This window comes from Megalops cyprinoides, chromosome 1, assembly GCF_013368585.1.
Source record: "Megalops cyprinoides isolate fMegCyp1 chromosome 1, fMegCyp1.pri, whole genome shotgun sequence".
In the NCBI taxonomy this organism is placed as follows: domain Eukaryota; kingdom Metazoa; phylum Chordata; class Actinopteri; order Elopiformes; family Megalopidae; genus Megalops; species Megalops cyprinoides.
The window spans coordinates 42,837,762-42,966,560 of NC_050583.1; the positions used below are offsets into that span (position 1 = coordinate 42,837,762).

The 128,799-nt window shown below is 44.7% G+C and overlaps 1 protein-coding gene across 5 annotated transcripts; it reads right to left on the reverse strand.

The window, feature by feature from the left end:
- Positions 1–23,305: 23,305 nt before the first annotated feature.
- Positions 23,306–120,125, reverse strand: LOC118773764 (thyroid hormone receptor alpha-B). 5 transcript variants are annotated; one of them, XM_036522849.1, is made up of 11 exons: positions 119,800–120,125; positions 70,185–70,261; positions 47,260–47,409; positions 46,006–46,257; positions 38,592–38,653; positions 36,385–36,485; positions 35,118–35,265; positions 33,942–34,147; positions 29,721–29,867; positions 27,883–28,141; positions 23,306–27,496 (listed from the first exon to the last, which is right to left on the reverse strand). In XM_036522849.1, the coding sequence occupies exons 4-11, from the start codon at positions 46,059–46,061 to the stop codon at positions 27,246–27,248; spliced, it is 1,230 nt and encodes a 409-aa protein (XP_036378742.1). In that variant the 5' UTR covers positions 46,062–46,257; positions 47,260–47,409; positions 70,185–70,261; positions 119,800–120,125; the 3' UTR covers positions 23,306–27,245. The 5 variants fall into 5 exon arrangements, with proteins under 5 accessions (XP_036378742.1, XP_036378735.1, XP_036378751.1 ...); XM_036522842.1 differs by lacking the exon at positions 47,260–47,409; XM_036522858.1 differs by lacking the exons at positions 47,260–47,409; positions 119,800–120,125 and adding an exon at positions 98,738–98,908.
- Positions 120,126–128,799: the final 8,674 nt, after the last annotated feature.

The window sequence follows — 128,799 nt, forward strand, 5'->3', positions numbered from 1 at the left end:
AGTATTAGCTAGCCAGCTTGTTCACATATTATTGCGTGTTTGTATGATTACCATCGACATAATATAATAGATCACAAAAAAAAAAAAAAAACATTTCAAGCTCTCTTGTGGGACATTTCAAGCGCTCTTGGGGCTCACGGGGGCCCTACGCAGGCGTTTAGTTCACTTATGTGTCGAGCCAGCCCTGTGGTGAATGGGGTAGTGGGAGGCAAGGGAAAGTCCAGCAAGGAGAACCAGAAGGCTTCCAGATGGTTGACTGTTCAGCCAGCCAGCCAGCCAGCCAGCCAGCCAGCCAGTCAGGTCCAGGTTGACAGAGTGGAATTACACCAGTCATATTTGAACACTGGGACCAGTCAGCTTTAGAAGGGAGAGAGAAAGAGCAGATGGACCCGCAAAAGGGATGTACCAAACTTTGTGTTTCGCATCCCCCATTAACCTTGTTCACAGTAGTTCATATTTAAAAGAAAAAACTTTAAGGCAGAGCAAAAGACCAACTCTCAGGGAAGTCCCGACTACATCAACAGGACAGAGAGTTTATATCACACCAAATGTGCATTAGCAATTTAACAGTTATGCAAGGTTTTTCAAGAGGTAATCAATAAGTTGATTTTGATTTGCCATATGTTATGTTTCCTGTGAAGGGACACTGTGTATAACAGCTACAGCATTCTATACTCACTTTGTTCACAAAAATGTGTTGTACCTAAATCCTCTTAAGCCTTTTTCTTCAGCACACCTCAGGAAGAAACCTGAGATTGGATTTTACTGAGGACAGCCCTGGTGTAGACAGACACTGAAATCATTAAACAGAATTTCAAGTTATCAGCTACTTCTCTGGTACTACATTTTCTTGATGTTACAAACATAAAGGAGAAATAGCATAAAACGTGTTCTTCCATAAACCCAGTAAGTCAAACAATGTCATATCATGCTATAGTAGTACTTCAGAGAACTTGTCAGGGAAAGAATGCCACGTAGCATTCTAAATCATTAACCACATGGCTGTTCTTAAAAGTTATAGATTTAGAATAGTAAGGTTGTATTCTTTTTGCTGCCAAGTTGATAGAAATAGAAGCAATATAATACCATGTTATATGCCATAACATATTGTAATGTGAGTAATATTACCAGATTTTTCAAGCCAGATGATTAGAGAAAAAGTTAGAATCCCAGCTAAGAATACATTACCAGAAAAAAACAAGATTGAGATGTAAAAAGCCAAAAATCTGCTCAAATTCCAGTTTTAAGACCTTCAGACAATCAATAACACTGAGCTGGTGTGGGTTTACAAGGCAATTCTGTAACCCTGGAGTTAAAAACAAACTGTTGTGACTCCATATAAATGATTAAATGTGCAACTTTGCTGTATTAGTATATAAAAAGTCAGTTGAAGTGACAGCTTTAAAACAAACTTCAATATATGATGAGGGAAATGTGTATTAACATTTAGGTGTGAATCAAGATTATGCAGACAACCCACACTATAGGTCCCTAGAATAACATTATAATACTCTGTGGGGGTAGAAGAATACAATGGGATCAAAGTCAACTCATGTAATGATAGGGGTACCACATCTAATGAGCCCTAATGAGCCTAAAAAAGGTAAATGTTCCACTAATACAATACAGAAATCAATCAAGGCTAAACACAGATGAGCTGAAAGTGTATAATAGTAATTTACATAATCCTGACCTTCTCCTTTAGTTTAAAAATATATCCACATATAAAAGGTTTTCTCTGGCCGCTGCACTGGGTCCAGTGAACAAAGTTATGGCCTGTGTCTCATGCAGTCAGTGTCTGTTTGTTTAAAGCAGGTCTCTGGAACTCCTCAATATCCCCACATCTTTAACCATCTCTCATGGTGTATAATTCCTATACACATTTCTAAAACATCCAGACCTCTGAACAAAAGCCCAGCTAATTCAATTAGTGGCCAGTTTCCTTCTCATTATCCACTATTACCCCCCCCCCCCCCCCCCCCCCACCACCACACATCACGCCCCCATTTCGATAGCCAGACGAGTCATCTCTGACAGTATCTGGTGGAATTTATGACAAACATCTCATAATTATAGCTTGCCATTACCAGACATATCAACTAGGTCCAGACCCCATTGACAATTTTTTAAGATTCAATACGAAAAAGAAATCCCCAGACAGGGCGGGAGACTTCAACAAAATAATACAGTACAGTTGTAAGAAAAAGTTTGTGAAATACCTGCATTCCTGCATTAATTGCTCCTAAATTGTAGCCTGATGGCTTAAACAATCACAGTCCTAGCTAGAAACAGTATATGAACGTCTAGGATAATGATTTCTGTGCAAGGGGGTAATTGTTCAGTCAGGTGTTCCAATCAATGAGATGACATTCAAGTGTGGGTTAGTGGTGCCTTACAAAACAATCCCACAAAGTTTGGTTACCAACAGAGTGTGCACTCCACAGCAGAGATCTATTTAAGTAAAAGATTCCCTGATTGAAATAGACTTCAAATACGGTGACCATATGTCCTCTTTTTCCCGGACGCATTTTTTGGGTCCCACAAAGAGGACATGTCCGGCAAAAATAGGACGTATAGTCACCCTACTTCAAAGAACCTCAGAAAAACAGTTGTTGATGCTCATAAGGCTGGAAAGGGGATACAAAAGCATATTACAAAAGAAATTCAGTACTGTTGCTACTCTCTGTAGCAGAAAAATGGAAGAAATGTTCTGTACATGGCTCAAGGGGTTTGACAAAGAGGGTAACAGCGAATGATCTGCAGCCATCTCTTGAACTTGCCAACGGCTGTGTTCATGAGTCCACACAAGAGTGGTGTTCATAGGTGGATACCACAGCTCTCCAAAAAATATTGCTGCCCATCTTAAGTTTGCCAAAGACCACCTGGATGTTCCACAATGATACTGGGACAAAGTTTTGTAGACAGATATGACAAATATTGAACTTTTTGGCAAAGAGACACAACATTATGTTTGGCGAAAACAAAACGCTCCATGCCATCAAAAAAACCTCATCCCAGCTGTTAAACATGGAGGAAGAAGCATCATGGTTTGGGGCTGTTTTGCTGCCTCAGGGCCCGGACACCTTGCAACCATTGAGGGAACAATGAATTCCAAATTGTATCAAGAAATTCTACAGGAAACCATCAGGGTAACTGTCTGTGATCTGAAGTTTAACAAAAGTTGGGTCATGCAGCATGACAACGACCTTGGACACAGAAGTAAATCTACAACAGAATGGCTTAAGAGGGAAATTCATATTATGGAATGGCCAGGTCAGAGACCAGACCTTAACCTTACTGAAATACTGTAGCATTACCTGAAGTGAGCCATTCATGCAAGACATCTTAAAAGTATCAATGAACTGAAACAATAAATTCTAACTGTTGTGCAGATCTGTTGTGCAGATCAGATCACAGGGAATGTTTGGTTGAGGGTATTGCTGCTAAAGGATGTTCTACCAGTTACTAAAACTGAATGTTCATACTTTTTTTGGCCTAGGCTGTGAATGTTTAGACTGTGTTTAATGAAGACATACATTACAATTGTTACTTATTTAATCAGATTGTGTTTATCTAATATTATGACTTGTATGATCAGACCGCATTTTGGGAGCAATTAATGCAGGTATTTCCAAAGGCTTCACAAACTTTCCCTCACAGTTGTATATATTTGTGTGTTGTCATGCTCTTCAGAGCAAGGAGCTTAACAGCAACAGTACAAATCTAAAATTAATGAAACAGTTGAAGAAAGTTTACTCAATCTGGCAACATTAACAGATATCTATCTAGCTAGTTAAGTTCAGCTGGAAAAAAAGTCAAAGAGTATACTATAATTTTCTAAACCTGTTGTGTAGCCTGTTACTGTAGTTGCTAGTAGTAGCTACATAGCAATATTCTATAGCTACTTAGAGTTAGGCAGTTAGCTAACTGGCTACATAACATTTTTGTTCACGTCCAAAAACTGACTAGATAATGTATTCTTAACTTTATTTTAGGCTACAGTATAAAGCTAAGAAATATTTTTTCGTAGATTCCAAAGTTGAAACATCCAGGGGAGTGTGAAAGAAACAATAAGGGGGGTAAAAGACAGAGGGATGTAGAGAGGTGGAGGGAGAATAAGAAAAAGAGTGAATGAGCATTACTAAAAGAGAGTAGACACATCATATGCAGTCAGCAACATCCATAACTCTCAATCCACACCCCAGGCTCTGTGCTACTGTTTAATAAAGTGCACAAAGAATGACATTCATTTCATTTTTCTTTTAAAAAAAATAAATAATTTAACCAACTTCATTTATAGCACCAAAAATGAAAGAAAGTCTTAGTTCATCTAACTGCAGAATACCATACCAGCACTCCGTTTACAAAAACTACTTTCCAAGATACCGATGCCCCATTACCTCAAGCTGCCTCATTATTTTAATCAATCAAGTGATGCTACATCTGCAGGCACTTCGCATGCCTAGCCTCATTCCACAGGAAGAATGCAGCCCTGCTGTTTTTCTGTGCTGGTGAAAGACATTTGGCAGACTGGAAGACCCGATGTGCCCACTATGTCTGGGGAACCTGCCCTATTGGCAGACACACACAGCTCAGGGGCGGGGCTGAAGAGATCTGCCAATGGGTGGAAGCTTCACCCATGGTTGATGTCACAGAGTGAAACTCATTACTCAGGCTGCAACTTGAAGAAGGTGCTTAAAGTGGGGGCATGTACACCACCTGCTGGTGGATGGGAACCTGGTAGGCATCCTGTGGGTCCTTCTTGGCTGTGTTGTGGAAGAAGCCCCTGCAGATGGCCCTCTGCACACACACACACACACACACACACACACCACAGCCTTGCAGGATGTCCAACGTGTATCTGGGAACAGGAGGGGACATTGCATTACAATAGTGTAACCTTCAAATGCAAGTAGTCAGATCTTAAATGCACAGAAATTTACAAAACATACACTCCCTTTTCCAGTATTGACATTCAGTTTTATCACAATAATTGTGGCTAATCAACTCTCTGACAAATGGATTACAATTTCAGTTTAAGCAGGCAACATCAAAGCTTGAAGTTGCATTCTGTCTATTTATCCTGTACTACACTGAAGGTTTCCGCTCCATATCAATAGATTAAGACAACATTAAGATTAAGCATGTGCTTACAGCAAGGCAAGGACTTCTTCCTTGCCACTCTTCCATAAAGGTTCTTTTTGTGCAATAGCTTGGGGATTGTTGACCCATGGACATCATTTTCAGCTGCAGCCAATGACGTCTGTAGCTCAGTTAGGGTGACAGCTGGCATCACAGTAGCATCTCTGACAAGTGACATTCTTGTTTGGTGACTAAATTTACAGGGGTTGGCCTGCTCTAGGCAGTGTGGCTGTAGTTCCATATTTCTTCCACTTCTGTATGATGGACTGCACTGAGCTCTGAGGTATATTCAGTGCCTTTGAAATGTTCTTGTATCCTTCCCCAGATTTGTGCTTCTTCACAGTTTTATCCCTCACTCGTTTTGAATGCCCTTTTCTCTTCATTTTGGTTTGTTCAATGGAAAATCCAACCATACTGTTTGACCTTATAGAGAGGGAAGGTATTTTTGCTTATGAAGTAATTCAAAACAGGTGTTCCACTAATTTCCTACACAGGTGGAGACCATCAACAAGGTGGATGAGTTTATAAGACAATATCTTGCACCTGAGCAAGGTTAGCCTTATAATTACGAAGGGTATGAATACTTTTTAAATCTCAAAGTTTTAGTTTTCTTCTTCTTCTAAATTTTTTGAAAGGTTTTGGACATTTCTTTTGATCTGTCACGGTGTACAATACTGTGTAGACCAGCTGGAAAAAAAATCTTACTTTAAAATATTTTTAATTTGGAAGCTGAGACAATAAATTGTGAAAACAGTATTGGGGTTGAATAGTTCAATATATATTACAGAGGAGGCATCTATTCACAACAGATGTAAACATAGATGTAAATAATATTGAAATAAATAAAATTGTCATTGAAGATGCCTTAGGTTCATTGGTGAAATATTCTTTTTCATGTCTGGGAGCTGAGAAGTAAAAAATAGGCATGTGACAAAGTAGTTGGCAAAAACAAACTCCTGACAAAAACAAACTTTCTTCAGATTTTGCACTCTTTAGGAAATAATCTCTGTATTGAGTTACCCACAGGGCTAATCATATTCAAAGTTCACTGTATTTTGACAGATATCTCAATCATAGCAATGTGTGACATTCCACATACCACAGAATGGTATGTGTGTGTATGTGTGCGATGTGGGAATTCAGCATTACTGAGTGGTTGGGTCAGGATGGGTTGACGTGGAAGGCAGAGATCAAGAGGACTGGAGGAGGACACATTCTGTAGCGTGTGTATTCAGCTGTCTGTCTTAAGCACGAGGCACAGACTTAATGCATGAGACTTGAATTGACGGCTTTAATCTGTGGGAACATGGAGACAGTATAAATTAATCTAACCATTGACAGTAAATAATTAAATATATCTTGCCATCTACCTATCAAGCTTCCTATTATGGCTTATCACATACAGTTTTCCAGTTCTGGAGCTACAATCAGAGACAGTTATTTGAGCTGTTTTAGATTGTCCTCTTCTATGGTGACCTTGTCTGATCTTGCCTGTTTTTGCTTTCACTGCCTTAGTAGCTAGCTAACAGCAATTACCTTGTTAAATACTGTGCATATAATTACTTGCTCAAGGTGAGTTACCAAGTTATAAACTCTGATCAAAGTACCTCAATATTATATATAAATGACAAGAAATAAAGTGTAACACTTCTGACATAACACAGATAGGTGTTGTCATGGTGTTGTCATAATACAGCTAAACATAAAATGAGGCTGTCTTCCAAACTGCATAATTATATACTATCTAGTGCACTTAGAAGTTAATTAATGGAGAATGGGTTTGATTATATGGCATGTTGGCCATATTGTGTCTGGTGAATATGTACTGATGTGATTTTATTCTTAACTTTTGATTGCATTTCAAATTATGTACATTTGTACAACCTCAAAGGTGTATGCACAGGTTCTTAATATGGTACAGACATTCATGTTAGCTGAAAAACATGCATTGATTGCTTTATTTCAGAAACAAATTCTTTACAATGCCCCAATATTTTTTCAGGCTAAACCAGAATTGATTAGATAGAAGTGTATCAAATATTTTAATTATTCCAGGTTCATTGATACATTTTTGGAATAAAACTACACAATAAACATCAAAACACAAACATTACATTACAGGAGTGGTTCTTCTGTAACAATAGTATTCCAAAGAAGAGCACAGGTAAGTACGCAAATGGGAGTGGACATCATGGCCACATAACCACTCTCACAATTTCACTCAACTATTTACAAAACTCCATGTAACACAATGCAAAAAAGAACATTCTAAGATATCCTGGGCTTTTACCCACAGTTCCTTGTGTCCCATTGTCTGATAGCCATGGGGGGCCTTGAGGGTTAATGCCATTGGTAGGTATTAAACTGGGTCTTGTGTCTATTGCAGCTTAGAAGCCTCTAGTTTGTTATTGTTTTCTGCACATGGTACACATAGTTACACACTAATCAAATGAAATAGCTGGCTTATATTTGTGTTATGGTTGAGCTGACAGACCAGTAACTAAGGCTTACAAATACGTAAGTCAAAGAAAATGTGTTAGCTATCAACTCATGGTCAAATATTTTATTGCATTTTGGACAACAAAACTGCACTTCCTATTAGTGTGTTGGTAGACAACCATTCCAATGGTATATAAAGATTTCCGTATTTAAAAAGAGACAGACCTGAGTGGTTCAATGAAAATATTAAAACGATTGATCCATATACCAAGGTTAAGATCTCATCTGTCTCTCTTATGAAGGACACAGCATTCTTCATACTTTCCTGTCTGCTCCAATAAAGGCCATCCTCTAACCTTGTATTTGTGAATATTCGTGAGAAAACAGCCTTGCAGCCTTGGTGTTTTGAATTGGAATGATTTAAAGCACATATTTTACACAAAGTGTTTGTGTTTGAACCCAGAATCAATCAGAAGTGTTAATGATCTCCACTCGGCAAAGATGCTGGTGCTATTTAGTACGTCCTTCTGCTCATGCCCTTACATCCTGGACCCTCCTATTTCCCTAATTGAGGCCCGAGTGTTGGAACCGCAATCATGGCTGCGGAACTGCAGCCATGCAGTCTTTCCAAAAAAGCCACCTGTTCAGATTCCACCTTGTTATCAGAGTGAAATCTGATACAGCGCATTGCACTCACAGATCATTGTTCTGTGCACTATCTATGAATAGAGTACAGTGATGCAGGGTAACAGCATGATGTACATGAATGTGTACAAGGATATGTACACTAGTGTGTACATATATGTCCATTAGTATGATGTAGGTATTTTGAACTTACGGAAAAAATTTTTGGTTTTGCAATGCACACACCCTAAACAAGTATAGGTGCATAAATACGCTTACACTGTTTTTCAGACTGATGCTGACTGCGTTACTGGCAGTTTTGCACTTCTGTTCATATGCATTTAATGTATCTTTCAACAATGGCAAGTTGTTCCAGATAAAAAAGTCATTGAGTTCATAGACACTACTGTCTTAAGTAATGTGTGTTTTAAGTGAAGTGGAACAAGCACTGTTTTCTGATACTTTTGAAGGAAAAGCTTGGTGGAATCAGTGAAACTGAAAGTTCAGTGAAGCATGTTGCTACGTCTGCTGCCATCACGTGCACGAAAACCACAGTCAATCACGTGCTGTGTTTCTTATTAATGCCAAGTCAATACCTTGCCAAAATCGAGGCAATAAGTGAGAACAGCATTCTTCTGTATACAATGGCCTGGATATACCCCTGTGATGCTATTGCTGGAATTCAGCAGTATCGATGAAAGATTTTGTAGTCACATGAGTCTAAGGGAAAGTGTACACACTGCATGAAAAGTGGGATTTTCGTCAGGAAGCAGCACTATAAATTGCCGTGGAAGTTCAGGTTAACGACTGTTCACGGGAATTTGTAGGCAGCACAGAATACTGCCAGGAACTTCCAAGAATTGGCGTGGAATTTGAATTTCTGATCTGATCTGATTGAACTGAATTTCTGATCTGATCTGAATTATCAGATGACAGTGAACCATTCTATTGGTGTCCTTCAAAGTCTGGCACAGTCTATAGATATAATCACATGACTTAAAAGGATTCAAGGAACTAAATGCATGGTCTTACGTCTATTTTTAAGTAACGATATATGCTACAGCCCTGGATTTATGTCTCCCAAAAATGGCGGACACTGCAGACATTGCTGCCAGGAGAGTAAACATAATTTTATGAGCTGCAGTTCTACAAGTACACCACAAGGTAGTGCCCATGTTGTACAAATATGTGCAATGTCATGGAACCCATTGCTTTTAACTGTGTTGAATATAACTATAAATAATCCTGACTTGATTTTACGCAGTAAACCCTTTTGTTGTCATTGAAATAATTGTGTTTTTGTTGTATTTGTTCCTGCTTGCCCCAATGTGTAGTAATGCTGGAGCCTTGGGCAAATTTGTGCCAGTGTCCTCTCTAAACCATGAGGCATTCTTAATTCAAGCAAAAAACATGTCCAGGGTATTCAGCTCAAAGTGAGTTAATAACATCAAAGATTTGAAGCATCACTGCACTCCAAGAAAACCTGTAATTTTTCAAGTCAGTATAACCAAGGGTAAACTCAAAACACCATATACAGGTGCTCTCACACAAACCCCCATCACCCCCTGTCTGGGCCTTTGGAGTTGCTGCCGACCATGGCAACATAGGTTAAATTTACGTTATTCATTACTTAAAGCCATCTTTGATGCAAGCACTAGCCTCAGATGACAGCAGGGGCCTCTCTTTGAAAAATGATCAGTAGTTAAGCTCAGCATCATTATTTAACATGACTGCATAGAGCTTTAAAGTAATGTTTTCTCGAAAAATGTGTGTTTGATATACTATATATGTACATACACACAGGAATTAAAATAATCATTTTTCAGCATTAAATCATTTAAGTGTAAACAGTCTTAGATGCTAAAATTCAGACATTACTTAATCATGCAGGCAGACAACTTTGAAATGAGAGCATTATGCTTTCCATCGATCTCTCTCCCTCAACTGTGTATTGATTTGGTATGGGAAAATACATTATAAGCCATTTCCTAAAGAACTCGAAACAAGTACTCCCATAACACAGAGGAACTGTCTAGATAACATTTACATTGGTAGGTGGGTGGAGCAAAAAAATGAAACAACAATAATTAAACTTAATTAACATGACCATTATTTTTTGTCACTTCACTGTGCTGTGCTTTATGTTGATATACTGTAAACAAAGGAGTTTTATGGCTAGCATCTTCACACTCTCTTGGTGTGAAATAAACACCACCACACAGGGAGTGTATAAGCAGGGAAAAGAAGGCCTCATAAAGACTACATGGCTCCGGATCTGGAATGCTCAAGAGAGTCCAAGTTAACACCTAACACTAGTACAATGCTTCTGTCACATTGAAATAACGTTGCCATGTTTGTTTCAATCTTGAGAATACTTTGTGAGCAGGTCAGACTAATTATTTGTTCTCTATCTCTCTGCATTTATGTGGAGCAAAATGGCAGGCAGTAAGTGTGGAGCAGTGGGTGGGGCCCAATCTTCTGACCAGAGGACTGTGAGCCCAAAATTCAAAGTGGAACAAGAAATGGCTTCAGTACAGAGAAAAATGTGTTAGGTCACTTGGTAATGAGATTTTCCATCGACAAAAACATCAGTGGACATGCAATGAATGCAATTAAGTAATACAATCAATGGTGACTGGAAGTATGTCTAAATGCAGATTGAATTAGAGCTAGGGAACATGCAATGTAAATTTCCGTGCTTGTTTTTCTTCCACATGCTAGTGGACAAAAAAGCACACAGTCTATAAAATGTAGGGAATACCAATGCCTAACACAGCAATGAAAAGTACAGTGCATTCAGACACAACAGCCGTCATGTCCAGAGTTGAACTTGAAATAGCATACAGCAGAATATGAAAATCTAAGTATCGTATCAACCTTACATATTAGAAAACTAAGATTTAAAAACATATCATGTTATCATGTTATCATAATTACTACCCATTTTCTTGTACATCACAGGTGAGTATAAAGCAGTGTTTCTCAATCCTACTCCTGGAGCCCCAGCTTAATTAAGGCATATACTATATTTGGGATAGTTATAACCTGTGATTTACATTTTACACAGCAATCCGGGTCCTTAGCTAAATTCAAATTAAATAACTTACTCAAGGATACAAGAGCAGACTAGTATCTGAAATGTAAACCTACAGCATTCCTCTTCAAAATAAGGAACATTGCTAGGGATCCATACGATATCTGTATTGCTACCCTGTGTGATCACTTATTGTTGTTTATTTGCATGACAGACAGCTGTATTCCTGTGGATAAACATCGGCTGTGTTACTTGCTCAAAGGCACAAGTACATTCAAAAACACGTCTGGAGCTTTAAAATTTAGTGTCCGAGGTTCTCAGAGAATGGCCCCGGGTCACCTGAAAACAATGATACATCCACAGCATAACCAGAGCAAGAAGCAAAACAGACAAGCCCACTGGCTATTTCAAGGGAAGATGGATATCCTGCCCCAGTCATCATTATCATCCTGTGGTTGACTGTCATGTGGTTCATTTTTAAACATAGCTGGATATGCCAGTTTCGTTATCTGTCAACTTTTGAGAAATGTCAGACATCACACCAGAGATGGCCGCAAACTGTATTTATCATGTAACATTTTATAGGTGGGAGGCTGGATAGCTGTTTAAGCCATAATAAATGACCTGACCTGCACCGCTAAAAAGCTTTATACATGTTTCACAGAGGACATAAGCCCTGGATAAGCATGTCTGTGAGTGAAAAAATTACGCATGTAACATTGCTCTGAGGTCTCGCAACTCCTCAATGCCAGGGCCAACTTGAATTCTTCATCATCAATGCAGATTAGCATTGTAATGGCGGTGAAGGTTCACCTGTGCAAGGTCAGAACCGAAGCTCTAGCATCCAACGGGGGACAGTACATGGATCGGGAATGACCTCTAATGACAGGGAGAGAGAGAGAGGATGCGCCCGGCAAGCATTATGTAAGATAGCCAAGAGAGGGATGTGGACATGATGTAACCTGACAGGCCGTGCATCCCTCGGTGTCCCCACGTGGCTCCCTTTCACTCCCTCAGCTGGTCCCAGAATTTCCCGCATCCCCCGGGAGTCTTTGCAGCCAATCCCCCCCACCACGCAAGCCTTTGAGTTTAATCTCCCCCACCTCGGTTTCCCATTTCTCTCCAAAACCCCATTCACAAATATCACACTGTCGGCACTCTCTGCCATCAAGGAAGCCAGCAGTGCCATAAACTCACTTGCACGCACCCCCACTTCTTTCTGGAGTTTTACGGCTGTGTAAATTTGATTAATAGAGCTTAGCAAGTTTTCATTTATTTATTTCTTTGTTCCATTATTAGACCCACCAGTACCTCCCCTCCCTTTCTAATGAGCTCCTTCTTCTTTTGCTCTCTCTCGCTCTATCCGGTGGAGCAAAATCAGGATCCTCTCTCTCCCTCTGCCTGGAGCCCTGTGTAAACTCTATCTTCTCCCCTCTTTCTTTCACCCCACAATTAAAATACAGGGCATGCTCTCTGTTTCTCCTCTTTCCCTAAGTCTGCCCACCCACTTCTCCCCTGCCAAAGGATTTTATAATCGCCCCCACTGCTATTCTTCCTTGCGCAGTGTTCATCATGTGTGTTTTGAAAGGGATAGGAGGGGGTGTGGCCTGAGTGAGGCCCCACTTTCCCTCTGTGTCCTCACCTGACCCGCCGGAGTGGAATTGAGGACACGGCGGAGGAAGGGGGGGGGGGGGGGTGCTTGTGTAACAGGTTTTTATGCATGTGGATCTTGGGAGAGAGAGTGTGTGTGTGTGTGTGCGCGCGCGAAAAAGCTCACAGCACTGTCTGAGTCTGTTTCTCTATGTTTATAAGCGGGCACGTGTGATTGAGACGGGACTTTGCGGCGGCCCAAAGTGGCCGCTTTGCATTCGCGATGTTTTCTGCACAGACTGTACCCATTTGCTATTCTGCACAGCTGCCTGTTTGCACTTTCTTTCTTTAAAAACTCCAGCCAAGTCAGGTATTTACTTCAAATTCCTCAATTTACAAGCCAATCTCCTTTGTATGTGTAGTTGTGGAGTTTCTTGTTGCCAAGGTGCAGTGTCCATTTTTTTCATCACCTTGTTTGTCTTGGAGCTTTGGGGTGTGTCGGTGAGGCGGAGACATTGTTTAAAAATACACTTAGGCCCTCAAGGATCTGATGTACACGTGGCTACATGTGTGCATGTCAGTAGCTCATGGTACATGCAATAGTGTGTGCGTGTGTGTGGTAGGCACTGATATTTGCCTGTCAGCTTGCTGCTGAGTGGAAAATTCCTGCTATAGTGGAGTGTGGAGAGAGAGAGAGCGAGCGAGAGAGAGAGAGAGAGTCTGGGGGTCTGGGTCTGGGGAGGGATTGGTCGAATGGAAAGCTGCCTTTATGAGATCATAGCCTCCACAACAGCCTCCACCCACAAGCAGAGCCTGCTCACTGCAGAGCAAAGGGGAGCATTCTCAGTTGAGGGAAAATCCTCATAAAACCTCATTCAGCCTCATTCAGTAATGAAAGTATCATCACGGTGTGTTTCATACATATATTATTCAGCTGCAATTTGACAGCATATAGGTAAGCAAAATCATACCTAGAACTGACAGGTCTCAGACCAGGAACTGCCCAATAGCACAAGCTGTACTGGACACGTACTAACCAACAGCTTCTTCCCCTGGGCCATACGGACTGCTAACAAACACTGACACCCCCCTCTACCTCAATACAACTGTGCAATTCCACTGTGCACTTTAAGTAGTTTTTAAAAGGCCATATTTATTGCACAGGTTTTTCTTTATATTTAAAATGTGTGTCTTCTTTTTAATTTGTATTTTATTGTATTTATTGTATCTATACCTAATGTCGTGTGCCTTATTTGTATTGTGTTTATATAAATGTTCCACAGTGCACTGTTGTTGCAGACCACACAAAATTTCGTTGTACCCCACCGTGCAATGACAATAAAGTCTATTCTGATTCTGATTCTGACTGAGTCTTCTGAAATCCCCTTCGTCAGCTGCACGTAACCTGTGCATGGCCTTTTAAGGGCCTCAGCAGTGCCTGTGCACACTTTACACCACCAGGGGGTTCCACTTCCTCATGCCAGCCTCAGGCATTCTCAGTGGCACACAGCCAGATCACCTTCTCCCGTGACCCCTCACATGCTGTCTGTGACCTGGCACTCCAGCCTAGCTCCAGTGCAGAGACTGATTCAAGGATCGATTGCTTAGCTGTGATTTCTACCTTTATAAATGAGTTTGTTCCAGGGACTCTACCAACGCATTGATTGCAGAGCTGAGAAAAAAAAAAGAATGACCTAACACCATCAGCAACATTGTCAAGTAACTTACAGAGTCAACTGTAACAGAAACATCTCTGAGAGGCTTGGAGATGGAACTGTGACCAGTTTCATGTCCCTTTTTATCTTATTGTGTCCTTTTTAATCTTAGTTCATCTTACAATATTCATGTGAATGAAGTTGTGTTAACACAATATTGCTTTTTTTTTTTTTTTTTTTTTTTACTTATTTGGCCTTATGTGCCTTTCCGGTTTTCCAGTTTGTCCTATATATGAACTTTGTTTTAACTGAAATCAACACATTAAAATGTAAATGTGCAGGGATAAAATGTATTTTAGGGGATTTAATATCTGACACATATTCTGCTACAGAAAATGAGTGAAAGAGTTTACAGTGAATGAGTAAAAGAGTGCTTGGTTATGTGCAGCTATTCACTTAACCTTGCATGTTGCTTTAAAGGTACAGTGCTTCCATGACAATCTTCACTCTTTGAACATTTTCTCTCTAGTTTAAATCTCCAAGGAATATCTGGGTCCTTATTTGAATAAGTGTTAATGTTGTAAATAAGTAAGTGTACAGTTTGTGCAAATGAGTGCATAATTTAACACAGGCTTGTTATAACAAATTAATGAATGTTAATAACTCAGCAATTTATGTTGTCAAACTAAAATTTAGAAAGTAAATCTCAGGTGAGGCCTCAAACTATAAATTGCTTTTCAGCTTTTATTAATGAAAATCAGACACACACACTAGAGCTTTCCTTGATGTGTTTTTTTGGAAACAACAGGCCTTGAATACTTTGCTCATTGCTTTTTTTAATGGCTAGGACAGATGTATCTTACAGGACATCTGGACATACATCAATCAGAAAGCCACTGTGCCAGCAATCCTTAAGTCACTGACTACCAGTCCAGCATGCTTCAGTGAACTGGGTATGGAAAGGGCAGGGAGGCTTCATGAAAAGACCAGCCTAAACCTATCTGGTCTCATCCCAGAGGTCTGTGCAAAGCACTGGGAAGATTCTGGGCCAGACAAAAACAATCTGGTCTGGAATTTCCATTCAGCACAAAGGGAAGCAGTTTTTTTTTTTTTTGCTTTTTTTTTTTTTTGCCGTCTATGTTTTTTTCTTCCTCAGTCCAATGAAGTCACACATTTGGAAACAGCTTTGTTTACAAGCAGCCCTGCCAAGGCAATATGAATACCCCAACGCATTCCACAGGGATGCTGCAATGCTTCATTCATGGTCTCTTCCCAAACAAAGCGCTGGTGGAAAGAAAGAAAAGAAAAAAAAAAAACAAAACAAAAGAAAACACAAAAGGTGGGGAAGAGAGAGAAAGAGAGACGCAGAGGGAAGACAGGGGTGAAAGCAGACCAGGGAGACGAGGGCGTAAATTTAGTCACATATTTATTACATAAATATATAGTAAAATAGACCAGCGACAATTACCATAAAAATATCTTCCTTTAAAATCCTGACCATAAACAAAGATTTGAAAATCACACATTGACATTTACAAACACGCTGATTGTCTGGACCTGTTGTCTGCAGCCCACCACAGAAACCTGACATCACACCACCCACTGGAACGGAGAGGGGGGGAGGAGGGGGTGGCAGTGCTCTGCCAGGAGCGTGGGGTTGCGCTGGGAGGGGTGGGTGGTGCAAGAGGAGATCACAGTAGATATTCGGAGGTGTCATGTGTGTGTGAGTGTGTGAACATTTTGCTCAGAGTTTCTCTCCAGCTTTGTTTCGCGTGTCCCCGCTCTATCCCTGCACTTCCTCTACATGGATCCTGACTGCTGTTCCTCTGCTCGCCGCCCTTGTAACAGTGTGACCGCTTGCCTGCCTGCATGTGTGTGGGTGTGTGTGCACGTGCATGCATTTGTGTGTGTGTGTGTGTGTATCTTGGCTTGACTCTAGGACCCATCTTCCCCTTGGTGTGCTCTAAGACGCTTCCCGCTGTCTTAGAATAGATCAAGTCTGCAGCCTTGTAACTTCTTCAAAACGTTTCTGTGACATGGAGATCCCACTTTTTTATAACTACCCAGAGGAAGGCGATCCAGATATTTCCTTTTGACTGCACCATACTATCCTCATAAATCCCCCTAAATCTCACAGTAGGAGCTCACTAAAACCCCACAGGCCCTGTTCAATACTGAGGTTGTGTTACCTGGGGTGATGTTCTATTGCTCATTAAAAAGCAGGTGCCCACGAGATGTTATACCGTGGACTTGACTCCAACAGTCTGTCCCGTGTAGCTGCGATTTCACCCCTGACCCGACCCCGTGAAAGGTCATGACACCTGAGCGTCAGTGCAGCACATGCCCTCCTTTCCCAGGAGCCTCTGCGATCACAGTGAAGCAAGGAGCTCAGATTGAAGAGTGATACAAAAGTGAAAAATCTGAATAGTAGTTGTAATAGTAGTAGTATTAGTTATAGTAGTAATAGTAGTTATAGCGTCTTTGTTTCCTTTCATTCATTCCATAGTTTCATAGGACAGATTTACTGCTGGTTTTCAGAGGAGTTTTGAAATCTGTATTTGACTTTTTTTGTATTCATAACCACAAACACATAGATCAGTTGGCTAATGTACTGTTTGGATATTGTCTTCAAAAACAGGACAAAACAGACAATAAGAATCCCCATAAAAATTACAATAAATGACACAATGAATGGCTTCTACCAGAGAGAAACGACACCAGCCCGTGGATGTGGCAGGGGTCTCATGTTTATATTCAAGAAACGAGATGAATTTGGTCAGATATATTCCAAGTTTGAATCAGGTGCATTTTGAAAGGTACATGCACGACCCCTATAATCCTATGGTCTCACGTGGCCTCTCTCTGGATTGGACAGTGGATTGGACAGTGAAAGACCTCAGGTGACAGCTTATTAATAATAACACAAGGCTCTACAACAAAGACAGCCAGAGTGTGGTCCATTCTCAGAGCCTGAGAACAGCGAACACACCGTGATGAAGGCATTCTGACATGGATCCTTCTGTCAGCACTTAGTAATACAGCTTGAACCGCCAGCTTTGGTGAGCGTGGGCACGCCAATGGGAGTTCTCAATGGACCCATTATACAGTCTAGTTTGAAAACTTTTTTGATCCCCTCAGTTAAATAATCTCACCCAAGCAATTTTTTCATTCCTTAATTTCTAAGTTCTTTTTGCCCGCTGCGGCTGCAAACAGAGCGTGTAGCCACACACGCGTTCTGTGCTCAGAGGATGCACGTCAGGCCCAGGAACTGTCACGTTGCTGGCTTGAGAAATGTCATATCAATTTCGAAAACTCAGCATGGGAACAGGGGGGGTTGAAAGCACCCTTTGAGGCCTCACATTCAGTCCTGAGAAACTCCCGACCCAACAGACCCGTTTTCAAACCGACAAACATTGCATATTTACTCATAGTTATAGATCAATTTATTTTAATATAATACTCCTCTACATGCTTATATATTTGTCAACAAAAGATATTTTTGTCTACCCCTTCTTATTTGATAGACTCTTTTTTTAATGCTTACATTCCTTGCTGTCTAGGCATAGTATATCCTCTCTTTATGCTCCGTACAAAAATAATCTCAATGAACAACATATGCGCATAGGTAGTCTAAGCAGCATAAAAATCAATCAAAGCCCCTTTTCCAAACCCACTAAGGCTCCTCCCATTATTGGCAGGACATTGGACAGATTCAAACAGGACAATGTCAGTTATCACTAGCAGTATTACAACTATCACTATTGCCATTTCTAACAGCCATTCACTGCTCTTAAAGCATATCAGCACAGTACAGGCCATGGAGTACAACTCAAGCTGTGTGCGCTTTGTGCACTTGTAGACTACAGTAAGGCAGAATGAGCGAAAGCGATTTCTGTGCACCACCCCAAAAAAAAAAACAACTTTTTGCTTATTTTTCTACCCCCACATCACTATCTCAAAGCATTCACCATAAAGAGGATATTAAACATCTCCAGCCAACGAGGTGTTCAGAGACCTACAAAAAACCAGGTGCACGCATGCCCAAACAAACACTCCCTCTGTCTCCCGCTCCTCTAAAAACAGACATGCAGGCACACACACGAATCTCTGAAGGACACTGCTACTGTCACTTAATTACATCTTTCACTCTGGCCCGGCTAGCAAATGCCACAGTTGCATGAAGGATTTACACCAACAAAAATGTCAGGCTAAAAGAATGAGAGTGAGGAGGACCTGGTGAGGTAGAGTCTCTCCCCTTGATTCCCTGGCAATCTGCTTGGCAGCATCTTGGCTGCTGTGATGCACAGTAACGGGCCCACATTATTCCCTTTCTCCCCCAAAAATAAGTGTGATCCCCTGCTATTCCTATTATCTCTTTCTGAAAGCTCCCGAGAACCAAGTATAATGTATACACAAAGCTCTGATGGAAATTTTAGAAGATTAGAATCTTAGAAGTCTATTTTTCCTCAGTTATCTCCATAACAAATACTGCATTACATTACAACCAAACAATAGCACATGCAATTAAGAGAGCTATTAAGAGCCATGAAGGAGAAAACCCAGATATTACATTACTGGCAGGCTGGTCTCCATTTGCAAGGTAAAAGCAATTCCAACTCCACTAAAGCAACGCCCCATGCACCTTTTTAGAGTGCAGTCATGAATCATCACCCACCTCACCCTCCCACAAACATATGCACACTCACTACTCCCCTTCCTCCCCCGTTTCCTCTCTACAAATTATTTTTTACATTCTTCAAAACAAGGAGGAAGAAAGGCAGTCCTTGACTACTGGTTGTATTGCAAGTCCCTGCTCTTGGGGCTATCTGTCTTATCAGATGGCCTCAAAAGGTGCTTGTGAAAGGAGTAGTCTGGCTCAGGTCAAGCCCTGCAAGCATCCACACACACGCATGCATTCACACACAGGCGCGCACAATATGACCACACATTTGCACCACAACGAGAGGTTGAGGGCTGAGATGGAGGGCCGAATTCACTGAGCAATGACAAAAGACAAGGAAGAAAGGGTCAGATGACTCCTGACTTTCAGGGAATGACATGAAGGTACAGGAGCTTGTCGATTTGGCAGTCAATCTCACACGCAAACAACAGACCTTTTGCACAGGCCAGAGCTGGGTACAGAGCATCACCAAAGCATGGGAGAGGAATGGGAATTGCCAAAGACAAAAAATAAAAAACAGAAATCCACTGTCCCTTTATTGTATTGATACAATTATACTTAAAAAATTATATATATATATATATATATATATATATATATATATATATATCTGTGTGTATTTATATGATCATTTCCTTTTCTTTAATTTGAACTCACAAGAATGAAAGAATGAGAGAGAGTGGCAGTATGAGAGTACAGAATCCTGACCTTGGGGCACTGCAGATCTTTGAGAGTGGGGCTGGAGGGAGTTCCTTGAGGCTGAATTGCATGCAGGACAAAGTTTTCACCTAAGCCAAACGTAAGTGCACAAGCTGAAGGCTGAACACAGTGGATGCTGGTTGCAATTCTGCTAAAAATGCCAGAATACCAGGCACTGCGTCTCATACTGCCACACAACCCTCTGAAACAATCACAACTCAAGAAAGGAAGAACTGACAGAGAAAGAGGAAAAAAGGGAGAGAGCACATACCAAAAGAAGAGCAGAGCTTCCAACTGGAAGCAAAGAAACCATGAGTTAATAATAGTTGTATCTACATTTTTCATTATTTTTTTTTAAAAAAACTATTTCTTTTTTTTTTTTTTACCTGAGATATTCCTTCAATAACTTTCTCTTCCAGTCTCATTACAAAAGTATGCACATTTTGTGTGTGCATGTGTCTGTCTGCTTTCGACCATCAACACTCTCTTAGGTGGGTGCATTTTGAAATTAGCCATACGGACATACAATCTTCATAAATATCCTTGGTAATAAGTCCCTAATAAAGCGGCTGCATTCACAGGACTAACAGTGCTGCAATGCGTGCATGGTCCCTGGTCTATCAGATCCAGCATCCAGCATCCAGCACTAAACCCACAGCACCATCCACTCTCAACATATTGCACTTTGCTGTCACAATAGTTCTCACATCTTTGCTCTTTTTTCACTGCTTTCTCAGTCATCCTGCTCCCTTGGCCTGAAAGACTTTGCCTAAACAGACTGCTGTTAATTAGTGGAATGCTAATATATGCAACAGTCAAATGAGTCAAGTGGTCACAGAGCATAGGATCAAATCTGAATCTTGGTTCAAATTCAAAGGCAATTCTGTACAGGTCATGTAAGCCGTCGTGATTTTAGGTGACGTCAGGCAGCTATTCCCTGTGTGCAAATCCATTCAGGACACTGCTTTGGCTGGGATAGTTTAACACAAATCAAACAGAACTTTGTACCATGTAGTAATCTACATTTCTTTTGTGTGTGCTGTGGAAGGTGTGTTCCAGGAACAAGGCTTTCTCAGTGGACATGGGGGGCTGACTGTCGCCCTAGTCATCCATTTGCTTGCTTATTGATTAATTAAATGACTCACAACTGTGAGCTGTGGGAGGAAACACAGGGCCTCCAGGAGAAGTTAAAGTTGCTTCACAGCACAAACTTTACAACCAAGCACATACCACCAATACAGCCTGTTAACCAATATTTCTTAAATTAACATTTACAGATACTAATTTTCCCAATAGATTCAATATTTACAATCTCACCGAATAATTTTTATTTATGTATTTATTATTTTTTTTCCTACTTTCATCCACATTCCATAAGAATGATAAAAACAGGGCTCTTTTTTTTGAACCTTCACGATTCAGGTCACTGCAGTTTCCCAACTGAGCCAAACAGGATAGCAACCAATGCAACGAGTCATGAGAGTGTGGGATCGGCGAGACACAGACACATGCGCACACGTGCACACACACAGTCTTTCTGAGCAGACTTCAACAGCCAATGAATTCATTCGCAAGCCCAAAGAGGGAGGTCTCCAGCACTCAACTCAACTCCACCCCCCCCCCCCCCCCCCCCCAACTCACGCTTTTTCACACTTTGAAAGAGCGGGTTGAAGCCAGGGGTGTGCTGTTGAGTTGAGCGGGAGGGATCCCCATGGGCAATCTCTCCACCAGCCGCCAATGCTCCTTCTGCGGTCAACACTGAGAGTAGCAAGGGTCTTTGCTCCCGGGAACAAAAAATGAACACTGGAAATCACGCACACTGTAAAATAATGGAGGAGTGAGTGTTTTTGTCCGTCACAGTCTGACTGCTGGAATGGCCCGCTGTTGCAGGGAAGCAGGGATACAGGGCTGTTGAAGGGTGTGGAAAGGGATTGCATAGACATCTTGCTACTGGCATTTTTTCCTTTTAACAAACTCTACATTTGGCATCAGGGAGAAAACAAATCAATCCAGAAAAACTGCCGCCAGTCGTTTCCCCCTCTCCATGTGTCTGCACACCATGATGGGGCAAAGTCAGGGGTGGATGCTTTCGCTTTGGCTTCTGAATCTTGTAACCTGAATGGCAACATAACCATGACTGGGTTATGCTGGGGACTACGTAAGCTTTTCCCTCAGCTCTGATCTTCCACAGCTCTGCTGAGATGCATAGTACTTCATCAGTTCCACACTATGCCACCACCCCCCCAACCCCCGGACTCACCCCTGACCCCTGTAACTGCAGCTTATCCTTTCACTGCCTGCCCATCATCCAGCCACCTTATTTGCTCCTGGGTGATGCACAACCTCAACCTTTTTGAGTGAACAACACATGTAAATGGGGCTTGGCGACATTCTCTACAAGGGGGGGGGGGCTGATTGCTAACCTTATGGGGCACTCTCAAATATGGACAGTGTATACACATGCACACATACAGATGTACCAAGCATTTGTATAGGTATACATTTTACTGCACAGGATGATGGGATGAGTCAACAGGGTAATGTAGCCTCAGCCATGAGTATGTGAGCATTTTATATTGATGTATGTACGTGTGTGTGTCTGTGTGTGTATGTGTGTGTGTGTGCATGCGCGCGTGTGTGTGTACATATATACATATATACATATAATATACATATATACACACACACATGTATCTACTTACATACACATATCCTTTTATCTTTCATTTTTAGTCTTTGCATTCTTGGTTATGGCCAAAATAAGATAAAACAAAATAAAAACAATCACACAGAAAAGCACAAAAAGTAAAAACAGAAAAAAGTATTGCACCTTGCTGGGGGCAATATTCTCAGTTTGTCGTGTGTAACGTCGGTTTGACACCACTGTCCACTGTACTCTGCTGGTGACCCGAAGTGAGGTTGTGGGTGACGGGCTTGGCTCCAGCCCAGTCCTGTCAGCTACATTCAATACCATGAAGCACCTGGCCATTACAGAAATAATCTCCTCAAGCTCTGAGGTGCTCTCTTTGATTTCACTGAAGCCCTGACATCTTGATGAAACCAAAGGTACACGAGCCATAATTGTCACAATTGGCTGGACTGCATCTGCTCCTAAGCCACACTGCTGATTATCAATGTGTATATACGATTCTCCAAGGCAATGAGGGCAGCACAATTTAGGAGGCCACCAAAGCGAGAGGACGATTATTGTGTAATCGCCTTAAATGCATACGTGAGTACGTGCATGTATACCTCGATGTACATTTCTATACATGCGTGTACGCACATACACACGTGCCTGCATTTCACCACTCTTCCCAAGTCCATTTGAGTTTTGTGTTGTGTGAGGTATGAGCGGATTGTGTCTCAGTCAGGTTGATTCTTTTTTTTTTTTTTTGTATTTTCAGTTTCCGTTGCATTATTTTTCCTGTTTTTTTTTTTCTTTTTTTTTTTGCAAAGTCATTTTTTCTTACAAAAAGGAAACAAAATGAAAAAAAGAGAAAAATTCCTGTTTGTTGCAAATTCCTCCTGATATAAGGGACGGAAGATAGGACAGACACACAGACAACAGAGCAGTTGGCGTATCAATACAAACTAGAGGTGAGGTGAAAAAGAACTGAAATTTCTGTCTAGGTTACACTGCACGCATGGTCAAAAAGTGACTACGGCTGTTTTTGTCTTTTTTTAACACAGAGCAGATAAGCATCAACAAAAAACACATTGAGATAAAATGAAATTAAAAAATAATAATAATAAAAAAACAAAACAGCTCAATCTCCAAGCTCTCGACTTTGTTCTGGAGTCTTTAAAGTCATAATTTTTTAAATGTTGTTTCTAGGTTTTTAATTATTTTGTTATCTTTTTTCCCAAATAAAACTGGATTAGACTCAGAAGGTAAAGCAGCATTGTAACCCCTAGTGTCACACACACACGTCAGCTCACCCGGTCAGCTCACGAAAACGAAGCTCAAAACTTGCACGAGAACCTTTGATTTGTTGTTTTTTTCTTTGCTTTGTTGTTTTTTAAACTGATTTGTGTTATCCCGTACCCGCATCAATGGAATGCCATTTGTCTTGTTTTTCTCAATTAGAGTTGAAATTTCTCTCCAGAGAGATATTAGAGTCGAGGAATTGAGGGGGGGGTGCTTAGATATATATATATATATATATATATATATATATATATAGGAGTGAGGAGGTGCCGTTCTGCCGTGCTGGTGCATTTAAAGGACAGCCTCCAAGCATGGTGCATGTGTGCACTCTGCTTGCTGGGGTGGGATAGGTGTGTGGGGAGGGCAGGAGTGGAGTGGGGGGTTTTGCTCCATTCAAAAAATGATGTGTTCTCTGTTCCTTGCACCTTGCCCAGTGCTTCTTTTTGCCTCCTCCTGTCTCCCATGCTAGTAACAGTGCCTCCTGGATCCATATCACATCACTCCCCTTCTTCTCATCCTCTGTCACTGATGGTGGGGCGTTGTGGTTCCCGGTTCCCCATTCCCCTTCCCCCTCCCTCTTCCACGGTGGCCTCTGTATCCCATTCACATTAATTTGGTGGCCCTTCGTTGTGCAGCCTGGCCAGCCAACCTTGTCTAACAAGGGAGCGGACTATCCCCATTTGGTGTTACCCCAGAATGGCTGGAGGTATGTGGGGCTTTGGGGGGCTGGGGGAATGCACCAGAGCTGATACACAGCGCCAAAAGCATAGGGGCCAGGCACACAGTGGGGTACATTTCCCCCACTATCCCCCAAACAACTACCACTTTCATCTTGAACTAAAGGACTATCACTACCATTTGTTAATGTTCTTTTTAATACTGACAATGTGAGAATGTGGGCTTTATCACTCTTGATCCATCTCTGTTTGACAGAGTAGATCAAGAGTCATCGGGAGAGTGCATGCCATGGGGCTGGGCAGGAGGGGCTGCTTCTGCTTTAGTGCAAAATATGCCAATGGCATGGAGGCCTGGGCACACGGAGCTGAGCGGGGACGGGGAGGTGCATTAACGAGTGGAGCGGAGTCCAGGGAGGCAATGCAGAGTGGTGGGGAGAGGGGATGGCCTGGAAGAGGGGAGCTCGGCGGGTCTTCTGAAGGCTCTGAGGTCTGCAGGGGGGTTGTGCCTTTGATTTCTTGACTGCACCGGGGGGGCTAAATATCTTCAGATGGTTAACGTGGCAGTATAGCTTGGCCTTCTAGAGATGCTATTATGACCTCCACTAACCCCCCTCCTCCCGCTCCATCTCTTTTCAACTTGCTGAAAATGCTTCACTCCCACCACTTCTTTCACCAATGTCTGCTTGGCATTTTAAATGAGGTTGTCTTTTATGTTTTTCCTCAAAAACAGTGCTTAAACCCCACCAGTCTAGGCCTGGCCACCTTGAGGTTTTATATCTCATCTCATTGTTCTCACAGTCTGTAGATGTGCATCCACCTTTCTTTTTCCTCTGTCTTGACAGAAAGGGATTCCAAAGTGAAACTTGGTCCCAAAAAAAAAAAAAAAAAAAAAAAAAAAACAAACATATTCATTTCCCAGACCCTTTCTCCAAAAAAAATCTGACCAACAGAAAAAGAGAAAAACCCAAGTAGATCACAACAGTGAATGGTGGGCCCTCCTGTCTTCAGTGGTATTGTGACTGGACTGTGTAACGGATTGGGGAGTCTGTGTGGACAGCACTGAGTGTCTGTATATGTGAGAGTGTGTGTGAGGTGGGGGCTGTGGGCAGCTGCCCTGTTACCAGAGGTGAGGTAGAGCCTGTCAGTACAGGGGCAGTCCTCGACAACCACAGCCCGAGGTGCCCACACCGAGGTAAATGACGGCCACCGTGACGGCCCTCGTCCAGTCAGAGCGATTGGGGTTGGAGGGAGGCAGCATGGCCCCCTCTCCCAACCCGACCCCTCCCTCCCTAGGGTTTCATTCGCTCCACAGCAGGGCCTACGAAGTTGGAGGGTCTGAAGGTAACTGACCAAACAGAAGGCGGGAGCCCCAAAAGACTCCCGCCCCTATTGACCACACGCGCTGCAGCGCTGTGGTATACACAGTAAGCACGGCATTTGATACTCTGAGGTGTCTGAGTGTGTGGCGGGGTGGAGGAGTGGAATGCACTGTAAACGTGGACAAACGCAGCCCCCTCCACCCCTTGAGAACAAAACCAAACAACGACGACACAGTGTAACGGCTGAAGGTAGGTGCTTTGAGGGTGCGGGCCTAGGGCCCTCCTGGCATGAGATGGCGGTCTCAGTGCTGTTCAGGTGCTTGGTTATTGGCTGTTGGACCGGGGGGTGGGGGGAGGGGGGGGGATAGAAGGTGCTGGCAGACTGCTGTGCAAAGGCACCGCAGAAAGGGAGCGCTGTTGAACTGGCCCTACAGATGACCAGCTATCAACTCACTTTCCCAGGCTCTCATGGGTTCTCTCTCTGTCTCTCTGTCTGTCTCTCTGTCTAAGCAGGAACCCTCTAAGAACTCCTTTCCCACCCCTATCCCTTCCTCTGCAGTGACCTTCCCCGGGGAAGAATGGCTCAATTGTCATTCAGAGGAGGTGCTGATGCTGGCAGGTGCAGTGCAGGCAATGACAAGGCAACTTTGCACAGCAAGGGTGACAGAGAAGGGGTGGAGAACGCTCAGACCAGCACTGCGGTCCTGCTCACTACGCACTGGATCATTTGGCGGTGGCTGGCCCGAATGCCAGACGCTGGGCCTTTTGGGACAGCACAGTTCGCTGTTCCTAAAGCCAAAGAGGGCTGTAGGTGACCTATTTCATAAACATGCAAAATGCATTATAGAGGCCTTTTCTCAAACACTATCACAGACTTGCTTTCTAAATAACCTTGCAACCAAGACTAAATGAGATCTTAATTAAACAACTGAATGAAATTAGCAAGCCTGGATACAACATCCTCCTAGAGTCAGACTCTGGTGCAGTTAAGTGCTTTCAGGTACTGTTTAGACAGAAAAGCCTGGTACAACAAAGGCTTTTGTGCAACTGCATGTGTGTCCTTTGGGCCTGTTTCCCAGAAATAATGTCTTACATTAATGTTGGGCTTTAAAACTGGAAAACTACCAGTTTAGTCCATGGCGGTGCAACCTGTAAAACAGGGGTAAAGAACAACCGCCACCAGCAATGGGACACACAAGAACAGACCATGAGGAAGAGCTAAACTAAGGAGAAGGTGTTTCTTTGTGTGTATATCATTTGCATGTTTGGAGGGACGCTGAGTTTGAGCTCTGAGACAGAAGGGCCGTCTGGCTGATTTAAAAGATAAGGGGCCAGAAAAGAAAGCCTTTTGTGAAAACTGCTGCTGCTGCTGCTGGTGTGTTTGATGTCTGACGTTTGCAGAGGCAAGTCATGCCCAATCCCAATGTGTTCCCACCAAGATGCCCCCGCCCAGTTCAGACCTCCTGGTCTTCGAAGACCTCCAGGAAGAGCGGGGGGAAGAGTTCGGTGGGACACTCCACCTTCATGTGCAGGAAGCGGCTGGCGTGGCAGGCCCCGATCATGCGCAGGTCTGTCACCTTCATCAGCAGCTTGGGCCAGAAGTGAGGAATGTTGTGCTTGCGGTAGTTGATGTAGTGTTCAAACGCCAGCAGGTACGTCTCCTGGCACTTCTCGATCTTCTCCACGCAGGTGAGGCCTGAGCGATCTAAGCCATAGAGAGAGGTGAAGACAGTGACTGGTGGCCCTCAGGCTTTTACTCATTCAAAGCCTTAATGACCGATGTGAAGCAGGCAGCACTGTAAACTGCTCTGGGGATGAGAGCAAAGCAGACTGCTGCTAAGACTGACTGTTTACTCAGCAAGATGATCCATCTCCTGCCAAGTTCAATCAACTGGTCATAGATTCATGCACATTCTTTAGTTCTTTGTCTTAGCCTGCCCTTGGTCCAAGCTATGCCACAATGCCTCAGAAGCCCGCTACTACCCAAGTTTCATTGTACCCCACCCTCACCCATAATGAAATGAGTACCCTCCCCACTCCTGTTTTACCACAGTTCTGTCTCACACCCGCTAACCACCTCCCACCACTTACCTGAGCTCATGAGCAGCACGGCCTGCAGCAACGCCACCTCTGTGTCATCCAGGTTGAACTGCGCCAGGCTCTTGCCCAGGTCAAAGATGGCATCCGACACCACGCCCAGGCCGCCATTCTTCAGCTGCTCGCGCTTCACAGCCATCTCGCCGCTCAGGGTCAGTGTCTCACTCTCTGGGTCGTAGCGCACGGCCGCCCGCAGGGACATGATCTCCATGCAGCAGCCTTTCAGGAGGATGATCTGGTCTTCACAAGGCAGCTGTGGAGGGGACAGCACCCGACATAAACACAAACACACACACACATACACACACACACACTCTTACTTGACATGAACATTGTGGATAGGGGCTCAGCCCGACCAGCCTGGTGGTGGGTCCTGCAGGCCCCTGGCAGCAGGGGTATAGTATGCTGAACATGGGTGCCACATACTTATCCACTTCCATTCAAAAAGCAAAAAAAGCTGCATTGGTGGAAAAACTCCTGCACATAACGAGGCCAATAATTATAGTGAAAAATATGATAATTATGATGATAGCAGCATCAAGTCACAGCACCCCCTCATTAGTCAATTAGGTTTTCAGATATTTTGCCTGCATTAAACACAAGCAGAAATAGCCATACACTTTAGCACATGCATACTAATGCATTGAGGCGAATATATGAAGGTAAATATATCGCAAAATGCAAGAGCTTGTAGACTTGATTTTGAGAACTTGTAGAGTACGATGTGAGAACTTGTAGAACAAAAATCTGAACTCGTATGTTTAAATTTTCACTTGTAGAAAAAATGTGAACTTGTATGTTGAAATTTTCGCTCATAGAAAATATTCTTGCAATATTCTTACTTCTTGCGATAAATGTGTTGCAAAACCAACTTGCACTTGCCCCCTGCTCCCCGCTCTGCTCTCTCACTTCCAGAGCTACAAGTGCAAGTTGGTTTTGCAACACATTTATCACAAGAAGTGTTGCAAAAGTCAAGGCGCACAGATTTGAAGTGACCGATTCGAGAGGTTGTAATCACAGAGTTGCGGTTGCAATCACCGAGTTGTGGTTGTAATCACCGAGTTGTGGTTGTACTGGAAAATGGACTCAAGTAAAAAAAAAGTAAATATGAGTAAATGTTGGATTACAAGTTTGCAGTTGTCATTGTATTTATGTAAATATCAATCTACACATTTGTGAATATTTTTCTCTTACTTCACATTCAGAACTCGGGTGTGTGAATATTTTCTACGAGTGAAAATTTAAACATACGAGTTCAGATTTTTGTTCTACAAGTTCTCACATCGTATCCTACAAGTTCTCAAAGTCCGGTCTACAAGCTCTCGCATTTTGCAACATATTTACCTTCATACGAATAATCACTAACGCTGACACGTAAATACAAACAAACAAGACCACAGAAACACTAACTTGGAGACAGATGCACAGAGCACAGGTAACACAGTGACATAAACACAGTAAAGAGACAGAACACAACCAATCCCACTGGTGGCCAACTGCAGCAAACAAATCGTTGTGAGTCAGAATGGGGATCAGGCGCTCCTTACCAAGTGCTGACGCTAAATCTTCATTGGACAAACATGAGAGCCTCGGCTTGGACAAGCTGTTTTTTTTTTTTTTGTTGCTACAAGTAGGATGAAATACACACCTGTGGATGATCGTGATGAAGCACCATGCTTCCAAGTGCCCTGCTTGTCTCATTACAACATAAGTCCTGAGGACTTAAGTTTGTTGTAGTTGGGCCAGAGAGGCAAACACAAAACACAGATGACAGAAATACAGGCAAAGATATAAACAGGAAAAATTAGGCACAGAGACACACGCGGGCACACCTCGGAGAACATGGGCAGTTTTTTGGCAAAATCAACGACGCGGGTGATGGCTGGGGTTATGATCTTGGTGAACTCGCTAAAGGCCTCCAGGTCCACTTTGTCTCCATCTGACGTGGGAGCCACAGGGGACTGACCAATGTCCTCCGGCTAAGAAGAGAGAGAGAGACAGAAAGAAAGAAAGGAGGGTGAGAGAGCGTAAGTATATTTATACACACGGATCTATACTGAGGCACTTCCACAAGACCAGAGGAAAAGCTACTGTTAGTCACGGAGAAAGATGGGGGAGACAAAGAATGAACAGTGAGGAGTAAAGATGGGTAACTGGACCTGTGCCTGTGAAAATAATTCACTCTGGTACAACTGTGCTCTTGACTAAAGAAATTCTCTTAAACAGTGAAGATCTTTACTCGTGTGTCTACACACTTTTGGTTGATATAAAATGTAAGCCTGATCATTGCATTTCTGCTATACAAACTTTTTTTTTGTAGAAATACCTGTACTGCATGACCACAACGAGCTGGAAAAAAAAAATCTTTAGCATCTCTGTACTAAGGGAGCTCTACAATCCTGGAAATTTGGGATAATTTAATTAGGAGTGAGAGAGATATTGCTGCTAAAGGTCTGTGTTGATTACTCTTCTTATTAAAAAAAAAAGCCCTAACTCAACACAGTACAGTTGAAAGCTGCTCCAACTGAGACGAAAGCGATGGAATATTGTGCACAGAAAAGAAAGCAGGTATGCCTCAGAAGCCTGTGGGAAGCATAAAAGCAGGTGTACCTCAGACGCCTGGGAGAGGCATAATGGGGAACAGTGTGTTACGGCAGCCTAGGCTCAGCCTGCTTGGAAGAATCAAACTCAAGAACCATTCTGCTGATGAAGGATGACACAAATGAACACTCAGTCTGTGTATGTTTTCCCCTGATTAAAATGCCTGGTCGAGTGGCCCAGATTTGGCCCTCCTGATTGCAACACAATCACTTCAGCAAGAACTTGCGTGATTGATAACGTGCCAGGGGAACACAGGCACGTCCATGTCAAAGAACAGGGGAGGGTCAGCTGTGTGGGTGTGAAATTATGAGAGTGCGCGGGTAGGTTCTCTATTCCAGCAAGGTGAGCCCAAGTGAATTTCTGCTCTGTAAAACTTCCATTCCAAGACTACATTTTCTGGGAGTTCTAATTGGAATCCAGCAGTCAATCAAAAAGTGCTGTGACACAGGTGTTTGGACTGCAGTCTCCCTTGGCTAACATAGTAGTGGGAGGGAGTCCAGTCATGTTCTTGTACTTTTTTAATTTAGTTTTTGAGGAGCTTTTTGAAAAACAAATTATCATGTAATTTGACTGGCCTTGTGTTGAGGGCTCCTTTGTCAGTATATGTGCCTGTGTGTGCCTGTGTGTGCCTGTGTGTGTGTGTGTGTGTGTGTGTGTGTGTGTGTGTGTCTTTGTGCCCAATGCTTACAGAGGTTTTCATTTCATCCACTCTTACAATGACTGACATGTTAAAGAATCACATTTTGAAAATGAATGAGCTGTTTGTGCTACCATTTTTGAGTGGTCACTTGTGTGGGTCTACTGTGTGGGAGGTTCTGTTGTGCTTCTCTTCAGGCTCCCTCTGCCCCCTTGCTAACTTCTCCTTGCCCTGTGCTAAACTGCTGGAGAGCTGCAAGCCCCTTCCTTGATTCTGCCTCCAGAGCGCTAACCGATTTCACATCTGTTGCATCTGGTTGTCTCCCGCACTCTTATAATGCTGGGCTCCTGAAAGCTCAATCCACATAACTGCACACAAACTCAGGCAGTTCAGCTTACTTTTGAATTCCCCATGAAATAAACAGTACATTTGGTACAATTTATTTTCCCTTTTACAAAACACTTCCCTTTTTTAAGGTAACTCTACCACTATTTGCAACAGAAAAATGTTCTGGAACCTCAGGCAATACTATCAGTATTGTTTTAGTCTATCTCATATATACAGGCAATCTACATTTACTGTGGTATTTATGGCATGTTTTACAGGGGTTCTGGACTGTAAAGTGCAATGCAGCAGTTTATGATGTCCTCATCGCCATACTGGCTGATAAAACTTAGGATACATGACACAAATGCTTAGTTTATGATTTTCAGTGCATTGATAATTCAGTGCTTAGATATTCATAGTGGTCAGGGACATTTTAAACAGGCACATTTACTGCAGCTTTGTGAGGAAGTATGATGTTTTTCCCCTGTTTCCAGAGCAGATGTGGCAGCTGGAGTATTCTTTCTGCTGGCATGTATGTGTGTGTGCATGTGGGGGGAGTTATGAGAGTATGTTTCAGGTACAAACTTACCTGTCTAGGCCCAATACTAAATTCTTGAAAAGTTCTTATAAAAAAGTTGCTCATAGACTCAATTTTTTTTTCTTTTATATCTGAGCATCGAGCAACAAATAACATTATAAGATGAGTATGGTGACTTTGAAAAGCACACTAATTAAAAGGGTACATTTAATTACAACATTTTTTTCCCTTTAATAATATCCATGCAGTTCATTGTGGTGTGTTGTTTGCAAGGCAAGCACAGAATTATTACCGGAACCAATGGGTCATGACCCTCACTCTCACTACATTCAATCGAAGATTGCACTGGCAAATGCACCGGACAACCACCACTCCTACTTTTAATGCCCCCATTATCTGTAATGTTGTGATGTGTGTGGTGATGTCAATGTATGCGTATGCATATGTATGCATGAGGTTAATATCACTCTTTCTACTGCTAAGTCACAGTCCTTTTAGCCAGAATTGAAGCTGTCATCAATGGCTTAGCTACTCTACCCCAAACATGATTTTTCATTTCAGTAGTCACCGCCTGTATGGTTAACTGCTGAAATACACACAGGAGGTTCATCTTCAACATCCTCACATCAAGAAGAAAATTAAGCTCATGTCAGGAGAAACCGCTGGAGCATATCTTGCCTTTCATATGAAGCTGGACCTATACCACTCACAATCTAGCTTAGCCACCAGTGGCCAGCATGCATCATAACCAAAAATCGCAAGGGTACATAATCTTCCACAAAGTCTGATTTTTAGACAGCAAGCAACATGTTATCATAGATTACAGCTACAATTAATTAAACTGGTAAAGATTTTACAACAGGAAAATAACTAGGTTTGTCATGTCAATTCAAACTCCCTAACATGTCCCAAATAACTTCATTTAAAAAGAAGACATTTATACTTCTCCAGATAAATATTTGTGAAATGTCCTGAAAAAATTTAAGTTGTGAACTAATCTGTGTACCGTGGAGATGGTAATGGTTCAATACATGTCACCCCTTATCTTCACCACGTGGTGGAGGTAGCTGAGTGACACAGTAATCTGACATGGTGATAGGTCTTTATCCTGCCCACTGGCAATGCCTACGCAGCCTGTCAATCAGACCCTAGCATGGCACTGCACACAGGAATGAGCTGATATTTGTCTGTGTGAACACAATGGTGTTGCTTTTCCCTTTTTGCTCATAAAACCACCCACACCTTTTCCTGTCTGCCCAGATCCCACTTGCTCCCCCTGATCGGCCAAGCAAACGCTGTCAGTGACCACTTCCATCCTCTACCAAACCATGCACCGACTTGCATTTTCTGCTTTTGTCTGAAACCTGCATCCTTACCTCTGCTGTTCAGGACAAGTCAGCAAGCCCCACCCTCTGTTCACATATTTTTAACCCCTTATAAAGGAAAGCGCATATCCTGTATACTGTGCTGTGTCTCCTGTAGGATAATCTTCTGCTGGCACCTTGATGCGATGGCTCTGAAACACGCAGGTCTTCTGGCTTTCAAGTACAGGCTTTCACTAAGAGACCATGGCTCTACCACTGCTGGGACAGCACTAATCCAAGTTCTGATTACCTGTCAATTATGTAAGGGAGTGTCTGAGTTAAGGTTATCTGAGTCCACAGGAGTAGGTCAAGTGACACCTAACATAGCAGACACCACCCAGCTGCTGGCATCAAGCAGAGAACAGAGGAAGTCTTGGAGACATATGGATGACAGAGCAGAGGAGAGACAGCCAGCTCAGTGAAAGCTGACAGAAAGGAGGCAGACCTGACAGACAGGCTCCAGATGTCACTCTGTTGGTCGAAGAGAGGGGCTGGACAGGCAGGCAGATAGATGAATAGAGTCAGACAGGTATGAAGGACAGGGATGTATGGTCAGATAGGTAGACAGGTGGACAGCATTTCTCACCAGGAACTTGCGCTTCTGTTTCCAGTGGGAGCCCTGGGCATTGGTGTGGCGATGGGCCTCCGTCACCATGCGGATCAGCTCCCACTCGGAGCTGCTGGGCTCCGGCCGGTTCTGCAGGGTCTTTACCATCTCCTCCTTCTTCCGTCGCTCACGGTTCTCCTCAATCAGCCGCCGTTTGGCCACCCGCTTTGAGTCATCCAGCACCACTAAGAGAGGGAGAGAGAGGAGTCAACACAACAAGAGAGACGAGCAAAAAGGCCAAGGCAAATGGAGGTACTGAACTGACCTGAAGGAAAGGATGAAAAATAAGAGAGGGTTCCAATAAGACAGTGAAAGAAAGAAAGAGAGAGAGAAAGAGAGAAAGAGAGAGAGAAAGAGAGAGAGAGAGAGAGAGAAAAAGAAAGAAAAGGAACAGGGGAGAGAAAAGAGGGGAGAGTCAGTAGTGCAGGGTCTCAGGTGGGCCACAGTTCCTCTGCAAATGTTCTACAGGGCTCCCAGATGTTTCCTGTCTGACCCACTGCAGGGAGCACGAGTGTGAGGCAGGCCCAGCTGACAGGCTGAATCATGGCCAGCTCAACACGTGCAACACATAAAGAGCAGAATTGGGAGGGTGAGCGAGCTTCAGACAGCTCCGTCCATGTGTGTTCATTATCAGGCCGAGCAGACATCACTATGTTTCTGTCCGGCAATAATGTGTGTAATGTGAAGTGTGAGCTAAAGTAATACGTGTCCAACATGGGTGTATGTGGGAGTGTGTGTGTGTGTGTGTGTGTGTGTGCACCTGGAGACTAAGTGTCATAATTATGAAGCATATCTGAAATACATAACAGAAAAATCATAACATGGTTATGACGTAATATGAAAATACAAAATGTGATGTCCCAAATACAAGGACTATGTGAACAAGGACTGAAAAAAATATGTACATCAAATATTATCAAACACATGGATTATTATTAGTCCTTTCAGGTACATGTGGACAATGGAAGGAGTCAGTTCCACACAATATCATGAAAGTGACAACACTTCCTGTATTTTCAATATCTAGTCTACTTTTACACACCAACTTGTAACCCTTAAGCACTGGGCTTGAAACGTGAGTGCTTTAAAGCACATTCGATCTTAGAATGCCATATGACTGAAGGCAGTCAACGTTCAGTGATGTGTGTCACTTACGGTCCATGGCCATGCCCACGGAGATGCACTTCTTGAAGCGGCACAGCTGGCACTGGTTGCGGGTGATCTTATCAATGATGCAGCAGCCATCGTACTTGCAGGAGTAGGAGGGATGCAGGTTCTTCTGGATGGTGCGTCGGAAGAATCCCTAGGAGGCAGAGAGAGAAAGCCCATTGGCATATGATGCAACATAAAACCTTGCTTTCTGTTGTGCTTATTGCTTATTGCTTAAGTGCCATCACTTCTGATTTTTACTGTTGATGACATGCTGATCCTTTAAATTTTGAACATGAATTAAATTTATTGGACAGATTAGCCATTTAGATTATTGTACAATTTGTATTGTGCATCGAATGTGATATCAATGTACACCATAAACCTGACTGAAGATCAGTTAAAGACATCTTATCCACAGCTGAAGACTACTGAAGAGAATAAACCTGAAATCGCTACAGGAACAGGCAACACACGGCTTCAGAAGTGACCTGCTTGGTACCAGGTGTGTGTGCCTCTGACACTGGAATTCAACATCACAATGATTAACAGGCAAATATGTCTTCAAGGTGGAGATCAAAACCCTCAAAAGGATGGAGCTTACATATAATATAGAATATTGGTTTCTTTTGGTTACTGTTATATTCCTTTTGCTTATTTTCAGATATTAATTGAGACCCAGCGATAGAGAGAGAAGAAAGAGAGAGGGGAGGGGTAAAGCAAAGCTGACTATGAATATACTGTAACACAACACAATATGAGCTACAGTTTTCTTTGTTCACTGTTAAGTTACTTGTCACACCACAGAGAGAAACGGCTGAGTAAAACTAAAAGAGAGGGAGAGAAAAGAAAGAGGAAGAGAGATGTAGGAGATCCCAGAGTCAGAAACAGGAATGAGAGATCAGTGCAGAGAGTTCAGACTGAGGCAGACACACTGGGAGCTCAGGGAGAGAGTTGACAGAATGTCAGGCATGGAGAGAAGGCAGCAGGAGCTGTCACCAGGACCTGTTTGGGGGAGAGAGATGACTGCAACCATCTCCTCCACCTCACCAGGAGATACCGGGTCCAGATGCCCACAAGAAAGAATGCAGAGGCATGCCACCTGCTTGCGCAGAGCTCAGAGCAGCGTTGCCTCACATCGTTTGCCCTTTATTTAACGATAAGGCCTATGCACGGGAGCACGTCGAACTGTGCCACCCTGTCTCTGCACCACCCACTGGCCCTCTCTGCATTCAACCTGTGTACGCCTGTGCAACCAACAGTGTTCGCTTACCTTGCAGCCCTCGCAGGTGATGCAGCGGTAGTGGTACCCGGTGGCCTTGTCTCCACAAACAACGCAGGGCTCATCCTTCTCCAGGTAGCTGGGGATGTACCCTGGAACAGAGAGGCTCAGCGCTAGGGAAGGACAGCACCAGACGACCAGCGGAGTGAGGCCTGCGACTGCAGAGTGCCCTGCAGCAGCACCAACATGTGGGCATACGCACACATGCATAGGTGTGCATTACACGCATGCTGCACAGCCATAAATGTGCAAGGCAAATGACCCTGATCACACACTCTTACACTGCGCCATACACAGACCCCTCCACACACACGTATACATGCACACACTCCGCTCAGAATGGACACCTCAGAAGCTACTACAGTAAGCTTATGTCAAGAAATCCTCACAACCCTTTAGGAATTGAGAGCACGCTATGGATTTGACGTGACGACAGAAGGAATCGAAATCGTTTTTACAGAGTGTGCAAAATGTACATTAAAATGTAATGTACACTGTACTGAGGCTCTGTGGTAAGCACTACAGTTTGTCTTGGGGTATAACGTCCAGTCAAACAGGACTAGCAAAGCTGTATACAGGCCTTGTAAAACATCAAGACTAGCATTCCAGTTCCTGTTCCATGAGCTGCATTGTGACTTTATCTGGTTAATGATGATGGCCTACATCTGTGAGAGCCAATCAAGTTCCTCACAGATCTAAGCTGAGAACACACTGCAGGGCTGTTCTAGTCAGGGCAAGCCAAATACTTAAGTCTCTCCTATCTTTAGTGGATCAAGGAGGCCATCAGGAGGCAAAAATCAACCTGTCCTTACAGTCACTCGGAAAGGCACTTAAATTAAGAAACATAAACAGCAAACATAAACAAAGATAAACAGCATAAAGACCACCATCAAAGACACATCAAAGCTGTACGGGAAAAATACAATACGAAAGGTTATGCTAATGCATGCAGCTCTACAATCACAGCACCCGCCCACTTGGTGAAGTTCCCCAACATGACAGAGCTTTTATTTCACAGTACCCCTTGCATGTTAGCATGTACCACACTAATGTGTGTCCATAGGATAATGGATGTCACCTAGCAGAAGCACAGTGTAACAAGTAGGAATTGCTGAAGAGGAAAATCTATTTTGTATCCCCTTGTTAAAACATATCTGTAATGTCAGCCATGATTTCCATAGAAAGACCAACACCATCCAATCTGGAATCCCTCTCTTGATAACCCGACTGTCTAAAATCAGCATGTTTCACCACTCAGGTATTCTTTTTCTTTTTTCATTATTTCCATCCATGTACTCATGAACATCATGCTGATCCAACCATAATGACATCTACATAAGCAAGCTAGGAAACTAACGCAACTACCGCACTTTTCACAGCCTGCGTTGAGATGATCAGGGCCAAATGCACTCTGGCAGCCTGTGTGCTTCCACATCTGCCCGCAGCTGCACCCAGCAGATGACGAACCCACATGTTTTACAGCTTCCAAGCAGACTCTGTGTCCCCCCGATTCTCCAATCCCCCTTTCACATGTCCTTGCACTTCATTCCATAAATTCCTGCCGTAAGAAGAAAGAAAGCTGGCGTGGGGTTTTCATTTGAGGGATGAAAGCCGTTTTGAAAAAAGGTTTCTTTTTTTCCTCTGCATGATAAAAACTCAGCTAAGAGCAAGCATGGTGGCGATAAATCACATGCTGTGAGATGCCCTCCATGCCTCCCCTCTTCCACAGTTTGATCTTTGCAGCCGCATCAGGGTCCTGCTTTTCTCAGGGCTGTCTTAAAACTTTCAAGGTGCAGATTTAGAGAGGGACCCTGGTGTTCGGGAGGATAGACACCAAGAGAACAGCCCAGTTGCCCACCACCACAAGCCAAGATCAGCGGTTAATCCAGGGCCAAAGGACAAGGGCTGACATCACCTGCATTTGAGCTGTTTCAGCTACTGAAAGCCAATGTGCTCTGAGACTGAAAGTTCTGAACGGCAGCAACATGATGAGCGAGGCCAAAATGCACTTGCACTTGTCTTAGCTGCCCAGAGTTATTGACCTGTGGGTGCCACATGGATTTGAGGACAGTGTGGTTTGGACAAATGCATGTTATGAGCTCCTAATATGCCTTTTCTGTGTGTTATGGTGCAGAGGTCTCCACTCTGTAAAGGACATCCGAGCCCTCGCAGGTATATTGCTCCTCACAGATCCTTACCAGACATGCTCTTCACCGAACATTGGCTGTTCTTCCTCTTCCTCTTCGGGCCATCGAGCCACCTGCAGAGAAATGTGTGAGAGAGAGAGAGAGAATGGGAGAATTAGACAACAAGGAAAATGCAGTATAACATATACATGGGCAGAAACACTTAAGCATGCACACAGACACACCCAGACAAACACACCCACACAGATGCACACACGCAATGAAATTCATAATAAGACATGAAACCTTGATCCCCCACAAGCATTTCACACAATCCCCCACAGTATTACTCGATCTGTCTAAAAAGCTGCCTCCTAGCTCTAAGTGCTTCCTTGGCGGCACATTCTGTGGCGGCAGAGCTACTGAAATTTTCATGAATAAGAGGCACAGCAGAAAAAAAAAGAAAATCTAAAGGCAGTCAGGGACACCGACTCTGACACAGCTGTTACCACGGAGCGAGGGCTCTGCACTCACGCGTTGGCACTAAAAGGAACTGGCTGACTGAAAGGTTCTCGGGGGAGGCTTGGAAGGGTGCATTACGTAACTGAGAGTGTCCTAAAATGTGCCCTGTGCTGCCAGCCTTGGACACAGCTCCCTCAACTCCTTGAGGAACTCTCCACACGCAATAAGGCGCACCTAATCCAATGAAATCTTTTTTAAATGTCAGGAAAAAAAAAAGAGATACATCAAAACACAGCTGAAATACAAGCTTTCCGTTGCCTCCCCGCTGGGAAATTTGTCATTTTCCCCTTCAAGTTCTGAGCACTGTCTGTGTTATCTCTGTGCTTTCAGAGGATAAGGTGCGCCATATGGCACACGGGACCTTGGTGTGCCTCCGAGTTAACTCTAAGATGAGTAGCCATCCTCCCAGAGGGACTTCACCCTCTCTCCCTCGCCCTTTGTGGAGATAATCATTCAGCATCCTACCCGCCACCATCCAAGTTTAAGATTTAAACTTGCCAACATACTGCTTTCATCATTAAAATGGTGTAATCTGAGTTAGGCATATAAAGGTTACCACCACAATATGTCCCTTTTATACACACATACACACATATATATGTAAAAGCACTACATAAACTAAAAAAACCACTGAATTACAGTTTGCGCTTGATTACCTCCCCTCTGGTATCAGGCATTCAGGAACTGGCAGCGTTAGCTAACCTCATTAGATCACAGCTCTATTCAATTTCAATGTAATGGCACATCACGCGGAAACCCTGCTACTCTTGTGGAGCCCGGAGAACACTGGGAAAACAAGGGAAAAAACTGTACACAACTATTACCCTTCCGACCGTCATCGATGGCACCTTTCCTCATTTTACACAGTTGTCTGTCTGACCCTGCTGTCGACAGAAGGACATATTCAGGGCATATACAGAGGGGAACTCCCTCAGAAGGCTAGGTCCTTGTTGTGGAAATGGTAACTGAAGGAGCCTGAGGTGGAGCAACAGTGCGCTCTCTGTGGCTAGCCAGAGTTAACGCTATCCTCACAGCTCACAGCCTGCCATCCAAGCTTCATTAACAGCCATCAGATATTCCGCAGCTCGGGGCAGTATCGATGAAGCTGTCAGCTGAGAGACAGCCTGACACCTCTGGCAGAGTCGACCCCCACCCCCCTGTCTCTCACAGACAGACAGACCCCAGGCACTGGGGAGACAGAGTGGGAGAGTGAGAGACTCATAGAGCGAGAGAGAGCGAGAGAGTGAGAGAGGACAACTCACTGGGTCAATTAGGAATCAGTCATCCTTTCGATGACCGACAGGATACTGCCGCCATGTCTAATTAGGGTTAACTCTGAACGACTCCCAAACAGAGGCTGAGTGGGAGACAGTGAGAGAGAGACAGTGAGAGCAAGACGGTGCCTAGTTGTATCTAAACTCTGTTTCTCTGACTGATTTCTGACTCCGTTGGTGCTCGCATCTCTTTCTCTCCGTCTCTTTCTGAGCCCAAATTACCCTCAGATTCAAAAAAGACATTTCCACCCTCATGGAAAACAGTGTATTTGTGTATTTCCAGGTAATCAACAGCAAATCATTTCGCATCACAGCACATGCATCACAGATCAAAGAGCCTTGCAGCGCCCCAGGACGGAACGCCAGCCGCGTCCTTCCCTTTCGATCGCTGTTTATATAAAGGAGCCTTGGTAAGCTGGCTTCTGCTGGGTTAGAAGCCGCTGAGCTCTGCCCACCCCACCTCCCAAGAGCATCAATTATTTCATGCGCTACATGACTTTGGCATTACAGCGCGGAGCACCGTATGGCAACAACCCAAAACACCGGCCGCGGACAGCGAAACGGGGAATGGACCGCGCAGCCAACACGTTAAGTAGGTGGACGTGTTCTCATTTTGTACATGAACAACAACTTTAATCTGGTAGAACATGCTGCAGCTGTCTGGAGAGCTACTGTGAGCTGCAGCAGTCCTTTAACTTGCAATTACACAATTGGTTGCCCTGTAATAACTGGCATCCATGCAGCTACTCTGTAGTGACAAAAACCTGAAGATGATGAATGGAGCGCTTGAAAAGATTTATTTTACAAATAAATGCTGCCTGGTATTTTTTGATGGCTGACAAACCAAAAGACCTCTGACGCGACAGTGAACACAAAATTCAACTACTGGAAAACAACAAAGACCTCCGCTAACAAACACGTAGTGAACATTTGACACTTGGGTACTTAACATCAACACCTTAACATCAAAATCATCACACCACATTATTTTGCATCCCTCAGTTTCTAAAAATGGTTATCGCATCAACAAGTTACACAGCTTGACATTAAAACGGTACAATGCACATGGGCCTAATGAAAACAACAACATGCTCGATGCAGACACATATTCACATGCAAAATACATCCAACGATCATTATCCAAATAGGCAACCAATTCATTTAGTCTGACATCAAAGTAATCTCTCTCTCTGCAGTGTGGCACACACAGACACAGTGACACAGGTACAAAAGCATCTGGCAGAAACAGACAGTGATGCTGGAGGAGAGAGGTCCTGACCGGATGATGCAGTGAGGCTGCAGAATGTGCATGGTTGAGTCTGGCGGTGCGCAGTTTCCCTCAGTCACCAGCACGCTCCTAATCTGACGCCCGTCTGTGCTGACGGCTCTGCCAAGCTCTCTAGGCTGGGCTACGACGCGCTCTTCTCTTGCGCACGCGCTGTCTCTCAAACCTTCCCATCTCCTTCTCTCTCTCTCTCTCTCTCTTGCTCGCTCTTTCTCTCCCTCCCTCCTTCCCTCAACATTGCTCTCTGAAACCCTCCTCCTCAACTCTCTCCTCCTCTCTCTCTGATATCTTTCACTGTTCCTCCTGTGTTCCACTCTTTCCTTTCTCTGTATTGCTTTCTGTTTTTTTTTTTCTCTCTCCACTGTGCTCTCTCTTCCCTCCATGAGTGATACCCAGGGGGGACACGTGGCCACTAGCATGCCAGTGCTGGGGAAGGGACAGGCTTGCCGCTGTGAGTATCCCAAACATCAGGCTATTTTTACACAAAGAAAGTGTATCTCTTGACCATCACAACTTCATATATTTTCGCCTTTTTCTGGCATGCATGGAAAGCTTTTGTGAGTCGAGGGAAGATATTGTCAAAATGCGCAGGCCAGTGACTCTGGATCTGTACATCTTTTCAACGGGTTCTCGGCTGTGCAGCTCGGCCCCTGCAGATCGCTTTACGACCAGGCAGATATCCCAGCAGGGAGGTCGGGGAAGAAAAAGCAAAGCCTGGCGCTGCCCACACAAACGTTATTTTGTTCAGTGCCCCTCCCCCTTCTTTTCCTCTGATTGCCGCTGGCAAAATGCTCCCTGAGACAGTGCACGCAGGATAAGAAACAGAGATGCCAAAATGAATCCTGTGATGTAATCGTAGTTTGGGCACCATGTGTTTTTAACAGTATGTCATTGCCCGATTCATATATAACACCATGCCACTGAAAATAGATACAGTACAAAATGTACGCAGCAGGGAATGCAATACTATAATGGAGTTTCCTTCTGACTCTTTTTGGCTCCAGCTACAGCCAATGTTCTCATCTGGGTGAATATTTATGTATCTGTTTACAAACAGCAGGCCAAAATGCTATGGAGGCTGGAAAGCTAAACTGCTTCACAGCCAAGCATGAATGACCAATTCAGTATGAATGAGATCTTTAAACCTTTACATAATGAACTCCTCTAAACATGAAGTAAGGTCAATAATGAGAAATACAGTGACTGATCTAAAATATGATTAAACTACCCTGAGCCTTGATGTAATTTAACATATTTGACATTTGATAGTTTAGAACAATACCCACAATGTAAATGTCAATCCCCCAAGCCCTTCTCATGTACAAATACAATTCAGACAACTCACTTAAAACTGACCGATGTTACCATCGCAAATAAATTTGTGAACAATAACAGCTCTCAATTGTCCCGCTTACCTGAACAATCTGTGACTTGACCTGTCAGAATAAGAACAGTTTTCTTCCTGTAAAACACATCATCTGGAGACTTATGGGGTTGGGAACCTGGGTTGCCTGAGCTCTTGTGACAACTATGAAACTTAGCTGGACAGATGGATTTTTCACTGGGGATATCTGGGAAAAGCTGTCAGCACCTTGCCGAAAACTAAGTTTCACAGCTTGGGGTGTTGAGCTCACCCTGGGGTCTCCTCACTGTCACTGATCAGCCTGGTGAGAGCCTCCCTGGTGTACCGTGCTGTTGAATAGGGGCCTGCCTCCATAATCCCGTACACCAACCAGAGGGTAGCTCCAAATGTCATCACACGTGCCAGGACGGAGGCCCATGGCCTGACGTCACCTCAGCCTAACATCCCCCCGCCCATCCCCAGGTCTCCAGCCCCAATGCGTGCGCGTCAGCTCCAATCCCTCTGTGGCGCGCACGTGCCTCGCACTGCCACTCTCTCTTCTTCCACCTCTTCTCTCCGTCATATCGCGCTCACCCCCTTGCTGCTCCTGTTTCCTTCCCAGTTACTGTTACCTGTGTCCACCCCCCCAACAACACACGCATGCGCACGCGCGCGCGCGCACACACACACACACACACACACACACACACACACACACACACACACACACACACACGCACACGCACACACACACACAACCAGCACGGAGTGAGAGGATCATTGCTGTTGCTCTCCTTCCAACACAGTGAGGGGGGGCCTAATCTGGCAAAACACCCTCATAATCTTTCTGTGGGAAAAAAAAACAGCAAAGCTTAGGCTGTCTGCCTCCCACCACCCGCTACCCTCTTTCCATTTACGCCACTCAAAAAAAGCAAGCATCCACTCGTCACGTGAGCCTTTTTAATGCCCCATTAGCTAACGCATAACCGCCAACATTTGACACATCGTAAATTTACCCCAGAATTGCAAAAATGCACTGCACGCTGGCTGGGGGCATAGAGGAAAGGCTTGTATCAGCAAACTGATATTGTGAAACCACGGAGGCCCATCAAGAGTAAAGTAAGCGGAGCAGCGAACAAATTAATCTGGGAAAAGGGGGGTTTTAATTACACCTAGCACGGGACAGGAGGGATCATTAAGGCTGGTCAATGGCTGATGGAGGAGCGGACCTGGCTGGCTGCACAACCCACTTAGTGCATCCAATCTGATTTCATTTAATACCGAAGGGCCCCTCATCTTTAATTAACCCGGAACAACAGTGGTCTCTATTTGGACACGTGGTTCCAGTCGCCCTCCCCCCTGTTGAGCCGCTAATCTACTGACAGGTGTCCATCGCTGCCACGTAATCAAGCCGGGCTCCTACGGCTTTGCTTTCATTTTCACATGCTAATCTGTGCCGGGGATCAGTTCAGGGGAATTTGACGCTGCATTCCAGAGAGAGACAGGTGACCCCCACCCATTACCACCATGAACCCTCTGCTCGGTCACATGTGGCACAACAGGCCCTGCCTGCCTTCTCTGGTGATGTCAGCAGCCCAAGGATAAAGGTGGTACAGCGGGTCTGCCTTCATGATGTTGATGAGTGGGACTGCGAAGTCCTGCTTGCCAGCTCATTCCGACTCACGGTGGCGACTCCAGCGGAAGTCACCTCATGTGATCTGCTGTGAGCAGATGCACAGGTTTTGATTGAGGAACAACCCCCCAACCTCCTCCTGAACTCGTGGGAGAGCATCTGGCTCTCCTGGACTGCGGGAAATATTCTGGAGCTCAACTTATTGTGATGACCTCCATTATAGCTGAGCGCTGGGGGGGCGGGAAAGGGTGCTCTGACTTGGTCTGGAAGCAGCCGAGCAATCAAAGCGGAGAGATTTGCAGGTTTTAAAACAGCTCTCGAGGGGCCTGCTATATGGGGGAAATGTAGATGCCTCCCATGACCCCTAACTTACTGCCGAGAGAGCTGGTGGAGCAGGCGTCACTGTGGGAGGGAACAGTGCAGCAGAACTGTTGGGAGAAGGGGCAGAGAGACGAGGTGATGGAGCACACTGCAGGGCTGAGGGGGGGAGAGAAACTGCAGTGTGGAAGGCGAAGGGGAGAGGATGAAAGGAGGGAGGAGATTAGAAGCAGAGAGAAGAGATAAGAAGGGATGTGAAGATGAGAGTGAATACAAGAGGAGTGGAGTGGAGAGGAGAGAGGCTAGGAGATTGGCTGGCAACATGAACCAGCTTCACATGTTTCCAAATTAAAAAAAAAAATTGCCCAAGGACTCCAGCACAATTGCAAAGCTTCAAAATAAAACTTGTGCACAGTGCATGCACATACACACGCTTATATACAGGCAGGCAAGGGTCGAAATCTATCGATTTCAAGCAACAGTGCAGTGTACTCTAGAGATGTAATTATTGGTCTCGCTGAGTAGAACCACAGCACTGCTTAAAATGCCGTGGTTTCAGCTTTGCCATGTGATCATTTCAGATTTCACTTTTTTTGTCCTTTCTAGAGGAAATCTGTCTCACAGCTCAATGACAAGAGTTACCCACACTCTTACACTGTTTTTTGGTTGAAATATATATTTGGTTTAAATATTTTATTTTATTATATATATATATAGTTTAAAGGAAAACACTTGGGGTAAGCACAGCAATGTCCAGTACAATTTATTGCAGTGCATAATAGAGAAAGAGGGCCAGATGGCTAAATTGGATATATTCTCCTGTGGGATATTCTGAAAGGATGGAACAGCAGCTGAGCTGATGGGCACAGATCATAGGTACTACCTACATGCAGGTTCAACATTTTATACTGAGCCAGACACACCCATCATAACCCTGAGCATAACACTTGTGGAATGTTCCAGCAAAGGCCTACCTGGCTGGGTAATGGGAGAACATTATGTTAGCCACGAAATTAACGCTGATCAAAGATAACATATCATTTTGGAGCAATTGTGATAGAAACAAATGCAACTTAAGAGGCAGGTGACGGGCAGCTGTGGGCGGAACTCACCGTGCCTCTTCTCCCTCTGATAGGTTCAGGTCCTGCTCCTTGGGCATGTGTTCCATTCACCTCAATTCCATCCAGCGGCCAATTAAGCGAGACTGAGGCGGGCCCCACCCTCGGATGCACACTTGGCATTCGCAGGTTGTGATGAGTCAATCAGCCATCACAAGGTCGCGGTGGTCAAGGTCTCCAGGGCGACCCTTCCCGATGACATGCGACAGGTGGACACGCGACCTTTGATCTCTGCCACTTGGCGATCTAGAGAGAATGCAAATGTACAGGAATGGAACAGAAGGAGGCACAAGGTCAAATTAAATATTCTGTGGCACATTCTCCTTCATGCAAATGTAACTGCTGTGAAATGCACACAAGAACATAACAGAACAGAGTGTGTTCCTGCATGTTTTAGCAGCATTTGCATGTGTGAGCACAATTGCACTTGTGCACCACACCCCATCAAACACCTGTGAAAAATCACCCATTTACCGCCACACACATTTTGCAAAAAAAAAATAAATAAAAACTGGCAGAACTTCCAGGAATGCTGCTAAGATTGACTGCACCCTAATACCAAAGAGTGACACAATGCCAGGAAACAGAGACAGCCTCAGGATGGCCAAGAAAAGCTAGAAAGCTCTACATTCTGATTGGCTGCATAAAATACCAAGGAGAGCCAAAGTATGTACTTACAGAAGTAAGACTGCATGATGAGGTTAAGCTGGTTTAGGTGTACTCAGGAAACAGCTGTTCAGAAAAAGAAGCTAATGACTTAGAAGCTAAAGGTCCCAGCCAGATTGCCTTCCCTATTCACCTCACCCAACCCCCAGATTCTCCCACTAAATCCCCCTCCTCTTTTAAGTCTCTTCAAAATGTCTGGAAACAGCAGGGGTTAGGCCACGTCATCACACCACCTTGCTTTGTACATTTGCTGTACGCGACAGATTGGGGCTTGTGATGTACACATTTCCCATCCACAGGCTCTAACAGTGCATCCACAGCTCTGCCTCTCACTTTGACATCATCTGTTTGGAATGGAACAATGATTCTGTATATGGCTATGTCCCCCTCTCTAATGTCTGAACGAGCTTTAAGGGAGTCCTAGCCGGGAGGTTACAAAAGAGCTGTAGCTTAAAACCTTCAAGCTCCTCTTCACCAGACGAGGTTTGGGTACAGGCTTGTGCGAGGAGAGGGGCTGGAAAATGAAGCAGTGTAAACAGCGTGAAAGAGGAGCAGCAACAGGACGATGAAGGGTGAGCTCACTGAATTAGGACTATTATGTAAGAGGTAGTGCCACCACGTGGTGGCATGCACTAGGGTGGGCATGGGGAGAAGGGCCTGTTGCCTCATGTGATTCCCTGTCATTCCTCTATTCTGCTCTGTCTGATCTCCATATTGTGGGTCATTAACCCCCTAATAACAGAGAAGACCAAAATAAATATAAACTTAAAAAGTACTCAATGATTTGTGTTAATGTTTGTTAGGAAAACACTCTAAATTAAACACCTACTAACACCTAAGCACAGTTTCTTGAACATTGCTAACAAGCATGCAGGTGTGTGTATTACATCAGTATAGTATTTATAGATTAAACTGTGATAAAATAAACAGATACTGACTTAAGAGACGCAATTTTCTTCTTACTTTTATGGGCCTCCATTAACTTAATTTTTTTATATGCCCATGATGTTTGCCTTTATCACATTGTTAGGTTGAGCTCTGATTGGGAAAATATTGGCATTTATGAGGGCCTCCTGTTCTTGAGAATTCTATCACCACAGGCAGCATTTTAACACAGATTGCAGCCTCCTGGGGAGTGGTTTCCCACTTAGGATGGTGAGCACTAAGTACAACAGTAAATACACAATAAAAACAACTTAGTATCCTTACTTGACGCTAATATCATAATCAGGGGGTGTCAGAGTTTTGTCTTCACACTGAAAACCTCGGGAGTCAGGGAGCACATCATAGCAGGCCACTACGTCATGAAGTAAAAGACCCCAGCTATCAACGCCACTGTCCCTTCTCTCTTGTCAGTATTACATGACAGTCCTCTGTGGCTCTATTCCTGCACATGATGCATGCTTACAGCGTGCATGTGCATGCGAGCAAAGCCACGATCACTGGGAGCACTGTACAGGTGTGCAGCCAGAGGGCGACCCTAGTGAGCGGGAGCAGCAGCTGAACAGAGGGTCCCCGCTGGGTGGGTGTTTAGATACACGATGAGCGACTGCGCCACCGGGCTAAGGAGCCGAGCAGCACATACAGGGGCAACACATACTATACGCTAGAACAGTTCATACAGTCATGCCTTCGAAAAGGTCCGTGACAAATTACGCATGTCGGCAATGGGCATATGCTGGGAAACGATACAGCCGAACTGAACACGGATGACACAAGTACTGGCACATGAGAAGACCTGAAGATTAAAGGTATCCACTTCTGCAAACAAACAGTCTTTATTGATGGAGGAAAAATGATACCTGTGTGTGTGTGTGTGTGTGTGTGTGTGTGGGTTTGTGTGTACGCACAAACCCATGCACGCGTTTGTGTGTACGCGTGCATGTGTGTATGTCGGGGGGGGGGGTGTTGCAGCAGCAATTGCACGGGTTTGAAAAGTTTAAAGTGAAAGAGAAAGAAATCATGAAATACACAAGGATGGGGAGGGAGGACATTGAGAGATTAAAAGATAGAGCTCAGTTCTGGGTTTGATTTATGTTGCCCTTTGCCCGCTGGAGAAAACAGCTCACTTGTTTTTCATTAGAGTTGAGGGATAAATATGCAAAGGGGGAGGGGGGAACGCAGTTCAAAAACACAGCTACAGGGCAGATTCGGGGTTTCAACAGGGTCAGGTGTTTGGTGATGACTTGTGTGTGCCGGGGGAGAGCGGGGGTTAGGGTGAAGGCATGGTTGTGGGGAGAGTTCTGAAAAGGGGATTCTTTTAGCACTGACTGGGATCAGAGCGCTGTTAAACATCCAAACTTGAGCCAATCACCAGGTGGACCTGTATCTTTCTTACTCCTTATACTCCCGCCCAACACATACACACCCACACATGCTCACACACTCTTAGCACTTTTCCTCAGCCAACCCCAAATTTATAATTGGGCCTGCCTAGAACTGTGCAGTCTCTCAGTTGAAGTCCTATTTAATTGCATGTTTTAAAATGCATGAAAAAGAATAACTGGCAAAGGCTATGGTGCAGGATAGGCTCGACATGAATAAAACATCCTTCTCTTGAGCTTTGTCCTTCTTCTGGAGGTGGGCAGGGTCTGGCTCTTCTTTGAAAAACTTAGGAATAGGAAACTATACTGCTCATTATGAACAGGTACAGACACTGGGTGAGGGACATCTGGCTGTGGGTTACCTAACGTGCAAGGATTTTCAGATCCGGCAACTCCCAACCCACTCCCAACTATACCTTTTGTACTGCTCATAATCCAAATGATGACATCACCACAAAATGATAATCACATGAATTGCATGCAGTTGGGAAAGATGCAAAGCTAAAAACAGACTGAAGCCCTCAAGCCCTGGAATTACCCACACCCGAAACTGGATTATTCAGTGGTAAGGCACTACGCGATTACATTACGTTATTACAAAACTCATTTGCTAAACAGTGTCCATTTACACAGTCAGACATCTCCTGCATTGAGCTGGCACCTTACCTCACCAGGCACCTTAACTCATGGGTTCAATGGCCAGACCCCTCCAGGGATTAGAACTAACAATCCTCTGGATGCAAGTCAGGCACCCTGACTGCTACCGACCAAAAGAAACAAGGCTCTCTTTGTCAGGGCCGATGTTGCAATACCTCCAGGAACATGAGCTGCCCTGCAGGTTCATCTTTAGTGTACCAGCCTTCATACTCCAAAGGTCATGGCCAGCTGCCAGTGAGCATACGCCCCCCCACCCCCCAACTTACTCAGTCGTCCCATTTCTCTCCTATCTCTATGTGGCTGTTTACATTAGGTGGAGCATGGAGAGAATGTTCCCTGCTCTATGTACACGGCTGCTGTTTGAGCTGCAGCGAGCTCTGATTAGTGTCGGCGGGTTATTAATAGGCGCTAAATATTGCCCCCGGTCACATCTGAGAGGTCCTGACAAGTGCTAGCCAGCTGGCATATACTGGCCCCGTCTATCAAACAATGCCCCAGTCCCGTCTCCAAGGGTACCGTGGGAGCTAAACAGGCCCTGCACTCAGGAAGATATACCCTGCTGGTTATTGAATAGGAGGCTGTTTTATAACCAGCCGGTAAGGGTTCATTAGACGGGCTAAAATGACACCATTTCCTCTGTTGCGAGGGCACATTTTCTCTCCCCCTTCTTCTGTTTTTCTCTCTCTTGCTTCACTCTTTTCTGTCCCTCCACTGCTATTTTCTTCGTTCTCTCCACCATCTCTCGCTCCTCCCTCTCGGTGCAACCAAACCTCTACTTCAAACATCCCTTTCCCATTTCCTTTTACAAATGATGAAGTAGCATGTGGTCTCCCCACCCCCTTCCAATACACCCACCCTCTAACTTCCTAAAGCCACGTCGCTCTGCTCAGAGCAAACAAGTGTGGCTAATCAGGGCAATGTTGAAGCTGTATTCACCTACCCAGCACACCTTGCAAAATGACCCTCAGGGGCATGCACTGCTACTTCGCAGTGCATTGTAGGTAACACTCTTCCTGCTCTTCCTGCAGTGACTGCGCTCAGGGAAGGACCCGCAGGGGTCAAAAGGAAAGAGGTGGTCAGGGTATGGAGTTTGTAGGTAGTAAACAGGGGGTGGAGGGGGGCAGACAGTTTGTTATGGAGGGAAATCAGCCCTCACTGTGCACTCAGCACATTCAGCAACACTCAGCCAAGTCCAGGCTTTCTGCCTCCTCACTCCGCCCAGTTCTGGCAAAGACAAGCTTAAACGCTGCCAAGAATGTGACTGCGTTTGAAAAACAAATTAGGCCCTTTTTTCCTCTCTTCTTCCTCCCTCTCTCTTTTGTTAAGGTAGAACGGCCTTTCCTCGTAAACAGCAATCGCTTTGAAGGTAAGCAAAACCCTGCAACTGTAGAAAACAAGGTTTCTGCTAGTATGTGTCACTCTCCAGTCTGAGAATGAATCTTTCCTTGTCATCAAGAAAAAGCCCTCCCACACAAAGGCAAAGGAGAGAATTCTTTCCCAGTCCACCTTAAAAAAACAGAGGGAATGTGATTCTGTTAAGTGTTTTCATATTATTAATTTTTTTTCGGAGATGACCGCTCGCTCCTTTGTTATTTATTTCTGTACTGCTATTGGAAATGTCTAATTGTAGTCAGCACAGAAATGACTTCACATTTGGAGACTTTAAACTTTGACAGGAACTCTCAGCCACCCTTGTCTATACTATCAGGGCCATACATTTCCCTTGGGAAAGAGAGGAACGGTCTGTGCGCAAGCCATGGTTTTATTTTGTTTCTGAAAGGCCAGATGCTGCATTAGCAGAAGTTGTGCCAGAATGGCAACAGGAGGGGGATCATAAACTTGAAAGGGGAACAGAGGAGCCAGACCAAGAGCCCGGAAGATACCATGACAACCGTTGAGCATGCCGCAGCTGTGCATCGGTCTCATGCTCAGATCATCCGGTCAATCATTTTTTTTATAATTTTTTTTTTTAGTTGCACGCACTCTCCTCCATGCCATGCTGCAAGGGAGGAATTGTGGGAACTCTGCCAAACAGAAACAGGAGAGGTGAGGTGGGGGATGTTGGTTCAGCCAAACCTGAGTAACGGCTGGAATTCAAGAGTCAAGGGAACAGTCGTACTCTCTCTCTCTCTCTCTCTCTCTCTCTCTCTCTCTCTCTCTCTCTCTCTCTCTCTCCGCGCAGCTTTCACTCCCTCTGCCCCTCCTCTCTGAGATCTGGACAGATCATGTATATCCCTAGGAGCAGAGAGGAGCCCATGAAGCCTGGCCTTTTTTATAGTTTGCCAGGGCATAGTGCCATAGATAAAAGTCAGGAATAACAAAGATTTCCCTTTCAGGGCCACTGACAGGCACTGGCCGACACAGCCACAAAAACACGGGACGTGACAAGAGCTGAGCAATCTGCAAGCGCACGTCGGTGCCTAGGTGAGGTTTTGGCAGTGGCTCAGGCCAACAGGTACACTTTTTATGAATGAAACTGCCAAACCAAGCGTTGCCGCGGAAACAAAAGGGAGGGAATCCCCGCCGTGAGTCAGTGTGGGCGTGTGTGTGTGGCGATGACGCTATTGATGGGGGCAGCCCTTGGCATCGCTGGTGTCAGCCAGGTTGTGCTGGGAGGCAGGGCTGGGCGTGGCACCTGGCCAGACTGCCTGACTTGCCTCCATCCTGAGTGCAAGCACGGGACTCCAGGGACCTGTGCCAACAGGTTTACTGCCACGTGTCCCTGGGGGTGGGCCCTTTGGCCTTCCTTCCAGCCCCACCTCCACCTGCTGACGGAGGAATGTGCCACCAAGAAGCCCAGATAGGTAGAAGCAAGGGCCTCCACCGTGACAACATCCTCTGACTCCCTCCCTTCTGTGGTCTGATTTAGCAGGACCTTCAGGACCTCATTCTGCCCTGTACCAAACCAGTCCTGTATCTTTACAAACAGCTCAGGAACCCATTGAAGCTGACAACAAGGGCTGATTTTCCACACACCCATGTCCACACCCACATGAAGATTCACACTCCCCCACATGTCCCACATAGCCCTAAGTTTCCACAAAGAGCCTCCTCCACAAAAAAAAGAGACAACAAAAAAAAACAGAGCAGGGCCATTCCTTTGAGTTATCGGCGGCCACAGCAAAACTCCGCCAATTGTTCCTCCGCTCAGTGTACAAACACAGCAGCAAGCCAAGCACCGGCTGCAGTGCTAGCAAAACAAACCCAGCCAAGTGCGTAAACTCCCCAGCGGATCAAATCATATAAATAAATACAGGCATATTTATAAGAAAAAAAATTAAACAAATTGGAATGGTTCACAGGGTTTAGCTGGGCAAGGCTCCCAAGCAAAGAGTTTCAGTTGCTCCCTTTCTTGGAGCATACTGCTCCTGCTGTCTGCCTCCGCTCTGTTCTCAAAAACAACCCCACCCCACCAATCTGGTGAGTGGGGGGCGGAGCAGGGGGGGGGGGATTTATTTTGCAATGTACCTCCAGCTCTTCCATAGCCTTAACAAAAAAAAAAAAAGCAGTCAATTAGTACTTAATCACCCCCCCCCCCAGGACTAAACACCACAGTTCCTTCCACCCTCACCCAGTCCCACCACCCCCTCCAAACTATCCCACTTCCCACACCGGTGATCCTGTCACTTCAACATGAAAAATGTCCTGAATTCACTCCCTCCCAAAATCACGACCACCTCCATAATGAGCTATAAAAGCAGCATGGAGAGGGTGGAAGGAGAAAAATTAAACACGCATACACAGTGTTCCCAGCTCCTGGCCATCGTCGCCTCCACATAATGAGTTCAGCCAAGCCGAGCTCCCATCCCCTCCAGAGCGGATGTTGCGCACGGTGAAAGGGGAGAAGGTGGTGTGGTTGGCAGGCAGCACCGGTGGAAGGTGATTTTCTTGGCATGGGTCCGCACCAGGGCGGACCAATTCCAGGCGCCTGGGTGGTCCTGGATGTAATTATTGCCCCCCCAGCCCCCCATCACCTCTCTACCCCTAAATCCCCTGTTCCTAACAAATGCCACCATCACCCATACCCTCTATCAAACTTGACGACTGTTAAATAGCATATTTCACCCCCATATACAGCAATGCTTAAAAATGAAAAATAATGAAAGGAGGAAGGAAAAGGGAAGGGCTAAAAGATTTATATTCCATAGCAAACCACTTTAAAATATGAAAAGAACACTCCATGTTTATTGTTATCATCTGATGTCCTTTCATCAGCCTATGCAGTCCCCCCCCCCACAACAGTGTTCTGTGGACAACTCTTCAGCTCTGATTGAGGTAAGGGCCCTTCTCTGTATACCCTCATGTGTCTTTATGATTGCATATGTGTGCATGCATGTGTGTGTGTGTGTGTGTTTGTGTGTGTGTGTGTGTGTGTGTGTGTGTATGCGCACATGCATGCGGGGCACATACAAAGACACTGCTTGCTTGCTTTGTGTGTGTGTACATGTGTGTGCATTTGTTTTGCCAGCCTTAGCCAGTATACACACTGTACCATATGAAGATCCATGTGAGCGTGCGAAGTGAATAAGCGTCTTAACAGTTGACTGAACCCTGGGTTTGTCTGATTATCTATATGTAAACTTGTCTTTCTGTACCTGGCCCTGATGGTTATGAACTTTAATTTCAACTGTCTAGGTCTGTTTGTGTGTACACATTCGCTGTTTAGCGCTCCCCACCAGAATGACCCAAATGAAGGTGTGGTTCACACCAGCCACTAAAAAACTGGGCCGAACTACAAGCATCTCCTTTGTTATGTTGCCAGCGGGCTCCATTCTGAGGCACTGGAGAAGGTGTGCGGAAATGGACTACGATTCCCACGAGGCCTGTGGTGAGACAGACCACATGCGCTTGGCAGCCGTGTGCAGAGCTAATGAATAGACATTGCCTCGTGTTTAATCATGGGGGCACCATTTGTGTAGCAAAGTTGCTGTGTGACAACTCTCCCACTCCTCTTTCAAGTGTAGGAAAAACAGGGGCCTTGACTGTGAGCTGAGACAGGCATGGGGGGCGGCAATGGTGTTTGTTTTCCTTCACTGGCTCCCCCTGGTGGCACGGTCCCGGGGGGAAGGGGGGAAAAAACAATCAGAGTTAATGACCTGGTGTAGCCACACCTGCATTGGCATGGACACAGATTTACATCTCTGTAATCACAACAGGCCCGCAAGTTTCCGTGGCTCCTCGTCCTGATCATGACTGAGAAGGACTCTGAGGAGCACCGTGGCACCTTCAGAATCATCACCTACTCCTGTGAGGAGGGGGGTGATTGGTAACAACCCAGAAAGGGATCACAGAGTGCTGGTGTCATCATTTCGGCACCCTGTTGTAACTGCCTACAGCTAACTGAGAAGTGAAGAAAATGGGTTTGTGAATCTATCCAAATTGTGAATTGAACACTGACTACTACAGTCCTCATTGTGACAATCCCTTGTGTGTATGTCTGTGCGTGTGTGTGTGTGTGTATCAATGTTGGCTCGGCTTTCATTCACACTTAGGTTCCCCCAGAGTAATAATCTCTGAGACACTGCTATGGTAAACTACAGCTGAGACCTGGGACTTGAAAGGCAGGATTTAAGTCCTTTGTGTGTTGACTAGAGAGGAACTGGAAGTCAATTACCAGTGTGCAGACTCATTTCACAGCCCCTATTCATCTGGACCAGACAGCTAGCTCCTTAACAGCTACAAGAAAATGAAATTATTGAAAATCTTTTCTTTCTGTCCATTAGGTGTGGAGTGAACATGAATCAATTAAATAATAAATTCAGCTTGAGACGTGCACTAACAGTGGCATGGCGGCACCCTTGGGATGCTGGCAAGGGCTTTTCACTCCCCTCAATGGATGCCCAGTAGACTTGTCAAAAGAGTTTGCTCTCAAGTGCTGATCTTGGATCAGTTTGCTGCCTATCTTCAGGTATTGACTGGGGTAAGAATTAGAACTTGGTAACCTGAAAGCACTCAGAGCGAGTTAGACTCTTGTTCTGGAGGAGCACACTGTCCCTACGCAGATGGTATAATATTCTATCGCATTCCAGGTTATCAAAGTTCAAAAGCAGAAACCACCAAATAACAAACATATCAAACTATTGCATACACACAAAAACTGTGCATGCAAGTACAAGTGTGCAGTAAATACGTACACACACCAGAACACACGCACATGCACGCTTTCATCCAAAGACACTGATGGCTAAGGGGGGGCTCAAGTCACAATTCAACTATGCGGTGACCTGGTCCTCAGAAGCCATAGAGTGATGCATGCAGAAACGATATTGGTCCCTGAGCTGGAGACCTCTCGCTCCTCCATATGTCACTACTTCTGACTATCCCACTTTGTGGAAGCAGCGTTCTACAGGCCGTGAAGAGACACCTTTGCAATTGCGTTAAAAGCTGCTTTGCTCACAGGTGTAATCCAGCTAACAGCTGCAACAATGAGAGAGTGCTGAGGCCATTGGGAAGCCATAAACAGCTTATGAAAAAAGAAAGCCACACATAGTCTGTGGAAATGAACATAAAGATGTGTGGGCCTCAAATGTGGCCCTGTCTGGGGCCTCCTGTGGTATTGTGCCTTATGATGAAAGACTTCCCCCACTACAGAATGTTGTTTTCATTTGAGCAGGACCGGAACTCAGTTCTTGCCTTAGCTAATGTCCCCCCAGTCTACTGCAGGCGTCAGCCAGCCCTGAAGTACAACAACTGTGCCCTGGCATGACCAGTAGGGGTCACTAAAGTGCAGGAGAAGGACAGCAATCAATCCCTTGCACATTCCACAATATGATTTTATGATTTATCAGCATGTTGCACAACCCCCGTGATTCTGGAGGCCTCACTCACCATGACGACACTGGCGATTGAGAATGAGAGAATGAATTGAGAATGTTCAGCCATCTGGAGCACTCCCGTGGACCTGCACGCACTTTTTCAGGGCAGTGCAGCAGACTTTCTGTTCTCCGGCACACCTACTCTGAACCAGGGATATAGCTGCCATTTGTACTACTTCATGGCATAGAGGGACAAGCGCTGGGACTGAAAAAACACCACAGGGTTGTGTGTTTGAATGTGGCTGCAGGGCCCTTGGGCTTAGTCTTCTTTAGCCTGCAGTCTGTGTGTGCTTTATGCGGCCTCAGCAACACCGCTCAGTTGAGCAGCACTCTTTCGTGTACCACTGAAGCCTCAGAAGCCTAACCATCAATGGTTCAATGGGACAGGGTCAGGATCACCACACTCAGCACTCTGCCATCCTGTTGCTATGAGACCAGCAGTACACCCTCCAGTGCATGCTTTGCTCAAATCAATCAAAGTTTGTATGACTGAGAGGGGAAGGCGAAGACTGAACAGACAAGTCCTTCCGGATGACTGCATCTGCTATAACATAACAAAGACCATTCCTTTTCTTTGAACACACTGAAAGTCTCTGCAAATGCAGTTCCCGGAAACAATTTTATAAACTCGGACTTTTATAAGTCTGGGATAATGACAAGATAAACCAGGCCAATACATGAAGATAAGGTAAGGTGATATCATTTGGTGAAACTGCCCGCCATGATGCACTGGATGCATTAGGGCCCAATCTCCTTACGATTGAAAGAAATCATATTCATCTTAGGCTTGTTAATAAAGGAGATTTACGCCTGATAATCTTCAAAATACAGCTCATCCATGCCAGTGGGTGGGGGAGGTGCTCTATCCCAGCTTGGAGTACAGCTAAGAAGTGCTGCGGGATCACATTTCAAGTCCAGATGACGACACAGAAAGACAGAAAGGATAGGTGATGATGGAGCATTTCTTTTTGGTGATCATTCTTTTTTTTTAAGCAATAAAGCCTCTCCATTGTTGGGCAGGTGTCAGCTACCGTGGTGACGGTCGTGGGACCTCATCTCCTTCTCTCACCCTCTGTCTATGAGCAGAGAACACTCTCATAAGCGCACTGTGAATTATATCCCCGTGTAATCTCTTTCATGCTATATCACCCAATCTCTGCCTGATCTTATCTTGCCCAGTGTTTAATTGCAGCTGAGCTACTGCTGTGCAAAGAGCTGGCTCAGCATGACAGACAGAGAGAGTAAGCAAGCTTGAGAGAGACAGAAAGAGAGAGAGCAAGAGAAAGAGAGGGAGCAAAGGGAGACAAAAGGAAGAGAGACAGAGATCAGAGGAAAGAGGGAGAGGATCCCCTAACTAGAAACCAGAATAAATCTCAAATCTCACTTGTCACTTTTTTCAGTTGGTTTAAATGTGACATATCTTTTACCCTCTTCACTTGACCCGTTTCCCCCATAAAACCCACCAAAACTCGGGGAAGGGAAATGGGTGACAGGGGAGATATCAGTGAAGAGAACACTGCACAGGGGCACGCTCCAGGAGTGGCGGGGGCGGGGGGCCGCCGGCCAATGTTTTGACGGCCTTTACAGACCCCTCTCCCCAGGGAGCGTGCTGCCTCAAATCCAAACACCGCAGGTATTTATATCTCCACCACAGCCTCTGACTTCCACCCTGACCTGGCTTGACCCCCGACACGGGAGCGCTTGGCGGCAGCAGAAGCCACGGCAGGCTGCCCTCACCAGGGTGGAGGAAGGACAAGACCTTTGTCCCGTATATCTCCCATTAAGCTGCATGCCAGAAGCAGCCAAACGCTGCCCTGGAAGTCTGGTGGGCTTACATCTTTTGAAACGTTCAAACAGGCAGGGAGCTAGAGCAATGAAACAAAAAAGCCGCCGATAAAGCATTTTTTGCAAATCATCAATGGAAATTGTTCCTGCCTGGATATTTGACTATGCTCATTACAGTCAATATGAACTGATAAATCTGCCATTATATGATAATAATGCTAAAGTGCTAAAGTTCTTCATCAAATGCAAGCAGGCTTTTTCTCCTACAAGCTGTCAAACACAAAGGCAGTGCCAAAACCACCTGATGATTAATGGCTGACTTTAACGCAGGTTTCCAGCGATGCATTTTGGGCAGATCTGGGGCTACAGCTACATCAGTTTGTTTTTGCTTTTATTCCGCCCTTGAAGAGTGGAGCAGTGCTCAAGCTCTGGAATCTCTACAACTTAACCGCACGCGTGCCGAGTTTCGCAGAGCCTGCACTCCGAAGAAAGTACACCTGTGTCCTCAGGACCCTTTCCAAGAGTGGGTGCTTTCTCTCAGAGGAGCACCGAAATCTATGGGCAGCCAAATAAACATCTGAGCTGCCTCCGCAGGGAAGGTACTTTGAAGCCTCGGGCGGCTGTTTTATTAATCGGTGAGGGACTCATTAATCCAGGCACTTCTCACTGGAAGGTGTAATGCTCTGGCCACTGTGCCGTGTGAACATCCACCCCCTCCACCCCCAGCTCTTCGCCTCACCAACTCGCACACGCTCCCATGACAGACTCGTACCTCCAGCAATGGGGGCTTGTTCAGACAGCACAGATTGTACCCGCGCATGCACTCGGGAGATAAGTAACAGAGTGCTACTGATTCTACACCTCTACACACCCCAGGGTACGGAATGAGAATTTGGCCAGGACCAGGGGACTATGCTGAATTCATACTGGGACACGGAGCCCTTGAGCGCTGCTTTGTCTTCTCTTCTCTGCTACAATACTACAGAAGTAGGCCATCAAGTGGGTCTAACAAGTAAGTATGAGCTACGTGAAAGCAACAGCCCTAGATGATCCCCAAGGCAGCAGCAGAGCGGTGATAATGTAAGTTCGTCTGCACCACACATATAAAGTCAGTAGATGTGGTTGCAGTGCTCTACCCACTTAGCATTTGATATTTCTTGCAATGAGGGATCATGCAGGGATACGCTCACAAAAACCATATGTTCCAGAAAACCTAATTAGATCAAAACAGCATCTATCAGCAGCATTCTACCCAGGGCAAACTGTACCTTTTACATATTATCAATGTATATAGCTGGATATGTGCTGAAGCAATTCAGGTTAAGTACCTTGTTCAAAGGTACAACAGCAGTTGCTGTTGAACCTGCAATCTTCCATTTACAAGCCTGTTGCCTTAACCTCTGCACCATACGCCTACAAGGGTGTGTAAAGGGTGCGACCAATGTAATGATTCTGTATCTATTCTTGGTGACTTCCTTGACCCTCTACATCTTCTAGAACACGTTATCTGTTCCAAAGGATCACAGTTTGGCAAAGACGGGTGTAAGTGCTCACTCTCTGACAGTGAGAGCACAGTTTCTACCCCAGCGTCTCCACACCTTTTTTGGGAACCTGCTATAACCAGGTTTACTTTGCTGGGCTTACTTATGCCAGGCGTCCCATTTGAGCACCTATGAGCCTCTGCTCTTAAAGCCCAGGTTCTGTCCTCCCAGGCAACTGGCTCCTCCGTCCCAATGACTTCACAGTCTATCACCCTTCAGCTGGGACATAACAAGACATACAGTAAAATACACTGTACAATCAATGCATACAATTGCAGGCAAAAAGGGGAATTACCTATTTGTGCAAGAAGCACTTGCAGTCTGTCTGCATCAGAAGAGACCAACAGATTTTGTGCCTAACAATTTTTTCCACCACAGATATTTGAGATTTCAATGTTTACTCTCGACTATGCTGTCTGCATTGCCCAGTGCACATCACAGCTTCACAGACAGTAATTACAGACAGCTCTCTGAAAATGTTTTAGCTGTAACATAGTAGCATTTTTGTTGCACACAGCTGTTTTCCAAACACTATCATTTCCATGGTGGTATTTGAAAAAACACGAAAGTATAAAATTATATTTTTGGGTATGACAATACTTACAGGTAAAGGCAAACCTCAAGGTGTACTGCATAATGTCACCACGTTTTCTTTTGGGTCTGAATGAAACACTTCACAAAAATAAAGATAAAGTAGACACAGAAGTAAGGCGACCTTGTCGTGGCCACCAGACACTCTAGTTTTACTTATGACCCATTTATAATCCTGAGTTTGTATGAGAGCAGGTCAAGTTGTGCCTTGATCAAGGGTGCAACTGCGATGATCTCCGAGGGGCGTGTGGAATGACCCCACGGTCACCAAATGCTCCAGTGACACACACTACCCCGTCTCCGGTGGCATGTGCATTTTGCCCCCTCGCGGTGCTCCCGGGGGCTTTCCTCTGGCTTGCGAAAGCTCTCACATGATAGCAAAGCAAAAATGGAATGCCGAGAGATTCTTAGCGCAGTACGAAAGGCCTTGCGGTGATCGTCTTGCTTCAGCAGCACTGAAGGTTTTATCAGACTGCACTCTGATGCACATTTGAATATCTCCCATTCGCCATTTTATCTGTAGATTGTTGCAGCAACAACATAAAACACTGAGCGTGACCCTGGATAAGGAGCCCTGCTGAGTAAATATGTGATAATGGGCGCACCGATGCTAATGTTTCGTGGGCTATGGGTCAGGGCGCACCGCACCCTGCCATCCAGCCATATATATGTATGTATGTATATGTATGCATGTATATATATCACTTGTAATTGTTTCTTAAATGAAATGTGGCCTGTATCAATTACACACTTTTTTTCACTGCTGTTAATATGTCATTGATTATTCAGACTGGATTTGCTTGTGCCAAGCAGATTCATTGATTTTGCCATCATTTTAGATTGCTGTTCTCAACACAAACTCATCCTTCTTTATAGTTATACCTTTTCTAACCTGCAGTTTCAGAGCTCATTCCACTGCCTCTGGAGCCCATCACACGAGCTACTTAGCATGGTCATCAAAGACACCGTCTCACTAGATCTCTTTCATCATAATCACACTTAAATCACACTAACATACAATCTGTATCACAGATGCTGTTAAAAGCTTTGTCTGTCTGATTGGCTTATGTTTAATATATTAGGGCTGTGCGATATGACGATATATATTGTGTGATGATAGAAAAACGTCTATCGTTTCATATTATGCTCTATCGTTTATTTCATTGTGTCGCAAATCACACACTTTATGGCAATATTTTTCGTCATTTGGACGACGCTTTGCATTCTTCCACACTGCACGGATGCAGGCAGGAAAGTGAACATGACACAGAACTGTAGTAGGAAAGTTTTCTATTTACCTTTTTATATTTTATACATTAATATTTTATATTTTGCTACATGCTTAACCCTTTTGCACGTAACTTATTTTTATGCTATGTAGCGCGCGTGTTACCTTGCATGGTTAGTTATGTTTTCATTAGCGTTATTAACCTTCTCATAGTTTTCAGTTAGCATTTACTATATTTTTTAACGTTAAATCGTTTCCTCAAACCTAAAATTAGCTAGAATTTTTCCAATCTAATCCAATTTAATCGCACCTACACGCGAAAGGGTTAATTGCAAATTTGCACGAAGGTTCTAAATAAAAGGAGAAAAATAATCAAATATTAGTAAGTACCTTTTATCTGTCGAGTATATAATTCAAAATGTAATAAGAAACAGGCCTTTCCATGTGGTCATTTTATATAAACTATGTCTTCATTGAATTTACAGAAAATGTGCTATATATCGTGATATGCATCGTTATTGGGATATGAAATTTTGGTCATATTGCACAGCTTCCACAAGACTTCCACTGCCCACATTCCTGCGCTAAAGAGAGAGAGAAACCCTACGGACCCCCAAATTCCGACATCAGAAGGGATGCAGTTCGTATGGCCGTGTCAGTGTGTCTGCACCCTCTCACTACAGGGAGTGACTCTCACCACTGAGGCTGACCACCCCCTGGGGACGTCAACCACTCGGGTTATCAGGGGGCGAAGGGGCCTTGGGGATGAAGTGCACCAGAGACCACCTCTCAACGTATGGATCGCTGCGATTTTTCTAAGTGAGTGGGGAATCTACCCTCTCGCCCCCGCCTCTCCTCCCACGGCAGGGACAGCCAGGATGGACGCCGCCCCTTCAGCCACTAAATCAGACCCATTAAATCAATTTCCTCTAATCAGCGCAGAGCAGGAAATACCAGGCGTGGTGCAGGCCTGCAAGAGAAGGGCCATTGTGCCCGTATGCAAAGCGAGGGGTTAGGAAGATCAGATTAGCCGCAAGCTGCTCTGTCAGAAGGGAGCCCACATCGGACGCTGCCAACCGCTGACACCAAGGAGGAGCGGTCGACATCGGGCACCACCCCACAGCGTCATGGTCACATGGCCACGGTGACAAAGCCCCATCTTCTGCACCGCTCTCCAGAGGGAGCTTCATTCACCAGCTGTCTCGCACCTGGACTAAATCATACCATCTTGGCTGGAGGATTCGGACTTATAACCGCAAGGTGTCAAGTTCAAACCTTAGGTTCAGAGAAGCACTTCACCTGAATTTCTACAGGGAATAACCAGCTGTAAAATGACAGTTGCAGGCTGTGTAAGGCGCAAGATTCCGCATAAGATTTGCTTAGATTCCACTAAGCAAACAGATAATGCGATAGGTGGAAGGAACAGTGGTTTGTGTACTTGTGTGTGTGTGTGTGTGTGTGTGTGTGTGTGTGTGTGTGTATGTTAAAGAGTTATCTTATCTGCAGATCAGACCTCAGTGCTGTTCATTCAGACCGGGTTTCCTGAATCTGTGTTGTTCTGGCTTGAGATGCCTCCTAATGAGAGGGGGTAGGCTTTCGTCTGACACAACAATAACAAGAGAGATGGATCATCCATTATCCCATTGGTGATTAATATGTTATTATGTCTCCTCTGTTCCCTCTTGCAGCCGAGCCCCAAATCACTCAGTGCTTTGACTGGTGCTGGGGTAGTCCTAGGGGAGGTGTGTGTGTGTGTGTGTGTGTGTGTGTGAGCATTTGGCGTTGGGCCTTCCAAATGGGATGCACACAATTTCCTCTGGCGCTCTCTGAGACACACTAGATGGACCCCAATAACATCTTCACTACAACATCCTTGCCTTCGCTCCTCTTCGCAGACCTGGCACAGTTAATCGGCAGACAAATCACAGCACAAAGTGTTTGCATGTGCAATGAGGAGATGCACCGCTGTGGTCTGACTCAGAGAGGGAGAGAGGGAGAGAGAGAGAGAGAGAGAGCGAGAGAGAGACAGAGACAGAGAGAGAACAGAGCGTTCTGTTCTCGGGTGAGGCTGATGAGAAGTACAAGTACGGCAGCAGTGGTATTGCACTTGAGGAATCAGAGTGCTGAAGCCACAGCCACTTTTTTGCCCTTGTAATGTGGTTCTGCTGAACCACGCACCCACCCACACCTTTAAAAACAGCGTGTGAATCAGTGTGCAGGTACACAGGGAGGAGCCACTTGACAACAACCACCCTGGGCTGGCGCGAGGCATCCTGAAAGCTGGTGTTTTCTCATACCCTGATTGCACCCAGGAAGCCCATCACTAGAAGGGGGGGCAGGGGCAGGGGAGGTCATACCTTGACACTGGGAGCTTACACGCACATATGTACACACACACATGCATGCCCTTGGAACCAAGCCCTTCTCTGTTGGGAGAGTTCTGGTCAAACATACGAGCAAAGGGACAAAGACCGTAAGAACAGCGTGTAGACGAGCACAGAGGAAAGGCAAAGACCCAAATACTCCATGGTTTCTCAAAGAGAGAGAGGGGCCTGGCGCATTACCAGGCTCTGGGTGTCTGTGGGTGCATGAAAAATGTGGTGTGCACTGAAGCATCTCTCAGACTCTCCTGCTGTAAGAGTCCATCTCAGCTTCATCCCACCAAAAATTAGAAGGGATCCCTGGGAGCTCAGTCAGCAAGGTGTTCATCTTGAGTGCAGGGTGATCCCTATGGCCCAGGTTTGAGACCAGCTATATCATTTGCTGACAATGACCAGGAGCCCACAGTGGCAGAACAAATCAACTTTGTTCTGCTGAGGATACATTTGGGTAGGCCTCCAGGATTTCCTTATCTCATCACTCTCAGGCACCCTGTGATTCCTCAGGTGCCTGAGAGCTGCTAGGATGACATCAATTGAGTAGTGTCTACGTGTCGCCCACAACACAGTGCCTACAGAAATTATCGCATTCTTTGTTATGAAATTGAAATTTTATTTGTGCAACATCTTGCAAACGCACATATAACTTCACTCCACGTGAAAAGAACTCACTCAAAGGCACGCAGTGTGACACCCATTAAGAAATCCGGCTAGATTTTGTCACTTTAGGAAAATCTCCTATGGATCAAGCAACGGAAAATGCTGTAAACGGCATCAAGATTCCGCCCCTGTCAGAATGTTTGGGATACGGAATTTCCAAAAATAGCCTGTCTGATGCACGCAGAGAGGAATGCCAAAGCTGACTGCCTCTGAAAGCAATTAAGGATGTTCCCATCCCCTGAACAGACAAACAAATCATACATCCCTCTGCACATGCAAACATCTACATGACACAGTTGTGTGTGGTTTTTGAGTTAAGGAGGCTAAGTGAGGGAAAATCGGTAATGACTGCATTATTTGTTTTCCTGCTTTGTTATTTAGGTTTCAGGTTTAACGCTATACCATGCTATAGGGCACTCCTGCTGCACTGTGCTGTAACGACCTTAATCCTTCTGAGCAGGAACTGCTCCTATGGGCTGACTGTAATTTGTTTTCCTTCGATCAGGAGGGGCCATGCGGTGCAAACACAGGGCTCACATAGGTAAGGGTGCAGCTGCAGCCATTGATTACGGTCATTAGGTGGAAATGTGTTTCTCATTTGAAACGGAGCACAGGGAAAACCGGGGAGGGGGAGAGAGGGATATGGGGATGGGGAGGAGAGGGAGGGAGGAAGACAGCATGGCTGCTTTTGCCGCCTTGAACGGGAAAGTACGGTGATCACTGTAATTACCTGATTAGAGAGACAGACTTTGTACCGCAGCAGATAAAGTGGGGCTCTCCCAGGCTGTAATCCCGCTTATTACCCAGAAGTCATAGCCGCAGAAGCAAGGCCCCACCTGCCCGGCTGTATGGAACAGCGTCACACATCCAACGCCTCTTTGAGGACGGGGGGGGGGGGTGCGGATAGGTCAAAGGGGAAGGGAGGCAGCAGTGCTCAGTGTGAACGGGATCCTCCCTGGCGTTCATCTGGAGAATGCCCCATGAGCATTACTGTTAACACACTGCCAATGTCCCTCCTATTCACCGTTTGTTTGACGTCCCCTGTCTGCATGTCGTTGGACTGCTGAGAATGATGCTGCCGCTGCTATTCAACAGAGATGCACCTGGCCCTCCACAGCAAAGAGCTGTCTCTGTGAGACCGCCGCACTTCTGCCACTGTGCTTACTGCACTCATTTTGGCTGTAAAATAAGACCTCAGCCTTTTACACCCCAATCTCTACAACATTTGATACATCACAACACCTTGCAATAACAAGAACAAACCGTTCAATCTGCAAACAAAAGTGGAACATTCACAGTCAGTCACACTGCATTTTCTCACAGACTAAAAATAGTAAAAAAAATGAAAAAAATACAAAGCGGTTGTTAGTGAGCCAGACCCAGCAGAGGCTGTCTCACCTAACCTGGAGCCTCGTGGTGGGTACGCGGAGCTACAAGGCAGCCTTTTCATTAACTAAGTGGCACTGTGGCAGTGGAATAGCAGGGAGCTGCAGAGGTGAGCGCTCATTAACCGCCCCTGTATCTGATTGCTCCCTGCATCAGACACATCAGACCACTGCCTGCCTGCCCAGCATTACTTTGGGGCTGGATGCAGTGTTTCTCCCTTTTGCTGGACGCAGGATTCCTCTCTGTTAAAGACAGGGCTAGCCTCCATGGGCACTGTAATCCAGCTCTGCGACAGGCACGCAGTTCCTCCATCAGAACTACAGGCCAGCCTTACCAAGTGAAGCTGCAGCTAATTTCAGAACAAGCTCAAAGCTGTTATGCGCTATTATAAAATGCTTTAAAGCAAGCTTCAAATGATCAAAATTAATAAAAAAATAAATTTCAAAAGAGCAAAACAACAATCATCATCAGTATAATAATAATACTAATAATAACAATAATACTGCTAATAATAATAATAATAATAATAACAACATGTAAATAATGAAAAATAATGTAAAGAAGCACCTGGCTCTGGAGCAGGATGAATGACAAATAACACAAAATGCTATGTGGGATGGGGGGGCAGATTTATTTGGTCACGTGTGGACAGATCAGAGTAGAAGAGATTCATGCTTCCAGCCCATGAGCTGAGAGCAGCCCAAGGTGTGCCGGTTTTCCAGCACTGGTCCTTTCCAGGAAAGCAAGGAGCAGGCCGGCACAACATGAAAACGAGAAACCCGCAGGGGATCTCTGCCGGCAGGTACAGGGTGATGGGAGGAGTGGCCTGAAAAAGGACACGGTACATACTGTTCCCTGCAACACCCTCCGTGTGTGTGTGTGTGGGATGTGTGTGCACACGTCTGTCGGTGTGTCTGCTAAGGCCCTGACTGCCGTTACAGTGCAAGTCTTCGCAAGGGAGTGAGTGTTCTGCATGGGCATGTGAAAGCGGGAAGGGGGAGGGGAAGGGAGAGGAAGGGGAGGGGCATGGCCACAACAATGGTTTTACATGGCGCCCGTCGAAATGTTGGGGGGCGAGTAGGAGGAGGGGTTGTTGGGACATGTTTTCCAAAGGGGCTCGGCAGCGGCGTCGAGCGCGGAGGGAACACGGGCATGTGTCAGTCACCCGCTAATGGGAGCATACCAGTGGCGTAGTGCAGGCTTCGCGGCAACACAAATCACGGGCCCCCAGCATGTCAGGGCCCTGTGGAAACATCCAGCCGAGCTAAATCGGTGGGCTGTTAACATGACTGAGATGCCTCTAGAGAAGACAGGGGAGGGCAGAGGGCCGCTGAGCACGCAGATCGATCACAGCTAATGTTCCAAACAACAACAAAGAGAATAGGAAGGGGCTGGACGGCGCCCCCCCCGTGCTGAAGCACAAAGCCCAGTTTGCGTTCTAGGACAGTAGGAGACCGTATTTCGATCTTCAAGCATTGAGTTGGAAACTTCCGTTTACCGTCCGTTGCTGTTTTTTTTGAATGGCCTGCGATGGACTAGAGTTTACGGGGCCAGCTTCTCCGATACCCGCCTGTCATTGGCGTGGCATAAAAACAGGCCACGATAAACAGGGAGAGCACTGGGGATCTAATCAGGCGAGCTGTTAACTGGAGGGGGGGGGGGGGTTGAGGTCTGGTAGGGTGTCGGGGGGCTGGCGTTTGTCACAGATAAGAGCAGTGTTGACATGCAAGCGACCATCCCCCTGCTGCTGGTGCCGTTTATCTGGCAGGCCCAGGGCTGAGAGCGCTCAGAGTTCGTCACTCCCCCCACCCTCACACCACCCACGAGCTCCCCATGTGAGTTCACTCACACGGCTCCGCAAGGCCAGCGGATCCACATCCATTTGCAAATTTACAGCAATTCAATTTTGAACTGTGGACAGATAGGCATTTACACAGTACAAGGGTACAAAAGTACAAAAATGAAAAAAAGATTTGACACCAAATATGCCCTATGCACTTTTCATCAAATTTTTCAACAGTCAGCAGTCTTTGACAGATTATTACTCCTGTGTCTGAACAAAGCTTGACTTGACAAAAAGGGCTACACACCGCAACACACACTCGCATAGGACACACCATCCATCGAGGTATCTTCATTTCATCCTCTGCCAAAACCAACAGAGGTTATGCTTCTATTTTGATTTCAAGACGTCATCATGGCAAACAGGTTGGGACAGATGGCAAAACACAGTTAACTTAAAGGGACATGCGACATATTCTCCACCCTCTGACAAACATAGCTGAACTCGTGTTCGCCTTCTCAGCACCTCCAGACGGGTGCTATGCAACAGTAGCCAGGGGCCACAGGAACCTCCTCACATAGAAACAGGAAGAAGACATGGTGAGGTGTGTATGGGGGGGGAGTGGTCATGGGGGACGATTAGGGGGCTGAGTGAGCAGAGAAAACTTCTTCAACTTCAGGAGCTGATTTAACTGGACTGAAGCAGGCGAGGCTGCACTTAGGCTTTTCTGTACTTTTGTCTTCCGGGTGTAAAAAAAAGAACCAATTTGATGTTCTCGCAAAGTCAAACACTTGTTGCTCTGATGGCTGGAATGCATGCCACTGATTATCAGAAGCTGCTCCATCTTAACCTAACGACATCTGCCCAAACCTGATAGGGATTCTTTGACCACCCTCTCTCACACTGTCTTTCTCTCTTTAGTTAAACCAGTTAAACGAAGAGGACATAAATCAGCCTATTAACAGGATTCACAAAAAAGGCATCAAAGCATCACAGCTTTTTGAGGAAGCGGCTTCCATGTCTCTCAGTGTATTCTCCAAATACACTGAAGGCATGCACAAGGTGGGCTTTATGAAGCATCCAACCATCTGTTGCACAACACCCCTCCAGCATTCCCCAACCTGGTGCAAGGCTCTAACACCTATGATGTCACTTATACCCCAACTTCCACAATCCAGGCCACTCCCACCCCCAGTGCCTATCCACAGACCTCCCTACCTACTGGCTCCAGATGGACTGGACCCCAAAGCCAACCCCCCCTGCACCATCCTCCTATAGAAAAAAAACTGTTTGGGAACAAGTTTGTCATAAATTCCTCTTCTCCAAAATATTGAAATCCGCCTCTGAATTCCTAAAAAATTCTGTGCTTGTTTGAGCTTGTTGCCAAACGCCTAGCCATCAAGTTGGCGTTGGCTAACGAGAACTGCACAGGCAGCTGTACCACAGTGCTCAGCATCTTGCATAATCCATCTGCCCTCATTCATACTCACTAAGCTCCGCTCGGGCTCCTGCAGAGCTTCGCAGGGCAGATCGGGAGGGTTTTACTCTGAGGCATATTTCCCAAACATCTGCCCTGCGACTGACCGCTTCGCTCAGCCGGCGCAAAACATTTCCTTTTCTGGCGCGGGCTAATACACTAGGACTTAGGCCAGGATTACTTTTTAATTACGGTGGCCCTATTCTCACAGATGCTCAGCAGGATAGCAGTGCAGTGAAGAGGGAGAGATGTCAACAGGAGGAAGGAGAGGGACCAGACGCCACCTCCAGGACCATCTTCTTGGCAACTCAGTCACAAAGGTCAAAGGTTGTCTTGCAGAAAGTCTGCCAAGCACATTTTGTCCAGACTGACAATAACCTAGTCTGTGTCTGCGTAGCACCAGAGGCCATCTTCCAGACAGAGAGGAACAGATAGGAGAGGGCAACTGGAGAGGGTAAGAAAACCTAACCGGTGCAGGGTCTTTTTTTTTTCATTACACAACCACACACTGATGTCTGCTGACAAAACCGAAGCGCGACTCCGTGACAAGGGCAAGAATGCCGGGAATGCATTTCCTTGATTTCCGACTCTGGCCTGGCTAGAGCTACTGCCATTAATATCACGGCCTTCCTTCTGCACCAGACTGCATGTGCACCATAAAAAAAGAGAGACGAGAAGGGAGTGCATATTTCCAAGGCGACTTGGCTGAGAATCAGACCCTATTTGGGAATATTTGGCATGTGATCAGGGGGAGTGCAGAGATTTCCCTGCGGAGCTGGCTATATGAGCTGGGGGTGAGGTATGGCATTCTCCTCTGACAGCTGCCCTGGGTTCTCTTGATAATGTGTATGTGGGAGGAAGAAAGAAAATGGCTGGACTTACTGTACTAGCGTCCTGTTCTCAGCGGCTGGTTAATGATTTCCCCAGATTTGTACTCGCTGGGACTGCAGGCCACCGCCCTGTGAGAAATAAACAGAGGACTGTTCAGGCAGGCAGGGAGAGAAGAGTATCATATATGGAAAACAAACAGGACTTGGTGGTACAAAGACTAATGTGCACCCTCCCCGCCCCCCATCCAGGGCTCTTCCATGCTCCTCTAGCTATGCAGCTCTGCAGCTAAAACTCACACATCCCCACGCAAACCCCAAACAAATGGCCCTTGTATGAGGGAAATATTGAAGGCATCTGCAGGGCAAGCATTTTTTGCAGCCCTTGTGATCGCACCCATGGCCTTTCTGCCTGAATGAAGAATTGAATTTCCTGCAAATGCCATTGGGAGAAATCCCCCTCTTTAGTGCCAGCCCCCTCTTTGGTATGGCACCCATCGTCTGGAACATTCCAAATACAGCAACAGGAATTAACATGCCTTTTTGCAATATCTGGCCTGTCCAGCAATATTTAAACCATGCTGCCAAAGACCTTTCCAGATTTTGGTTTTAATTCACAGCCCCCCCGGAGTAAAATTCTGGACATTCAAGACTACTCCTGCTAACTACACTACAACAATGGGTTTGGAAACAGACGTTCACGCAGATTTTCTGGTGACCGTGAACCAGGTGGAACTGACCAGCCCCCCAGCTCTTGCCTGATAGGGTTAATCTTGTTATGTAATCAGCTCTCAACGGACCTTTTGTTGTTTTTTGCGTAATGTTCTCTTTTCTTGGAGAATTGGGAGGGGGGGGGGGGGGTAATACAATTAAACATTTCCTTTCTGCAAGCCAAGATCCTGTTCTGAGGCTTGCTGGGAGAGGGAGCTGTTAATGTAATTATCTTCCCCTGTGAGGAAATGGGAAAGGGGCATAGGTCAACATGGTGTGCTGGGCCAAAAGGAGAATCCCTGTTAATGCCTTGTACGGGGTAGGGGGGGGATGAGAGGGGCTGACAGAGGAGGGGGTCTCTCAGCATCCATAATTTGCGTCTGAGCAGGCACGGGCAGAGAGCAGCTGGTTTGTTGATGCAGCGGCCCTCGCGCCTTGTAGTAGACAAAGTGATACGTGTGTCGGCGGCGGCGCGCAGGGTCAAGGGTCAAGGTGAGAAATGTAGAGGGACGCTACTGCCCGTGAGGATCCGGGAACGTTAACATGTCTCCCTCCACCACCCAGGGCAGAACCACGGAGCACAAAAAGTAAGGAGGAGGGCAGGGTGTTTGGGCTGACCAGATTAATTGTGCAGTTTCTCCTGGCCCATGACACAGTAAGTCTCCCCTCTGCGTCATCAGCGACGGGAGAGCAAGCCAGAGGCACAGCCATCTCAACAGGCTGAAGGCAGATAATATGGAGTATATTAAAGCAATAACGTACAAGCCTAATAAAAACAGCACGTTGGGAGAATATCCATACACAGACTGCCAGGACACATCAGTTAGCAGCTCCAGAGATTGCCGCGTACCTCCTCCACCACAGAGTGAAACCATATTTTTCATCCACTTCTTTCATCCTTGCATATGTTTTTGGAACGACTTATCGCTCCTTGTGCTTCACGCCATATTAGGCTAAATCAAACAAGCTGCTTTTAATATTATTTTGACTTTATTTGTTTAACTGGCTGGTTTTTAGAGGAGGTTTTTATTTAGCTGGGCTCCTAAGCAATTCTCGGTGCTTTATTTTTAGGAACTTGGCTGGTGCCAACCCCGTTAGGCTGGTGAGCACACAGTGAATGAGTCTCTTTGTGTCTCGTCAGAGAAATCCTGCTGGCAAATTATCTCCGCAGACAATGATTAGATTGAATGTTCTTCCTTGGCAGGCATCGTGAAAAAGCCAGAAACATCAAAAATATATAAACATGAAAAATCTGGGATGCCTTCCCAAAATAATAACGGTGATGCTCCGCAAATAAGAGATGGCAAAATGCCGCCCAATGGATGCTGTTAGCTACCTCCCACGTTCCCGACCTAGCCGAATCCACTCTCTTCCGGGAGGGTGGTTGAAAGAAGGGACGACTGTGAGGCCGCATGGACAAAACTTGTCCACAGCCCACAAAACCTCAAAGGCAACATCTGGGAGCTTTTTTTTTCCCCTGTTAGTTTTGTTTGCCTGCTTTATCTCGCCCAAGAGTTTTTCTTCTTTAAGTTCAAAAGGAAAGCTGCCTCCTGTCGTTCGACGCCGGGGATGAACTCGGCTGCGTGAGCATATGGGAGCACTTCTCTCAGGCGCTGTGTTTGTTTTATTGTTTTTGGGAGGCTGCCACCCCAAGGCTACCCTGGCGCAGCTGCCACAGTCTCTGGCCACCAGCGGAACACATAACTTTATTACTACTTCTTTACAGATGCCAGAAGCAAAGCCCCCATTAGCTTTCCACGCATTTTCCTAACTAAAAAAAAAAATAAATAAGAATGAGAAAAAATAACCCCAACAGATTCTTACTGGCAGGCCCTATAACCTGCCCTCCTACAGCTGCTGCAAATGTTTTATTTTTACCACAGTGTACATTGCAGCCCTATACATGGGTGTGTATATTTGAGACCCTTTATAAATAGAAATTCAAGATATATGGCCATGTATCCATATATATGGATACATTAATCCCAGTGTATGTAAATGCATTCTCTGCAGCCCTAAATACACACATACACATTCACACACACACACACACACACACACACACACACACACACACACACACACACACACAGGCACATATAAACATATGTATGGGTGTGTGTGTGTGTGTGTGTGTGTGTATTGACATGCTAGATATACATGGAGATAACACCAGAACCTACATTCTTTATGCTACTCTTTACTCAAGTCATCTTCAATCAACTGATTTAAGTAAATGTGTTTAATTGATTCTCCATGATCCATTACACTTTCTGCCACATACGAAGTTGCTATTCAAAAACCACACTTTCTGTAATGATTTCTGACAACTGAGAGCGATCCTTGGATTATGACACAAACAAACAAACTTAAGGAATGAATTTGTGTGTGCCCTCATATATTTATGCCTATGCCAGTTTATTTTAGTGCACACACATATCATTTAGTGTTTGTGCTCATCTGCAGAAGTCATTCATATGGACATGCATGTTATTTTGTATTAATTTCTGTTAGGCCAAAGGTCTGCAGTGTCTCAGCAGAGCGATGCAAGGAGCCAGGCCAAATACGGGCACAGTCAGAGACATCCCTCACCAAGGGTCACCGTTCCTGTTGAAGGCTTTCAGAGGGGCTTTCAGAGGGGAAGCTCCCTTCTTATACCATGGTCCTTAAAGGGAAACTGCAATAAAAGGGCTTATTTCCATGTTGTTTTTAGCCCTTATTCCTTGCATGGGGCAATGCTGTGATTACATTACCACCTACAGCTCAGCAACTATTACTAATTAACCCCATAACTACGCCATGTCCATATCATAAAGTCAAATACTGTTTTCTGAGGACTGACTCAACCACATATGCCACACGTGCAAATGCAACTACCAGAGTTTCACTGGGTTGACCAGAATTCTGCATTCCTGAAGTTTAGGATCACACAGTTGACCCTGTGGGTAGAGGCAGACACAGTTGCTGTGAACTACCCTAAACACACCTTGTCATTTCGCAGTTCAACAAAACAAATAAGTAGGTGGACCAGGCTTTCAGCTTGCACTGTAGACACAACACTGTCAAAGCCCTCTTTCCCCCAGCAGCACATACTGTACTAGCATGTTTAATCATGTGAGGGTTATCTGGACACACCACAAAGAAGGAAATCTTGTTCATTTTAAATACTGACTACAATAGAAAGGTATCTTTATATATATTATATATATATTTTGCTTTTATAATGCTACTTCCACTATGCTTAGTATGTAACATGTATTTTGTACTATGAACTGGCATCTCCTCATTTTCTGTGCTGCTTAAGGCCACTAAGCAATGTTCTGTTAAATTTGTGAATTGCAATGCATTAACTACACATGCATCTGTCACTGAAATTTGGATTACATGTTGTACTTGCATTCTCTGCACTTGTATGTGTAATCATAATAAACACCATCCACTTTATAAGCATCAGAGAGGTTGTTGCAAAATGTTATTATTGTAAGTCCTTCTTTACACATTATCAACTGCTTTTGTTTGTGTTTTAATACTTTCATAAGTTTACTTCATTGTGGAGTGGAAATTCTGTCCAGAGGCAGGTGTCTGTGTCTGTCACCATGCTGTAAGCCCCTCCCATAAAGCATTTGGATTTGAATCTTTCTTTTCCATTTGAAACTCTCCCTATGCCATGAGATGTGCACTTTGGCCGCTAATACCAATGTACCTATCAGGCCCCAGCATGAGAAATAGAGATGCTCACTGCCACACAAACACACACACACACACACACACACACACACACACACACACACACGCACGCATGCACGCACATACTCCATGCATACTAGCTGATCCACGCAGTCACCCCCATTGTTCTCAGTATCGTGAACCCACCAGCTTAGCCAGTGCTCAGTGCGGGAGCTGAAACGTTTTTATTTTTATAATCCAGTCTCCTACAACATCACCCCTCCCCCCCACCCCCACTACCCCTAACCCCAATTTCTCCCCAGGGAACCAGCTCTCCTTCTCACATGCATGCACATCCACAGGAGGGGAGCTGAAAAAGAGGGGTAAAAAAGAGCAACAGTGGGTGCACAGAGTTAAAGTGCTGCCGAGCAGCAACATGGAGTGTTCTCCCCAATGCCAAGGGGATTTGTAATTGGTATCTTTTCAGCCAGTGAAAAGTATGCAGGGGAGCAGGGCACAGCAAAGTAGCGGATTCTCCCTACCATTACCGCTGGCTTTTTACTCCTGAATGGCCTGAACAACACCTCAGCCCAAGAGGGCTCGTTGGGTGATGAATTAATTAGATCCTGGACAAAAAGAATGCTTCAGGGAGTGCGATAGCATGTGTAGGTCTAACAATAAGGTCTAATAAGGCCCTGCTTTGGGGGCTAACACGCTTTAGCCTGCTCTAGACGCGGATATGCCTGATTTTCACACATCTAACTCCACCAGGGAATCATGCCACAACACTGAGGAGCGCTCTTCCTCCGTCCTCCCCCACCTAACATCAGATTCTTTCAATCAGTTGAAGCTGCACAGCTCAGACAGGCTGGGCTGTCACAAGGTCCACTCAGAAGTCACAGCGAAAACGGTGCTGTCTGGCGAAGATCTCCACTTGCACAGCCTTGTCCCTTCCCCTGTGATTTGGCAGATTGTTATCTCAAACTCGGGGAAGGACCAAGCAAAAGGTAGCTTGTGAAAGGAGCTGCAGTCCTGAAAACCCCTGTGCATTCACGCTGTCTGAATGTTTGATGTGGGGACTGCTGTTAATTCAAAAACAACCTCTGGTTCTGCTAGTGTAGGACAGTGACTAACTCTCCAGTTAACTTTTCCAGCAGTACATAATGATCAAAGGCAGCCCTACTTCTGCAGACCGCGTGGGGAGGAGCTGGCACCTTCCATAACACCTCTCTCAGGCCCCAGCTGTCAGTGGGGGGCCTTGGCGATGGAGGAAGGGGTGTTGTGAGGGCGTCCAGCATGCCTCAGAGCTCTCACCATGAGAACACCTCTGTCTATAGAAACAACACATGGTCTCTTAAGAGCATGTGTCTATGTACGTGTGTCTATAGGTGTCTCTGTGTGTGTCTATGTGTGTGTGTGTATGTGTATGGTGGGGGATAGCGTAGGGGAAGTAGGTCAGGCTGCCGCGGGACCACTGAAGGACGAGAAAAACAACAGGCTCAAATCCCGCCTACTCTCTACTCCCTACTCTTGGGACGTAGTAAACATGGCAACAACAGCAACAGCCCATGTCACCTGTCTGCAGCAAGACATAACACCTTGACACGTTACTCTGTAGAGATTCTACTTAGAGAGATCCACTCACCAGACAAGATAATGCCAGTCTGCCCTTTAATATCGCGGAGCTTCAACAGTGGCAGTCCAATGGAATGGAACTGAACTGGACATGAACAGTTGCTCTCATCTGATATCTCGCAACATTCAAATCTTAATGGAGTCTAAAACATTCACACTTACCAAATGCTCTCAGGTGATTAGCTGCAAAAATATTACCTGTTTTTACAGAAACTTTTTAAGATTGAGCCACGTATGTAAACATGTTAAGTACAGGTAGAGATATGATTAAAATTTTACAAATACTTAGCAGATTTTGAAAGGTGTATTCATGCGATCACCATTTAATCAAATGGTTCACATGACCACTCTTGTAGGCTAGAGGCAGCACCTATTTTGATTGAATTAAGCACACTGAATATAGGAAACTGTATATACAGTATACATATACACATAATTATTATCACAAACAGACAAATACACACACACACACACACACACACACACACACACAGGGAGTGAGAGAAAGAGAGATATTACCCCCCTTACAGAGAGGTATGTGTTATCTAAAGTAGGCTTTGTATGCAAGCAATCATAACTTTGGATAACTTTTATGAAATCTAAACAGACTGAAAACAGCCCACAGGCTTTCCAATGTGTTGTATTTTACCATTTTTCCTATGATAAATGAAGGACATTGAGGAGTCCTTCAGATAGAGCTATAATTGTGCTATCGCTGTGCTACAGTTCAATAATGTGACAGATGTCACCTCTGACAGTTTTTGAGTTAACTTAATAATGCAATAATTTGCATTATTGCATATATCATTGTTTATTCTACTTCTTAGATTACATTTTGGCTAAGAAAAATATATACAATAATATACAATAATATATAATAATTACACAGATTCACAGATTGTACCTTGTCCAAGGGTACAACAGCAGTGACCCACCAGGAATTCCAACAGGTAACTTCTGGTTCATGAGCCCTGCTCCATATCAGTACACCACACAGCTGCCCCAAATGTTGCTACATATGCAAATTTAGTCTGATCTACCAGTATGATCATTTTAGATAACCCTCATCATTTTAACAAAAACTAATAGTGCAAAATCTGCTATACTCCGAGGCATAATGATGTCATTTTATTATGAAATTAAAGCAAGAACACTACTTTTAAATAATATGATGTAATGCCAAAGTAAGCTCTATGCATTTACCTAACAGTGAACTTTAATTACTTTAATTTTTTACTTATTTTTTTCTGAACAAATCTTCTGAACACACTTGTAATAATTTCATCATTTTGATTTTTTAAACAAAAATTTCAAAATCAAAAAGAAAAAGCTCCAATTATCCACTTCCACTGTGAAATCATCTTGCTGTGAAATTCGGACATGGATCCTGGTTCTCAAGCTTGAGACCACAACAATGAAGAGACAGAGCTGTACAGAGGGGTGGAACCAGGACGTATAGGGTCTAGAATCAAACTGATAAAATGTACAACCGTGAGGAATATAGGACAGAGAATCTTAATTCCAGCCCTTTCACACCATTACCACAATGATGCAGTAATGCTGTCACAATGTTACATGTTTTCTTCAGTTAAAGTTGCTGAAGAATATGAGACAGAAAATGAGCTTCCTTTTTCAAAAAAGCTAATGTATGAAAGAAATGGCTGTTGCTTTACCTTACCCTGTGTGCATACTGCACTGCAGCTTGAAATGAATTTGCAGCAATGGAAAGAAAAATAAAAAAATAAACTAAAAGCTAATGGTTCACTCAATACACAGTGGAACTATATGGGTCTCAAGTGTGAGAGTGGTACATCCAAGCAGTTCTGATGAATCTCTAGGAACAACCTCCTCTGCTTTAATTGGATTTCTTTCCATTGTTCAAATGAATGTATAGATCTTTCTGGCCATTTTTCGGCTATAAAGTGCATATCTGAGCATAACTTGTTAATCCTCTAACAATCCTCCACAGATGCTAAGGGCATGTTCTTTGATAAATTATTCGCTTTGAGCCTCATCCACTTTCTGACACAGGGAGGTATGGAGCGGCGCTCTGTGGAATTTTGCACGATGGGAGAGAGGGCTCTATGCTTCAACCTGGAGGAGCAGAATCAAACACATTTACTGACAAAGAGTGTGGGTTCATTTCAGGGCTGTCCAGTCCCACGTCTCTCTCAGCAATCTCGAATAGAGGAAATCAGGGGCAGGAGATGACATCAGAGAGAGCAGATAGTATCACAGCCAGTGGAAAATATCTGAACATTATCTAACATAACAATATAACATAACAATCACTAGACAATATCAGAGGGGGATCCCCAAACATGTACCCGCATCATTAAGTTGTGATGCAAACTTTGAGCACTTACAGGGTGCCTCATACACCCACCACTCCCCCCCTTTCCAATTGAAATCATTGCCGAACTTCAACAGAAAGATGAGAGGCAGTCATGAATAGGAAAGAAGAGGAGAACGGCTGAACACAGAGGTTAATTATAGCAATGCTCCATTTTAATATTCCCTGCCTGAGGGCTGCAGGACTGAAAAGTGTGGGCAGAAAAAACAATGGCAGGGAAACAAGCATTGTCAGGAAGACACTGAGGGCTATATTCATGAAACACTGCCGCCTTCCCACTTCCCTTCTGCTTCCCTGATGGGGAGATGGTGACAGATGCCAAACTCCCCCACTGTGACTCCTTTCACTCCACTTGTTCACGAACACCCGCATTCACTTTGTGTCAACAGAACCGTTCTCTCCCGTTTCTCTTTCTCTTCAGAGGGGGGACACCATACTTACATGGGCCATAAATAGCGGCCTGCGGACGACCAGATCGTATGATGTGTGGGGCTGAAAGTCACCACTGGGACAAACAGAGGTATAAATGCAGATGGGCTAGACTGGGCATCCCCTTCAAATGAGCTGCTAGCCACCACGCCAGACACAGCCAGGCTTACAAATTTCCAATAGATGCCTCTTCCATTTAAATATGGATTTCCAGCACATCCAGTCTCTACATGCAGATCCATTTAGGATGTCACATTGGACAGTACTTAGAAATGAACATCAAATAGATTGATGTGTCTCATCTAGTAATTCAATATCTGTAAGCAGAGACGCCAGGCGGCCTGAGTGAAAGCTGGGATAGGGGGATGGAGAAGGGTGGGGGGATTGGGGGGGCTGGGTAGGGCAGTCAGGGTAAGCCTGTAGCTCAGCGCTGCCCTCTTCTTCACCCCACTGTCTGTGCTACATTGCCATCTGCCTCGTCCCACCCTGGCACAGACAATGACGGGGCTGCTCCTGCTTTGCAAAAGAGACGCACTGACACCATGAGCACATACATTACATGCACACACACATGCACATGCAGACAAAGCCTTGCACCATTTCCTGCCTTCACCGCTGCACTGTGGACTGACCTTGCAGGATCACCTCGCCTGGGTGCCTCTCACTTCACTGAACATATACTGTAAACATGAACTGTGCTATCTGTACATCTGTTCCTGCTCTATATACAGACCGTTCATATCAAATACAGAACTCTGGGCTTTGCCCTACCTCCATGTACAGCTCAGCTGTAAACAAGGGAGTCTGCAGATGATTAATGTATATGTGTGTGTGTGCGTGCATGCATGCCTATGTGTGTGTGTGCACTGTTTTAAATGTGTATACATGTGTGTACACATTTTTGAGCATGTGTGAGTGTGTGTGTGCATGCAAGCATGATTCACATGTGCACATGCAAGAGGTTCTGTCTGCAGAATGTATGGGTGTGTGTGTGTGTGTGTGTGTGTGTGTGTGTGTGTGTGGTTGTTTAAGCAGTGAACCCGTGGCTGAACGCTGTTGTCCATTTGGAGCAGAGCACACAGTGAAAGAATGACTGTGACAACAGTACTGTAGAGCAAGAGCCATGCGCTGTTGTTGTGTGTATGTTTATGAGCAAAAAATGAACTCCTGGGACATGGCAAATTTATGCTGACACCTAAGAACCCTTTCTGAACAGTGATGCCAACAGACCATCCAACAGGAAGTTCACATAATGCGTTGATGGCGGGGCAGAGGAAGCTATGCATGTTCCAGGAAGGGCAAAAAGGAGCAAGATAGGCATTTTACAGAGGGAGCAGAGCAAAGGTCCACTCAGCTAGGAACGAGCAGTTCCAAAAAATATGTGCATTTAAAAATATGCCCTTTCAATACCCTCTCATGCAGTTACTGCTCACTTTTTACGTGCAATTGTTGTTTTCATTGTCATTTTCTGAATATTCATACATTGCGGACAGGTTCCACAGACAGTGATAACAGACAGAAGAAATGCCACCCATGTGGATATTACAGGCCACAGGTCCTACGCAGACAGCTCCACTGGATGGCAGCCACTTCAGTTATTAGACAGATGTGGAAACTGCAAACATGGGTCAAGTGGAAAATTACAGCCCATTCCATTCCACGGTACAGAAAGAAAGCTCAGCATCATGCACACAAAGGCGCACAAACGCGCAGGACAACTAAGGGTGTACCATCTCTGGAAGCACCAGGGGCTCCACAGAGCATCGCTGTCAGATCTCTATTGTGGGAACATGCAAAGGGAGCCCTGCCTCCTGATGCACTTTCACAAATTGTAAGATATAAACTACTAATGCTACAGTATATGCTACTGTACTCAACAGCTCACTGTTGCTTATGAAGGTGGGGCATTAGTTTTGTGGATTCTATTCTCTGTGTGCGTCTGATCAAATGAGGTTGTTTCCATTTGCACACACGCACGCACACACACACACACACACACACACACACACACACACACACACACTATCTCTTCATGTCATTACACTCCAACCTGTGCTACACTGGCACAGCAGAGAGACCGAAAAGTGTCTGTGGCAACCATGCGCTATTCGGCGTGGCTCAAAGGAGCCGATTCAGGCCAAGAGCCGCAGCATGGCGATCGGGGAAAAGAGAAGGGGAGCGGGAGAGAGAAACAAGGCCACGTTGAAGGGACACCGCACAGCTGGACAGCCCTCAGCCAGGCAGCACAGCGGGGAAAACAATGTGCCAGGGCTTGTCCAAACTCAAATTTATTGCCGGTCAAGCAGCGAACAGTGGGCCCGGGGAACGAGAGAGTAAGAACGAGTGTCAGGGCCGGCCGGGGCCGCTGTGTGTAAATGCGCCCATTGTTACTGTTTGGAACAACATGTGTGAAGGCAATTGTCAGGGTCACTCCATATAATACAGTTTGCATACTTAGTGAACTCTGTCTTGCAGGAACACTCAGTGCAAATTACAGGGCTAAGCGTGGACTGTATGAAAACAAAACAAAAAGTACCAAAGCAAGGGTTAAAGACAAACATCACAATAGATTGCCAGACCTGAATGTTTGATATGATACACAGTCCTCTTGGGGTGATAACCCATCTACTGTACATGAAGACTAAAGAATACGCAAAAGGTAAAAACTAAGGGCGGCAGTGTAGCACAGTGGTTAAGGAGCAAGACTCGTATCTGAGAGGTTGCTGGTTTTATTGCCCACTGGGGCACTGCTGCTGTACCCTTGGGGAATGTACTTAACCCATGATTGCCTCAGTAAATATCCAGTTGTATAAATGGATAACATTGTTAAAAAAACTGCAACCAAAGCAAGCTGCTCTGGATATGAGTGTCTGTTAAATGCTAATAATGTAATATAATTTACAACAAATACTTAACATGTAAAATATAAAGAAATGAAATGTGTAAGTAAGGTACCTCCCTGTCTGCTAGCACTGAAGTGACGGATGTCTGTGGTCTTTACTGTGTAAAGATTGGGTATTGGGTATTGGGTTGTGTATTGGAATGCACATACGATACAATACAGGATGCACGGCAAGCAATTCCCAATACATATGACTACAGTGGAGCAAACAAGATAGCAGATTTCACATTTAACAATCCTTGACCTTCCATAATACCTGTCTGAATTCAACAAATTGACACAAATTAACATGTTTGCTGGTATGTACACGCAGAGGTCAGCACTTTAACTTTGAACACTGTTAAAAAACAACTAGTTTTACTTTACTAGAGATGAAGTTGCCCATCTATCACGTGCATTCAATTGAACTAGGGAGAATGGCCTCAAATAAGAAACCAAGAACTCACTGACTGAGCAATTGATTGGACCCCAGCCAATCAAGGTGCCATTCTACAATGTGCAGTGAGTGCCTGTGATGTGACGATTTAGCCTCATTCTGACTGGTCATATCGTGTTCTCACTTCCTTCAGCCTGGAACGTAAGTTTACGCCACTCAGGGGGATCAGGGAAAGTTGATCACTAACCAGACTAAACCGACTCAGGTGAAACAAAAGACAAGGGCTCAGAAGGACCGTGGCAGCTTTCCCACAACCCACGGGTTGGTCCTCCATAGCTCATGGAGCTCAACAGTTCAGAGCTCTCTGCCACATCTGGGCCAAATGTGAGCCAGAGCGCATTACATTCCAACTAATCCACATTCAGCATAACCATTCAAGTTCCGTGCTTCAACCCTATGGCAATTTGTGGCTCCCTGTAGTATTTGGGTCTGGATACCCCTGATTGATGCAAAAAGGGTTGGGGAATCTGGTGTAGTTATTCAGTCTCTGTGCCACGAGCATTCCCCCCACATGAGCAGAGTGTTGCCCCCTTGCGCGCTCAGAGCCCTGACAGCAAACAGATGCTTCACTAGGTGGCTCTTGCCAAATTTATAACCAAGCCACAGCATGTTCAGCATTACCACAAGAAGAGAGGAGACACAGAGAGAGGAGAGTTGCAGCTGTGTAGAATTACTGCATCCATTTGTCTACCGAAGCACCCCTCTGAAATGATGGTGGTGTGTACAACCCGGGGATTACACCATAACCAAAGAGCAGACAAATCAAAGACCCTCTGACATTGGCATGAAAAAAAGAGTGGGAAAATGCAATCAAAGAAGGAGAGCGGCACTCTTACATAACTAAAACAGACGGGTGCTTTGTGCAGCCACACCATTAAAACAAGCCCTTATTCTCTGCAGCTGACTGCAGACCTGGGGCTTAGGAGACTGTCCTGCTTAAATCACTAGTCAGCAAGGGAAGCAATTAATGCAGGGACAACTAAAACTGTGCAGCATCAGTGTGACATTATACACTGAACACTCCTTAACTGAATCGTCCCTTGGATGGGGATTCGGGTTGGAGTTCAACAAAATTCCTGAAATATCCCTGCATGAGAAAAAAGCTGACATATTCCTGAATTTTGATGTTAGCTCAGCACAAGATGACACACAGATCATGGGAAAACACAATGGCGTGTTCTATTTGCTTTTTTATTGATATTTTCCCCTTTAAGACCAACCAAGCCACTAAGATTCACTACCCATGTCCTGCTGCGTGCAGAAGGTGTGTGGGTCCTAGGCTATCACTCATACTACCCAGACCAAAATGGGGCTTTCCGCTGCCCTCCACATTGGCTGCACAGGCTGGCATTCTGACCCTGTTGTTTGCGTTCCAGGGTCCGGGTGTGATAGATGCTAGGCAATGCACACATGACTGAGAAAGCCAGGATATCTCTCTCTTTCTTTTTCTCTCTCTCTCTCAGCTTTTTTCCTCTTTCAGGCTCCCATTCTGTTTAAAGTGCTCCCTCACTCTCAGTCCGCCATGCACAAATGGGGCATATAACCCAAGCCCAAAAGCGAAATCAGCCACTCCATTTTGTGCATGGGTTCAGCAAGTGGACACAATGCATATGCACGCATCTCGTTTCCATTTTTGAGAGCAGATAAATAAATTACCACCCAGCGCCAGGCCGAACGGCAGAAACTCCCAAACGTCCTCAGGCCCGACCGAGTGCTCTCTCCCTGCCTCCCCGCGGGCCGACCAAAAGCATGCGCCGCAAGCAGAGCGGTCCCTCAGACTGCACCTCGCACATGGTCGGCACTGATTCCCGCTGACAGGACAGAGCAGGGGAGGCCAACGACTCTTTCATCAGACCGCCCCACCCCCCTCTTGGAGCGAAACTCTCTCTGAGGCTGTGTGTGTGTGTGTGTGTGTGTGTGTGCGTGCGGCTGCTGCTGCTGAGCGCGCCTCTCTCCCTCTCCTACATGTGACGGCTTGGTCACGTGCCCTCCTGCAGATGCGCCGGCCAAGCGAGAGGCGTGCTATCAGCTCAGCGACGACCACATGACCTACCCTCCAGAAACCACAACATGCACAGCCAGAGAGGGGGAAAAAGGCCAAAAAGAAAGAGAAAGCGAGACGGTCACTGCGATGTCATTCATGCCCTGTAGACTTGGAGACTAAAAAGTGTGTGCGTGTGTGTGTGTGTGTGTGTGTGTGCGTGTGTGTGCGTGTGTGTGGGGGGGTTGACATATTTAACAAGAAAGTCTCCAAAATCTGCAAGTTAAACTGAAAAGCCTCTGCACTTCTTTCCTTCTTTCCTTTAAAATCAAACAAGAGCTAACTAATGGCAATATGCCAATGTGCTCCGTGATTAATGTTCTCATTAAGTCAACAAGCAATAATCTCCCCGCACTGTGGGAGGAGGGACTGCACTGACACACCCTTATTTGTCTTAGCAAAGAGCCATTCATGCCTCCGTTCCCATGATCTGTGCTAAGTATGACATGGTACAGCAGACCAGTGCCAGGCTCTCCAACAGCATGGTTTTGCCCCCGGTTCTTGTTTGTCCTCATGACTCAATGGCTGAGGAGAGGCTGCAGACAACACCGGTGTTTGTTGGGCTGTGCGCTCCGCTGCGAACGCACTGTCCAGGCAGGGAAGCGACACCGATGAGAGTGTCAAGCGAGCAGCGGGTGTTTATCGTGTCCCATCACAGGACCCCCTTTGTCTGCAGGGTTTCCAGGCCTCTTTAGCATGTGCGCTCAGGGCGTTTTTTTGAAAGGCAGCCAAGGTCTGAGCAGAGGAGTCAGGCCAGTAACACAGAAACATTGTTGGTTTATTGGCCCCCTCCAGCCAATAACCCAGCTCGCGCCTCAGATCTGCGAATGCATGATTTCAGAAGTAACCCACCCTTGAATCTTAAAACTTGTTACGACAGAAAGGTCAATAAAACAGAGACCACATTATAAACAGGGTTACAGGTAACTGATGAGCGTCACGTTCACACGGCAAGGGTGCAGAGCTCCATCTGGTAACCTCTATAAAAAGGCTCTGTAGGACAGGATGTGCTACAGGATTTGTAATAGGGATTTGACCACATATTTATAGGCTTTTTGACCACGTATTTAAAGGTCTTTAACAGATGAGAATTTTTGCTAAGTTCAGATATTCCTCTTCCCAAAACGCAACAGTGCAAGTGAGATTAAATAAATAAGGCAGCCCTTACACTCACCCCCCCCCCAAAATTAATTTCCATTGTTTAATTAATCCAAGACTCCGGGTTCAGAATAAGGACAGAAAGATCTTAACCCACTGTTGTAACAAAGTGCTGTAACCAAGCTCATCTCACACCTTCTGCTCATCAGCTGTGAACAGAGTAATGGCACAATAACCTGGCCTTACACAAATTCGGCCCACTTCCTCGTCCGCTCTGCAAATACACACGCCAATACGCTTTTACATTTTACAGTTGGCAATCAGCGTTAGATTTCTACCAAAACAATGCTTTTTTCACCATGGTCCAAACAGTCGCTTTGGAGTGTAAAGCCATGGGTCCAGCCCCTAGGATCACCTGGAATCTCTCTTTTCTTTTTTCTCCTCTGGAATGGTTTACCAAGTAAGGTTCTGGCTCAGCGGATCAGCGGACCGCTTAGCATACTGCTCTGCAAAAGCACAGTGGCCAAGTTCTCTTAGCTGATCCAAAACGCACTCAATCAAAGACAAGGGCCTCTCTCCCTCCTCTCCCCCACTATGGGGGAAAAAAGGACAACCACAACAACAGTCAAGTAGGCTGGCAGGAGAACAAACAGCACAGCGTCAAACGCTGGCCGCCTCCCACGATCCCCGTGCCAGATACTCCCTCAGTTGCGCACGTGTGCAGCAGCTCCCTTTAAAAGCAGGTCGCGGACGGCGGCGCGCGTGGCGGGAAGCGCAGGGAACTCCGGCAAAGGTCCGGAGCAGCTGTGCAGGGACCAGGGAGGGAACCTTTTGCTGGGGTTGGGGCTGAGTGAAGCCATAGCACGGAGCGAGGTGAGGAGGGCTGGAGGTGAGAGAGTTGCAGCCCACATCGATCTCTGGTTCATACACGGCCTGAGAGAAAAACAAATGAGGCCACACCTGCACACGTTTCGTGATGCGGACAGCAGCCAAAGGGGAGCCTTCCTCGACCACGCACCGCTGACACGCTGTCGGATCTCTGGGCTTTGAGCACAGGGCACTGCACAGGTCTGCTCTAAATAGGAAAGTGTTCATGAACATGGTGGCAGTAGTCTGCAGGGTTTCACAGCCGTGCATCTGAGTCTAACGCATCTTGTGACAGGTGCTGCAAAACTCATGGCACTGGCATCCGTTCAACGCGTGCGTCGTAAAAAACAGGCGCGTTCTCGCTCTGTTGTCCATCTCCCCACAGTGCTGCTGCCGTGGGTCCGGCCAGCCTGCCATAAATCCCAGCCCATCCAGCCCATCCAGCACACAAACACCGCCAGCCTCTTGCAACATTACATTGACAAGAGTTACAGACAAATAAACAGCTTTTCACTGGCTTGGTGCATCTGATTCAGCAATCAACTGAACTTATGGCAAAAATGCCATTAACATGTAATATAATACAACAGTGACCTTTCACCAGTCAGGACAGATCATGAACATGCCAGTCTCTCAGCAGCCTTAGCCAAACCTTAGCAAGGGCAATACGGGTGGGAATAGGTGAGGGGAGGGGGTGGTGTCATCAGGGATTCCCACATTGCACAAATCATCAAGGCGTCCACCATGTGAACCATGAGCAGTCTATCTCAGTGGGCATGGTACCTGCACTGCACTGTTTATCTCCCTGGCAGGAAGGGAACAGGAGCGATCCCAGTGTTATGTGGGAGCTTCATCCAACACCTCCGGCTGGGACCGGGCAGGGCAACTGGGCACCGATCCTGACTGCTATCACAGTGCCAAACCCAGTGCCTTGCTTTTGCCTCCACTTCTCCCCTGCATCGCTTGGCTGACACACAGATTGGTATACAGCTTAGGGTGACTCCTAAGTGATGACTTACACTATAAATCTAGGATGGTTAAACTATCTATATTTTAGAATGAGAAAAGTTCCTCTGCTACATTCAGCTGAGCAAGGAAGGCACAGGTCTGAGAATAAGCTGCAACCTGCAAATGATCCTGAGTCTATACCAGTGACTGTGCAACAATGTTGCCAGATCAGCAAAGGGGGAGCTACCACTCCCTCCGAAATGGAAAGGTTGTCAAGAACTGATATTTGAGTTTGGAGCCTGTTTCTGAGAGGCAGTAGACTCCTGTGCTCTTCCTTCTACTGTGTGCTCACCCGGTCGTGAGCCCTGCACTCTGACTCAGCCAAAATCCTTCAATGCTGATGTGTGCTGTTTATGGGAGAATTTATGTGATGCTGTAAAAACCAGGCGCAACGCTCAGCCCATATCCCCCTCGATGGGAATTGGGTCAAAATGAATTACAAGCTTGGTGTTGCTCTGTTTTATGTGTCACGGAGGGAAGACAGGATGGTAACCGTTAAGCAGCGCGAACTGCTGTGAAAGACTGGGCCTGTCCAGGGGTGGGGGAGGTGTGCATTTGCACCGCGCAGTAACAACTGGAACTGGACAAGGGAACAGAAGCTCCCTGTAAAAAAAAAGGACAACAGTGATAGTGATTCTCTCCACAGGAATGTACAGGAGACAGCTGGGGACATGGTGTTACTGACTATCAGAAAGTAAATCCGTTCACACTCCCACTCACTCATGCAGTCCAAAGTCAAATCAACCCCATTGGCCTCATCCCTGAAAATCACCCCCAAAAGCAGTTGTGAGGACATAAATTACATCTGCTGAATGTGATCCACTGCTGCCTAGCCCATAACAATAATCTGTAATATTTTCAGTGGCATGATGCTGATAAAGCAACACATCACTACTTTGCAAAGACACAACTGAGTGATCAAGTGAGTATGTTTTTCGGTAAACCATGTCTGAAGTAGTAATTAACTTTTACTGGTAAGGGTTAACCAGACAACCATGTGCAACCTGAGAGTGCATTCTTTGGTGTTCACTACATTCCTATCAATACACTGAATTACATTTTGCATCATCTTACCATGTCATGTGTTGCCTGGCTAGTTTGACAAAGTGACTTATCAGATGAAATACTGCTACATTAAAATGATTACATATAAAGTAAATAATGATCCGACTGCAGTGCACTCTCAAGACAATGGTTAGCCATGTTGCAGCAGCAGAGCTTGGAGCACCCTTGGCTTTGGACCGTCTTCCCTCATTTACAAACACAGTTTCATTGGATGGCTAATAAAAATTAACACTGGTCCTGTTGATCACACAGCATGGCTATGGTTACATTTTTATAAATCAATTGTTCTTGATGGCTAGATACTGAGAAAGGGATTTCCTTCTCTGAGAAGTACATTTTGCACTTAAAGATGTGCAGGATGGAGATAAGGGTCCAATCAAATTGCATTTCTAAAAATGTTAAGGGAAAGAATGCCAATAATGTGTACCCCAGCCTAACAAAATGAAGCCAAACAAAACGGAAGGATCAGATTTTCCATGTGATTTGGTCTGCCCACTATGTTCTGAGGAAATTCCATAGAATGTGGTCCAAAGCAGAAGCTATGTCCTTGCTCTGCACAAATACTCCACAGTAGCACACGCAGTCCTGATCCGAAATAAAGCCAGCTGTTGCTCCTGACACACTTGAAGGCATTTAATTAAGGTTTTTTTTCCCTTCATTTACAGGCATCTTAAGCATTGAAGTAGCTGTTAGATCTTGTAATGTACACTATATGGCCAAAAGTATGTGGACACCCCTCCTAATTGTTGAGTTCAGGTGTTTCAGCCACACCGATTGCTAACAGGTGCATAAAATCAAGCACATAGCCATGCAATCTCCATAGACAAACCTTGGAAGTAGAATGGGTCATACTGGAGAGCTCAGTGACTTTAAACGTGGCACTGTCATAGGATGCCACAAGTCAGTTTGCGAAATTTCTGCCCTGCTAAATCTGCCCTGGTCAACTGTAAGTGCTATTATTGTCAAGTGGAAGCGTCTAGGAGCAACAACAGCTCAGCCACAAAGCGGTAGACCACGCAAACTTACAGAGTGGGGCCACCGAGTGCTGAAGCGCGTAGCACATAAAAATCGCCTATCTTCTGTTGAGTCAATCACTACAGAGTTCCAAAGAACTGTGCATCAGGAGCTTCTTGAAATGGGTTCCCATGGCCGAGCAGCTGCACACAAGCCCAACATCACTATGCGCAATGCCAAGCGACGGCTGGAGTGGTGCAAAGCACACCGCCACTGGACTCTGGAGCTGTGGAAACACATTCTCCGAAGTGATGAATCACACTACACTATCTGGCAGTCTGATGGACGAATATAGGTTTGGCAGATGCCAGGAGAGCGCTACCTACCAGAATGCACAGTGCCTACTGTAAAGTTTGATGGAGGAGGGATAATGGTCTGGGGCTGTTTTTCAGGGTTTAGGCTAGGCCCCTTAGTTCTAGTGAAGGGTAACATTAATGCTACAGCATACAAAGACATTTTAGACAATTGTATGCTTTCAACTTTGTGGCAACAGTTTGGGGAAGGCCCTTTCCTGTTCCAGCATGACTGTGCCCCTGTGCACAAAGCAACATCTATAAAGACATGGTTTGACGAGTTTGGTGTGGAGGAACTCCAGTGGCCTGCACAGAGCCCTGACCTCCACCCCATTGAACACCTTTGGGATGAATTAGAATGCCGTTTGCGAGCCAGGCCTTCTCGTCCAACAGTGCCTGACCTCACAAATGCTCTTTTGGCTGAATGAGCACAAATTCCTACAGCCACACTCCAAAATCTTGTGGAAAGCCTTCCCAGAAGAGCGGAGGCTGTTATAGCTGCAAAGAGGGGGGGGCAACTCCATATTAATGCCCATGGTTCTGGAATGGGATGTCCAATAAGCTCATATAGGTGTGATGGTCAGGTGTCCACATACTTTTGGCCATATAGTGCAAATACAAAGAAATTACAAACACAAAAATAGAAATGATCGATAGGTTAGTTAGTTTGATCTGCAAGATCAATAAGCAGTAGTGAGATAAAATATGGGATATTACGTATAAGAAAAATGTGTGCCAGCTCAAGTAATGCAAAGCAACCAATGGGGTTTCTCTCTGCATCACAACAATATGTGAATATCAAGTTTATGTTTAAATATGTTCAGTTAGGCTAAGGTTTTGCTTTCACTTTTTGTTGGCCACTTTCAAATTGCCTCACAGCTTCACACTACTGTAGTGAGGAAAATACATTCCGAAAAATACCTGTCAGCTTGCAGTTTCTCTACCCTCTGCACCTCCTCCCCATACTGTACCTCATTTTTTTCAAATTCGCAAGAATGAGGATCTTGCCTCACTAACACATCTGAGAAGGTGAGTGGGAGAGAGATGGAGGGGTAGTGAGGAGTAGAGATGGAGGAGGTCATGGAGAGGTGACTCAGACAGTTGGGCAGACCTGGAGGGTGCGGGTGAAGGAGAAAGACACCTCAGACGACATCTGTGTAACAAATTTTTCCTTTTGGATTTTCCTTCCTGGTTTTCCAACCATCACTTCACTGGCCATAGACAGAGGGAGAGGTGCGAGGAGGCCCTGGGGGCACAGCAGACAGAGAGGAGCTCTCACTGGAGCTCAGGGTTACCTGAGGGGATGACCAGAGAGGCCAACAGAGAGATGTGACAGCAGAAACAGAGATAGAGAGAAAGAAGGAGAGGGTAAAGAAAAGGCAAAGGAGGGAATACATGGTAAGCAGAGAGCACACTGAAGTGGAGAGTCAGGGAAGGCAGAGAGGGTAACAGGGTGTCTGTGGGCCAGAGTGGTTCTGATGGACAAGCCCCCCCACCCCCACAATCTGCCCCTTTCCATACACCTCCCAACCCCCACGGGTCGACATGTGGGGTGACAGCCACAGAGGAGGGGGGCCCTGGGTGCTCAGGCTGCGGTTGATTTAGGATTTTTGAACCCTGGCCAAAATTCCTGAGGGGAACACAGTGAACACTACGACGAGCCAAAAAAGCCTGCTGGGCTGAGAAAAAGTGCAGAGGTCTAGATCTGTGTGTATGTGTGTGTGTGTGTGTGTGTGTGTGTGTCTATATGTGTGTCTGTGTGTCTGTGTGTGTGCAAGAGTGAATACAGTTTATGAAAGCAGCCAGAAATACAGCATCTCAAGAGAGAGAAAGAGAAGGAGAGGAAAAGAGGAAAACAAGATCATAAAATGGGATTACAGCACAGTTGAAGGGCTCTGGACGTCAGCCAAAGGTCCAGCCCTCTCCAGAGCCAAGTGTGCTGGGCCGGAAGTGGCTAAAAAGAAAAGGAAACCGTGGAACGATTGTGCCCAAACCCCCCTTTCCAGTGCACGCCCTCCCATTGTCACCCTGCCTCATATTTCGCTCTGTAGACGCTCTTCTCTCTCCCAGCATTCACTCCTCAGCCGTTTCAAGAAACCGCTTGCCCCTAGCCCTGAAGATGACTGCTTGGCTGCTGGACTGGCCCGCATTTGGGGTAAAAAAAAGTTGTGCTGCCAAAACCAGATGGTTCCAAAGGTGCTTGCCAGGGGATTCCCCATCAGCTTTCCTCCTCAATCACCACACTGCTCACTCAAGTACTTTGTCAAGCGGGAGGGGGGAGGGGTTGCAAAGCAATACCACTCCAGTTACAATACCGGATTCACACAAATCTCTGACGAGATCAAACACTACTTGACAAGAGCATAATAGCCACAAGACATATTACGCCGGTCTCGTCCCAGAGCTCAATGTGTGCACAAACAGAAAGCGCTGAAATTCAACTAGATTCAAACAAAACCTGCCCGGTGAGGTGCCCCAAGCCCCTCTTCTCTCTTTATCAGCACCCTCTATAAATAGTGCGCTGCTGTGGTTTCTGAGTACAGTGTGTTCCACCAAATCCGGCCCCTGCTACTTCTGCTTCTTTCTGTGAGCCCAGCTCTTGCCCTTGCTGTAGCATGGGCAGGGAGCACTGGGGCTGCAGTCTGGGCTCCTAATGCTGGTCAGCCACCAGGACCCCCAACCCAACACCCCGCAATCAGCTTCCAAAGCTCCCCCACAAGCAAATTTTGAGGAATGCCTTCATTAACACAGGAAACTGCCACACTGCTTATGGGCAAAGACACCCACACGTTTATGCAACCACACGCACAAACACATGCGCACACACGCATGGGCTCCCTGACACACATACTCACACCTACGCCCACAAAAACATGCACATGCACACAGACACACGCTCACACAGCACACTCATGCACATCGTGGGAACGTTTGTCATACACCTCTGACAGTGCGTACAAGCCACACTGGCACAACAAAGCGAGGGGGGGTGAGTCATGCAAAATGTAGGTCCGCCAAGGCGGTTGGGGGATGGCCCAGATGAAGAGAGCAGCAGAGAGCTTACAGCGCCATAGCACCCCCCCCCCAAACGCTGGTCACAGCACACTTCGTTCCCAGTTAACCTTGGCCGCTCTGGCAGGGGATCAGATGTGTGCCTTGCCAAACTGCATGCAAGCTCTTTTATAGCTCCCTTGTTATGAAATGTTGATAACACAACAGCAGCCAAGAGCATGGCGGAAGGGAGAGAGTGATCGGCTTACTGAGCCATGGGAATCAGCTCAGCGAGCAGCCACTCAAGGAGCAGAGACACCGGCGTTTATTAGTCACCACAGGAGCCAAATGTAGAGGGCCTGCTGCCTCTGGCCTGGGTTGGGTGAGCGTTTGGGTGGCTGATGTACAGCAAGGCAGCCGGGAATCCACCCCCTCTCCGTGCACCTTCAATGAGCCGTTCTGGAATGCAGCTCACTGGACTGCTAGTGGGCGGCCACTGTGCAGTGTGCACCGTGTGTGTGTATGTGTGTGTGTGTGTGTGCGTGTGTGTGCGCATGTGTATATGTGTGCAGCTGAGCACATCTACTGTAATGAATGACTTGCTTTGTAAACTGGGTTCCTCTGCTTTACAGCCCTGTCTATAAGGAGTACAGAGGACTCTAACCTCTAAACCAGTCTGCACAGACATTAGGAATTTAAATGAACCATTGTGCAGCTGACCTGTGTTATGTGCTGTATGACTTTGTACACATGCACATGCATGTGTGTGTTAGTGTGTGTGCATGTCTACACTGTTGATACACCTGTATCTGGGTCTCCGTCTCTCTCCCTTCCCTCTATAAATACAGTCCTCTTCCCTCACAGTCCTTTCACTGATTTTCACCACTGCTTTCATTAGTCTAGTCTGCAGTGGAGCACATTTGCTTGACCGCTGTGGGAGAACTGAGGAAGCTGAATGTTTGTGCTCAACAACAAAAGACAAGGAGTGCCTTTTCCACACTACCTACAACCACTGTCCCTCAATTCACCTCTCACTGTTACAGTCCCCTCACCCCGCCTCACCATCTCTCTCTCAGTCCCCTCTCTTTCCTTTTCGTCTCTTCCTGCATTAGCCTGTTTATAAACATGTCTGGAATTTATTAATGAACCATTTGTAGGAAACACTTAAGGACAGTAAGATGATAACATGGCCACCAGTTTTTTTGTGACACCGACAGGGCTTGACAATACAACAAAGAAACCGTGGAACCAAATTTTCGTAACAGCTCACCTCTTTCTGTTCCTTATTTGTACTCTCTGTGAACTTTCCTTAAACTCTCAAAGTAGAAGGAAACATTGTGTTCCTGACACACACACACACACACACACACACACACACAAAACACCACGCACACACGTACATACTGTACAAAGTACACACTCTCACGACAGCAACTTCTTGCATGCAAATCCTCAGAGAGGAATGACCCACTTTCCACATGAATTCCAGACACAAATGATAAAAAAAGGCTGTCCTGTACTGTTACATATTAAGCTTACCAGTACAGCAGTCCACCTCTCAACTGCCCCATACCATAATGTGCCAAACCCTTCGATGGTGTTACCTGCAATACTTTGCAGCTGGAGCTATGAATAAAGACACACTGCAGAATGGGCAGGGGGGGGAGGTAAACATGCTACTGTCATATAGTGGCCCTAGCTGCCTGCGGGAATCAAAGAAGTACAATCAAATACAAAGAGAGGGGTCTTAAACATATGAGGAGGGTTTCAGGTTTATATTACTGCACCTGTTCTGTACTTCAACCCACACTGAGAGAGAGAGACAGAGAGAGAGGGGTGAAAAAAAAAACTTCCCTCTGCCATTTACTCAGGCAAACTGTTCTGGGTGACTATTTGTTTTCCCAGAAAAGAACCTGCTTGTTCAGCCTACTAAATAACAATCAAAGCATGAACCACAACATGCAGGAATGCAAAACATTACCAATTAAATGCATATAATTTGATCTCCTCCTTGATAACAAAGCACTGTGCAAAGCAGCAGACAAAAACAGATACCCGCAGCCTAAAAAGTTCCACATGACTGACCATGAGATGAGGTCCTGTTTATGATTGTCATAACAAACCTTTTTATATCATCTCAATGCATATCACAAAGGTACAATATTCCCCTTTTCAGTATACCAGGAGGCAAATTCTGCCCTCTGCATTTGAAACTCTGCTCCTACAGGAAACAGACACTGGCCTAAAGGGGTCTTGTTCCTGACTGAGCCCCTTATTGAGATTGATATTAATATAATTTTCCAAATATCACATTTTCCCCATTAGGGGAATTGCTGGTACATGAAATGCCACCACTTTGTGACAAACTACTTTACAAAAATAACACAAGGAGGCAGAAGAATAGGCAAGCCCTCAGTGGGTACCAGTCACTCGCTCCCCTTCTTCCACCACTAGACCGCAGTGTACCCTGGCCATTCCAACATGAGCATGGGAAAAGCTTGCCTGCTTACCATGCGTTTCCACCACAGGACACAGAAATGCCACCCTGGAAGCACTCTTACAAAAACATTGTTCTTACACTCTTACAAAGACATTGCTGCTCTCCTATGTGTCAGTGCGGGGATTTCACTTGCAACAGCTGTTGAGCTGTGGAGAGCAGAGAAAAGAAATCTGTGCTCCATTTCATTTTTCTAGTGAAACACAGGCATGTGGCTAGCCAATGAAAGGGTGAGGGAGCACATTTGAATTTCCCTCCAAAGTATGACCTCACCCTGCCCGTCCACAAAAAAGTAGCATTTTTGGAGGCAGGAACACAGACAGTCCCACTATCGACAATCCACACAGTTTCACACTGGCACACTAGTGAGAAAGGAGTATTCAGGTGGTGTCAAACTATTTCACATTGAGCTGATCTTTCACCTGAACTGATGCATGTCTTGACTGTTGTTTCAGCATATAACTCAGTTAATGATTCATAAAGCTTGTTAGCAGCACTTTTCATTCTTTCTCATTAATACTCATAAAAAGAGCCTAAAAACCATGCATAACATAACGTAACTCACTGATATTTTTAATTTTACCACCACCTTAAACTGTGGATTATGATCTGTTTGCCACAAGTCTTTATTTGCAGAGTTTCATACAGTTCTTGGGGGAAAAAGCTGTATGTGATTATTCAAATACTTTATCCAAGGATAGGACAGGTTATTCAACTATCAAATAGCAAATTAATTGAAATGCACAATCCTGACGCTAAATGTTAGATGCACATATGGCATTACACAAGTGTTCATTGATGACGAGGTGTCATTTTCAACCATGACTATTAACACTACCAGTGGCTCAACTGCCTGTCAGTGACAGAAACATATTGTGAAACAACAAAACACTTAGTTAAACTGTTTCAGAAAAATAGTCACAAAAAGGTGAGACGGTGGACATCATTATAAATGGGACAGACAAAATAGCTGAGTCAATCGGTCGTGTAGAAGCCCCTGGAGATATTCCCTTGTCTTGTGATAAAATGTTTCTCAACAGATAACATGGCATTACATCACTGATTCTCAATCCTGCTCCTGGGGGCCCCCTTCTCCGCATGTTTTCCATCTTTCCCTGCTCTACCTATCTGACTGAACTCATCAGTGGCTGAGCACACCTGATTTCATCAAGACCATACACACTAATTTCAATCAGGTGTGTCTGGAGCAAGGATAGATAGAAGATATGCAGGACAGTGGGCCTCCAGGAGTAGGACTGAGAAACACTGCATCTTCCTATTACACAAAAAGTCAAATCTGCCCATGATGCAACAAGCACATGCCATATGAAAGCGCTGGTGCTATCACTGGGTCTAAGCTGTTTTTTGTTGCTGTATTTAATAGTTCTCAGGACATTATTTCTGCTTGGTGTAACAGGTCACCAGAGTCCCAGTACTCCAGGTAATTGGAGAGGTCCACTAGGGGTTTTCACTAGTTTCCCACATTAAGCAGTACAACGGTAACAGAGACCAGTTCTTTTAATGATGGGGATTTGCTGCCTTAGCCCAGAGCGACAGAGAGTAAAACTGCTGGTCCTTTCACATGCATGGCAACAGGGCCCCATGGTAACGGGCCTCTTCGATCCCCAGGGGTCACACTGCTCACGCAAATGTCACGTCGCATACAATCGGTTAGCCAGTGACCTGATCTGACCCTTTCCTTCGCCGCAAGCGAGCGGCTCCTGACTGCACTCTAATCAATATGTCAATGTTACCAATCCCTCTCCAGCACCCAATGCAAACATGCTGCCTCAATGCAGCTGGAGAACACTGATGAAGATATGAAATCTACCCCGCAAAACAGCATGAAATGAACGTAGGCCAATGGAATGGACGGCTTCCCACCACTCTAGGGACACTAGGTGTCATTAGGATTGAAAAGCCGCTAAGAGGAATGGATAACTGTGACCACAGTTATTAGAACAGTGACAAGAATAACCTTGACCAGACACCCGCCCCCCCGGCACCAGGCATTATCTGTGGGAGCTCTTTGAAATTACGGAGGGGGATCACAATATTAGAAGTACTGCCTGACCAAGTTTCAACGCAACTGCAACAGCCCTTACCATGTCTTAGCAGGGAATTATTTAGCCAATTAACACAGGGGATCATGAGTTATAGGTGGTCAGATTGAAAGAGCGTGAATGAGAATTTAGCAGCAACACCACGGAACACCACAGCCTTTGCGTTAAGTGCCATGGGATCTTTAATGACCACAAAGACTCAGGATCTTGGTGTAACGTCTCATTGAAAGACAATGTCTCCTACAGTACAGTTTCTATCACTTCACTGGGCCATTGATCACTATTTGTAACACTGTTGCGATTCACTGCTTGTAACATTTGCAGTCTACCCCCGCTCAGATATAGTATGCAGGAAATGTGCATACCACAAAAACAACTATAGTCAGAACATCTCACAAGCCCTGGAAACACATCTCAGAGCTGTCTACAAAAAAGGTAAAGGCTTAAGCCGTGACAGAGGGTGAAGCTGACAAAACCTCAGACCTCAGTCATGCAGGGCTCTATTTTGTCGCTACTTTCACCACTCTTTCTTCACACACGGGGCACCAGTCATGTACTCAGTTCTGCTCAGCAGATGACCTTGTTTATGCAAAGCGCTTTCAACTGCTGTGCACATTACACGCTGTACAAAACATCATTGCGCCACTTTCCATTAATGGTTCCCTTTGAATCGGCAAGAACTCCTCTGCTCACTGCACTGCTAGCCACCATGCTGCTTCTTGGCACCAGCCCTTTCACTAAAGACACTTAAAGAGTTCACCACTCACAGTAGACTTACAATTTACGAGAAATCGTATTGGCCAGGCAGCGGTCTTTAGTGTGAGCTGACAGGGATGCAGTAATACTATTCTCAGGTAGAGAAACAAGCCTGTGTTCCACTAGATTTACTGACCTGTTAAAACAAAACAAGGTTTTTAAAATTTCTTTTATTAGCTCCAGCTAAGGAATTTTCAAGATCTATTCATTTCAGTGACTTCCTTGAGCCCTTAGTTATCGTGACCCACCACCTAAAGATGTACACCAGTTGTCCTGACCTTACTCAGACTTGTACACTGTTATTCATGTTATTCCGCTGTCGTGAACAATGCCACCTGGATATAACCATCTGTTCTCCGACACACTCTCCCAATCAGTCGCAATGTGTTACTGCTGGAGGACTTCCAGACTAGCCCTTGGTTACCAAATTGAATCATCTGAACAGTTTTACAGGCAAACCTTTTTCCGAACCAAGCTTAACAGCTTATCAGTAGGACAGTGCCAAAGATCTAAGCCACAGTTCAACTTGTTGGTTTATTCAGAGGACAACTCTGAAACAGAGGCAATATAGCAAGCTTCCCATTCTCTAAACACAGCCATAAAAAAACTGAAATGCAAATTACGCAAAAGTAGATGCATATCGAAACCAAACCATTTATCACCAAGTGTCCAACCCTCTAACCATATTTCTTTCTCCTGCAAACTATATTTAATTATTTGTTGTTTAAGATGTTTTTTCTCTGCAACACAGACTCCATTAGGCCGTTTACAATGGCAACTCACCAAAGCGACTCCTCTTTTTCTGCTCCTGAAAATGGAAAGTACAGTCAGTCCTCACATATACTCCACCAGACTACGTGTTCCCATGGAGACATTCCCCTTCAGCACCCTCACTCCAGCAGCCTTCCCAACATATCCCTCGATATCCCCTGCCTCTGAACTCGTGCCATCGGAGATGTGTGATTGAGATCACAGCACTAATTCAGTGATAAGTTATAAAAAGGAAAAAAGCGTTGCGCAACAGCTGACCACAAAGAACATGCTTGCAAACCAACATTCCACCCCTACTTTAGGCCCTCAGGTTGAACCAGAACAGAAAGTACTCTGATACAGTTGATAAAAACAAAACACAAGAGGGAAAAAAGATAGAATGAGACAACACAAGCAGGTTTCGTAAGAGTACAAAGTGTCCTGATGACTGCAGAGCGGAGTAAAACCACTTCCTTCCACAATACGCTGCACTCTACCCTGACACCTCAAAACCGTTCACCAGCAACCACTCTGTCTCCACAGTGCAGCAGATGTTTAGGCATTGCCAGGCACCGTGGGAACCCAGGTGACTGCCACAATGGTACGAACTGTACCGTGTGCCTGGAGAGAATGCTCTGGGAGCTGCAAAAAAATCAGGTCAAGGCAAGACAAGACAAGAAAGGACAAGCCCCCCCCCCCATTTCCACCCCCATGCGTGAAACCTCTATTGATAGAGCAAGGCTAAAGGATTAGTGGTGGGAAATCATACCCGATTATAAAATTCTATCTGTTGACTCTCGATTCATTCATGTGCATTTCAAAAGGGATGTTCTTTCATAATTAGCCTCATTAACGCCACCTTCATTTGCATGGTCTCTTCCTCATTAATCGCAAATCTCCTTTCCTCCCACACCACAAAAACAGCTAGTGAGTGGAAATCAGGAAATTGATTCAGCAGCTTGATTCAAATTGCTCAATAAAACGCAAGAACCTGAAAGAAAAAAAAAATGAAAGGACAATTACGTAAATGCTGTAAGTACACTTGGCTTTCTGAATTGTAAAAGTCTTCTGCAGCCTTAATCCTGTAACTGAATGAGTTAAAGCTCAGGCTTTCAAAATGAATTTCTTTCAAGCTGGTGTCAAACAGCATGTGACCTCAACAGTGCTCTCGACTGGTTCGTGATGATTCAAGCTTGGAAAAGACACTATAACTCACAATAGCTTGGTATTCCCCTACTGAGGCACCGAGCTGCTGAAGTCAGGGCAACAAGCAACTGTTTATCACTTTGATCATTTTTTACAGAGCACTATGGTCATTATGAATACCTCCATTTGAAAAAAAAGGTATTGATCTATTTATCTCAGAACCCCGGGCCAGTGCATTCCCGTCTAAATGGGTGATCTGAGGCTCGTGGTCGCACACCAGGCCAGCGAGAGTGAAAGGGATCAGTGCCACTGCTCTGTCAGCAGGACTCCTCCCACACATGCTCAGTGCTAACTACTGCTCCTCCTGGCCAACGCATGTCACTCTCGGTGTGCTGCCCCCCCCCCCCCCCCCCCCACCCCACCCCACCCCTACCTTGCTCCCTCAAGAGTCGCCCACATAAGCCTATCATAAAGGAATTCATAGTCACTCATGAGCCACTTATTGCAATTGACATAACTGGTTTTGGAGCATGACACATTGTTCTGGTTCATCACTGTGATTCACCGGGTGCTCCAATGAATTAATGTTAGAGGTAACAGATTCTTGAGAACTGGAAATTTCTCAGTGCTGTTACAAATATGAAAGTTTAGGCAGCTAAGAAAACATTTTTTTTTTCTCGCTCATGGATGTAAATACTGATGTGTTCGCATACCACCCATTGCTCTAGGTCACCTCCAAGAATGTTCACATTAAATCCATGATGCCTAAAGGCTCTACAGGATTTGCGTAAACCCTGGGATTTTTCTAAAGAATTAATTAAACTAGGGCTAAGTTTAGGTAGCTATTTCCTGTGGAACCACACTGCATTTCCTGTCGCCTCAGGTTAAGACAGTCTGTACATGCCTTTTGAGCACAATATGTACTGTTTCATAAATTAACTAGACTAAGTTGTTGTGAACTCAGTCACAACATAACCCTATCAACTCAATCACCCCATAAGTGGCTTTGAATTTCAATCAATGGTTAGGAATGCAACTAGGTAGTCTTACACAGCCTTTTACAAAGTTATGCAGTGCTTATGAGGGCCCCCAAACAGAAAGTGTTACCAAAGAAGCCGCTGAAGCAATGAGACGGTTTTGCAACCTGGTGAGGAAGGTCCATAACACGCAAGACCCCCTAAAGGAAATCGAGAGGCCCACTAAAGCAGGGAAGCTGCCCTGTGGTGGAGTCATTTCAGAGCAGCTGGGGGCAGAGGTTCATGGGCTGCGTGACGGCGGACCCCTGCCAGCCGCGTGACAAATGGCCAGCTCACCTGTTGCACCATTGCACTAATTCTGATGAGTCCATTTACTCCCCTGTCAGGGTAAAAAACTGGCCAGCTTCCACTTGAACCTGAGGGACATGCACATGGGAATGACAGGGGACAAGAACAGGCGAGGGCAGCCAGTGCCTAAACATAACACTTGTATCTGTATGACAAGCTGGGTGAGCAGTGCCAGCACAAGTAAATAACTGTCCTTTTTATCGGAGCATTTGTCCTCTCTCCACAAAATTCTATCACACCTCACATCTGCTTATTAGTCACACCCACTTCTTTGTGGAGGAAAAGTGATCTTAGGCGGAGTATGCAAAGCAGAACCTACACTTTCCAGAGTTGTCCCAATGATATCCAAATATAAGGCTGCTACATCAGCTTTGTTTACACTGAAGCAAAACAAGCCTTGCTAGTGTCATCTACACGCTAACGCTAATGCCCTTAATACAATTTCAGAGAAAACAGAGGCAACATGTACCTCGTACTGGGAAGTATATCACAGAGATGACACGCAGTTGGGCCCAAGACCTCATGCTGCCAAGTGAACATAAATAGCCCCGGCCTGGGTCTGTGGCCCTGCTTCAGCTCTAATGTCTACTGCTTCAGTGTGCAAAAGGTCAGGCGGTGTCCCAGTTTGTGTTTCTTAAACAAGGCACTGGGGGTAAGTGCCAGAACAATGTCCACACAACAGTGTTGAGAGGTGGTCAAATCAGATCCCATTTAAAGGTGGAAATAATGCCCTAGGACAAAAAATGCATTAGGAGCCTGTCCATTTAAACAGATGAGAAAACGGGAAGCCCTAGCTTGGGAACCCTTTGTAAGTTGTCCTCAGCATAAAAGGTCACCACAGGGAAATGGAGGTGGGGGTGGGGTCCTTTTACGGTACCAGTGCCATGGAGACTCAGCTGTGGAGGGGAGATGGGGGGGAGCTCCCATCAGTGTTGACCCAAGGTCTTCCTGGCCACCGTGGCTCTTCAATTTACCCTGTAGCTTCATAAGGTCTGTGCCAAACAAACGTTAGAAACGGCTGCTCTGCTAGAATTCAGGGCGCATGTGATAGCACTCCAGACCGCGAGCTGACTCAACCTGTGATCTCGTATGTCCCTATGTGACTCTCCCCGTAACCCGTACCGAAGGAGGTCACATCAGGATTAACTCTAATCCAGCTGCAAGCAGGATGAGGTGAAGCAGCCCCCAAGATGCACTTCACCACAGAGTAGGGATGGCAAGAGAACACCTCCCTTTTGCCTCCATCTGTAAGTGGCCAGGGTAATTTTGACATTTATACCAAAGCAGCATGTAAAATACTACTTAATACTGAATTTAAATATATGAGAAAATAAGAAAATATAACTCAGCTTCTGTATGTGGTAAGTTTGACATAGCAGTAACTGTCAGGGCTCCGCCCCCCTAGCTGTGGTGTTTTTGTTTTTTTCCCTGTCCATGTGCTTTTGTTTTTCCTTGTGTTCCAGCCCCGCCCCGCTCCCCGCCTGGTCCCCGCCCACCTGATTGCCCCATTACCTTCACCTGCCTGCCTGCTCACCTGCATCCCATCTCCTCATCAGTCCAGCCCTATTTCTACCCTGCTTGTTCCTGTCTTGTTTGCCAGTTCGTCTCAGTGTTTTCGTACCTGTTTCGTTCCTGCAGTTTTTTTGGATTTCTGTATTCTCCGTGCCTGACTCTGCCTGCCCTTCGTCTTCGTTTTCTGCCTGCCGTTTTGTCCCTTTGCCTGATCGTTTGCCTGCCCGGTTCCTGATCCTGCCTGCTTCTGTTATTGACCCTGCTTTTGTCCACGGACTGCCTTCCGGTTTTCGACCCTGCCTGCTTTTGGTTTCGCTACGTTCCTGCCGTCATTAATAACCCCGCCTCAACCTGAAACTCTCTTGGTCTGCGACTGAATCCCTGCCTGAGTCCTTACAGTAACATGATACGCTGCATCATAAGCATGCTCAGGAGAGGTGGCTCTGGACTGATGTTACAGCTCTGCTGACATGGATTTTGGGGCCAGCGCCTGAAATGAACAGGATGACTCTGAATAATATTTTCTACAGGGCTGAGGCCTGCAGGTGAGCAAATTTCAGTTGATATAATACTCTAAACAAAGCAAATGCCTCAAAGCACTAAGGCGATAAGTCATTGAAGTTTACTTTTTCTCCCTGGAAGTCAAGCTCTATCGCTACGGTGACACTGACTGAAAAGCGCAGTGCATTTCAACAGCCATTGTACCACGACACGATGTTCCCACATCGCTATGGACCCTTCTGCTTGTTCCCATGCCAATGTCAAATCATGTTTTGATCTTCAGGGCGATAAAATCTGTACCATTTTTTCATGACCGTGTTTGCAAGCAAGTGAACTTGCAGAGAATGTTTTAGATTCCACCTGTGCCTCTGCTGTACCATGTGCTAGGAAGAGCCAGCATGGTGTGCTGCAAATATATCTAAAGTGATCAAGATACGGTGGAAAATTTGACACGGTTTGGATTTTATGAACCAGTATCTGATTTGGCTGATGCTGTGATAAGTTCTCCCCATCTGTTGCTTTTCATTATGGCACAGAAAACCTGCAAGCTTTTCGGGTTTTTCCTCTCTTTCGTTTCTGACGTGTGTGTACATTTAATGTATTTTGCTTCCAGGGTCTGATGACATTTAGAGATATTGATAAAGGAAGAGAATGCGTCAGCCTTGATCTTCCATCTAACTTAACAGCTGAAATGGGAAAGGCCACTCTCTGTGAGCACTGGGGACATCGACTTCAAGGCAAACCGAAGGGACGATGGTTTCGATTCGCCACTTTTCATTATGAGGCTAGCCATGGTCCTAAGGGTCAGCACATCCACAGAACATTTACACTTACAGTCCGTTACAGAAGCTATACAGAATTTATAGGGCAACTAACACCACACAGTACAGAGTGGCCCATACTTTTCCTGCAACACAGTATGTGCTGTGCGAGGTCGTGACCTTGGTTTGGAAGCTAGCTCCACGGCCGCAAAGACGCAGTGTGACAGACGGTGTTTGGTGAAGTCGGCAAGGTTTTGCACGCATTGACCTGAAAAAGGAACAAAGCACAGAGACCTCACAGTGAATACCCTAGCGCATTCTTACTTCCATTCTGCTCCACCAAGGTTGGAAGAAGTTTTGAGTTACTGTTATACTGGGAGAAAAGGTGGCGTATCAGGTTAAACTATGTGGGTCAGGTGAATGCATTCTCTGTCTTCCCGTTTTGCCACAGGACACAACTGTTCGAAGCTCGTGTCCTCATGAGCATGCTACAAGCTGAGCATTCTTTTAAGACTTCTCTGAGACATCTTATTTCATATTTTCTTCCCCTCTTTGCCGCTGAAGTATTGGCAGCCATTTGCCTCAAAGCAGGACGCTATTTTCAGTTGAGAAGAGTTGAGAAGTTTGCAGAAGACTTTGAAACCATCCTGGACACCACTTTAAGCAAAGAAAAAAACAGCAAACTTTTCAGAAAGAGAAAAAGGGACAAACAAACCTTACTAAGTGCATTCATCCCTCACAAAGCATGATGGCAGGGGGGACGCATGCAGTGAGTCTAGGCTGACGCTGGCGAGGCCGAAAACGTAACAGGCTGCAACCTTAGGGCATCATCCATGACGTCTCGGCTCGATTTGGCTTTCCCTTTCCCGTACTCTCACAGCATTTGACACTGAGACAAGCAAAAGCAAGGTGGAACGACAGGGGGGAATTCTCCATGGCTAGAGCAGATTTGTAGTTTTAGCTATCAGAGCAGGGCTCCTTCTGGAGCCAGCCTACCATAACCAGACAAACAACCAGAGCAAGTGAGGAACGCAAGCCTAACCAGTGAACATTCAGCGACTACAGATGAACACTGTTTACATCCCACTGCTATTCAGACTGTAAACTCAAAAAAATGTTTATCTAAAAAGCTATGAGGAGCTGAATAAAAAGGTTTGGGATATAATGGAGGTCCCGTGTTACTCTGAGGGATAATGGGAAATTAATCTGTGTTCTACTGTAGCAACAGAGCTCCATCTGTGCCATCATGGCAGCCATTATGCTTTTCAAAACAGCAGTCAGTTGCTGCTGCACCCAAAACTGTCCATGCCTCCACTGACCCCCCCCCCCCCCCAAACACTGGCTGGAAGGGTTTAAGAGCACACAATGCAGTCAACCCTTGTGTGCTACCACCGGTGGCAGTGCTGTTCCCTGGGACGGCAATCACTCCAGCAAGCAGCTCTCTGTACTTCCTGTGGCATTGTGTGTGCAATAGCACGGTGGTTTGGTGAAGAGAGACCATCCCATCTCATTCATTTGTTTAGTTATGGCAATGATCCAGGCAGCAGGCAGCTGACAGGCTTTGCCATTCTGATGCTGAGAGTTGAACCTCATATATGCAATCTTGCTGTGTTGCATCTCTCTGGGGGGAGGGGGGTGATGCCTGTGCCTCCCTTTTCCCAACTACATGACAGGCTGTTTTGGGGGTGCGGGTGCTGAAGTGTACCCTTCAGTGAGGCATCCTCATTTCTATGACCAACATGTACCTCGCAGCAGGGTTCACAGGTGAGCGGATCCATAATGCCTACCTTGTTGAGCTCCGGAGTCTGCACACCTGCTCACGGTTTCCCTAAAGCATTGATGCCACACCATTTACACACAAACACACACACGCACATTCGCTCACACTCACACATACATACACACTAACACATGCACACACAGACACACACATATGCATTTGTGTGATTATACACGCCAGCCAACAGCCATACTGCCGTTTGTCATTGTAGATTAATGTAAGGACAAACACCAGGTGCTTCAACAAGCACTGCTGTCATTTGATCCTGTTTGCAATGCTCCCGCCCTCCCCACGATCCTCTCCCCTCCCCCAACGCCATGCTGGAAGGGCTTAGCCGTGATGTAGCTTTCAGCCACTTGCATCCCGTGCGGTTGACAATGGGCCAACACTGTGGCAGGCACAGAAAGGAGTACAGTGACCTGCGGGTATCACTGTAACTGCCTCCACCTCAACCATCAGGAGTGGAGAGAGACAAACTGGACAGAGAAAGGGCAGCTTTTCACCACGGGGCAGCTGCTCACTCTTTAGTGTGCTGTATAATCGCTTACAGCAGAAAAAAAACAGGCAGGCACTCAGCAGGAACCTCTCAAAGCCTATTATGGCCCTTTAAGATGGCTCTTCTGCACCTTTATCCCTGATCTGCAGCATTCCCACTGCCATGACAGCAACTGGGCTCTGCCTGACAAGAGGCGGGGCCTCAGAGTGACGCACATAAAGGGATTTTTTAAAGTGCAAAGGATTTTCAATGAAACACACAAACCTGTACACAAGAGTCATGACAGTTAAGGTCTTTACACATAAAGGGCGATGCAAAAAAACGATGCGAAACTGCGAAAAAATCGTCAACGAAATGAACACAATGTTAATATTGGCAATAAACGCAACGCGATTATGCGAACATTCTACAAAAATAACCATCTGACAATGGAGTTGATAAGCGACGATGAGCTGGTGCTTATTCTTTTACAAGACTAAAGGGAAAAAAGAACATTTTGGGTACATCTTATCCTGAGAAGTAGGCAAGAAAGCGGGGAGTTTCACTGCTTGGTTCAGGAGTTTAAACTCTATCACAGCCGCTTTCGGACCTACTTCACCACATTACAAAGTAGGCTACGGACCATGGACTGTACACCCACCATTTTCATTGCCAAGCTCCTCTCCTATTTTCTTCCAGACATTGTCTATAAAGGCGTTATCTTTCTAATTTTTGTTGCCCTTGTCAAACAGCGCTGTGTTTTGAAACATAAAATGAATAAGAGACTTCGCCATGCCTGCAGCAGTGTGTCGTTTCCACAACCTACGCCCTGATTGGTAGAATGCATTCCTTTCGTGGACGAAATGTTAGAAAAATCAAGCCTGTTGCGAAAAAACTAAATGTTGCTCTTTCACACACGAGCATTCGTCTTTGATGTGAAAGTGTTCATTTACAGGATAGACATTCGAAAAAATATATTGACGCACAAAAAAATCGATGCCTAGAGTAGACACGGATGCCTAGAGTAGACACGGATATTTGCTAACATGCAAGCATTGACTCCCATTAGGTTATCAAGAGTTGAGAGGTAAATAAAAACACAAAGCCCTATAGATCACCCATGGTCCCCATCAGGAATGTCACGTCACAATCCTTTTTGCTCCATATACTTAGTGCAACTCCAGTACAAACTGCAGTCTTCTCTCTCTGCCCTGTCCTACAGATACACTTGCACACATTTTCTTTTTTGCAGAGAGAGCCGTAATGGAGGATTTTAGGCAGGAAACCGGGCCAATACGCGGATTGATCGGCTGGGGACTGAGCCAAAATGGGGCCCATCTTTGGCACAGCTGCCTGGGAAAATAGCATTCCCGGGTCCATGCTCCACCACAAAAAGCAGGAGCTGGGATCGACAGCTTCCACTCTAGGGCACTGCCATGCAGACGGCCACACGGCGCCCCACTTGCACACCTATGTTTTGGAGAAAGTGGAGAACACTCCCCCAACAGGCGTTTGGTCCTCATGCTTTACTGCAGGATGAAACAAAGACAGAACTGCGGGGGGAGCACTGGGTACGCTCTCTGACAGTCAGTTTCTGGGCTCTGGATGGTGGCGTGGCTGCACAGTGGTGCCACACACGTGGGTCTACAGCACCTTTGGATGCGCCAACTCTTTTGTCTGGCAAATGGAGCACCTCTCTTTTAAGGCCCTGCTCTCCAAAACTGTGGCATCCACTGTGGCAGGGTGACTGGGACTGAACAGGGACAATCTGGAATTCCATTTCATCATTGATGAGCGTAAAGGAAACAGGAACAGCTTTGTATTCATTTCGCTGATATCACTCCTATTTCAAAACCTGTAGCAGGAGAACACGTCCTGTGAAGCAAAAAATAGTGCACAGAAGCACTAAAATGTATACTATATTGCTTAGAAATGGAAACCTATGGACGTTTGGCAAGTTCACAGTGTAGTGGATGCATCAAAATGATACAATATGCTTTATTCCACTCCTGAAAAAAATGTAAAATATTCAGTACAGAAACATTCCTCTGGATGCTTCTGTACACACATTTCATTTCAAATAAAAATGGGTACGCTGCTTGGGGTGGAGGTTGGGGATTGGGGCCTGTGACCAGAAAGCTCTGTAGCCTGTAATGCTGTACACCGCAGGGAGTGGTGCAGGGAGGTTAAGTAATCGTCCGATTTATTTCCTCTTTTCTCCCATTTCAGCATCCAGTTTGGTCCTGTCAGGTCCATTCGGACAGTAAATCCCTCACTCTCTGAAACATCAATGGGCACCCTGCCCTCGCCAAAGCAGGAGGACTTCTCCATGTACTTGGCACACTTTACAGATTTCCTACTGCCCGCACCAGGTGATGTGTAAAACGCTTCCTTTTTTCCCTAGTTTTACAAGATGTATAATCATCGGAAATGCCGGAAAGAGGACCTAGCTCTGCACCGAGAACACTGGGGGATAAACTGTGTGATTTATTTATCAGAGAGGGAGTGAAGAAACAAATGGCTTTAACAGTGGTGAGGCCACAGCACCATTTTTCTAGCGCGTAGCAGAAACATGCATTAAGCCAAAGGACAACAGAGAGAGAATTGTTTCTACATTTCGATCACTTGCTGGAAATAAATGTGAATAGATATCCTAGTCTGTGACAAACCTTGAGAAAAGCCAGCGCTACAGAGAAGGAGGCAACTCTAAATCTCCCTTCAACATCAAGTGTACCAGTGGGTCACTTATACAGGTGTATCCCTCCTCTGTTTTTCTCTGGCCCTTAAGGATGTCAAGGAAGCCTCAGCAGTCATTTCTGCAGAGATACTTCGCAGTGACAGTAAAATTATCACTAAAATGAACGGAGAATTTCACTTCCGACACCAGTGTGATGTAGCCACCTCGGTACGCTGTGTGACAGTACAAACGAAGACAAGCACTCTGGGTCATTCTGATCTGCTCTTGCAAGTGATGATGATGTGGTTGAGTCTACTCTATAATCCTCACCCCCACGCTGGACTCCCACGGATATCAACATCATGTGTTTCCAATGATATCATCTCCCAAAAAAAAAAACGAAAAAAACACAGAATATTAAGTTGTGCTGGTTAACCATCCTCTGTGTTAGGTGATGTCTCTGAGTGCGAGAGGCACAGGCAGACACAATCAAGGGAGGCGCCAGGTGCCGATCAGCGTATCTGTGACAGGAATCTGCCCCCTCCCTGAAGCACAGCTGCCCATGTAGCCTGCCGCCTAATCCCGACTAAACCGGAGCCCCTGAACACGTGTGGGGGACGGTGGCCTCTCTCCAAGATATCCAGGCTGTTCCGGCGCGTGACCATTCCAGATGTTGATTCTAAGGACACATGAGGGGATGTGTGTGATGGGAGTCTAATCTGAACGGGGCCCGGCCGGTGTTCACCCCTTTGTTTTGATTTTCAGCCAAATCGCTTTCTTCACCGACAGGGCAGACAGAGACACTTTAAACACTAGCAGTGAGGGTTGTACAGCGAATGGTCTTTTACCAATGCCCATAGAAAGCAACAGCACTAACCACTTTTCCAACAGAGAGCCATTTTACAATTCTGACAAGCTATGAGTGCATACTTGTCTAGCAGACTGTAAATCAAAGATCTTTTTATCAAGCTAAGTATGTCTCCAGAAATATTTGTTGAGTTTTTACTAATAGATTGTCTGCCATATTTCAAAAGAAGGTTTGTACCTCCCCCTCCCAGAGTAGCTTAAGTAAAGTGTAAATATTTCAACTTTTGTGCCTCCTTCGCTCCTTTCAGCACCTTCATGTCCGTTGGCCTAGCTCTGCACCAGCCTGCTTCTACCCCTCCATTAGACAGCGATGGTGCAATGTCGGAACACCACTTATTCATGGAAAGCCCATCTCACAAGTCATTCCCATTTTGCTTACTCGCCTTACTACCCCACAAAATATTGATCGTAAAGGGAGGCAGGCATATATCTTATGAGGAGTGGATTCTCAAAACTTCCCACAACACAAACAGGCAAGGTTTGAAGCATCATGAAGATCACTCATTTGCCTCTGCTGCAGTCAACAGTTTGGTGTATTCGCAGCACAGGGTAAAGCATGACCATCTGAAACAATCACTCTGGTACTGCGCCCACCCAAAGTCACTCGAGACACTGCCCAAAGGTGCAGAACCGGAGCCATCAACAGAGGCAGATGAATCACTGTCCCATCAGAGCCTAAAACAACGGGTCATGTCAAATACCCCCCTAGTCCAAGAGCTTCTAACAACCAAATGACATTTCTGAAAAAATTTAACGATAAAAAGACATTTTAAAAGGTGCATTCTGAGCTGTTATGGATACATGTTTATAAATGCAATTACCTGAGTGAAGATCAAGGAAGGAATCTGCAAAGCATTTAGCTTCAAACGAATCCAAGCCTGTTTATCTGCCATAGAAAGCAAGAGGCAGTCATGCAGACCTGCAAAATGACAGGTGTGGGGAGTTTTCCAGTTTTTTACCAGTCAGTGTACAGTGTGTACACAATAACCCGAGTTTGCATTTTCATGTCCAAGAGGCAGAGAGAGAGGAGACAGCGTGTGTGTATGCGCTGTGTATGCGGAGGTCAAATGTTGCCAGACACATTCACTGAGCACACCACGTATGTACTTGGGGGGACAACGTTTCCACTAAAGCAAAAGTGAAGTGTTCCTCATGCCTATATCCATCAATAATACAACCATGCTGACAGGCATGTATCTGCAGGAGCACTGACATTACCCCTGGGGCCAGACTCACAGCCCTACATGCCTATCAAAATAAGTACCAGCAAAAGTGGCCGTGAGACAGCTTCATGCAGTGTGAGCACTAATGGATGCACTAGTCAGCATGCCAAACCCAGACTGGCTTGCTAATGTCTCTCAGTATGTTCCAGGTCCCATGATCAGGGTTACAGGACTCGAGTGTGAGGAGCTTCAAGAATCTCCTCTCCTGCATCAGTGCTGTTCGGCGCCGAGCCAGGTTTCTTTCTAAGGGAGCTGTCCCGGTGCTGCCACTCACACAATTGCTAAAACTGCGCTAACCACCATTTCCACCCGCCACCAGCCACTCCACCACTTTTCATTCCCCCTTTTCTTATATGCCATTATGAAACCAGCGGAGGAGTTTGTACATACTACCCTGAGAGGCAAGGCTTTTCGCAGACACAACCTCAACTCACAAGTGGTGAAGACTCTTTGTCAAAACACGTTGAAAGACAAATCCTCACATTCAGTGAAAAGAGCATAAAGGACAAATAACGCCTAAAGGAAAGGAAAAGAAAAGCCACTTGGGTGACACAAATTCTGAACCTTTCATGCAAAGTACAGTGTGACCCTTACTGGCAAGCTCACCTGATGACAATTTGAATGATTTGCACCCATACTTCATTTTCCAAAACTGGTATCTCAGGTTTAAGAGAAGCAAAATTACAGTGCAGCAGACAAAAAGGGGTCTTGATCCCCCCTGAAGTGCTAATATACAGAAAAATAAACAGAGGACAGGGATCATAAATGCAGGGCTCAGAAAAAGACCAACCAAGGGGGTTAAATATGCAAAAGCCATCCAACTGGCCACCTTTCAAGTGATCATCAATGATATAGTGTCAGGTGTCAACAGGCTTTCTGTATGTTAAGCAGCATTCAAGGACATTAGCCTTTCCTGAGGGGCATCTATTGCTGGAGAATGCGAATACCCCAACACACACACACAAACACACACACATACACACACAAGTGCACATTTACACACAGACTCTCGCAGTCAAAAATCCCACAGGTGTGCTATGTGAAGACAGCAATCAAAACATGTTGACAAATGGAGACAAATTCACGCCAGAAGCATCAACAAACAGAAAAGTTGTGCAGTTGAGTTTCCTGTTTCCTCCATGCGGGACCTCTCTGTGGCTGCCAGTGTGGCACTAATCGGATGAGTGAAATCTTCAGCAATCCTTAGTACAGCCACCCACAGACTGCAACAATGACTCCTTCCACCACTACCATTTTTCTTTTTCTATTCTATGGCACAGCCTCGGCCAGCCTTCGACCAGCGTGGAAATTCATGTGGTTTCACACATTCGAGAGAACACAGCAGTGTTAACATACAACACAACGTAAATCAAACACAAAACATAGGGCAATGAAACAGAAAGCAATCAACAGAAAAAAAGAACACAATGTACAACAGCAGGTCAAAGGAAAAGTGCAAAACACTGGGCGATTACCCTTAAAGTCTGGCGGGAGCTGCAGTTACTAACTACACACATCTTTCATGTCCATGCTTGAATCAGATTTTCGGTTTGTGTGAAGACCTGGGGAATTCACACTCCATTCCATGTTAGTTCTGCAAGTCAGTCATGCCTTCAACATCTTATTGTAAGCAGTACAGGAGCTCGCATGCTTCCCCGATCGTCCAAGAATAATGCACATTTGTCACAGAACTGCCCTGACAAAAGGAATCTTTGGTTCACACTGACCTTTGTGTGAGGGAGCACTAGAAACATTAATATAACATTTTTTGCAGCATCACTCCACTTGAGTCACGGGTTTCCCAATTCTGCGACAGCAGGAGAGAGGGTATATGCGCTACACATTATAATGCCATGTAAATGCGCAACACATTACAGTGCTACCTATATGCCCAACGCATTACAGTGCTAAATGCGCAAGACATTACACTACAGTGTACAGTGCCACCATCTCTGCATTCAATTGTTGATCAGACCATGATGCACTACTCTCCATCCAAAACACAATGGCATTTCAATTAGGAAGCCAAACAACATCCACAGCGTATTTCACTCTTCAAATTTAGTACCTTTATGGAAATACAACCCAACTGAATATGAGCTGGTAGAAACTGTACCGTCATATAGCCTAACATGAACATGACTAATTTGTATCCAGTATAAATGTGACTGACTCTGACAGTGTATGTCAATTCACCACAAAGATGGAAGGGTTTTCCAAAACAATGCTGTGCTAGAGGTTTACTGGGGAAGCCTCTATTGAGACAGTTCATTGCAAATAAATATATAAGCCATGAACAAGCAGGAGGAGGAGGAGACAGGTCATAGCAGTGAACACTGGAAATTTAATAGGGCGTTTAAAAATACTGCCCCCATTTTCTCACCAGGATTAATATAACTACAAACTCTGCAAACTCTCTCTTTCTCTGTCTCTCTCTGTCTCTCTCTCTCCCTCCCTCCCTCATCCTCTATTTCTCCATGTCCTTTCATTCCACTCACCATTTCCAGCCTGACTTTGGTGATGTGTAATTATTCTGATGCAATACCGCAGGCTTCTATTTCAGGCTCGCCCCTACCAACAAGGAGGTCTTATTTGGCCTTGTAAATTCAGCTATTATGTGTTAAAAATAGGGCTCTGGTGTAAGCAGTGGGCTTAAAATTAAAAGCAAAAAAAAAGATCAAGAGGCAGAGAATTTAAGGGCTGCCAAACCCTCAGCTTCTGGAATTTGTCCATAAAAATGTACTTCCTAAAACATTAAAGAATACAAAAGAGTGTGCTAAAACTGTGAGTGTCTACACCAAAAAGACCCCTTTGTTACGGCATCAGTTTTGAGCTGTTCAAGTAAGTAACTGAGGCTTTGCCAAATAAGAATTAGGTTTTCTAACTAAAGCTGTATTTATGCAATCCTCCTTGTTACCATTCTTTCTTTGGTCTAGAGGTGACCTCCTCTACTAGAGACAGCGTGCACTCTTGACCCTGTTACCACAAGTTCTACTATAATCAAGGGGAATATGCTGTAAAACTGAATTTCTTCCAACATTCTACAGACCCAAATTTGGCTATTTTTGTTTCCTTTGGTGGTTAGGGCCCAAGTTCTGGCTGTGCTCAGACCCTCTGTTGTTATTTTAGGTCTGATGTATTTTTTCCTGTCCTAATAGGTAAAAATGGCTGTTAAACTAGGGCCACTACATTTCCACCGTCAACAGTGACATTGCAGAAGGGGCATCACATCACACAAGGAATTCACATTTTGAAACAGAACTGGACATTTCGAAACAGTTTCAGGCAGTAAACCGAGAATCAAGAGTTTGTATGGTGATGCAATTTGATGCATGGCAACTGGTTTAAGTTAAAAACATGGTCAATCATATAAATAAACAAAACGAGGGGGTGTGTATACATAGACTGATAGCTACACTCCACAGAAGGCCTCAATTTAGCAGCCACAGCGTGTCTGCCTGTGCAGGCTGTGTTCAACATGTGCTACAGCGTGACAACAAAGTCACCGTCCTTAACTAAATTCTTACAAACATAAAGCAATTTGATTTTAACTTTAGCTGCTTACATCAGGTGCATCTCCATGACAATTACCACTGTGTAGGCGACAAAGCTGTGGTACCATAACAGCATAATCATTAACGCATCCGGTGTGACAAGGGCGGCTACACTAGGTGCTTTGCTGGTTTGTGTTCTCCTATGTGCACTGTGATGATCAGGATTATTTCAGAACCAATTTTGTTTATGTTGGGACAGAGAGCTAATGGGCTATCATCTGTGGGAAAAGTACAGCAGATGGCCACCATTTTGGCCACCATATCCTTTGCCATTTTTGAAGCTATCTACACCATAACTTTGCATACATATTTTCTTCATGACAAAGATGGTAATCTGTAAATAATTGGTTAATATGTCTCACAACGTGATGGCCATACCGGATCCTGCATTTACTTTAGCATTTAAAGAAACGTTCAACTGTTGTTTCCACAACTGATTGAAATGTACATGAACTGTTTTCTATCAATGATATCAAAAGGCAGCTACTAAAAACTTAATACTGTCAAATGAATTCACAACACTAAGGACAAGAGAGAGGCTGGGTAATGAGAACAAGAAGGTGAAAAAAGTCAAACGAAAGCGGCGAAGCAGAAAAGGATCTTATTTCCCCATAGGTGTAATCTTGCAAGAGGAGGTTACATTCTTTAACATAGGCTGGAAATAATTTCAAGTAAAACATTCATAAAATAATAAAATATAAATATTTGTGACTCCAAACTCACTTACACATGAAGTGATAACTTTATTGTATTTCCTTGTACAAAACTATTCATCATTTTTTACTTCTATTTAAACATTCCTTTTGCTGCAAATCCCTACATAATTCACAAAATATTCTCATTTCCTTTCATTCTTATTTCCATTCAATACCTCTACCCTATGTACTGTGAGGGAAAAAAAAGATTTACACAGAGGACTTACAAACCATCATGATCAAAATCTTCAATAAAAGTGAAAAAATACAAAAGCACTGATCCATAACTCCCCAGAGATACTCTATTTTCATTTTGCTAAATAAATAAAAACAATCCTCACCACAATATCACTGTGCCAAGAAGCATGAGGCGGATTCCCACTTGTTAACTACTCGCCCTCAGACAGTGCACCAAGCCTGGCAAATATATAAGCCATAAACAAGGAACCAAGCGTGTCCGTGTCCAATAAAGAACAGTGGAAAGTCTACTCCTGCTTCAGGAAGGTAATATTAGAACCAGTGGTGTTAATAAGAGTGAAGTGTGAGCACATAAAACCAGTTTCTCTCAGCTCTCCAATCCAATAAAGTGTGTTTTACATCTATTTATTTTTCTCGTTCTTTGCAAGGAGATGGCCATCGGGGACCCAGCCAGGGCCTTCACAAGACCTGCTCCTGGCTGAAAACTATCACCGGTGGCCATCAGTGGGGGAAACCACAGGTATGCAATGGGGTGGACCGCCTGAAAAGAACCTCCCCTGAAGCAGCACCGAAAACACTGGGGCGCCGGCATTTACGCAGCCAAAGCTGCAGGCTCGGGCCCACGAGGAGCTGCAGCGCCGGCATGCACCGATTTGTTATCTTAAAGAGACCACAGCTCTGGCGGCTCCTGCAGCGCGGATCGAGCCACGTACCGATAACTGAGATCCCATTCCACAGGACAGCATGCTTATCAATGCCAGAGCCTCTAGCAGGGACTCAAAGAGGCAGCTCACTGTTTGGCGACTTGTTCACGACAGCATATTCTATTTCTGCTCCAAAATCCACTCAGAGGGAACTGTTGACAGAGCGGCCCCATGTTTTGTTAACAAATTTTCACGGATCCCTGGGGCACTAATATAAAATCAATAAGCTGAAGGCTTCTTAGCACAGGGAGGCAAAGAGAAAACACAAAACTAAACTAATTATCAGGACAGCGTGTTATTTTCAGTGGGAGCTATTTGAAAAAGTAGAATAAACTGATTAGGAGAGCGCCACTGATACACTGCAGCGTTCGCCTTAATTGAGCTCAGATGACCTGATGTCAGAGACAACAACTTCCCTCCAAGTAAAATGAAAACCTGGCAAGAAAAAAGGGGTTCTTATTTATATCTGCAGAATGAGATTAGGGAGAAATGGAGCTCATTAAGCTGGGGTCGTGACCTTTGTGCTCCGCCTTGTTTCCAGAGGTGTTTAAGTCTTCAAGAAATTGCTTCTGAATGCATTTTTTCATCACATTTTAAATGGGAGCGGAGATTGTTGGACGTGGATGGGAAACTCATAAAGACCTGCTCATTTCAAGATGAGATTTCCTGTCTTTTCAGTTACCTTCCCACTCAGTCTTTTCGTCTCCTGATCATAATGATAGGTTTTCCAACAGAAGCAGAAAGGACCGTAAAAAGATGCAAATAAACTACAGACACACATATTTAATAGTAGGTTTGCAGCAATGCAGCACAAAGGCAAGGGAAATAAAATTAATGAATTGAAAAGTGTTTTATCTTGGGCCATTTTTGCCTGTTTGCACAGTTAATTTTTAGTATGTACTTTATTATCACTTGCTGTTTTTCTGTTTGATATTGTACTGAAGTTTTACACTCCAAATTATGATGTAGATACTGTGAGCTAATTCTAAGATCAAGATGCAATATTCAAAATTTGCCCGTAACTGTAGGAACCAATGGACATGTCTTTCTTCTTTTCTTTTAGTTTTTACACAAAATGTTCCATTAAGTTCCCCAGCGTCCAAGTTCATTATGTTGCACAAATATTGCAAATAACACTTAAATTCCTCACTCAAAGTTTAGGTCAAAGTGCATTCCGGTTAAATTGAGTCTGGGTCTAAAGAAAATTAATGCACTGATCTGGAATGTCTGAAGAGGCTGACTGTCATCTCTGACATAGCGATTACTGAGATTAACACTGTTGCAGATGGAGATTTGCAAACTGTCCTTATAGAACACATACTGCCCTACATGTTTTGACAGTAAGTAGCATTTTATTGATGGAGCAATTGCTTGGCCAACCTCACCTTGAGATGCAGCACGAATCAAACAATATCAAACACAGCAAGAAGCAAATGTACTCCTACGGTGAACAGTTCTTGCCCATAGTTACAGTGGATATCAAAGAATTAGTCTCAGCCTGACTGTTCAGGAATGAGCAGACAGGGTTAACCACCCAGCCTGTTCTCTCCAGACTCTGACATCATAATACAGTGAATTCAGTTCAGGACATCAGCTGCACAGCCTGGTTATATAACTGAACTCTTTTTCACATTTTTAGAGTATCCAGCAGTGCTGTCCCTCCAGAGCAGGGGCAGCATGGCGAGCTGCTGGGAAAGGCTAGGGAAGGTCACCTCTACCCTCCAAACTAGCCTCGGTCGTCCAAACCTGGTAAAAAAGTTGGAGAGACAGACAGCTCCAGCATGACAGGGGGGCTAAAAGACCTCCAGCCAATCTCCCGAACTTCTATCCAGGACAAAAAGGCAGCTTGCTGATTTGAACACCTTTTCTATTTCAATCTGTTGCCATTGAAAAGCAGCAATTATACACGTGGCAGCCAGTGCTATCAGCCAAACAAATTCATGTTATGTGCTTGGGGCATCCTTGGAACCAGACTGTAGCAATGTGTAATGGTGTATGCCACAAAAAAGAAAAAATGTTTACAGTGTCTGATTAGGCCTGCTTTTGTCAAGGTTTAATAATCTACAGAACTATGGCATACAGACCGCAAAGCATTATGTAATAAACAAATGGATAATGATTAATTTACTTAGAGCTGACTTTTGGAAAGAAGCCAATCTGAAAGTAAATGCCTTAGAGCCAATACCGCCTGTTTTATCAGGTGTAAACTTTTTAAACAAAAGTATTTTTTGTCTCCTACTGGGTGCTCGTCCTTCTTTCTGACAACTGGTGTAAATAGCCAAAAGAAAACATTCTTTGCTTTCTGCATCCTCAGCAACTTTGCAAATTTGGATACAATATTTTTTTTTTCAAGGCCAAGTCAATTCATACAGCGTATTATTTTGATTTTATAACTTTTCTCTACTTTAAATTCAGTATGTTCAGTGTAAACACTCTAAAATACCCACAGTGATTCTTAATTTCAGGGCTTTTTATAATTTTCACTTTACTTAAATTGAATGGTATTAACAGAAAGAGTGGTCAATAATGTCATGTACACAAAAGTAAATGTGAATGACTACATTAAACAACACACAATTTCAGAGATCAATCTACCACGAAATGCACCTGCCCTTTGGAGGGCTCCTCGGGTTTCTCTGAAGCTCTGCTCCTTCCTTTAAAATCTCATTCGCACACAGAAAAAGACATGTTCGCATTCCGACAGTTAAATGTGCTTTGATGGTATGTGACACATCAAATCAAAACAACGTCTCGCGTAGACCCACGTTCATAGTAACCTCTTTGAGACCTGACCCCACGTTCAAAACCCTCAGAGTTCACTAAATAATTCAGCGGAATTCAGAAGCGATATTATTCATTCTTGCGTGAGACTGCGAAGTCCGAAATAATTCAGTTTTTACATGAGAAAAACAAACAACTATGAAGTGTCTGGAGAAGACCCCAACAATAATGTCCACCCTGCACGGCATTTTGATATTTTTTACGTTGACACGATGAGATCATGAATGAAGGTACCTCATTCCAGACCACTGTAGCCAAGTAGTGCAGCTAGCAACAACTAGACCACATTGCTATATTTGTAAATGCATGATATGAAGGGAATATGTAACTTGAAAATCCTCCAGGAGTTTGTGTTGACATCGAACATAATAATATCCAGCGGGATAACGATGTTTACAAACTTACCTGCGCAAAATGAACAGAGACTGTGCCCTACTAAATGAACTGCTTATATTAGCAATCCAATACAGAAGTACATTTTGTTAAAAATATTATATTAGAAAAAGTATTGCGTCAGAAATATGTCCTCGCATGATATACTGTCCAATAGCTAGCTAGCAAGCATATTAAGCAGTGTGAGAGGGAGTCCTAGCTCGCACAGTGATAATTACCCAGACGACGTCCATGGCATGGTACTGGTCAAAATAATAATCATCAAGCGACAGCATAATCGAAATTAAGTGAACATACTAACGAATAGTGTTTTAGCAAATTATTTGCACAAGGGGACCCAGCGGCAGGCTGCAAGTAGTGCTTTACTGTTAGGCATCTGTCAAAAACACGTAGCTAGCGTACTCTGACGCTGGCTAACTCGGATACATTAGCCAAATCAACAAACGCAAAATGCAAGCTGCATTGTAAACATATGGTTGTGCATGCATTCAAGTAACACTCACCGTATCGTTCGTAGGTATTTCTAGGTCGAAATATGTTTAAGACAGAAATGATGAGAAGAAGTCCAAGCGGTCACCGTATCCAGCTCAAGTGTAGTAGCTAGCTAGTTATAGCACGGGGATATTCGAGCTAAATTCTCCGCAGGGCGCAGCGTGCTGTCAAATTAATATTTCATGGAGTTCCTGTTTAACTCGTAAACGAAGTCACTGCATGTTCGTTATTTAGATTACTCTTGGTGTTTGAAAAAAAAATGTGCTCCGGTCGTGTTCGTCGGCTGCCACGACAAGGAATGAAATCAACAGAAATACTACAATTGCTCCTCCCTCCCCTCGCGTATGTACAGTATGTGGGCGCGCGCTACTCGAGGCCTATATAAAAAGAATTTAATCAAACTATCTACTGCTCTCTACAGGGCTAACATAGTAAAATACGTATCACAGATTAGGTATTTATGACGAAAATGCCGTCGGGATTATGTAAATACTGTACTTGTTTTCACCCCCATGTACGTATATAGATAAATATATGCAGCCAGATTACTATTTTCAGTAATCTGTATGAACTGTATTAATTTCAAGGAAGTTGTTTTATGACGTGAGAAACTAAAAAAGCCTTGTATTGATGTCTCTTGTATTTTTAGTAAAATGAGCATTACTTAAGTTGCAAGTAATAAGTGAAAATGAGTATATAAATATCTTGCATGGAAACTAATTGCTAAAAAGTTTAATTCAGTATGGATGATGTATTAATACATAATCTGCATGTTTTATTTTCTTCTTATAATACACTCACCTTGGTAAGTGTTTCAAACACACACACAGTCACACCCACACAAAGACATGCACTCAGCTCCATAGTTTCAAGGTCACTTTCTGCCCGTGGCAACAGCTAAGCCAGTGTGCTCAGTTATCGCTTCTAAGACATGGCTCTGTTGTCACTGTAAATATTTATTTATCCTGGGCAGCAAGGATGAAAGCAGAAGGGATAATGAGGATTGATAGAGCTGCCAAACAAACATGAGTTTGTGGAATATAAATGAGCAGATTTAATCATACAGTCATTCTCCAGTCATCAGCAACTTCAATCAGATTGGATCCAATGGCGGGGCTTTCATGGGGACACTAAAATCCCCCTCTCCATCCTCCACCATACTTGAAAAAGGTAATGACTGCCCAAGTATACACATACAGTACGTGCAGTAACAGTCTAAAACAGAGGCAACTTAGAATATTGATTCAGATTTTCTAATGTCTAATTTGTTTGGTACTAAGCCAAATACTGAACTAATGTGTTGTTTTGTTATCTGCATACAGCCAAAATCCATTTCCTTTCTCTGCAGCTGATTGACACTTCTGTCCTATTCCAGCTCCTGATGAATGTTGAAGACTAATTTTATTTGCACAGTGACTTCCTCCCCTGCACCAGTGTCCTTGGGAAAAAGAGAGGACTTCAACGCCTGTAGGTGAAGAGTGTGAGAATTGGTGTTCTATCTCTGGGACATGTCTAAGTTCATGGAGTATCCCAGCAAAGTCCTCCAGGGACACATTCCCAATCACAATTTGTCTTAGCTGTCTAAATTTTGGAAAAGACCATTGGGCTTATTTGTGGTCCCTGCACATAACAGGACCACAGATGAGCCCAATGGTCTTCTCAGGAGCTGCTTAAAACTTCAGGATATGACAAAAGAAAAAAAGGGGGTTGATCAATAGACAGACAGAAGTTCAGTCAGGAGAATATACAAAGAACTAATACTGGCTGTGTTTCACTGCTGTTCAGTGATGACTTGTTGAAACATTGTGGTGGAAATTGTCCACTGCCACCCTATAAATGTCAATTGATCTGCTCAGCACATCAGAACAAAGGGTTGTATGTGATTTTTCTATCTACTGACTGCAAAATATAACAGTCTTATTAAAATAGTAAGCCAACATTACTTGTATATCTTTTTTGTGATATTATTCACAAAAGAACATTTGTGGGTTAAGGAAACAATCTGTGCTGTGTGAACGGAAGCAACCTAACCTCTGACCTTGCTCATAAAATCAGGGTTAACCAAGGGTCTTTGTGAGAGCTTTCAGCTTCCTCCCACGTGCTCTTTCTAATGGCGAGGATGTAAGTGGACCATGCTCGGTGTAGATTTTATTTGGAAGCTCTCTTTCATGCTGCTTTGTATTTCCTTTCAGTAACAAAGGGGTCTTCTTTTTTTCTCAGACACAACCGGAAGTGCAGCTGCCTTCAGTAAGATTAATCTTCCACCACATTCATTACCAACAGCTTTAAGGGTTGTATTCATGGTAGTATGAAAGGCTGATGGAAAATGTATCCTTGTGGATTTGAGGATGTGATGTCTTGGGCTCTCCTTGCTCCCAGCTACTGCACGGTCAGGCACAGAGATTACAGGGAACGATTGCAATAGCATTCCTCTCCCCGTATCAAAGTGCTTCATGATGATGATGTGTCATATGCATTAAATCCAGTCAGACAAGCAGGCCCCGATCAAGAAAAGTAATATTCCCCTGCGGCCAGAGGATGGGAAAAAAATCCCCTTGATGTTGGGTGTCAATTAAGAATTTTACAACACATTTGATACACTCTTCCAACATACCCTTGTGCATCTTAACTACAATGCTGAACACAGTTGATTCTGTGTCATTTCCTCAAATGCCCTGTGTGTGTGTGTGTGTGTGTGTGTGTATGTGTGTGTGTGAGAGAGAGAGCTCTAACAAGTCAGTTGTAATTCCAAAGTGAACTAATTGGAATTTCACTTTGACATTCTTTCCTGTCAGTGACCAGGAGGGCATTATGACACCTCTCTGTGGAACAAAGCCACTGACAAAAAGGAAGCAAGCTTTCAAATGAGGTTAGAAGGCTGTTGAAACTTAAGCAATTCTTCCAACTACCAAAATGTGCCAAAACAAAACCGGAAGTTAACATTCCTCACAGTTGACCTGGGCGTTTGAGAGATGCATTGAATGGATGTCTGGAAACCTTTCAGTGCAACTGTTCAGTGGGCAGACACCTGCAGGTATATGCTCTTTAAGCAAAGATTTCCTTGATGTCACAGATCAGTAAAAGGCCTGCTACAATTTTTGCAAATATCCAATAGACTACCTTAATGCAGCCGAAAAATGCAGTAAAACCAGGAGCATATGCAGTGTGAAAGACAAACCTCAACTACTGCATGTAAAAAGTGGTTTGGGCTGAACCTTTTTCAAGTGTCAAAGATATTGAACGATGAGTCTCCCTGAGAGATAAAAAAGCATGAGGGAATTCCTAAAAGAGTTTGTTATGGTGCAAAGCTAGCCCACCTCAAGTGCTGTGCAGATTTTTGATGTGGTGAAAACCTTTACCAACCGAGACCGTGGTTCAACTGGCAGTGCATCATGTAGAAATGAAGAACAAAGTCAAACAAAATACACTTGAAATGGTTTCTGTCTGGTACCTATGGCTACTAAAGCAAGGCCAGTATGCGGAGGTAAGAGAGTGGAAAGCACATGTGACAGAGACAGTGCTGGAGGAGTTCTCCCACAGTGCTACACCCACAGGGGACCACAGAATCTGACGATAGCTTTGTGGAGAACGGTTAAAAGGGGTCTGTTAATGCTTAACCCAAATGACTACATCTCGTAAACTATAATCCAATTAGTGCTGAGAACTGAGGCAGCAGAGCTGTAAAACACCCTTCCACATGGAAGGGAAATCCAAAAACAAGCCAACACCAGGGACCACAAAGCTGAATCTACAGTTTTTTTTGGGGCCAATGCTAAGGGAATGTTCTACTTCTTTAAGTGTAGCTCATGTAGGTGCAGTCATGTAATTCAAATATTGGTTTATCTGGAGAGAGTTATCTTTCTCTGTGTATCTTCTCCCATTATCTCTAATTACTTTCATCGTCTCTTATGGCCGTCATAATTCACATTCTAAAAATCTGTGGACATTGGTTGGTTGATGAGCTTTGCGGACAAGAAAATCAGTACATGTGCATAAAAGCGTCCCCCAAACCCAGCTCTGAACCACTCCATTTTGGAGACATCTGCTTGCTGAAAGGTAATGGCAAAGACTGTGAACCAAATGGAAAATAAATAATATTTATGAATTTGAATGTGAAGCCACATAACAGATTAGCATCACATCACAGATCTCCAGTAGCGCAAATACCTATTCCTCTAGACACTAAATTATTTACCTAGCATCATACCAGACTCACTATGCAAAGTGTCTGTGCTCCATACTTAACCAAATCTACAAATGGCCAGGGATTCCTGATGTTATCTCGCTAATGTACCTGTAAATCGTTGCCCATTAGTTTTTCATCTTTGTATTTCCATAGGTAATCACATAAGTACTTTTCATTATTTAAGATGAATAATTCTCTGGTAGGCCAAGTTTTAATGCTGATGCTGAACAAAAAAAGGAGTACAGGTAATGGTCAATTCAATTTTATCAAAAAAAAGTATGTGAGTAAAGACAGAGACTACTGATTGAGATTACTGATAACTTTTATTTAAAGTTTGGCATAATGCAACATTTTTGTAGTTAAGTTGTAGCACTGTGCTCATCTGTGTATTATTGAATGGATTTGCTGATTTTGCTCCTTATTGCTTACCTAAATGATTACAGGTGTGTAGCTGGGTGTGGCTGCATTGACATCAGTTGCTGTTCTGCTATGTTATCTGCTTGCTTTGGTTTCCTGATGCCTCATAATAAACAAATTCCTCATACTCCACTGTGGTGGAGGTAATCCTAAGTGATGACAAGGACTGGATACTTTGAGGGCAGTATTTTATAGTGTCCATATTTCTCAACTCTCAGCAGCAGACATGTTAAGAAAACTCTATTCTATTCTATTCTATTCTATTTCATTTTTTCAAAGCACCAAGTTGAATTGTATGTGGAATTCTCAGAATTCACAGAGGCTTTGTGATTAACATACATAAGTTTACATTCAATTAAAAGCAGTTGAAACCCACTGAAATTGAGTATGCTGCAGAATGGAAGCTTTTGGTTTCAAATGCTAAGAAGCAGAGCTTGTGGCACTAATGATGACCAGATCTAGGTAGTGTTGTTCTTTGATCCCTGAACTTTGTTCATCTTAAGAAGCCAAGCCTCTTCAAAACCTCAGAAGCTTTATCAATGCAGGGGTACACCCCTTCTGAATCTCTGATTTGATGGTTATCCCTGTGTTGCAATCATATAGCTGCATGCCTCCATTAAGTCCATTATCTGAAAGATGAGCAAATGAAGCAGAATGATGAAGCTACCTACACAATGCTCAACGTGGCTCAACGGTGCTGGTCTTTAAACAGCTGCAACTTTTTTTGCATGACAGGTCATGACCAAGATGTGTTGTTTGAGGTGGGCAAGGGTTTTGCATTGCCTCATTCATTAAAACAGAACCTACACTGGCCATAACATAGTGTCCCCTTTTTGAGGCCTGATTTCATAAGGCTAAAGACCTGCACTAAAGAAAGTATATCTGTCTAGGGCATTGCAAGATTTAAATTGAAGTATGAATCTCATGAGAAATCCTGATCCCTCACATGCACCAGACCAACAGTGTACTGCACAAGCATACAGCATACACCTACTTTTAATTTTCCTTATAAAGTAATGCATGCTTAGTTTTTGTGTTTAATGATACATATCACAGCTCCTTTAAACTTAAGCAATAACTGTCAATGAAATAATACATATATTATGTACAATATACTGCTACATGCACTAATATTCATATGAATGATGCACACAGTGACAAAAATATGGATTGGCCAGCCTGCAAGAAGTTAATGAGGTAGCGACAATGTAACTAATGTAGCTTTTAAAGCTTATTATCAAAGGAAGGGTATCAAAGTAGGTAGCCAGATCGCACTTCCCAGTTTAAAAAAATGAATGGAACACAGCCAAACTCAGACTGTACTTTTTTGTGTGAGCAGGCTACTAATCCAATGGAAGATCCAGTATGTAGTTAGCTGCATGTAAACCCTCATTGCCAACAGTCTGAGGAGAGCACTGCCTTACTGAATGACCCTGGAGCCAAAAACAGTGCAAAGAACTTGAACCAATTGTTAGGCTGCAAATCCAAAAACCACTGAAGTGATTGGCAACCAGTGAGCTAGCAATCGCATTGAGCTAATGTTTGTGAATAATAAATGCCCTAGGAGGGAAAAGATGTGGAGTCTCACAGGCATCAGTGGAACATACAGTTCTAAATCAACAGGTATTAATAAAGGCTCCTACCATGACATACATTACCTGTGTGTAATGCTAAGTAGATATAATTGTGAGTGAGTGGCCATGATGAATGCACACTATTTCTTTCATTCTATTAGAAGTACTACAGAGACTCTTGATAAACTTTTTTTTTTAATTTGGGCTGGGTTGTTTCGCTTGACCTACAATAACAGTCTGCTCAGAGATTGGTTTTTCATCATGGTCTTTGAGTGGCAGTCACCAGTCAAGATTACCAAATGACCATAAATAAATCTACGGTTCATTGGTCACCCTAACCACAGGTCACATTGTGATGTGACTGTTCTGTGAAAAAAAGTAGTTTGCTGGAGCTCTCCACAAATCAAATATTTTTCCACATGAACAAAGGTCATCAGTGCATTATAGGGGAGCCACCTTTCTTAAAGACAGTTTCAACAATTGCAATTTTATTTATAAAACAAGATGCATTTGTGTTAAATATGCTTATAAAATTTCATTATACATAACAGAGTCTGAGAAAAGATGCAGGCAATATGACAATTATCAAATAAATTATGTTTTGCCAATATGGTCTTTCACATCACTTTCTGTTGAACTGTAGTCTTTTCTTGGTCAGTCTGAAAAAAATACAAAGTCTTGATAAAGTGGATACTTTCCTCTTGTAGATAGGAAGTTTCAGTTAAGAGAAGAAGCAATGTTTCTTTTTTTCTTGTAAGAAAATGGCAACACCAGCAAAAAACAGAGTAAGCAGATATTGCAACTCTTAAAGATATAATTCTCAAGGTCTGAACTTTTACATGACATCAGATCAATGATTTCTTTATATTCTGATCTCAATACTGATTTAAAAAGTAGCTGTAAATAATAGAATAAATACTCCCAGCCCACCACCCCACTGTATACATTCTACTGCATATCATCCCACCAGACCCAACTTAATTTTGAAGGTGATTTGTCATGGCACAGAAGGTTGGGAAAACACTGTGGTAACAGCTAACTATAGTAATTGTCCTAGTAAACAAGAGCAGTTGGTGAGCCTCTACATGCTGTTCTAAGCAAGCCTAAAATGACCAAAATGAAAACTAGCTGTCCATTCTAACTTTCTGGAGATAATTTGTGGTGGCACTATAGTGATAATAGAGGCAGGATTTTATGAGCTCTGTGTGATATAGAGTGAGAGTAGAGAGGTGTCTCAGTGAGGTATCTTACCTCTACACGGTCAGTGTGAGGGATTCTCTTCACTTTCATTAATGTCAAAATATTAATTCATCTTACGAAGTCATTATTTCAGTGCAATGAAAGTTCCCTTAAACTACTATCCATATCATGACCATTAAAGTTCTGCAATTCAAACATACCCTGGTGAAAATTAGTTCAAATATGCCTTATTATGTATGGTTGATGTTATATACAATATCATCTACAACCAACTATGAAATCTATAACACATTATAGTTTGATGAAATGTTGCACTGTATTCTTTTGACCAAAATCAAATCAAACTTCCACCATGACATTATTTTGTGGATTTATCACCCTATACAGATGTAAGTAACATTGTACTGTATATAACATTAATGACTTAAAGAGTCCAGGAAATGTGTAACCATAAATATTCAGGTTTTTTCACCTAGAAAAGTTTGCCCCTTGGTGACTCATCTGCTAGATACATTTATGTATGGAACATGCAGGGCATCTTGAAAAGACTCTGGGGTAGGGGGTTGGGGACTAATGTAGGAGCACTTTCTCAAATGAATTGGAATAATGGAGATATCATAAATATGCTTGATCCTGCAGAAGGTAAATGCAACACAAGAAGAACCTACAATTGTCACTGAATTAATATCTCATCCAGGATCTAATCAATTCAGACCCCTATGACTTATCACCTATTAACCCCAAGACCTATTACTGTCATCTAGAGCTGACGCATTATGCAATTGATTCTGTCCTGTGATCCCTCTATGGATGGTGTGGATGCTATTTTTATTGCACTGCAAGAAGGACAGCCCATTAGCTTTCTGTTCTGTTCTGTTTCTTTTCGATGCCAACATTATTTACTCAGATTACTCAGACTGTGACTGTCATTTCAAATGCAACAATTTCACAGATACCTTTATGGTCACAATTTTGCTAAATGTACTGGTCCAAAGTACTTGTCTAAAACCTGTGCTTCAGATGGTGTTTCCAGAGTCCAAAGGTAGGTTATAGTGCTGGGTGCATACAATTACTCTCTCATGTTAAAACTAGGGAAAAAAAAACAGCTAACCAAATTGCCTGTAGCTAATTAGCAGTTGTTGGCAGAAAACCTGAAAAACTGGGGGAGGAAAGGATTTTGATGATGGACTTTCCGTAATCACAGCATGCAAGTGACTACCACCCACATAAACCCACAGACACGAACAAATTCCACTCCATTCCTGTTTACAGAGAGTGTAGTGAAGGGGTTAGGGAAGGGGAAAGTAACTGACAATGAGAATAGCTGCTGTCTGCAGTCAGGTTGTCCTTTTAAATGAATCAGATCCTGATAAAACTAGACTGCAAGGGTTATTCTGATCCTACATGTGGTAAACACCCAGATACTGTCAAGAACATTCTATCAGACATGCGAAAATGAAAGTATCTTTCCTAACAGCCTAATAGTTACTAGTAATAGTAGTCCTGCCCAATAGCATCCTTATGGCCACAGCCTCTTTATGGTTGCTTGCATGAGGATTATACTGGATCCTGATTAGTACTGTTGGTTTGTTTTTGTTGTTGTTGGATACCTATGCACTTTGTTTTACAATTCT

Bases quoted from the DNA above. Each gene is read 5' to 3' on its own strand.
- LOC118773764 (XM_036522842.1), bottom strand. From the start codon at position 46,061: ATGGAACACATGCCCAAGGAGCAGGACCTGAACCTATCAGAGGGAGAA. The intron at 35,266-36,384 runs GTAAGCGAACAC...TCTGCCTCCTAG, and splicing joins TCACCTGCGAGGGCTGCAAG to GGATTCTTCCGACGCACCAT. The intron at 29,868-33,941 runs GTGAGAAATGCT...CTCTCTTCTTAG, and splicing joins AACAGAAGCGCAAGTTCCTG to CCGGAGGACATTGGTCAGTC.